At 43.0% G+C, this 127,956-nt stretch overlaps 5 protein-coding genes across 6 annotated transcripts in view; 2 read left to right on the top strand and 3 right to left on the bottom strand.

Moving 5' to 3' along the window:
- Positions 1-2,785, top strand: part of LOC307122676 (uncharacterized protein) — a 10,614-nt gene extending 7,829 nt beyond the window's left edge. The window contains exons 3-4 of one of the 2 annotated variants that reach the window (XR_013816078.1): positions 86-723; positions 1,178-2,785. Coding sequence is in view for 1 of the 2 variants with exons in the window: in XM_079810838.1 (XP_079666964.1) it covers positions 86-232 (147 nt within the window). In the remaining variant the exon portion in view is untranslated. Of the gene's footprint in view, positions 1-85 lie in introns of both variants that reach the window. The other variant, XM_079810838.1, reaches the window with a different exon arrangement.
- A 7,962-nt stretch (positions 2,786-10,747) lies between these two features.
- Positions 10,748-27,225, top strand: LOC307122674 (uncharacterized protein). The gene is made up of 9 exons (XM_079810836.1): positions 10,748-10,867; positions 11,632-11,741; positions 16,850-16,934; positions 17,253-17,448; positions 17,592-17,660; positions 17,846-18,738; positions 20,874-21,646; positions 22,569-22,772; positions 25,461-27,225. The coding sequence occupies exons 1-9, from the start codon at positions 10,755-10,757 to the stop codon at positions 25,697-25,699; spliced, it is 2,682 nt and encodes an 893-aa protein (XP_079666962.1). The 5' UTR covers positions 10,748-10,754; the 3' UTR covers positions 25,700-27,225.
- A 2,006-nt stretch (positions 27,226-29,231) lies between these two features.
- Positions 29,232-54,696, bottom strand: LOC307122673 (butyrophilin subfamily 1 member A1-like). The gene is made up of 7 exons (XM_079810835.1): positions 54,370-54,696; positions 54,203-54,253; positions 43,937-44,299; positions 43,447-43,740; positions 43,218-43,319; positions 34,953-34,994; positions 29,232-34,864 (listed from the first exon to the last, which is right to left on the bottom strand). The coding sequence occupies exons 2-7, from the start codon at positions 54,249-54,251 to the stop codon at positions 34,257-34,259; spliced, it is 1,458 nt and encodes a 485-aa protein (XP_079666961.1). The 5' UTR covers positions 54,252-54,253; positions 54,370-54,696; the 3' UTR covers positions 29,232-34,256.
- Positions 54,697-105,854: 51,158 nt separating this feature from the next.
- On the bottom strand, positions 105,855-123,230 carry LOC307143215 (butyrophilin-like protein 8). The gene is made up of 7 exons (XM_079844571.1): positions 122,972-123,230; positions 122,810-122,866; positions 114,658-115,020; positions 108,621-108,749; positions 108,515-108,535; positions 107,258-107,299; positions 105,855-106,845 (listed from the first exon to the last, which is right to left on the bottom strand). Exons 2-7 carry the CDS (start codon positions 122,862-122,864, stop codon positions 106,202-106,204), a joined length of 1,254 nt encoding a protein of 417 aa, XP_079700697.1. The 5' UTR covers positions 122,865-122,866; positions 122,972-123,230; the 3' UTR covers positions 105,855-106,201.
- Positions 123,231-123,859: 629 nt separating this feature from the next.
- Positions 123,860-127,956, bottom strand: part of LOC307118814 (butyrophilin subfamily 1 member A1-like) — a gene marked incomplete at its 5' end in the record, with an annotated part of 6,797 nt that continues 2,700 nt past the window's right edge. The window contains 5 exons of the mRNA XM_079804624.1: positions 123,860-125,398; positions 125,514-125,555; positions 126,069-126,128; positions 126,417-126,455; positions 126,594-126,614. Of these exons, the coding sequence (XP_079660750.1) occupies positions 124,806-125,398; positions 125,514-125,555; positions 126,069-126,128; positions 126,417-126,455; positions 126,594-126,614 (755 nt within the window). The 3' untranslated portion in view covers positions 123,860-124,805. The remainder of the gene's footprint in view (positions 125,399-125,513; positions 125,556-126,068; positions 126,129-126,416; positions 126,456-126,593; positions 126,615-127,956) is intronic.

Raw genomic sequence — 127,956 nt, 5'->3', positions numbered from 1 at the left:
CTATAACGCCTCACACTGACCACAGCGTGACGCTTGTACAGTTACACTGAAACGCTGTGTGTGTGTGTGTGTGTGTGCTCTGCAGGGTCAGGATGAAGTGGAGGGTTCTGCTGGTTTTGCTGCTAAACTCTGGACCTATCGAGTTCTGCTGGAGCTCATCCACTGGACAGACTCCGCGACGCAAACGCTGCACGTGTTCCACAGCGAGACACAGGGCCAGCAGCTCCTCTAGATCCTGACCATCAGCCAATCACATGATCAGGACCACAGCAGCTCCTCTAGATCCTGACCTTCTCCATCTCTGACCGGCGGGTCACATGATCAGGACTCCGTCCAGTGGCCACACAACAGCGTGTTCTCTAGCTCTAATGCATCTCACTACAAACCATCATTCCTCTGAATATCCTCAAATATGTAGATTAGGTTAGATTGACGCTTCAAACTAAACCTTCTGAAGTAAATTCAGTGGAAAACGAGACCCAGTACGAGCAGATTGAGACTCTGCGGTCCTCATATATTGTGTGAGAACATTAGTTCAGATCGATCTCCACGAGCTATGATCAAACAATCAGTGAGATACATGAGCTGCGGATCACACACACACTCACACACACACACACACGCACACACACACACACAGCGTTACTTTAGCCTCTCACACACACACACACACACACACACGTCTCCCTCAGCGTTACTTTAGCCTCTCACACACACACACACGTCTCCCTCAGCGTTACTTTAGCCTCTCTCACACACACACACACACACACACACACACACACACACACACACACACACACACACGTCTTCCTCAGCGTTACTTTAGCCTCTCTCACACACACACACACACACACACACACGTCTCCATCAACGTTACTTTAGCCTCTCACACACACACACACACACACACACTCTCTCACACACACACACACACACACGTCTCCATCAACGTTACTTTAGCCTCTCACACACACACACACACACTCTCTCACACACACACACACACACACACACACACACATCTCCCTCAGCGTTACTTTAGCCTCCGTCCGGTCGGTCCTGGTCCTCCATCAGTTAAACACACACACACACACACACACGTCTCCATCAATGTTACTTTAGCCTCTCACACACACACACACACACACACACGTCTCCCTCAGCGTTACTTTAGCCTCTCACACACACACACACACGTCTCCATCAACGTTACTTTAGCCTCTCACACACACACACACTCTCTCACACACACACACACACACACACACGTCTCCCTCAGCGTTACTTTAGCCTCTCACACACACACACACACGTCTCCATCAACGTTACTTTAGCCTCTCACACACACACACACTCTCTCACACACACACACACACACACACACATCTCCCTCAGCGTTACTTTAGCCTCCGTCCGGTCGGTCCTGGTCCTCCATCAGTTAAACACACACACACACACATTTCTAATCAGTTGTTGTTTTGGAACGAGGTGAATGTGAGTAAATGATGACAAAGATGCGTGAGATTTGTGTTTGAATTCACGTTTTAACATAAGGAAATAAACGTAATGTGACTCGTTACCGAACGCTCAAAATAATCCGTTTGAGTAGAGCCAACTCAAATTAAACGAGTTTTCAGAACTTTCTCTTTCTTTTGAGTTCTCAGAACTGACACATTTGAAGTAATCTGAGTCGTTTCATTGTTTTGAGCTTCTATGAGGATGAGTTCACTTCAGAATTTCCTGATCCTCATCTCATCCCAGATGTTCATGTGTTTCTCTCTTCCGTGGAAAAGAAATGACGTTTTTTGAGGAAAACATTCCAGGGTTTGTCTAGATCAGACTCGTCTGGGATTGGTCAGAGCCTCTGAAACTGCAGTGATCTGGCCCTTCAGCCGTTGGTTCCCATTGAAGTCCATTATGAGCAGAAACATCCTGAAACTGAAGAGAGAAAGGCATGAACATCTGGGATGAGACGGGCGAGGGAATCCTCAGTTCAGCCGGATCTGGGCTGGGGTTTATGTGTAAGTGTTGAGTGTGCGGTTTAGCCGTCTGTAATGTTTTGTAAGTTTAGAAGAGTTTATGTAGGGTTTATTGAATTATCCAGTTAAAGCTAAAACTGAGAGATTACGTGATATTAAGAAAAAAGATATAAAGTAAAATATGATTATTTCATCTAAACCCAAGAGTGAAAAGTGTTCAGTTGACGCAACTTAAAAAACTTACTTCAGTGTGTGCAGTGTGTGCATGTCTGACGGACACACGAGTCCCATTACGTTTATTAGCATATGCAGTTCAAACACATCAATCTCCATATTTCCTGAGAGTCCTGTACCCTCACTCACTGCGCTCATGATTAGCCAGGTCAGATGAATGAGGTGTTATTGATCGAGCTACACTAACGCTCCTCATACTGTACTAACCCGTGATGTAGCCTTGACTTAGACTGTGAATTACTGTATGATGATGCAATCATATCTCCGTGTGAACTACATGAAAATCAAAGGCATTACTGAAAAGTGAAAACTATAGTATTCTTTTTTTAGAAGAAACACTACTTGTAACCAAAAAATTATTAATATATTAATTTTATTTATGAATTTTTACTGTAAATGTAACACTGTGACGCATTTCTTTGCTATTAATACCAGCACGAGTTCTGAAGTTATGAATGCTGTGAATCTGTGGTCATACTCAGAGGTTATTGCACTGTTACTAACTCGCGCTTACAGCATATTATACTGTATATGTCTGCATTAATCAATAAATCATGGGATGGAACCTGTGTGTGTGTCTGTGAGTACTGGTGTGTGTGAGTACTGGTGTGTGTGTGTGTCTGCGTGCGTGCGTGCGTGCGTGCGTGCGTGCGTGCGTGCGTGCGTGCGTGCGTGCGTGCGTGCGTGCGTGTGTGTGTGCGTGTGTGTGTGTGTGTGTGTGTGTGTGTGTGTGTGTGTGTGTGTGTGAGTGAGTACTGGTTTGTGTGTGTGTGAGAGTACTGGTGTGTGTGAGAGTACGTGTGTGTGTGTGTGTGTGAGAGTACTGGTGTGTGTGAGAGTACGTGTGTGTGTGTGTGTGAGTACTGGTGTGTGTGTGAGTACTGGTGTGTGTGTGTGTGTGTGTGTACTGGTTTGTGTGTGTGTGTGTGTGTACTGGTTTGTGTGTGTGTGTGTGTGTACTGGTTTGTGTGTGTGTGAGAGTACTGGTTTGTGTGTGTGTGAGAGTACTGGTGTGTGTGTGTGTGTGTGTGTGAGAGTACTGGTGTGTGTGTGTGTGTGTGTGTGTGTGTGTGTGTGTGTGTGTGTGTGTGTGTGTGTGTGTGTGTGTGTGTGTGTGTGTGTGTGTGTGTGTGTGTGTGTGTGTGAGAGAGAGTACTGGTTTGTGTGTGTGTGTGTGTGTACTGGTTTGTGTGTGTGTGAGAGTACTGGTTTGTGTGTGTGTGAGAGTACTGGTGTGTGTGTGTGTGTGTGTGTGTGTGTGTGTGTGTGTGTGTGTGTGTGTGTGTGTGAGAGAGAGAGTACTGGTGTGTGTGTGTGTGTGTGTGTGTGTGTGTGTGAGAGAGTACTGGTGTGTGTGTGTGTGTGTGTGAGAGTACTGGTGTGTGTGAGAGTACTGGTGTGTGTGGGTGTGAGTACTGGTGTGTGTGTGTGTGTGTGTGTGTGAGTACTGATGTGTGTGTGAGAGTACTGGTGTCTGTCGGAAGGGTATTAAAGGGTTAGTTCACCCAAAAATGAAAATTCTGTCATTAATTACTCACCCTCATGTCGTTGGACACCCGTAAGACCTCCGTTCATATTCGGAACACAAATGAAGATATTTTAGTTGAAAGCTGATGCTGAGAAAGGCTTCACACAGGCCTCCATTGGCATTCAGTACATTGACACTTCCAAGATCCATGAAAGGCACTTAAAACGTCGTTACAAAGTCTATCTCACCACAGTGGCTCTACAATAATCATACAATGCGACGACAATAGTTTTTGTGCGCAAAAAAAAATCAAAATAACACCTTTATCCAACTTGTTCTTGTCTTCCGTGTGTGTCTCCACGACGCATGCGCGAGAATATGACGCAGATCCGGCGTTCGGACACATGACCCAGAAGAGATTTGTTTACGAGCAGAGGAAGACGCGCGTGTCTAAGCTGTTGGATTCTACATTGATCGTGCTTTAGGTCTCGGCGTAGTGCTCAAAATGGGGCTTAAGTTTGTATTTCATCGATTCCCGAACACCGGCGCTACGTCATATTCTCGCGCATGCGTCGTGGAGACACACACGGAAGACAAGAACAAGTTGGATAAAGGTGTTATTTTGATTTTTTTTTGCGCACAAAAACTATTGTCGTCGCATTGTAAGATTATTGTAGAGCCACTGTGGTGAGATAGACTTTGTAACGACGTTTTAAGTGCCTTTCATGGATCTTGGAAGTGTCAATGTACTGAATGCCAATGGAGGCCTGTGTGAAGCCTTTCTCAGCATCAGCTTTCAACTAAAATATCTTCATTTGTGTTCCGAATATGAACGGAGGTCTTACGGGTGTCCAACGACATGAGGGTGAGTAATTAATGACAGAATTTTCATTTTTGGGTGAACTAACCCTTTAATATTAACTGAGCTATACTCTTCACAATAATCTGCTAAATGAATCATGTGACCATTAATTATAGGTGTTACCCAGAATCATTGTGATGATGTTTCTGAAAATTATATATAAATATACATTTATTAAAAAAGAAAAATATTTGTGTTGGGAAAGCGATTAATTGCATCCAAAATAAAAGTTTGTGTTAACATAATATATGCTTATTATGAATATATAATTATTATGTATATATAAATACACACACATGCATGTTATATTTAAATACACTCACCTAAAGGATTATTAGGAACACCTGTTCAATTTCTCATTAATGCAATTATCTAATCAACCAATCACATGGCAGTTGCTTCAATGCATTTAGGGGTGTGGTCCTGGTCAAGACAATCTCCTGAACTCCACACTGAATGTCGGAATGGGAAAGAAAGGGGATTTAAGACATTTTGAGCGTGGCATGGTTGTTGGTGCCAGACGGGCCGGTCTGAGTATTTCACAATCTGCTCAGTTACTGGGATTTTCACACACAACCATTTCTAGGGTTTACAAAGAATGGTGTGAAAAGGGAAAAACATCCAGTATGCGGCAGTCCTGTGGGAGAAAATGCCTTGTTGATGCTAGAGGTCAGAGGTCATGGGCCGACTGATTCAAGCTGATAGAAGAGCAACTTTGACTGAAATAACCACTCGTTACAACCGAGGTCTGCAGCAAAGCATTTGTGAAGCCACAACACACACAACCTTGAGGCAGATGGGCTACAACAGCAGAAGACCCCACCGGGTACCACTCATCTCCACTACAAAGAGGAAAAAGAGGCGACAATTTGCACCAGCTCACCAAAATTGGACAGTTGAAGACTGGAAAAATGTTGCCTGGTCTGATGAGTCTGGATTTCTGTTGAGACATTCAGATGGTAGAGTCAGAATTTGGCGTAAACAGAATGAGAACATGGATCCATCATGCCTTGTTCCCACTGTGCAGGCTGGTGGTGGTGGTGTAATGGTGTGGGGGATGTTTTCTTGGCACACTTTAGGCCCCTTAGTGCCAATTGGGCATGGTTTAAATGCCACGGCCTACCTGAGCATTGTTTCTGCCCATGTCCATCCCTTTATGAGCACCATGTCCCCATCCTCTGATGGCTACTTCCAGCAGGATAATGCACCGTCACAAAGCTCCAATCATTTCAAACTGGTTTCTTGAACATGACAATTCAATTCAATTCAAATTTATTTGTATAGCGCTTCTCACAATACACATTGTTTCAAAGCAGCTTTACAGAAAGTGCATTTCATAAATGTACATTGAAAAATGTTAGAAAGAGAATGTTAAAGAAAAATGTTAGAATAAGTTAATCAATCATGTATTATTTTAGGCCATAACAACGCTGGCGTTGAGTCGTCTCTTCACAGGTGTCGGGGCATCTGAAGTCTCCATGAGAGGCTGGATACAAACTGGAGCTGACGAACTAGTTACCTCGGGACTAGTGTATAAGTAATACCTCTGTTTTATCTGAATTTAATAGCAGAAAATTACACGTCATCCAGTGTTTAATATCTTCAACACACGCTGTCAGTTTAGATGATTTAGCGTTTTCATCCGGTCGTGATGAAATATATAATTGAGTGTCATCAGCATAACAGTGGAAATTAATTCCATGTTTTCTTATAATATTACCAAGTGGCAGCATATATATAGAGAATAGCAGAGGGCCTAACACGGATCCTTGCGGCACCCCAAAGTCTACTGATGTTATCTTTGATTTTTCCCCATTTAGACAGACAAAATGGTAGCGGTCTGATAAATACGATCTAAACCAGTTTAATGCCTGTCCCTGAACACCAGTGTAATTTTGAAGTCGATCTAATAGTATTTTATGATCTATAGTATCGAACGCAGCACTAAGATCGAGTAGAACTAGTATTGAGATACAGCCTTGGTCAGAAGCTAGAAGTAAATCATTTGTGATTTTAACGAGTGCAGTTTCTGTGCTATGATGGTGCCTGAATCCTGATTGAAATTTTTCATAGATATCATTTTCTTGCAAGAAAGAGCACAATTGAGCGGACACAACTTTTTCTAGTATTTTAGACATAAATGGAAGATTTGATATTGGTCTGTAATTTGCTAGGTTATTATGATCTAATTGTGGCTTCTTAATGAGAGGTTTTATGACTGCCAACTTGAATATTCTTGGAACATGACCTAAAGATAAAGACGAGTTAATAATATTGAGAAGAGGCTCTTCCACTACAGGTAACAACTCTTTCAGTAGTTTAGTGGGTATTGGATCTAATAAACATGTTGTTGGTTTAGATGCAATGATAAGTTTATTTAGCTCTTCCTGTCCTATAGTTGTAAAGCGGTGTAGTAGTTCTTGAGGGGCGATAATCGCGGTTGAATCATAAGACATCATTAAAGATTGTACATTTACAATTTTGTTTCTGATGCTTTCTATTTTGTCAGCGAAGAAGTTCATAAAATCATTACTACTAAACTGTAACGGAATATTTTGCTCAGGCGATGCTTGTTTATTTGTTAGTCTAGCCACAGTGTTAAATAAAAACCTTGGGTTATTTTGGTTATTTTCTATTAGTTTGCGGAGATGCTCAGCCCTGGCTGCTTTTAGGGCCTTTTTATAACGTGACATACTATCTTTCCACGCGATTCTAAAGACCTCTAAATTAGTTTGTTTCCATTTACGCTCGAAGTTACGAGTTTCTCTCTTGATAACATGTGTAGCACTGTTGTACCATGGTGCTTTAGTTTTCTCTCTAACCTTTTTTAATCTAATTGGTGCAACAATTTCTAATGTACTAGAGAAAATGGTGCTCATACTGCTAGTCATTTCCTCTAGTTCATCTGTTTGTTTGGGTTCACTGAGCAGCTGAGCCAGATCAGGTAAGCTATTTGAGAATCTATCTATAGTGGTTGGAAGGGTTGTTCTGCCTGGTCGTTAACGTGGCGCAACATGACAGATTTCAGCAGTACGCAGTATGCAAGTTACCATGTAATGGTCAGTGACAACATCACTTTGTGGTATAATATCTATATCGGTTGGGTTGGTTCCATGTGATATAATTAAATCTAGTGTGTGATTAAGACGATGAGTGGGACCAGTGACGTTTTGCTTAACCCCAAAGGAGTTTAATAGATCTGTAAACGCAGCCCCTAACGCATCATTTGTGTTATCTACGTGTATGTTAAAATCTCCAACAATTAATGCTTTATCGACGTTGACCAATAGATCTGAGAGAAAGTCTGCAAACTCTTTTAGGAAATCAGCATAGGGCCCTGGAGGTCTATATACAGTAGCTAAGGCTAGAGATAATACGGATTTCTTTCTTACATCTAATAGCGTTACATTTAGCACTAGTACTTCAAACGAATTAAACCTGTGACCTGTTTTCTGGGTAACATTAAGAATATCTCTATATATTGTTGCAACACCGCCGCCACGACCAATCAGACGGGGCTCAGTCTTATAACAGTATCCTGGTGGAGTAGACTCATTTAGACCGAAATAATCATTTGGCTTAAGCCAGGTTTCAGTAAGGCAAAGTACATCGAAACTATTATCTGTGACCATTTCATTTACAATAACCGCCTTAGGTGTGAGCGATCTAATGTTTAGAAGACCTAGTTTTAGAAATTGTTTTTGTTCACTAATATTGAGATTTTCTGGTTTAATCACAATTAGATTTTTCCTAGATCCTACAGTAGATTTAATGTTTGACCTCACTAAACGAGGAATAGACACAGTTTCTATATAATGTTCTACATTGGTACTTATGTCAATTAAGTTAGGACACCAAAGACTGTGATTTGGACTTTGACTTACTAGTCACAATGAGACAATGAGTTCACTGAACTAAAATGGCCCCACAGTCACCAGATCTCAACCCAATAGAGCATCTTTGGGATGTGGTGGAACGGGAGCTTCGTGCCCTGGATGTGCATCCCACAAATCTCCATCAACTGCAGATGCTCTCCTATCAATATGGCCAACATTTCTAAAGAATGCTTTCAGCAGCTTGTTGAGTCAATGCCACGTAGAATTAAGGCAGTTCTGAAGGTGAAAGGGTCAAACACAGTATTAGTGTGTGTTCCTAATAATCCTTTAGGTGAGTGTATATGATCAATTATGTAAATGATATACAGTATATACATGCAAATATTTATTAAAGGCCCACTGAAGTGCTTTGAGACATGCATCATTATTCAGTAATTACCCCTGGTTAGCAGCTCCTCCCCTTTTTTGAAACAGCCAATAGCGTTTCGTTAATATCACAGTTTGACTAGAGCCGTTCTGTTTGGTAAAGCCAGAGTTTCCTCCTAATCTCTAACCGTTTATCATCATAATCTCCTGCATATCGCTTTAAATACAGCATCTGTGCAGAATATAAATGGAATATAGAAAATGGTGAATGTGTGACCGATTTCAGCCCTTCAGCGTCTGTTTATAGTGTAGGGGGCGGGGCTTCAGATTCTAGAGAGCATTTGATTGGACAGAAGACGTGATGAGAAGGTGAAGTCTGCGATGATGTCATCAGAATCTGTGATCCGTTTTAGCGGAAGTGAGAGACTGTGAGTTTTGAATGCTTATATCTCCTAAATGCGGATTCTGTCATTGTTTTGGAACACACCAGCTTATTCATAACCTTAAGGCTAACATAGTCACTCTAAAAGCTAAAAAACATCCATTTTGATTTCAGGGGGTCTTTAAATGTATGCATGAATGAGTATATGCCCATCAAACAAACCCCCCCTCACTGCCAAAGGTCCAGAACTTAAGTTTTTAGTAATAAACAAGTGTTATTTTAAGTAATGACAGTCAATAATTTGAATCCAGACCTCTGTATTTTTCCGATGTGTAGGCTATAAATGTTGTGAAAAAGTGCCTAATATTAAAGTATTACTTTAATGCAGTAGATATTGCACAGCACCAGTTAAACTACCGATACAAATAATCAAGCAAACTAATAAACCTTTGTCTAATTGCGCCTGCATGTTTAATTTAAAATAGGTATATAAATACGTATATAATTTACGTGATTTAATGTAATAATTAGCAACTGTCAATGTGAGAGGACGAGAAACATCAACCAATCCGTTTTCTTCATATGATGCATACGATTAATTATGAATGTGAATGCATTTTAAAAAAAATCTTAGAAAGTGATTAATACAAATATATATATATATATATATATATATATATATATATATATATATATATATATATATATATATATATATATATATAGGAGCATGTCTTCGAACACCCCTAACTACCTAGTGTGTGTGTGTGTGTGTGTGTGTGTGTGCAGCAAAGTATAGGCCAAATCATTAAAGCACCTTTGTTTTCTGACCAATTATACGTTAGTGATCCTACAAATGTACATTTAGTGACTTCTTCAATACGAATATGAAACAAACACGTGTTAGCTTATAGTTCTGTCACGTGAATGTGTGATTTTTTTGGTTATCCATGCCAAATAACAGTGTGTGTTTGGACTGAAAAAGGTGGTACATGATCTTGGTTATTAATTTGACAACATTGTAGTAAATATGATGTGAAACGTTTAAAATGAAAACCAGAAATAATAAAACAATAGCGAACTCACACTTATGCTGCCTTCACGTGCTCTCGGAATTATCGTAAATACGAGTTTCCAAGGTAAACATTGCACATGAACGCCCTCACATATTGAATCTTGAATGCAATGAGCTCGTAATCACGACTTAAGAAGTCGGAATTATCAAATTTCCGATAGCACGTGAAGGCAGCATTAATATTGAACTACTATAATCCATTACTACTGTGATATTAATAGCCTAATAGTGTACATACACCTCAGCTTTTACATTTAAATAAATGCAGTTCATTAGTATTACTCAAAATATATAGTGCAATGTACTTATTAACTGCACTAACACTTCAATACTAAATACACACCGTCATATGAATATTGTAATGTGTGAGCAATAATAATATTGATGATTGTATAAATATGAAGCCTCTGAAACACATACACCGTAGACAGGACGTTTAATGCCTTCAGAAGTGTTTAATGGTTGTGATTGTGCACCGGAATCGGTGGAATGATGATGATCTGCTGCTGGAGCCCATCTCAGGGCCTGGCCAGCTCAGAGCAGCTGCGCATGCGCACCGGAGCAGCGCTAATGGCGGAGAGCGTGCGGTCGCCGTTCGATTACCGGGAGCCCCCGACCCTCGACAGCGACGGGGATGGCAGCAAGCCGCCTCCACCGCGCGGGTCAGTCTCTCTCGCTGGCGAACCGAATTGTGCCGTTTGTCTCGGGGGGAATGCTCGGATTCGCGCGCGTGCTAACGGTTAGCCGGTCCGGTTCTGTTGTCCTCGTGCACCCGCCGTGATGAGAGAAAACCCGTGGCCGTTCTACCGAACGACTCTCATCTCGTTCTCTGAGCTCGCGTGCATCTTTACAGCGTTATTTTTCCGTACCGCTTCACCGGGGCGCGTTAACGTCCGAAGCGGCTGCGACTCGAACGATTAGCAAAACACCGCGAGTGCGCGAAACCTGTCAGCGCGTGCACGGACACTGCTGCTAAGCGCGCTCACGCGAACAAGCGACCATTTCCACAGATCGCCATGGTAACCGCAGCGCGAGACGTCGAGCGATAGCGATTATTTTTGTGTACGAAACCCGATTTTAATAAGTTGTTGTTTTTGTATTTCATGTCTAACTAAATACAACAGTTAACATGATATGCAGTTTGATTATAATGATAATAATAATTTGTTAGTATGTGTGTTCGTGTATATATTGTTATTATCATATATACACACACACACACACACACACACACACCTCAGATCCTCAGCTGTATCAGGCGAAGCGTTTATTGAACTGTTACTGTAATGGAATAATGGACTGATGTTACCTGTGATGGTCTGTATTTAATGCTGTGTGTGTGTGTGTGTGTGTGTGTGTGTGTGTGTGTGTGTGTGTGTGTGTGTGTGTGTGTGTGTGTGTGTGTGTGTGTGTGTGTTTTCCACAGGCGTGTGTGTGGCAGGAAGAGGAAGGGGACGCCGGTGAAAGTGTGTGAGCGAGTGGCGTATGTGACGGAGGATGAAGAGGAGAGTCTGTCTGAACACAGTTACAGCCCAGGTACTGTTATTATATTATATACTATTATTATATTATATATGTACTATTATTATATTATTATATATGTACAGTATACACACAGGGCTTGACATGAGCGCTCTTGCTCACCACCACTCGTGGTTTAGGTGACAAATAGACTTGTTTAATATCTCAGTTTAGGTTATAGACATGTTTAATATCTCAGTTTAGGTTATAGACATGTTTAATATCTCAGTTTAGGTTATAGACATGTTTAATACCTCAGTGTGTCAGCAGGTTTATTAGGCGGCTGTCCCTTTAAGAGCGGCAGGTTTATTAGGCGGCTGTCCCTTTAAGAGCGGCAGGTTTATTAGGCGGCTGTCCCTTTAAGAGCGGCAGGTTTATTAGGCTGCTGTCCCTTTAAGAGCGGCAGGTTTATTAGGCGGCTGTCCCTTTAAGAGCGGCAGGTTTATTAGGCGGCTGTCCCTTTAAGAGCGGCAGGTTTATTAGGCTGCTGTCCCTTTAAGAGCGGCAGGTTTATTAGGAGGCTGTCCCTTTAAGAGCGGCAGGTTTATTAGGAGGCTGTCCCTTTAAGAGCGGCAGGTTTATTAGGCGGCTGTCCCTTTAAGAGCGGCAGGTTTATTAGGCGGCTGTCCCTTTAAGAGCGGCAGGTTTATTAGGCGGCTGTCCCTTTAAGAGCGGAAGGTTTATTAGGCTGCTGTCCCTTTAAGAGCGGCAGGTTTATTAGGCGGCTGTCCCTTTAAGAGCGGCAGGTTTATTAGGCGGCTGTCCCTTTAAGAGCGGCAGGTTTATTAGGCGGCTGTCCCTTTAAGAGCGGAAGGTTTATTAGGCTGCTGTCCCTTTAAGAGCGGCAGGTTTATTAGGCGGCTGTCCCTTTAAGAGCGGCAGGTTTATTAGGCGGCTGTCCCTTTAAGAGCGGCAGGTTTATTAGGCGGCTGTCCCTTTAAGAGCGGCAGGTTTATTAGGCTGCTATCCCTTTAAGAGCGGCAGGTTTATTAGGCGGCTGTCCCTTTAAGAGCGGCAGGTTTATTATATTAGGAGGCTGTCCCTTTAAGAGCGGCAGGTTTATTAGGCGGCTGTCCCTTTAAGAGCGGCAGGTTTATTAGGCGGCTGTCCCTTTAAGAGCGGCAGGTTTATTAGGCGGCTGTCCCTTTAAGAGCGGCAGGTTTATTAGGCGGCTGTCCCTTTAAGAGCGGCAGGTTTATTAGGCGGCTGTCCCTTTAAGAGCGGCAGGTTTATTAGGCGGCTGTCCCTTTAAGAGCGGAAGGTTTATTAGGCGGCTGTCCCTTTAAGAGCGGCGGATCCGGTACACACACACACACACACTCTCTCTCTCGTCCGTTTACCTTCATGTACTCATTATTGTGCAGCTGGGTGTTGATTCCGTATGTGTATTATTGTGTATATCCGGCACATGAGTCAGCTGCTGCTACATTACTGTAATAGTGAAGGTGAAAATCAGCTGATTTAAATATAAACATAAATTACACTCAGTGTTTTTATAGTTATAATACTAACTTTACAATTACATCATTATGTTTCTTCTAAAAATATAAACATTTAAATGGTGTCTGTCCTAAAAACCTGAAGGATTTATTCAAACATGCGTTAAATATTGCAGAAGATGATGATGAATATGCTGATATATTCAGCTAATGCTGGTTCTGGCTCAGTGTGGAGATGGGATGGGAATGAACATGATTGGCCGAAGCCGAACGCAGTTTATCGGGTTTTTTTAATTAATTTTTCAATTTTTTCACCATTGCATAAATTAAAGAGTAAACAATAGCTTTTCACTATTTTGTCTTGCTTTAAAAAAAAAAAAGAAAAATAAATGACATAACTACAATTTAAAAATATTATACAAACAAAGCACAATATAACTTAAAATAAATGTAAAACAGTATTTTTCTTTGTCCATCTGATGTTATGTTGCATGCCTACAGCAGTCCTCATCTATCCCAGCGTGCAGACACAGATGCAGGAGCAGTTATCTGTGTAGATGCGCGCGCAAGCCCTGAAGCCAGATCGCGGTCACTGTCGTGCTCATTACGCTTGTCAAGTAAATGCGTTTAAAGGCTTGCCAGTTTCAACATTTAAAGCGATTGTGCACTCTTCAAAAACAACAATACTTCTCCTTCAGTGCTCAGCTTCTTTCTGTGAGAGAGCCGTGTCGCGTCTCTGAAAACGTGCGCCCTGAGGCAGATCTTTGACCTGCGTCCTCATAAAGCTGTCATTTGTATGTTTTAAGCCCTGCCAGTTTGAACACTAAAGCGAGTTTCGACCATCAGATGTGTGTTATGTTGAATTAATACCTGATATATTGTGACAAACGAACACTCAGACAGAAGCTCGCACATCACGTGAAGATCGCGCGCAGAGCTGCGCAGAAATGCAGGATCAACGCTGTCCTGTGACTAAAGCAAAGTCACTAAAGGAGCTTAGAAACTCAACCGTTATAGGCATATATTTTAATACCTTTGCAGTAAGTACAAACCACAGCTTCATAATGAATAGAGACAGTAAGAGTAATTCACACACAATCACTCTCTCATTAATGCACTCAGATGAATGTAATGCAGGCCTACAGTGTTAATGTATCTGTATCTGATGTACAACAAGCAGAAATCTGCCCCATAGACGATAACTGCTGAAAGAGAACACTTTCCTTTTAAAAATTGTGTTTTAAAAAGTGTTTTAAAATCACAAAGAAATGCACTTTTTCATTAGAAAAAAAAAATTCCGCCTTTAATAGTAGAAAATATTTACAGTACAAACCTTATCAGGAACTTGCTCAAAAACCGAGGTAATCGAGGTCAAATGTTCGAGTACTGGAGGTTTTTATGTTTGGTCAATGGTTAGAGCCGTAGTATCAGCTGAGGGTGCTCTTGCCTCTGAGGGCGTTTAGGCCGCGTCTGCAAACGGCCAGTTCTGCGGCCATCTCAATGAGCTGCATTAGAAGCGTGCGCGCCTCTCACACACACGCGCGGGGCCATGTTTGATCGCGCCATCAAAATGTCCTTGTTCGGTTACATTTATTTGGTCTTTTCACTTATTTTTGCAATAGCAATTTTTGCTGTTTTCGGTTGCCGAACATTCGTGAATGCCTAGAGCTTATGGTTTTCCTGAGGTAAATGTGACATCATAAGCTGTTTTACCGCCGTCTGAGTCGCACGCTTTCAGGAATATATATATATAATTGTGATTATTCAGGTTAAAATGCAATTATTTTTATTTTTTACAAATGAGAAGTGTGTATATATTAGTGCTGGGAATCTATAAAAATTATCGTATTAATCGCATCATTTTTCTGTAATTAATCGCGATTAATAACAAGTTGTTAATATTTTGATATTGTATTAATTTCAGTTACTCTCCAAATTAATGTAGAAACAGTTTATAGACAGCATATGTTAAATATGTGTAGTATTGTCATGTGTTTATGAATGAAGGCCAGAATCACTGATGAAACATTAATGACATCACATTACAGTAGAACTGGAAGATGCCAATCTCAACATTTAGACATTAGAACATATTAGACTTTAAAAAAACAGCTTTAATTTAATTGAACGTAAAACAATCTTTACATAACCCCATTATAATAAATGATATATTTACCCTTCCCTGTTAGACATATACAGAAGTGTAAAAGTTATCAACACCTTTGAGAACTGCAGAAATAATAAGTGAAATATAGATTAATCATCTTCCTCTGTTCCCGCTGTTCGCTGATGAGCATTAATGACATCATCATTAGTGTTAGGCCGATATATCGGGCAGATATTTTTACGTGTATCGGCCGATATAAGGCTGCTGCGTTGGCCGATATTTTCCCCTGCATTATTTCCAGACAGGCGTCCACAGGGCAGCTCTCTCCGTCTTCAAACTCTCTCGCTCTCTCTCGCGCATATTAATCAAAATCAATTGAGAATTGACGCGATGGTAAAAGCTGGAAAGACTGAAGCTTCTCGTGGAGCATTGGGAGATTTTCTCCTGAATTACCGCTGGTGTTTCTACAAGAGATTCAGTGAAGTGCACCTACACTCTAAAACATGCTGGGTTAAAAATAACCCAAGTTGGGTTGAATATGGACTAACCCAGCAATTGGGTTGTTTAAGCAAACATTTAACCCAACCGCTGGGTCAAAACAACCCTATTGCTGGGTTAGTCCATATTCAACCCAACTTGGGTTATTTTTAACCCAGCATTGTTTAGAGTGTAACATTAAACCGTTAACCATTTAACTGAAGTATAGTGCAGTCAGTGTGCACTTTATTATGCTGCTCGCGTGTTGATACTGTGTGCAATAGTGTCATTATTTCATTTATGCTTAAATATTGATTTTCACCACTGAACTCTTTTTTTCTTGTTCTACATCACCTGTTTTTACTTTTTGTTAAATATTGTTTTTTTTAGTTCAATAAATGTTCCTTTTTTAAATTGTAAATTGTTATCATCGTGATCATTGTGTCATTTTTATGATGTAAATTGAGGGAGCAAAAGCAGCATCGGCTCCAGTAAATCGTCAGCTCGTATCGGCATCGGCTGAGGCTGAGGGAAAACCCATATCGGTCGACCCCTAATCATCATCAGTGCTGCTGTCACTTCAGCCGCGTTAATGCTTTCATTTGCCCAGCACTAGTGTATATATAACATTTTCTGCTTATATATTATGACTAATAATAATGATTATTATTATTGCTAATAATATTTCACAAAATAAGAAATATTTCTATTGCAATAACATTTTCATTACTAACAACAAAAAAAAAATTACAGAATAAATATAACATAATGGTATTTATATTTGACAGAGAGCTGCAGTGTTACCTGTTAACATTCAGGCTGCCTATGACTAAAAACATTTATTATAAAATATATTATTAAAATCTGTGATCTGGCGCAGGTATGCAGAATCCAGAACGAGTGTCTGTAATATGAAATATGTCCACTGGGGGAAGACATGTGGATTGGCATATATACGTTATTTAGAGAAGTATAATTACCCAGAATAAGAGTCATCACACTGAGGTCAGCAGAAGAGTCACATGATGAGTTAATGTCCAGCCCTGTGTGTGTCACATGACCCTCTGCTTGAGTGTGATTGGCTGTCTGTGTTGTGTCAGGGGACGAGCCGTATGCAGAGGGGGCTGAGGACCGACTGCCCCCCCCGGGCAGCCCATACTTCCTGACCGACCCGTCGCAGCTCTGGTACTGACCCTTCATCTTCCTCTTCATCATCCTCATCTTCCTCATCTTCCTCAGGCCTGTTCTTTACACTCATCCTCATATTCTCCAGTGTTGCGGCTCCTCTTTCCCAGTCTGTCAGTAACACTCTGTTTACTTCCTGTCTCTGTGAAGCCCCGCCTCCTCCTTCTGTAAAGCACACTGGCCGGCTGGAGCGGTGTGTTGTGATTGGTGTTTGGGAAATGCCCCGCCCCTTTATTCAGTGTATGAAGAACTGTCAACATCACACACTCCAGATGGTCATCAGTGTGTGTGTGTGTGTGTGTGTGTGTGTGTGTGTAGTGTTCCTGAGCTGGATGAGGAGGGAGCGAGCGGCGTCCGCGGCCCTGTCCTCTTCCACCCGCCGGCCAACTGCAGGATTAGAGAGGTGCATTGTGGGAATCAGGTCCGGCTTGTCGTCATAGCGATTCGAGACATTGCCAAAGGCGAGGAGATCACGGTGGACTACAGCCTCAACGACTGGGGCGAGAACGCCATCGTACGTCAGCAGGCAGATTACTGCACTTTATTCATTATAAGTGTTACCAGGTCACGTGATTCATGTGTGTGTGTGTGTGTGTGTGTGTGTGTTTTAAACGGCTCTGTCTCGTGTTTATGATGTTGTGTGTTGTTGAACTACAGGGGTTTCACAGCTCAGTGTCTCCACGAGGGTTTGAGTGTGGATTCAACCCAGAGGGCAACATCAAGAAGGTGATACACACACACACACACTCACTCACTCACACTCACTCTCACACACACACACACACACACACACACACACACACACACACACACACACACACACACACACACACACACACACACACAAACACACACACACACACTCTCTCTCTCTCTGCTGAAGCGTCTCTCAGTGGTCTGTGTGTCTTTAGGAGGAGGAGGCGGGGTCGCTCCCTCTGTCCCTCACGGTTTCTGACTACCTCACTCCGTCATGGTCTCTGTCGCCCTCCTCGTCTCCGGTGTCCCACTCTGAGGCCAGCGACTCAGACCGAGAGGATGAGGAGGAGGAGGAAGAGGACGACGATGAGGATGATGAGGATGAGGAGGAGTTGGAGGAGCTGAGGGGCCGGATGATGAGGCGGCGCAAGAAGAGGAAAACCTCCGCCACTGTCAAGAAAAAGACTCAGCCCCGCCCCCTGTCTTTCGCTCACCCCGCCCCCTCCTCCCCCTCCCCCTTCCAGCAGCCTCTGGCCACGCCCACCACGAACATAAACAATAACATCAACATCAACATCGGGCACGGGGCGAGCCGGCGGCAGCACTGCCCCTACTGCGGCCGGCACTTCCGCTCGCTGGCCCGGCACCTGGAGAAGCACCACGAGCAGCAGCCCGAGGTGCGGGCGGCCCTGGAGCTGTCCCAGGCCCCCAGCGCTGACCCCTTCCCCTCCGCCGCCCAGCCCTCGTCCTCTCTGGGGCCGCCGCTCTTCTCCCGGGAGCAGGAGCCTCCGCCTTCTAAACCGGGAGCCGTCTCCTTCTCGCTCTCCGTGTCTCCGCCTCCCTCGAAGAAGCCCTCCACCACCACCACGCCCACTCGGAAGGGTGGCAAAAAGAGAGCCGCCCCCGCCGCCACGCCCAGCCCTCGCCCCGCCAGGAGGGGCCGCCCACCCAAGAGAGAGAAGGAGCCGCCGCAGAAGAAACAGGAGGAGGTGGAGCCGCCGAAAGAGGAAGCGCCTCCTACACCTGGGAAAGAGGAGGAAGAGGAGGAGCCTGAGCTGGACACCAGAGAAGATGGAGCTGCGGAAGAGAAGAACGGGGAAATGACGAGGTACGTTTGGGTTGCAAAATTGGAACATGCACATGAGCTTTAATGCCATCCCATTCTTCATCCGTAGGGTTTAATATGGAGTTGCAGCTCTAACAGCTTCAGCTCTTTGAGGCTTTCCTCAAGGGTTATGGGGATTGTCCAAAATGTCTTGGTGAAGCATTAAGAGTTCCTTTCACTGGAACTAACCCCTGAAAAACAACCCCATGAAGGGACTGAACACCTGAACACCTGTGGAGGGGCGGCACAATACAATACAGGCAATATAGTGTAGATATAAATATAAAAACTCAGATAATCTTTGGTGGTACAAACTAAGTCAAAGTGCACAGCAGTGAAAAAAAACTATTAATTCAATTGCAGCTACTTTGCTAACTTCCCAAATATTTTTGTTGACAATTCTTGTACGTTTGGGTTTTACTACACCTGTGGTGTTCTGGGTCAAAAATTACTGGTCTACAAAACATTCTTATAAATCTTCTGTTATGCTTTGTTATCGCCAAATATTGGATTCAGTCTTTTAATAACTTGTTTTCTTTCAATTAGCTCAGATTTTGTGTTTGTCTGTGGAACGGACTGATCGCATGGTTTAAAAGGCTGGTCGTTTTTGACCCGGAACACCAAATTGGGTAAAAGATTTTTAGCAAAGGTGTTAAATCTAGGCCTGTCACGATAACAAACTTTGCTGGACGATAAATTGGCCAAGAAATTTTTGTGATAAACGATAATATTGTCGTTCTGAGACCATTTTCATCTAAAATAATGATAATGGCATAATAATGCAGGTACACCTTTTCAAAGATCAATAAACTTTTATTTCTAAAGACTATTTAACACTGAAAACGGAAAACATTTTAAATATCCACAATAAATGAACAAAACAACCAGAAACAATAAAAGCAATGGACTCTCAGTCTGTTAACAAACAAATTAACTTGAATAAATACCCAAAACAATAAATAAAATGGATGAAAACTACAATGGATGATTGTGTTTTAGGTGCATATTAGGGGTGGCACGGTTCACAAAACCCACGGTTCATATCACGGTTTTCGGTTCTGTACGGTTTTTGTTGTTTTTTCTTTTAATCGTTAACACTCCAGAAATGTACTTCAGCATACAATATATAGCTTAATCATCCACAAATATTTAGGATACAGTATTAAAAAATATGTTATATCATGTAATCATGCACAAACTGAATTTGACTTGACCGTAAGCACATTATTGGGAGCATCTCTGAGGAAAGCTAGGGGAGATTTTGATACAGCAATAGAGAAGACATTGAGGACATGCTTTTCATTTATTTGGCAAAAAAAAGCAGAATATGTATTGCTATCTCTACAGGAACTTATGTGCCTTTTTAGCACACAAAGATTATCTTGCATTTATCAAACTGCCAACTTCAGTGTAGCTTTAAGCCTCGTTTAAACTCGACGTGTCCGCAAGAGCGCGAGGGTGCGCGCGGCAAAAATGGCGTCAGCGTGGAGCGGGCGGTAGTGCGCCTTGAGTGCGCAATTGTGTAACTTTGCGTGCGGCTCCGCAACCGAAGAAGCACGAGTTCCGGGCAAATCTGGCCGAGAATGACGCCTCATCATCGAGAGAGCGAGAGACGAGGAAAACAAACAAACAAGCATGCAAGTGGAAATTATCGCGGCCGGAAAATTCATCAAGTTCTTTTTTTTTTCTTCGTGCAATTAATTGATTTATTGACTATCGCAACAGGCCTAGTTAAAGGGTTAGTTCACCCAAAAATGAAAATTCTGTCATTAATTACTTATCCTCATGTGGTTGGACACCCGTCAGACCTCCGTTCATCTTCAGACACAAATGAAGATATTTTAGTGTAAATCTGATGCTCTGAAAGGCCTCCATTGGCTCAATGCACGGTTCACTCTCAAGACCCTTAAATCGCTTCGCAAACAAGAACAAATGTAGGCGGGGCTTGAGTGTGTCTGTGGGGAATTATTGGATGGTTGTGGTTTGCTATTGGTGGATCTCATGTGAGTGACAGGTGGCCCCGCCCTCATCATCAGAGAAGAGATGCAGTTATTCTGACTGAAGATTATGAACTCAATAATGATGAATAATGGAGATGTGTATGGTCTGGATGTTCACTGCTGTTTGTCCTCCTGCAGCTCTCAGCGCTCCCACATGCCTCCTCTGCTGTCCTCTCTCTCCACGCTGGTGCTGTTCCTCCGCCGGCAGCAGCACTCCTCCTTCCTCAAGCTGACCCGCGCCAGCTCTCCAGAGGCCTGGCGTCTGCTCTGCCACTCCAGCCTGGCTCTGCTCATCCTCTACAACCGCCACCGCGAGTGCGAGGTGGCCAAGCTCACCATCCAGGACTACCAGGACCGGCACTCTGTGTCCCCGGCGGACGCCTCCCTGTCCCCCTTCGAGCGGCAGGTCCTCTGCCACCTGACCCGCGTGGGCGTCCTGGGCAAGCGCGGGCGCGTCCAGCCGCTCATCCTGCCTCCGCACTCAGAGGCGTGTCTGGACCTCCTGCTGAAGACGTCTGCGGATGTGGGCGTCGACCCCGAGAGCCCCTACGTGTTCTCCCGGCCCTATCACTCGCCGGCCACGCCCCTCCGCGGCACAGACCTCCTCCGCAGCCTGGCGCGCACCAGCGGAGCGAAGAACCCCACCACCCTCACCGCGCCGCGCGCCCGCCGCCAGGTGGCCATCCTCACCCAGCTCCTGCTGATCGAGGAGGGCGAAAGAGCCCCGGGCGCCGCCGCCAAGCGACTGGAGGACTTCCTGCAGACGGAGTACCATGTGACCCAAAGCTGCGCTCGGATTGGCCAGGACCCGGCGCTGATGAACCGCGTGGGGCGGGTGGTGCTGTACGGCGAGCGGGAAGGGGTTCTGTTCAGAGGGATGAGTCTGCAGCACATCTGCCTCGAGCTGGACGGTAAGATTTGTTAGAGCAGGTCATGTGACATTACGTCTGTAAATGCATGGGTGTACATTACGATACTGCGAGAGATGGACACGTATTGCATCTGAAGAAAGTTACTTTGAAAAGTAATGCATTACAATATTGCGTTACTCCCTTAAAAAGTAACTCATTGAGTTACTTTTTAAGAAAAGTAATGCGTTACATTACTTTTGTGTTACTTTTTCTCACCTGGGCTGGGCTTGTTTTTGTTTGTTTTTATAACAAAAAAGTTATATTTTTGTAAAGACCTCTTCATACCAAAATGTAAATAATAAGCCCCAGGCTGAGGTAAAAATGCAGATTCCCTCATGAACACTAGAGGGCGCAGCTCTGGATAATGGGAGAAGAGGACGCAGGAGAAAAAAGCTTTACCAATAAAAACAATAAATCTAGTAATTTTCATCATCAAAGGTCAGCAGCAAGACATTGGTCAATTAAATATAAAGGTAGATTATGCATAAAAATAGTTGTTTTATTTAACATTTAATTATTGGAGGTTTGCATAGTATTCTGATTTAGCATTTGACTGATTTTATTCATTTTGAGGAGGACAGAATCTTTATTGTGCAAGTGAGATAAATAAATGCTCACATTTAGTCTAGAACTACAATAACCATCATGTTCACACACACACACACACACACACACACACACACACACACACACACACACACACACACACATATACTCTGCACTAACTCTCAACATGAGGACAGGACAGCTGTCAGTCAAACTAATGTGAAAAAGTAACTCAGAGATTTTGTTGTAAATTTGAAAAGTAATGCGTTACTTTACTAGTTACTCTGCAAAAGTAATCTGATTCCGTAACTCGAGTAACTTGTACTGCGTTCCCCCAACACTGCCCCTGAGCACTGTTTTCTCTCCGTCTGGGCAGTGATGTCGGGAAACTCTGCCGACTCGTTCTCAGAAGACTCTGATGGGGAAGGCAGTGGGAATAAGGAGAGAGCTGAAGTGGTGAAGAAGAGGGCGCCCAGTGCTCGAGGGCCGCAGCCGAAGAAGGGAAAGAGCCCGCGTGTGACTCCGGCCACGCCCTCCCCGTCAGCCGGGCTCAAGAGGCGGAGCGCACAGGTCAAGTCCGGTGAGTCACATGACCCCACTTTCACTTCTCTACTAAACACACTAGGGATGGGCATTTTCCCAAAATATTGTATTCGAATATTTGGGCTCATAAAAAACGAATATTCAAATATATTTGTTTATTTAAATGACGTTATTTTGAGAAAAGGAGAAAGACGTAATCTTTTTTTTTTATTCATCATGTCGTCACCATTTCTGAACAAACTTATGATTAGGTATACACAACAAGCTTACGTTATATCTTAAGGTTTTCATTCAGTTCAAAACATTAAACAATGTGTGTAAACCAAAAATATAGGCCTAAAGAACAAAAGCATTATAAGCTCAAGCAGCACGAGCGGGAAAAAACACTAATAAAGCAGAGCGCGGCAGTTATCGTGCAGAACTACATATACACACGAGTCAGAATATGGTTATCGTGTTTTTATATAGTTGCACGTTATAATGTTGAAAAAAACAATAATATCATGTGGATGATGATTTTCTCGGGTGAGAAAACAAGCCCCGCTGACTAGGGATGCACCGGTTGACCGGCCAAAAACCGGAACCGGCCAGTTGCCGATCGCGCGCTAGAAGCAAAAACCGGCTGGTTCCGGTTTTTGTCCGGTCAACCGGTGCATCCCCTTTTCTTTGTATTTTTCTGCCGATTTATCCGGAAGTGCGCCCGCGTGCACATACGCCTATATTGCAATCATTCGCGAACATGTCACTTGTGTGTTACAAACGGAAACTGGAGAACTGAGGGAAGAGACGAGATGCTGAAGGGAATGAAGAGCCGCTTTCCTGCGCGAGCTTACCTCAACCGTAGATAGTGAGCGTTTGTTCAGCTCAGCTTCTCACGTGTTGGATCGGATGAGAACGAAACAGACTAACTTGTGACAAAGCCGAAATACTTCTTTTTGTAGCCAAAAGAAGAACATGAATGCTCTTTTGAAATGAAATACTATCAGTTCTGTAGCCAATAGGATGATCATTTTTATTTGGTAACACTTTAGAATAATGGTCATTAGTTAATTTTCCATACTGTCCCAACTTTTTCTGATTTGGGGTTGTAGTTAACTACATTAGTTAACATTAACTAAAAATGAACTGCACTTATAAAGCGTTTATTAATCTTTGTTAATGTTAATTTCAACATTTACTAATGCATTATTAAAATCTTGTTAACATCAGTTAATGCAGTGTGAACTAACATGAACAAACCATGAACAGCTGGATTTACAGTATATTAACTAACGTTAACAAAGATGAACAAATACAGTAACATATGTACTGCTCATGGTTAGTTCATGTTAGTTAATACATTAACTAATGTTAACTAATGACCATTATTCTAAAGTGTTACCTGTTATTTTACCTTAAAATTACATTGAATTCATTTGATTTAAAAAGCACCTGCTGAAGCATCTTAGTTTTTTTCGTTGCACTAAACATTATTTGATTTAACATTTTGGAACAATTATATACTCTGGTTGGATTTAATTTCACTGGTAAAGACTTTTTTTCTTTACACTGAATTTAAAAACAAATGCTGATTTAAGTAACATCTTTGTTTGGATTGCAGAATATGCAGTTGTTGCCTTTAATGTCACCTTTCAGCCTTTTCACTTCCAATTCAATTTCCCGTTAATTTCAGATTGCGGACTTGTTTTCATTAGCCAAAATCCAATTTAGCCTGTTAAATACCAAATAAACATCTTGTTCATGTATACTTTCATTCTTTTATTGTGTAAAAAAAAAAAAAAAGGGAAATCAGTATCGGAATCGGCCAGTTTTCTTGAAAAAAATCACTACCGCTGCCAGACGTTGCAGAGACACACAGATAACGGTGTTAAGTGATGTTTCTAACAGCACTTTGTGTTTTCTGTTCTTAAACCATCGCCAAAACTTAAAGGAAGCACTTGTCTCGAGATCATTCTGCTGTGGTTATCCCTCTCTCTCACGGTGAACATCTGTGCTTACCTGCACTCGGGATGCAGTGGTGGAAACATTTTCTACATTTTTCAACTAAACATCGAAATAAATCTAATTAATAAACTAAATTAACCATTTAAACTAAATTATTGATCTAAAGCCCACACTGTCACTGTATGATAATTGAAATGAACTGATGACATCAGCGTTTTTTCCAGAATGGCTATACAGCTGAATAAAATTATGCTGCATTATTTTCCTGTTTAACACTGTAAAGCTGCTTTGAAACAATCTGCATTGTTAAAAGCGCTATATAAATAAAGTTGACTTGACTTGACTCATTCCACTGGTGTTTGGATTTGATGTGATTTCATTAATTCATTTTATCAAAAGTAACTCCATTTTGTAAGATCATTTTCAATGTTCATCTGAGTAATTCCAAACAGGACATTATGTGATCAAATACACTTAACTTATATCCACTCAGTGGATTTAGTTATAACTGCGAGTTTTAGAGGGATTATCGTTGCATTTACGGCCAGCAAAGCAATATAGTAAAATTCGAATAGTATTTTTATTTTTTGATTATTAATTACAGATCGAATAATTGAATATTTGTGCACACCCCTAAAAAATACTGGAGCTTAAGGGTTTAATGACATTTAAAAGTTTGGTTAAATCAATGGGTTATCGGCATCCACATCGGTCAAGCACTGAATCAAAGGTGTGTGTATCTGCCAGATGTGTTCAGTGTGTGTGTGTGTGTGTTCCTCAGGCAAGCGCGGCGTGCTGAAGCGGCCCTGGTCGGAGGCGGAGCGTGTGGCCGTGGAGACGCACCTGAAGAGGAACATCATGGACCTGCGGGTTCCAGCGAAGGCGGACTGCGAACGCTGTCTACAGCTCTGCCCCCTGCTGGCCAGCAACCAGCGCGACTGGAGGGCCATCAAGTTCTACTGCCACAACCGCATCCAGCTGCTGAGGAAACAGGGCCGCCGGGACGGGAACGCCGTCTGAGACCGCAGTAACACACTCACACACTCACACACACACACACCGTCATTCCAGAGGACATTCGAGGATAACACTTACTGAAGTAGAGCGACGCGAGGACAGGTTTTTATCTTATTCAAACTCTTCTAAGCTATCACGCAGTGCAATGATGACGTGTGTACCGCACACACACCTCCCACATTCCCCTGTGTGTGTGTGTGTGTGTTTCTCGGACCACTTCTGTGTCTGTCACCTTTCACACACAGTATTCAAACTCGTGGATTATTCAGACTCTCTTTACGCGACTGACATAACTCGACCATGGATTTTGCTGTGATGGATTTGGGCGTTTTTTTCTCGACCCACTGGTTGTGAAACAGTGTTTGATGACGGGGGACCAGGTCAGAGGTCAGCGTTACCTCAGATCTCTCTGGTTTCACTGCAAAACCCACTGGGAAAAAGAGGACATTTAGCATGAAGCCTGATGCAGAGATGGCTTTGCTAACCGTTGGCTTACCTCAAACGATCACAATGACTTGGAAAACAAACTCTCCACTTGTTTTTTGTAAAGTCTCATTTGTTAGCATTAGTTGATGCATTAGTTAACAGGAGCAATATTTGACAGCATGTATTAACTTTTGTTCGCTATAAACATGTTGTGTATGAACTAAAGTTAACAGATGAAAGTGTTATGATCGTCATCATCAGTGATTTCTGTGACGCACTGATTTGATGGACATAAGCAGAGGAAATGCAGTATTTTACCATTCAAATATTCAGATTTTTGCATTACGTTAATGATCATTTTTATTATTTATGTTCTTAAATGACTGAAACTTATGGGAGCTTGCTTCTGCCATGGAATAGAAAAATTAAAAAGGACTTTTTTCTCACATTTGCGAGCTATAAAGTCATAATTACCTTTGAATTGTTTTATTCCGTGGCAGAAACAAGCGTCCATAGTAAATATCAGTAGTCTGAGAAATGGGCGTCTTTTTTTCATGCAGTCAGAAATGTGCATGCATCTTTCAGTAGTGTGAACTTTGACCTGGGCGTGTTCTCGGCAGTGTCTGTGGATGGTTTTCTCTGGCAGACGGGCCGCGGATGTTAAACACTCGTTCTCGAGATCAATCCCTTTCGTTCCGGTTGAGTTCTGTGCCAAACAGATGTTGTTTCCCCTTCACGTCTTCACGACCTCTGAACTCTGTTCTGTGTACAGTGACGTATCGTAGCCCTGATGTTAGACCGTAGACGTGCTCATGTACATTCTGTAAATACTGACTACATTTTAAAGTTGTTTTCTTAAATGCTGTTGTAAAGGTCTATCAGATTTTAGCGAGATGATATCTTGACAAATACAGAGGTCAATGTCACATTATTTGAGTTTCAGATTGTCATGTGCTTTTATTAAATCACAAACACATGAAAACATCCATCGGCGTGTTCTTGGATATTATTTATGAGGGTTTTTTGGATCTACCAACTGAACACTTTGAACTCATAGGAAAGTTAAATCTGTACTAATACCTTCCATTAAAGCGGGAACGGGTAAAACGTGTTTCTGATTCTGAAATGTGGTGACATTTACAAAAACAAAAGTTTTCCGTTGGCTAATTATAAGGCGAGACTCTACAGGCAAAAACACATGCATCTGTCAAGTTTGAGACTTTAGGCTTTTCATAAAGGGTTTTTAGACTAGTGGAAAGACAACATCCAAAATACACATTTAAAGGGATAGTTCACCCAAAAATGCTAATTCTGTCATTAATTAATCTGCCTCATGTCATTCCAAACCTGTAAGACCTTCGTTCATCTTCAGACACAAATGAAGATATTTCTGATGAAATCTGAGAGCTCTCTGACCCCTCCATACACAACAGTTGTTCCTCCACTTCAGTAACACTTACACACACCAAAACTTACAGTTTTATTCATATCTATATTCTGAAGGTTTTTAGTGAGGGGTTTGTTCATATATCATTCAACCTGATTTATAGAACATTTTATTCCTAAAAACATGGAGAAAACGTGTTTTTTCTGTCTGTTGACAGTATTTTCCAAAATCTCCACTGTAAAATCCTTTAACTCTAATATGTCAACACAATCAAACACACATTTTGAACCTGGCTTTATCCAATGTTCAGATTTATGTTCTGCAATGTGTGCAAATTAGAGCATATTTACTTATTTATTTACATATTTGAACAATATTTCAGAAAAGTTGTAATATAAAGCAACTGTCTTAGATTTCAGTCTCAACACATGTCATTAAATGAGTTGTTCCTCCACTTCAGTTACACTTATACACACCAAAACTTACAGTTCTATTCATATCTATATTCTGAAGGTTTTTAGTGAGGGGTTTGTTCATATATCATTCAACCTGATTTATAGAACATTTTATTCCTAAAAACATGGAGAGAACGTGTGTTTTTATGTCTATTGACAGTATTTTCTGATTTATGAAGTGATGGAAATAAATATCCTAAATCCCCTCACTAAAAACACTGAACTCTAATATGTCAACACAATCAAACAAGAGTTTTGAACCTGGCTTCATCCAATGTTCAGATTGATCTTCTGCAATGTGTGAAAATTAGTGCATATTTACTTATTTTTTTACATATTTAAACAATATTTCAGAAAAGTTGTAATATAAAACAATTGTCTTAGATTTCAATCTCAATACATGTCATTAAATGAGTTGTTCCTCCACTTCAGTAACACTTACACACACTTTAGTAACACTTACACACCAAAACTTACAGTTTTATTCATATAAAAGAAAACGTCTTTTTTTCTGTCTATTGACAGTATTTTCCAAAATCTCCACTGTAAAATCCTTTAACTCTAATATGTCAACACAATCAAACACACATTTTGAACCTGGCTTTATCCAATGTTCAGATTTATGTTCTGGAATGTGTGAAAATTAGAGCATATTTACTTATTTAATTTGCATATTTAAACTTCAGAAAAGTTGTAATATAAAGCAATTGTCTTAGATTTCAATCTCACTACATGTCATTAAATGAGTTGTTCCTCCACTTCAGTAACACTTACACACACCAAAACTTACAGTTCTATTCATATCTATATTCTGAAGGTTTTTAGTGAGGGGTTTGTTCATATATCATTCAACCTGATTTATAGAACATTTTATTCCTAAAAACATGGAGAAAACGTGTTTTTTTCTGTCTATTGACAGTATTTTCTGATTTATGAAGTGATGGAAATAAATATCCTAAATCCCCTCACTAAAAACACTGAACTCTAATATGTCAACACAATCAAACAAGAGTTTTGAACCTGGCTTCATCCAATGTTTCGATTTTTATGGAAATGTGTGATACATTAGTGCACATTTAATTAGATAATGCACCGTTTGCATATTTAAACATTTCAGAAATCTTACAATGCATAAAATGTTACATTAAGTGCAATTCTTAATGTAACCTCTCAACTGGGGCAGTGTAGCGACATCTGTTGGTTATTTTTTACCCTGTTCACTATCTTGTCTTAAAATAAATGAACTCCATTAATGTTTTTTAAAATCATTTTATTTTGTTTTGTTAATTAATCATGTAATATTTCTGCCCATTGTTTTTGCACTTACCAGGTCATTTGCAAACATGTTCTTATGAAGAAACTCTCAGATCAGTTATTATAGCAGATTCCTGAACGCATGCAAGATTTCATCCTCTGATAAACACTAGATGGAGCCACAGCATGATTATCCCAGTGTTTGTGTTCAGAAGGACACACTGCGGCTCATATCCAGCGTTTAGTGTTTACTCTGCTCATATGTCAATTTGCTTTGTGTGGAACACAGAGATTTGAACACACAACCTTCCATGTGCAGTGTGATGAATGAGCGATGGGATATCTGCTGCTTATATTATTTCATCACACCTAAAATTGGATTAAAAATGCAAAACATCTATTTATTTCCAAGATGCACCAGCAGTTGAATTAAACACTCATGAGGCAGTTGTGAGTTTATCATACTCTTTCACACGGTTTCATGTTTATAACTCTGGCATCATTGCCTTTTATTAAAAAACAGCATCATAACAGACATAGTGTCAAAAGATCCACAGTACAATGTTAATTTCATGTCTAAGATAAAAACATCACTTTAATACCTGTAAGAAATTATTGTTGTACGTCACACAAGATAAAAATGAATATAATTAGTATAGTCATCATTTCACATGCAGTAAATGGCTCAACTTGTTTTTGTTACATGGACCCGTTGATATAAAAACTGCTTTGTCTTCAAATTTTTATCATTTTTGAGCCAAATCTCAAAATTGTCCTGTAGTGTGACAGTCTCAAGCATGGGTCAATAAATTACAACTTTTAAACATTTAAATGTTAATAAAGCATACAAATAAGTTTTTTCATCCAAAGCGTAGGATCTTGATACATGTTGTGACTGAAAACTATGTCCTCTGGTGTGACACCATATCCTGATTTTAAATCGGTCAATTCCACTGACAACTTTAATTAGTTGAAGGACCCCATTCAACGTTACGGAAGCCCACGCCATGTGCACATAATAAGATTTGTCGCAGAATTGTTAAAATATTTAACCTTTTTTGGATCCACTATGAAAGTGTTGAGCTCTGCTGTCACACCATAGGAGCCCTTACATGTTCTCAAACTGCAGACTTCACAACACATAAAAATATACACAAGTGGTGTTTTACCACAAAAAAAAATGTTTTACCTCATATTGGTCTACGACCCGCACTCGCCTCATTAGCTGCCTTTATATTTACATCATTAATAATCAACATTTCTTTTACCATCCTTTTTTCCTCCTGGGTTGTTTTAACCCTGTTGTACAATAGGCAGACGTTTTCATTATTGTATATTGTGATAATTATACGCTCGTGAGTAACTGAAGCGCTTTCTTTTGCTTTCAGCTTTTCAAATATTTAGGCCTATCTTACATTTTCATTTAGTCATTTAGCAGACGATTTTATCCAAAGCCACTTACAAAAGAGAGCAATAGAAGCAACTAAAACAGTCATGGGCAACAGTATACAAGTGTTTTAACAAATCTCAGTGAATCTAGCACAGAATTCTAGAGAATTTTTTTTTTTTATAATTTTTTTTTATAAATAGACAGACAGAAAATGAATAGAATGATAAGTGCTATTCTTGATTGGTCAGGTGCTGCTGGAAAAGATGTGTCTTTAGATGTTTTTTTGAAAATGGCTACAGACTCGGCTGCTGGAATAGAGATAGGAAGGGCATTCCACCATCTTACAAATGAAACACTGAGAATAAGCTGAGAAGAGAGAATGAAAACATATAGTAGGGCTGGTACCCTAGCAGGGACGTGCACAGGAATTTTGAGGGGCAGTTGCTCTGACCTAAAAAAAAAGGGCACTTCAAACAATACCCAAAATAGTGATAGGATTTAGGCATTTAACCATTTTGAATAAAATAATTAATGTGATGCATTACTTCCATCATTCATTCTTCTTGCTAAAACAAAATGTGAGAAACTAACTATCAGCAGACATGTAGCTTAGTTTGCCTAATGCCTACCAAAAAAATGGTAGCCTAGGCTGCTTGTCTGCAAGCTATCTGTCTGATTATTTAGGCTAAACGTGGCAAACTCATCCTGGATTTATAAAGATTTTAATTCATTTCATTAAACATGATGATGATGACCGTCCGTTTGTTATACCTTTCTAACAACGTTAAGTTGTCTCACCCGACAACCGTATATATATATTAAAAGTTTGGAAACTGACTGTACTATTTTGATTGTTTTTGAAAGAAGTCTCTTCTGCTCACCAAGGCTGCGTTTATTTGAACCAAAATACAGCAAAAACAGTACTAATGTGAAATATTTTTACAATTTAAAACAGGCTAACTTTTTTTTTTCTATTTGAATATATTTTGAAATACAATTTATTTCTGTGATTCACATGATCCTTCAGAAATCATTCTAATATGCAATATATGCAATTATATAATATGTCTCAAGAAACAGTTCTGATTATTATCAATGTTGAAAACAGTTGTGCACATTTTTTTCAGGATTATTTAATGAAAAGAAAGTTTAAAAGAACAGCATTTATCTGAAATATAAAGCTTTTGCAACATTATAAATGTCTATACTTGATCAATTTAATGCATTCTTGCTGAATAAATGTATTAATTTCCTTGAATTAATCATAAATTGATCTTTATTAAATTTAAATTGATCACATGAATACATTATATTTTAAAATATACTTAAATAGAAAACAGTTACTTAACATTTAAGTAATATTTCACAATATTACAGCTTATTTTGTATTTTTAATAACATAAATGCAGCCTTGGTGAGGAGAAGAGACTTCTTTAAAAACAATTAAAATAGTACAGTTTCCAAACTTTTGACTGGTATAGTGTATGTGTGTGTGTGTGTGTGTGTGTGTGTGTGTGTGTGTGTGTGTGTGTGTGTGTGTGTGTGTGTGTGTGTGTGTGTGTGTGTGTGTGTGTGTGTGTGTGTGTGTGTGTGTGTGTGTGTGTGTGTGTGTGTGTGTGTGTGTGTGTGTGTGTGTGTGTGTGTGTGTGTGTGTGTGTGTGTGTGTGTGTGTGTGTGTGTGTGTGTATATAACAGAACTATATACAATCTTAGGGCTGTTTTCTTTTAGACATTTGTGCTCTCTTCCCCACCTTTCTGAATAGATTTCAGCAGTAAAGAGAGAAAGCATTTGCAGTGATGGTTTTTCTCCATGTACCTGACAATGTATAGCCTAATGCTGCTTGTTCTTCCACGGACAACCGAACCGATGCTTCTACTACAACCATAACTCGTGTGATGATGTTACGTCAAATGCACACGAGCTGCGGTTGTTGCCAAGTATTCATTCCCGGGGATCAATACAAACTAATAAACGGTTCCATTTTCATATTTCTTTGCCTGCAATTTTTGTTGCGGCCGCGGTACATTATAAAAGTAGCCCAAAAAAACGCAACCCGCAGCTCCGTAACCTTTCCCGCGACTCCTTTTTTAAAATAGCCCAATTGTGCGGGCAAACCGCGACCCGGGCAACTATTGTCCTTCTAGTGCCGCTCATGCAGGCTCAGGTGCCGGTCGCGTGCAGCGCTGCAGCCGCGGAAACAGAGTGTGGCCTTCCCTCCTACTGACTCTCACTTTCCGACGGGTGCCCGAATATGGAAGTGAATGAGAGTTTGCAATTTTTTTTTTTTTTTTTTATGCCTACGTGAAATTCTGCATCCATTGTACGATTTTTGTATTTATTTTTGTCCACCTCGGAAGGGCAACGTGAGTCGAGAAGGGCATATGGGCAGTTGCCCGGGCAACCTGAGCAACCCCCCTGTGCACGTCTCTGTACCCTAGCAACCCCATAGCAACACCCTAGCAACCACCCGAGTACTTTTCGAGCTTTCTCAAGCTTTACTCCTCTAGTTATTTGCTATTATTTGACAGCAGCTGCTTTAATCTGTTGGGTTATGACTGAATCTGATTATATGTGTTGTTTTTGTATGGCTGATTCTGTTGGTTTACAGCAGTTTTCTAGCCTGGATGCCAGTCGAACTTAGCCCCGCCCACAACATTTTTGCTCGGGCAGTTCGGTCTGGACTTGATCGGTAGAGAAGTAATTATGCCCGAACAGAAACTGTTCTGACCAATGAAATTGTCAGGGCGAGCTTTAGACGATGATGGACAGATGATCAACAGTACGTAATCATCCACGTCATCAAAGGCTCTTGGGTTGAATTTGCTCTTATCCTAAACGGAGAACTTGTTCGTATATGCATTCACCTTTACTATTTCTCTCAGAAATGATGATGGTGTTGGTAAGTACTCTGTGTATCCTTAAATTATTTTTTTACAACACCGGCACAGATCGTTTACACTCATCTTTTTCTTCTAACGTTAGGCTACTTATTCCAGCGTGTGTGCAGGGTTGCCAAGTTTTTACAACAAAACCCGCACAATTGCTAACGTTCCTCAAAACTAGCCAAAAACAGCCCAATAGCTTTCCAGGGGGGGTTCTCCGGGAAAAAAGGCATTTAGGGGGTAAAATATGTGTTATTTTGGCAGGGCTGGCAGCTAAAAATCGCATTCCTGGGTCTGAATATCACATCATTGGGATCGCTTCAACCCGCGGACATGACAACACAGTGCACAACTAACGCTATGCGTCGCTCCGTTGCTCTGATTGGTTGTGGGTCTATCCAATTGAGGTCTTTCCTGGTTCGGTTGAAACACGCCCCATAATCACAGCCCAACGGAGCAGATCAGACTCATATTCTGACTAGAATTGAGTATGACGACGTCAGGCTAGCAGTTTTCTGTTGTGCATTTCAATCAGTATCAGAGCCAGACGAGATGCCGAATCAGTCAAATCAAGTGTGTCTCGGGCTCTAATAGTGTTGATCTGATGATGTTATTGTAGGATCAGATGCTTCATCTAGTGGTCGTAACTTAACGTTTGGTTGAACTGATGCTTCTGTATTCAAGATCTCTGGGAATCAAACCCATGACCTTGATGTTGCTAGTATCATACTATACTTGTGCATTTTTTAATATTTGTTTTTCTGTCTAAACTCTGGATTGGTCAGTCAGAGCTGTGTTACTCAGCAAAGGTAGACTGGACTCTTGAGGAGATTCTACAGGTTCTGCACAATCCAGCATCTTAAGTGGACTCAGATCCCCTACTCCTGGATTAAAGAGCGGAGCGACTGATCCAGTGAATCTGGAGCTCATGGTCAGCAGATGTTTCCTCTCTTTGACATTGTAAAATGACAGCTGACCGCCATCATAATCTAACAGAACTCCCAGTCGTTCAGGTCTCGGCGTCAGTGGGAGAGTAACTAGTGGATCAGAACTGGTGTAAAAGCCTTTAGGACCGTCTGAACACAAGAACCAGAAACTGCTTGATGGAGTAAAATCAGATCTGTCTTTTGCTGTAAAATTGTCACATTTCGCCACACCAATTAACCAGAAGTCTTTAGGAGGTTTAGGAGGAGCTACAAGCTCTACCTCCCAATAGTGACGTCCAGATGTGAATGTTTGAGCTCCAGATGCACATAATTCATATGGAAATCCCTCTCCAGAGTGAGTGTATTCTGTACTGTCCCTCAAGACTTTACAGTCACCAGAAACCCTCAGACCTGGATGTAAATGCTCACGGTCAATAGTGATCTGAACTGAGAGGGAAAATAATGCAGGAATTATTCATCTTTGTGTGTAAAATATTTACATATATATGCATTTATGAATAAGATGATGTCATACCTGCATGTTTCCTCAGTTCTTCTATATTTGCGTGTACCACAACTAAGATGAAAAACAAATAGGTTTTACAGCTGTAATTGATAACTTTTAGCTTATTGGTAGAAATTGCATACATATATACAGTATATATATATGGTATAAAAGTGAACAAATGAAAATGCTAGTTTATATTTGGTGTGTAATTATATTGTTATTCTGTTCTTTTTCACTCATATCTACAAAACTTCACTCTCTCTAAACCGGTAATGTTAATGTTTTCTGCTACAACATACACATAGATGTTTCTTTAATGATTAGTGGGTCACTTCAGCAGAAGCTAAAATGAGACAATTTAATTGTAAGGTTTAATAATCAGTCTGCTTTCACAAATACTCCAGACTTTGAGAACAGCAATTCATTACACGTTCAACTAGGGTTGAACGATTTTGGAAAAAAATCGAATTGCGTTTTTTTTTTAAACCAATATTGCGATTGTGATTTAATATGCGATTATTTTTTAAACTCTTTATCTTCTGTATTATTCAACAATACATTATTGTATAGTAATGGTGGAAATCTTGAATTGGTACCTCACGATCCGATTCCGATTCTGGGAGTCACGATCCGATTCCAAAACAATTCTTGAACTTTTTCCTTTTTAATTATTAATATTAATCTTATTAATTTATTAAAAACTTCAAATGTTTTTTATTATGATTATAATTATAAGCTTTTTAAAATAACTACACATTATAACATTTTAATTAAAACAATTGCATGTTAATAATTTATAATATATATAAATATATAAAAATATATAATATAATATATAATATATAATATATAAATTAATATAGCTGCAAAACATAAGCTAGTAAATCATAAATCAATGAACAAAGAGTGCTTTCAGTATTTAAGGGTGTCTGAACTGTGAGTGATTTTTCTCTTTCTCAGCTTTATTAATGATGACATGACATCATCATAGACAGCGGGAGACCTGCATTCACACTAATGCACAGATCTCTTTTGAAATATAAGATGTTTTTGCCCTGTCTGTTTAATTCATTAAGACATTACTGATGGTGTTTACATTATGCGTCATAAAACGTGTTTTATGCGTGTTTACATTTTGCGTCATAAAACCATTTTGAGACGGGTACAGACTTCACAAAGCGCCGCGTGAGCATTTGAAATGGAAAGCCTTCTGTCAGTTAGTTTCTTATTTTTAATATATAAGCACACTGCATTCCTAACGACATGAATGAAGCCTTCGTAGAGCATTTGTAAGGAAAATACCGGCGGGCGAGAACACACTCTGTAGACGTGACATCAAGCAAAGTTTCTCACAGCTGTGCAAAGAAGCCTGCGAATGTCATTGCAATTCGCGCCTTTCCGAACGTTATGAAATATTATTTTATGGTTCGTGTGTGATTGTGTGTGTGTGTGTGTGTGTGTGTGAGAGAGAGAGAAAGAGAGAGATAATGGAAGCAATCAGAATACGGGTGTTTCTAAAACAAACACCACCGCGCACCTGCAGTTAAAATCTAAGCTCAGAATCGATCCAGAACCATTGGAGAGAGAATCTTTTCTCCCACCTCTATTGTAGCCTATAGTATGAACAACACAATATTAGACAGATCAAACACAAACAGTTGTTTTTTCCTTTTAGGCCAGGCATATGATATGTGTAACGTGCCAAGTTGATGCTTCTTCTGCAGACTTTACTCTCGCGTGTCACGTGACCAGACTGTAATCGCAGCCTTTGCGGTTAGGAAATCGTGTTTTATCATATCACGAGTTCGTTTACCCATATACTCTTTAGCTGATAAAGTTTTTAGCGTATTTGGCTTGCTGTCCGCGGTGGAGGGGCTCGAGGAAGCCGCTTCCACTCAAGCTTAGATTTACCCCCCAGGGACTACTAGTGCTAGGAAGAAGAGAAAGGTAAACATGAATGTAAGTAGGTGGAGTTGGGGAGGTGGAGGGATGCAAACGACTGATGCCTGAAGGAGGTAGGAGGCTGCTTATATGCTTAGCAGTTGATTGAAAGATTAGATGGGTTCACTCCTCCCGAATTTGCGTTTGTGTACGTTGCTAATTGAAAGATTACATGGGTTCACTCCTCCCGAAATTATGTTTTGAACTTCACTTCACGAGTTCGTTTACCCATATACTCTTTAGCTGATAAGGTTTTTAGCGTATTTGGCTTGCTGTCCGCGGTGGAGGGGCTCGAGGAAGCCGCTTCCACTCAAGCTTAGATTTACACCCCAAAAAGTGCAAATTAGATTTAAGGCAGCAAGCTGGTAATATGTGAGTGGAGTTGATGGCAGTATTTGCTCTGGAGTTTCAGTTTGATTACGGAAGGCCCCCCAAAAGAGTAAAAATTGAATGACGAGAGGTGACGAGAAGCTGAGAATGTGTATTGATGTAATAGTGTAGGAAGCAAGTCTAGTTTGGTGTATCTCGCTGCTGCATTTATCGACCTGGGTCGTGGGCGAGCACTGCTGCGGCAGTGACGCTCCTAGTTGCTCCTGCGGGAGCAGCGTTTGGACTGGAGGAAGAAGCATGGTGGAGATGGAGTACGTCCTGCCTTAGCATTCATGACATGGGACCCCCCCGGGTTGGAATAACAGGGGGCCCCTAATGTCACGAGTGAGGAAGGAGGTCCTAATCCCTGGAGAAGCGGGCCAAAACTGCTCCCGAGTGATAACCACTCCCTCTGCCACAGAAAGAGAGAGCCTACGATGAGAAATTTGACGCAGTGCTTCCCTCCCTCTGAGGCGAGGGCCTGCACCGCACGAGAACACGATGGCCCGCAACTACCGAAGGACGAATATCGGGTTCCTCCAGTCCGCTGTTCGGATGGGAGAGCCCTCACTGCAATCCGAACGGGAGAGCCCTCAAGATAGAGAACCTGAAGGCTCACACTGCGATTCGGAAAGGGAGAGCCCTCACTGCACCCGAACAATAAAGACTCACACTGCAATTCGAACGGGAAAGCCCTCACTGCGATTCGGATTGGGAGCCCACGGTAAAAATAGGACATGAAGCTCCTGTGTAAGCGAACGGGGGGGCCCACACTGCGATTCAAACGGGAGAGCCCAACGCCATGCGTAGGTAGCAAGCCCAATTGAACGGGAGGGCCCTAACTGCAACCAGATGTATGAATACCCTGCGGGGCTTGGTAAGCAGCGAGATTTATGAGGATGTGAGAGTTTGGTGGGCTTGTCTGATGTGGAAGAGGTTCGATCTTATGTAGGATTCGAAAGCTTGGGAGGTCCAACGACCTAGCATTTTAATCTGGGTTTCCGATAGGCCTTTCTGTGCAGCTGTGGTAGCTGCTCCTATACGGAACGAGTGGGAGGAAAAGTGTTTAATAGGAATTCCTGATCTGGCGAGGACGGTTTTTAGTTTTCTCTGGAACCAATGTCTGGATGCCGGGTGGTTATTCTCGTCGAGAAATAAAGGTTCGAGCGGAGAATTGATTTGTGAATGCCTCTGAGATAGGAATGTGGCAAGGGACTGATAGGGCTGAATGGGTGTTGGTAGTTTGAAAATGAAGACTGAATGGCCATGTTTCAATTGGTCGGTTTTACTCTGTTTGATGTTGAATCGAATTGTGTCATGGTTTAAAATATGGAGATCTAAGACGGTTGGATGAATAGCTGGATTGAAAGTGGAATTGATTGTAAATTCTGAAACTCGAAGAAAGCCAAAAAAAGCTAAAATGAACATGGCGTCCAGGGTTCTGGTTATGTTCGGAGGGAAAATCCCGGAGCGGATGGTAGTCAGGCATTTGCCTAGGAGGTCGATGGTAAGAGGTTGCCTGGTATCGGGTTTGGTGGGGTGAGTTTTTTGTAGGCCTTTAATAAGAAGAGATGTCTGGGGATTTGAGATGGCAGGGCACTCATGGCCATAGATGATTTTGAACAAGAAATGTATGCCGCTGAGGTAGACTTTAATGGATCCTGGCTGAATGGATTTGGAACTGTTCATGTGGGAAATGAAAGAAGTTATAGAGAGGAGAGAAAAATCTGGGAAAGCTAAATTGTTTTTAAAGAAGTTTTTAAAGGAATTCCAGGCTGTCCAGTAGGATCGAAGAGTTCTTGGAGAAACGGCTTGTAATATTGATTCCATGGAAAGGATGTGAAGATGACTGAGGGGGTGGTCTATGGGAATATGAGCTCTGAATAGGGAGGAACTGGTGTCGGGTTGTAGTCTGATTCTGGAACCAATGTTCTGAATTTCTGGAAAAGAAAGCGAGAAAGACCGTCAGCGATTTGGTTTTTGTGGCCTGGGATATATTCAGCTTTCACGATGAATTGGTTACAGGCGGATGTCCAAATGAGGCATCTCAGTAGGGGCATAATTTTTGGCGCATTAGAGCGGCCTTTATTTATGCAGTGAACTATTGTTTTCTGTCGCAGAAAAAGGAAATGGTTTTTGATGACCAGTTCGAGCCCCACAAATGGGCTGCTACGATTATGGGATACAGCTCAAACAGTGCGATCGATTGGTCGGAATGGGGGGATAGAGTTAGCTCAGGTGGCCAGGTTGAGGCAAACCAATGCCCTTCGTAGTAACCTCCGAAACCTATGGATGGGGCAGCGTCTGTGAAAAGATTGAGGTCACTGGCTTGGGACAAAAAACTGTCATAGAAGAAAGTGAGCCCGTTCCATTGCTTTAGGAATGTAGTCCAGAGTTTGAGATCTGAACGACAAGGGGGATTTAGTACGACTAGGTCATCGAGACCTTGGGCTGCGGTAGCGAGAGTCAAAAGATGTGAAATGAAAGGTCTGCCTTGCGGAATTATCCGCATGGCGTAGTTTAAATGCCCTAGAAGAGAAAGCAAGTCGCGTTTGCTGCAATGGGGGGCTTCTAGCAAGTTTAGAGAAATGGCGATTATTCAGTCTATCTTCTCCTTGGGAAGAGAAGCTTGGAATTTAACGGAATCGAGATTGATTCCCAGGAATTCCAAAGATGTAGAAGGGCCCAAGGTTTTCTCTGGGGAGAGGGGGACTCCTAACTATGAGAAGACTTTTTGGACAATGGTTAGGTGTTCTGCTGGGGGAAACTGGCTGGGGGAGATTATGAGAAAATCATCGAGAAGATGAATGAGGAAGGGAATGGCGTAGTTGTTTTGTAGGATCTAGCAGAGAGCTTCAGATAGGGTATCGAATATTTTCGGGCTGCTTTTGCAGCCGAAAGTCAAACGGACCGCGAAGTAAAATTGTTTGCGCCAACGAATGCCGAATAGATGCCAGAAATCAGGGTGGATGGGCATGACCTTGAAAGCTGAAGTAATATCGACCTTTGCGAGCCAGGCTGCGTTGCCGGCGTGTTTGATGAGATTGATAGCTTGGTCTATGTCATGATATTGCAGTGAGAATTCTTCTAGTGGGATTAAGCTGTTGATACTTGGTTGATTTTTTCCATGTGGGGAAGAAAGGTTAATTATGATACGTTTTTTGCCTGAGAATTTCCTGGTGGCTATCCCTATAGGATTAATGCGGAAAAGTTCGAAGGGGGGGCAATTGAACGGACCAATCATGAAGCCGGAAACCACTTCTTTTTTGATGAGGGCCTCTACTGTGTCTGGTTCAGCTGAGGCTGACTGGAGATTGTTGCAGATTAAGCTAGCATTTGGTAGGCTTTGCAAACCTGGATCGAAACCTTCTTTCAAGCCTGAAATGAGGTAGTGTGTAAAGTTTTTATCCGGATGTTTTTTTAATTCGTTTGCAAGGGAAGAAATGATGATAGGGGAAGAGAGATACTTTTTGAGATTTTTATTTTGATTTGCTGATGAACGACGTACAGGACATGCAGAATGAGCATGAGCTCCACCACAAAAATTGTAAATGTGGAGAAAACGACAACGTTGTCTAACACAGCCGAAGTTATTGAAGTTGTTACAAACTTGTTTCCCTGAGTTGAAACTGATGGTGTTTTCGTTCCTGGAACGGGGAACGTATGATGTAGACTTGGGTGCTTGCGGTTCCGGAAGAGTTGGGGGATCTGTTGTTATTTGAGGACAAGACGAAGTTGAATGAGAACTTGACCTGCAAATGGCACAGGAAATGCTTCGAACGCCTAGGAAAACTTTATTGTAAAGTTCCAGGTCGAGAGCCCCCCAATATGGGCATTGGTTCCAATGGGTGATACGAGCAGCACATTTAGCAGAAAAAAGTTTGTGGTAAGTGTAGAAATGACTACCACCGAAAGAGAGGCTGAGCTCGGCTATGATGGAGAGATAGTCGTTGAGCTCTTTGCGTCTTGTGGGAAAGACAGCACTTATGACGTCTGTTAGTCTACTGAAAGCTATGCAGAATTCTGAAAAAGTGAGTACTCGCTTGGTAGTTGGCGTGGAATCTTTTAAGTGTATGGTTAGGGGACCACATTCGAATGAACGATGGGATTCATTGATAGGGACTGATGTAAGGAGAGAAGGAAGATCTATATCTGCACCTGCGAGAATTTGAGAACGGAGTTGTGAAGACACTGGTGGAGGTTCCTGGGCTACTGCATGGGGAGGAGGTGGTTGAAGTTCTGCTGATGCGAGGGTATGGGAAGGCCAGCGAGCTGGGGCTGTAGACACAGAGGGCTGAGCTTGAGGTATCCTTGCAAGTGATTCTTGACTGGTATGGGTTGCTGCTGGAAAAGAGTGGGAAATAGAAGGAAAAGAAAGAAGTGGGTATGACTGCGGAGGCATCCTCACGCTGTTCTCACCACCTGAAGAGAAAGGAAAGGGTAGGGGGGGCGGAATATTCAGCGGAGACAACCGCACGCTGGAAACTGCCCCTTTGTGAGAATTAAGATGGAAATTAGCAGCAGAAGGAAGAGACATTAAATGAGACGGGATTTCTGTCTCAAACCTGGAAGCTCTTAAGCCTGGAAAGGAAACCTGAGGGTTGCTGTTTGGAGCGCGTTCCCCTGCGGAACTATGTTCGGCAGCCGCTGTTGCTGGCCGGAACGAGACTGGAGCGGACGCGGAAGTATGAGCGTTCGCTATGGCGGCCGACGCGGGAGTATGAGCGGTCGCTATGGGGATAGCGCGCTGCGTTTGGTAGAGATTTCCCCGCTGCGGCGGGGAAAAACGAATGGCTGAGGTGCGTTGAGTTTTGCTCTTGGGGTTTTTTGGATGAAGTTTAGGAGGACTGGGAGTGTTATTTGAACTCGCCAGTAGCTCGAAAAGTTGGATCTTTGTTGATCTGCGTGGAAAGTGGACACCTGCATTAGCGAGTGCTTGACGGAGACTGTTTACGGTCCATTTCGAAATAGAGGGAATTGACGGAACCTCTATACGAGTAGGTATAGATGAAGACTGGGGAGGCAGAGAACGAGAAGGAGAGATAACGGAAGCTGTGACTCTTGATGGAGGAGGAGAGAGCGGTCTTCTTGTACGTGGTTTGTACGAGCGCTTGAGATGACGTCCTGGTCGCTCAAGCTGTGGATTGCTATCCGGGGTGGAAATACCTGGTTGAGTACGAGGAGGAGGGCATCTCTTGGACGCTGAGAAGTTCGTCATCTGACGCGAATAGCTTTAATTCCAGAAGATTGGACATGTTCTGTCGAAGGAAACGTCCGGATGATGCAAACGACTGATGCCTGAAGGAGGTAGGAGGCTGCTTATATGCTTAGCAGTTGATTGAAAGATTAGATGGGTTCACTCCTCCCGAATTTGCGTTTGTGTACGTTGCTAATTGAAAGATTACATGGGTTCACTCCTCCCGAAATTATGTTTTGAACTTCACATCGCGATATTATCGCAAATGCAATTAATCGTTCAGCCCTACGTTCAACCCTCTCAGGCAGAGAGACTGAATTTCTTTCATTAATGCATTTATATTACTGTGAATCTCATAAAGATGTGATTTGGTGTTTCTCTGTATGCAGTGTGGATTCTGTGTGTAACCAGCACATTTCATACACATGCATCTTGTTTAATGTCTTAAACAACAACATTTCCCTTTTGAAATTTATTTTACAGTTATACTATACTTCTCATTCTATATGTTCCCTTCAATAAAAAATAAAGGAACAAGTTTAAAAGGCAAATCAGTTTCGCAGGTAACAATTTCAGAAGCACCATCAGCTACAGATGTTCATCAAATTTAAAAATGTTTTGCTTGAAACTGGCAGTGACTTCATGACAACTTCACAACTGCCTAATTCACATCATGACTGAGTGAGTTCATGTCACTTACTTTGATCTGCTTGTTTCTTCCCTGCAAAACACATGAGATACTGTATATATACACAAACCTCCTGAAGATGAATTCTGTGAGTTACCTGTTAGTTTGTGTCTGTATTTGTACAGGATAAACCCAACCAAACCCAGAAGAGCACAAATGAGAAGGGCGAAGAAAAGAGCCTTCCATGGATCAGATGAGTCTGAGAAAGAGAAACCATATCAATCTAAACACCTTCAATATATATAAGGTAGAAGGTAAGGTAATCAATTACAATGATAAGGTAGAAAGTATTTTCTAAACTTTGTAAGTTAAGAATGCTCTCTGACCTGAAGAGATGAGTGCTTGTATGTTTAATCTTCCTTCTCTAAACTCTCCAGTCTTGAGAGACATTGAACATGAGACCAGTTGAGCGTCTGAGTGAGAGACGGCCGTCCAGCTGTGGACAGAGAACATCTCATCTGCTCCACGACTGCCAGATGTTCCTCCAGGACGGAGAACCGTTCGCTCATCTGACATCCAGGTGACGTCCGGCTCTGGATACCAGCCGCTGGATCTACAGCTGATGTTCATACGTCCATCATCCAGAGGCTGTGGAAACAGGACAGGAGCGGATCCTGAAGCTGGAAGAGAAGAGACAGATGTTCTACAAACACTGTGCAGGTATATTTTCAATTTCTTTGGGTAAAAAATTACTTTGGGATATTTTAATTTCTTTACATCTCTAGTGGTCTAATATTCCATTGGTTAAAGCCTACTCATGCAACAAAACAGGCAAACCATTCCTTTAAAAAGGATGAATTGTAGTTTTTGACTCACCAGTGACTTTGAGAACCATCTCTTGACTGTCATATGCACTTTCTCCACTCACATAGCAGTGAAATGAACCTTCATCCTGAATCCTGAGCTTCTCCAGCCGTAGAGAGACGTCTCCATCCTTCAGTCCTCCAGACAGATCTGAGCGCAGAGTCAGTGAGCTTCGGTTCCTGTACGATTCCTCCTGGATGTCCTGGATCTTCCCATGCTGACAGAAGAGAACAGGGTTGCTGAACTGGCCATGACGGTACCAGCGGATCTCCAGAGCTTCAGCGTTCTCCGGAGGAGAGATCCAGCAGGGCAGAGTGACTGTGGACCCGACATGAGCCACTATCTGATCACCAGGAACCACAACACTGAACGACACTGTGAGACACAGAAAGACACATCCAATGAAATATACTATGCATTAGCGTTTAATCTATGTATAAACTGTATGTGTTTGTATATCTTGCATATTGATCATAATAAGTTCAATGCATGGGATGCAATGGGGTAAAGCACACCGCCACTGGACTCTAGAGCAGTGGAGACGTGTTCTCTGGAGTGACCAATAACGCCTCTCTGTCTGACAATCCCATGGACGAGTCTGGGTTTGGCAGTTGCCACTTGTTTTTCAGGGGTTAGTTCCAGTGAAAGGAACTCTTAATGCTTCACCAAGACATTTTGGACAATTTCATGCTCCCAACTTCGTGGGAACAGTTTGGGGACGGCCCCTTCCTGTCCCAACATGACTGCGCTCCAGTGCTCAAAGCGTCGCTCCATAAAGACATGAATGAGCGAGTTTGGTGTGGAGAAACTACCCATGAGGGGGAAAAAACTGAACAATGACAACGAACCAACACAGACCTGCAAACACAAGGAGGGAGGGAGGGAAGGAGGGAGGGAGGGAGGGAGGGAGGGAGGGAGGGGAACAAAGTCCTTGTCGAAGGGACTTAGAAGGGACCAGGGAGGGGTGGGAAAGTTCAGCCAAGGAGGCTCAGGCTGGCCTGGAGTCCTGGCAGAAGGCCAGGGCGGGACCGGAACCACGGACCAAGTGGGCTCCGGCAGCTCTGGAGGCCTAGTAAAGGGCCAGGGAGGAACGGACCTGGAGTCCTGGTAGAGGGCCAGGGTGGGTCAGGCTGGTCTGAATCCTTGGCAGAAGGCCAGGTAGGTTCAGGCGGGTATGGATGCTTGACTGGGGCTGGCTGGACAGGAGACTTGAGCAGAGACGGAGTCCTCTCTGGACTCGTGACAGGAGACGGAGTCCTCTCTGGACTCTGGTCGCGGGCTGGAAACCTCTCAGGACTCTGGTCGTGGGCTGGAGCCATCACTGGATGCTGGTCAGGGCTGGACCCATCAGAACAAGACGCTTGAGCGGCGCAAGCAGGGCTCTAACAGAGGAAAAGGTCAGCTCTGGGACCACTGGACTTGAGCTCACCAAAGTCGGATCCTCCCGGACCACCGGACTTGAGACCCCTGAAGTCGGGTCCTCCTGGACCCCCAGACCTGAGATCACCAAAGTCGGGTCCTCCTGGACCCCCAGACCTGAGATCACCAAAGTCGGGTCCTCCTGGACCCCCAGACCTGAGATCACCGAAGTCGGGTCCTCCCGGACCACCAGACTTGAGACCCCCAATGTCGTATACTCCCGGACCATCGAACTTGAGACCCCTGAAGTTAGGTCCTCCTGGATCCCCAGACCTGAGATCACCGAAGTCGGGTCCTCCTGGACCCCCAGACCTGAGATCACCGAAGTCGGTCATCCTGGACCCCCAGACCTGAGATCACCGAAGTCGGGTCCTCCCTGACCACCAGACTTGAGACCCCCAATGTCGTATCCTACCCGGACCATCGGACTTGAGACCCCTGAAGTTAGGTCCTACTGGACCCCCGGACTTGAGATCACCGAAGTCGGTCCTCCTGGCCCCCCGGACCTGAGATCACCGAAGTCGGGTCCTCCCGGACCACCAGACTTGAGACCCCCAATGTCGTATCCTCCCGGACCATCGGACTTGAGACCCCTGAAGTTGGGTCCTCCTGGACCCCCAGACTTGAGATCACCGAAGTCGGATCCTCCCAGACCACAAAACTCTCAGAGACAGAGGAAGCCTTTCCTCTCCTCCTCCTCTTGCGTTGTTGAGGTGATTGCATGAAGATGGCTGCCTCTGGGGGAGCTGCAGCCTCATTGACAGACTTCTCCATCTGGCGAGCGAGTAACTCCACAAATGCCCCAAACTCCAGGGGATCCAGCTCTATCATGATCCTCTCATCGACGGACTTATCAAGTGCATAATTAAAAAGGTCCTTAAGAGCCGCGTCGTTGAGCCCCAGCCCCTCAGCAGCGCTGCTGAATTCCAGGGCAAACCGTCTAGGATCAGCCCCCTGTTGGTGGAGTGAACTCAAGGCCCTGAACCGGAGCATGCACTCGAAGCGAGGGCAGGTGATAGTGGGTGCTTGTGGCTGAAATGAGCCCTTCCTCCACTGAGTCCTCATAATGGTTGGTTCGTTCTGTCACAGTACGGGTAGTCGGTGAAGGAGTGAGGACTCAAATGCAGGAGGAATTAGATTTGTTTATCTCACAAAAAATAACAAAAAACCAACAAAACTACCCACGAGGGAGAAAAAACAGAACATACCACAAACCAGGAATCAGGAGACATGAACCACAGAAGGGGAACAATGACAACGAACCAAAACAGGACTGCAAACACAAGGAGACTAAATAGGGAGCAAACAAGGCAATTAATGAGGGAAGACCGATGGGGCAAATTAACCAATTATCAGGTAACAAGTGGGGCAGGGTCAAGACAATAGACATAAGAGACTTCGGTCTAGTTTTGCTCTTGGGTTTGTGACAGAACCCTGACACTGCTGTGTTGTCATGTTTGGTGTGAGCACATGGCTTGTAATGTGTTTCTTTGTGCCATGTGCTCACACCAAACATGACAACACAGCAGTGTCAGGGTTCTGTCACAAACCCAAGAGCAAAACTAGACCGAAGTGACAGAACCCCTGACAGTCCTGACCTCAACCCGATAGAACACCTTTGGGATGAATTAGAGCGGAGACTGAGAGCCAGGCCTTCTTGTCCTACAGTGGTCATCCGGCTCATTGAAGCACGTGGGGAGCAAAGGCTGGCCTGTGTGGTCCAATCAAACAGACGAGCTACTGCACAGCAACGTCTCTTCACCGACTTACAGCCCAGTCCATATCGGAACAAGAAGGTACTGACCAGATCAAGACAAGACAAAGAGTCTATCCAGCTTCTCCAGGACAAAACCGTGAGAGTGGATGTTAACAGAGTCCAGCGCTATGCTACCCCTCTTCTACGTGCCAAAGGTATGCCATGTCTATAAGAGGCTGTCCAGCCACAATTAAGGGGAATAGCGAATCGGCTGAACAAGAATCCTGATCAAGCAGCGACCTAACAAGAGGAGATAGTCAGGTTACAGCAAGCTATTAGTGTTTATCCTGAGGTTTACTGCAGTCAGCCGGATCCAGATCAGATGGTGGACCTGCGCTAGACATGACCAACTCATCTCTGAAGTGTCAGAGAGACCGTGTGACTAGACTCTCCTCTGTGAAGGCCTCCATCCCTTCCCCTCTGTACAGATGAAAACATTATCGAAATGATCGGAAACAACTAATAACTCTTTATTATGCAATGCCAGACAAGTAATTTAGTGGTCATTTTGTAAAGAAAAACTACGCGCCTGTGCACACACATACTCAAACGCGCTTGCCTATAGACTAAACACATGATGCTTACATGCATGAGTCACCGATCTCACAGATTCATGTTTTTTTTAGTTTATACAAAGATGATAACGGTATTGTTTCAAAACCTGTTTCAAAGTTTGCGTTCTCTAGCCGCCAAACACTGTTGCCGTGGGAATGAGCGGCTGGAATGCATTTCTATGTGGTTGAAAATTGTGTTGTGTAAGTGGCTCCAAAGCAAATAACTAATGATTTCCTACAACGGAAATTAATCAATCAAAAACTTACTTTAGTAGGACAATAACAATAGCATAGAGCTGATGTACAGCCAAAACAATCTCTCTTCCATTAATGTCCTGTTATCACTGCTTTGAAACAATCTGTGTTGTGAAAGTACTGTATAAATGGTGACTTCACTTTTTTAATAATGTAGTTTGAAATATACACACCTTTTCACTGTGTTATTATGGTACTCTAGCCTGGTGGAGACTGAGACGCAGTTGATCTTTTCATATTTGCCTCTTATGGTCGATGTGAGCAAGCTTTCATCTTTTGCAAGCTGAGAGACCATGTATTGAATCAAAGGAAGTAACTATCAACTGCTTCCGATCAGTGGCCGATCATTTGGAGCATTCCTAGAAACTACCTAGTGTTGTCAAAATATTGTAAAAATGGAAATGTTTTACAATAAAATAGTAAAAAATGTGACGATACCAGCATTTTCCTTTAGCATTTCGAGCGCTGTTGAACGGATTGTTAAACACCTCTGATTGGCCATCGTGTTCACCAGAGGTGGGTAGTAACGAATTACATTTACTTCGTTACATTTACTTGAGTACATTTTTTGGGTAACTTGTAATTTTAGAGTAGATTTAAAGATGGGTACTTTTACTCTTACTCAAGTAAATTTCTTGTGAAAAAACTGTACTTTTACTTAGTTACATTCGGTGGCGTTCCTCCGTTACTGTCAAATGGTAATAATTATATTATATATATTAAAATAAGTGAATATGACTTTCGCAAGTCTCGCGAAACGTTGGAGAGGCTGCTTCGCGAGAGGTTGCTACGCATCACCCGCTTATAATTAGCGCGCGTTTAGTCGGAAGATGTGTGTGAGCTACGGGAGGCAGATTGCCCGTGGCCTCAAGTTCAGTCTATGTTTTCACTCCAAGATGTCAAAAAGAATAGTTTCATAATGCGATGCATGTTGTGTGCACCACAACGAACTGACATCTCTCAGCATACAAGAATTCCACCCTGAAAAGAACATGTAGCGGTAAGTGTCACAATGATGCCTATATTTGAACACTATTAACGGTCATTTGGTAACTATGGGAAATTTTCCCTTATTATAATACTATTTCACACACTGTCCGAGTATTTTCCTCATATGCGTTCTTGTGCAAGCAATGAATCGTTTGAATCCTCCAAACAATACACGTCCACGAACAAACGTTCTCATCTTCACATTTACATATCCTTTTCTTCACAAAACGAAACAAATTGAATAGCCTAATGTGACGTCTTGCATTTATACACAAATCCGGACAGACACCTGTCTGAAGTGTAGAAAATACATACAAATAAAAACGGTATTGTATTTTATTCCTACCTAAAGAATAGCCTATATACTTATACAAATATAAGAACAAAGTATGTTTTAAGAAGAGCTCTAGTTAGCCCAGCACACCATTAATTTACACTGTTTAACCATTAATCACACACACACACACACACACACACACACACACACACACACACACACACACACACACACACACACACACACACACACACACACACACACACACACACACACACACACACATATTTAACCCTTAAAGGGGCAAGCATAAATAAATTTGATGGAAAAATGATTCATTGCTATTTTTGTATGTATCTAGACTAAAATGACACAGTTCATACATTTTTTTCAAAATATGACCATTATTTTCAAAGTTACAGTCTGTATCTCCCAGGATACATTGCCCATTTAGGGTTACATTGTAACATGTATTTTTTTTTATTATAGTTCATATGAAAACTTTTAAAACATTGAATGAACAATTATTTAGCTAAATTTTTTCATGTTATCCATGCAACATTAGAAAAATTGGAAAAAACTGAACTTTTTCTCCCAAGATGCCTATGCAGGGTATACATTTGTGTCTGAGTGTGTGCGTGTGCGTGTGTGCGTGTGCGTGTGCGTGTGCGTGTGCGTGCGCGTGCGCGTGTGTGTATGTGTGTGTGTGCGCGCGTGTGTGTGCGTGTGTGTGTGCGTGTGTGTGTGTGTGTGTGTGTGTGAGAAATAAAGTATTGGGAAGGGGGGTTCCTTCCCTCTTCCCTCCACTCATTTACTAACATTTAGGCCTCAAAACATAAGAATATCTGTGAGTGATCAGCCCTGTTAAATACCCTTATATGGGCAATGTATCCCCCAGGATACAGACATTCAATGGCTGATAATCAAAGTTGTGAGACGATTATTTTAAAAATATGCACAAGAACATGTAAAACTATCCTTAAAAAACTATTTTCTAAAACAAAATCACTCTAAAATATCATAATTGTGAAAATATAAAAACACTTACCTCATGGCCAGTGTCTTTGTCCACGTATGCTGCCATTTTGGATTTTGATACAAATGTTTGGAATGTTGGCATAAAGTCACATGACCCTGATTACATGACCCATCCTCCCATTAGTGTTTCTCATCAACTGCAACCACATAATGCCCATCCCCCCATGGCCCTTACCCCTACAGCCTGTTAAATGTCTGTATCCTCCAAGATACAGAAACTCTTTAAGGGATATATTATATATATATATAAGGTTCATTAGCTTACATTAGTTAACATGAACTAATAATGAACTGCACTTATAAAGCACTTATTTATCTTTATGTTAATTTAAACATTTACTAATGCATTATTCAAATATTGTTAACATTAGTCAATGCACTGTGAACTAACATGAATAAACCATGAACAGCTGGATTTTTATGAACTAACGTTGACAAAGATTAACTAATGCTAAACAGAGGTGTTGTTCATGGTTACTTCATGTTAACTAATACATTAACTAATGTTAACTAATACAACCTTATTGTAAAGTGTTACAGAGAGGTGTGTGAAAGCTCTCCAAGTAGCCTGAAATTCAGGGTTTTCGCTTCTTATCAATCAGATTGAAAGTAACTAGTAACTAACTACTTGAGTAGTTTTCTCATCGAATACTTTTTTACTCTTACTCAAGTAAATATTACGATTGTTACTTTTACTTTTACTTGAGTAAATATTTCAGTAAGTACTTGTACTTTTACTTGAGTACAGATTTTGGCTACTCTACCCACCTCTGGTGTTCACAAGCTCAACATATATGTCTGATTGGCTACAATGATCAACACTCTTCACCGAATGCTTACAGATACACACGGGAGCGGCATCCCTAATATACCGCTGATAGACGCCTGCTTTCAAATGCTCCTGTGTGTATCTGTGGAAGTCCTCGATGAAGAGCGTCAAAGACGTCTATTTACAACATGTTTCTGAAGCGTTGCTCGTTGCAGCCAATCACAGACATAAATGTAGAGCATGTGAACACAATGGCCATTCAGATCTGAGATGCCTCATTACCATAAATGGTGTACCAAGACTCTGAGCCGTAAGAGACATAGCCAGGTCTTGGCTCACCACTGTTGGAGGCACTTTATACAGCACTACTAACCCAACCTCCAGATCAGACGGAAGAAGCAGACCTGTAATCCGATGATTATTGAACATTCTCTGCAAATGTAAAGACAAATGCTGTTCCACCTGCATCCATGTTTACATGACTATATTCTGCTGCTGACATAACTGCCATTCCCTACTCATTTATGTCATTCACTGTCAGTATTAGTTATTCCTTATAAGCACTCAAAGCTGTTTACATCTTAGTTTGACCGCACGTGCACTGCATTAGCGCACACATAGTTTGTACACTGTAAAATCAAATTAGTATGACTTACTTAAAAAAAGCATGCAAACCGATTGCCTTAAAAAACAAGTGAAATCGTAATAGTGTGTTGTGCTGACAAAAGCTTAGTTAGTATAGTTCACTTACACTAGAGCTCCAGTGACTAAACAAGAACTGAGAGTACTTGATCATTTACTTTAGATCAAATGTAATTGTTGCCATTGTTGTGTTTTGATGCTGAATGTTGAAGTGTGTGAGACTCGAGCATGATCAAGATATTGTCACGAATATAGAGGGATTATATTAACACAATTCAAAGTTTCACAAGGTGTTTATGACAGTGTTAGCAATAAAACTTGAAGAAACGACAAGTTAATGATTTATTTAGACGTTAGGTCGCCTTTAAAAAGCAGCCCATTTATTACTTCCTTTCTTTTGAATATAAATAACTGTGATTTCTTGTTGCATCGCTGCATCAATAAGAAGATAATTACAATCATATAAATGAAGTTAAAGAGCCTGACCAAATGAACACTGATCTCCATAATGATGACTTAACAAAACATGTCAGGAAAATCAACATCAGTGTTTGATGTCAGTTTATGTGATGTTCTCTCTAATGTTTCAGTTGTATTGGCAATTCAGCATTCAAGATGACTTTGGGAAATGAGTGAATGCAAACAGAAAGAAAACTGTAGAAGTGGAGGAAATGAGGGAAAAGACTAAGAATTGACTTGCCTCAAAAACTGGCACTCAAACCAATCAATTAATCAGAACTTGGGTTTTCTGAGTAAAAAAGCGTAGAATTTTACATTTAAGACATTAAAGCTATACTATGTATTTTTTGCCGCTAGGGGTGTCTAACCTCTTCAAAACAATAAGAAAGGTGTAGATTGATGAAGCAAGGAATGAGCGTGAAATCATGCTGATGGATCTAATCATGTTTAGTGGAAATAATGTTTGTGGATGAGTGTTTGTAACATGACTGTGGTCTAATAAGAGACAGAGATCAGCACCACACGAGTCCTGGGGATATAAAGACATGAGGACATTTCCTTCTTCTGATCGAGCGAGTGCTGAGGTACTGCTCATGCAGGTCAGTTTATTTCACCAGTTAAACCTGAGGAAACTTAGTCTCCACTATCTAGTGTGTTGAGAGTTATAATGTTATTGTGTGTGAGTTTGTTGTGTTGAGCGACATCACATTGATTCGGTTTAAGTTCATTTGCTCACCGGTCTAATAAAGCTCAAGAACGGCATCTCTGTCAAGTCGAAGTTTGTCGCAAAGCTCTCGCCATCTCAAACGCCATGTCTTCTTTTTTGTTCCAAATGGTCAGTGATGTTTGAACTAAATTTTATTTAAATCATGGGCTTTGGAACCATTGTATGAGGGCGGGACAAGACCCACCCACTTTTTACAATCAATGACACTGATTGTCTCAAATTCAGCACATGTCTGTTTACCGACCCCTAACTGATAAACACTTATTATTAAACACGTTAGACGCTTTATTTACACTTTTCTAATATTTTCTTCATTTTTATTGAAAATAAATGCCTTTCCGATCTAATATGTGATGGGAAAAGGGAGTAGAGTGAGTTTGGCAAAAGGCAGATTCAAACCTCGGGTTGATTTGTGTCAAACGTTCTGTCATGCGTCTCACCCCTAGACTATAGCCACGCTGAATTATTAGTTGATTTCCGTCATTTTGTCTGGCCCAACCAGACGTTTAGTAAACAGAGCGATATATTTGTACTTAATGTAAATGGCATCTACTCCAGTCATTTTTTTTTCTAAAAGGACCCATCCACATTTTTTTTTTTCGCTTCCGACGCCCATGATTTAGTTCAAGATTAACATGGCTTCCAGCTCGACCTCGTCCACATTCGACACGGTGCCATCGAGTGTTAAAACACCAAAGGCCAAGCTTGAATTTACTGGTATGTCCCTCTTTGGCTAATGTACTTTCAAGATGGAGGAGCAACATGGCGACCCGCATTCGAACCCTCACCCGTATGTGTTTACAATGGCATATTATAAACTTACCAGAATACTTTATTACTTGAAAGAAGTAAATATACATTAATGAGCACATATATTTTTTGAAAGAACTAAGTGTTTTTAGCTAAGAATAAACTAAAAAAGTTACACAGTGTAGCTTTAAATATTTGGGATATTGTAGGTACTCAACTGAACAATATATAACACTGGCCTAGTGGTTTTGGGATATTTTGCAGCAAAAATCTTACATATCTTACATATTGCACCTTTAAGTCAAGTGTAAGTTGAATGTTACAGTGTAACATTGTATTGAGCATTCCCATTTATTGAAGTATTTCATTATAGAGATTGCAATATTGTACTATTATTTATCAGTGTTTTATCAAGTAAGCTTCATTAATATTGTGTTGTGTTTTTATATTTATATTTCACATATCCACACATCTATGCACATTTAATAATAATTAATCGGACATAATTTTTCTGACCAGCCAAACCCAAGCAATTACAGTAAAGATTCGAGAAGTTTGAGAAACAGAAACACGTACACTGGTTCCCACAGCAGTCCTGTGTGGAGTATACGCCTCTGATAATGCATGAATCAGTGTTCTTACCAGAAGTCTCTATGAGGAGATTGAGCAGTAAAGCGATGATCCACATCATTCCTGAGGAAACACACACAGACTCAAATAAAAACACTAAACTGAGGGATTTCTCCAGAAACGCGAGTAATATGAGAGATAATGATCAGACTGTATTCAATGAGGAAACGGAAACTCACCGGAGACAAAGACTCTGTGGTTAAATCACAGTCCTCTGGGTTGTGTAGATGAATATCAGCCGTTCGACGCGGTAAACACAATAATATTCGTCAAATATAAACGATAAAATAGACGAAGACCGGAATGTACACGCGTTCCCGCTTCTTCCTTTACTTTCACTTTCTAAAAATAGCAATGATCCCTAAACGAAACACGTGATCAGACGATGAAGGTCGCTTCATATGCAGCGTGTGTGTGTGTGTGTGTGTGTGTGTGTGTGTGTGTGTGTGTGTGTGTGTGTGTGTGTGTGTGTGTGTGTGTGTGTGTGTGTGTGTGTGTGTGTGTGTGTGTTCTGTTCTCATGAGGCGATTGAATAGCGAATGTACACAGATCTCGTCGATCCGACATGACGTCTATGGGGTTTTTCCTCATGGATCGACTGTAAAAACATCATTAATCTGCAGTGTGAAAATATCAATCGATCGTGAAACGACGTACGCCCTTAATAACAGGGAGCAAAACATTAACACAATACTGGGTGTTTAGCACACAATGAGGATAGCCTACATTATATGTGCATATGTTGTAAGTGGAAATAAATGTATTAATGTGGAGTATAAACTGCTGCCATTGATTCTGGTGACGCGTTAGTTTGAAGGAGGAGAGAAGCTTCATCTGTTCTTCTGCTCATGAGATCTGATGGGATATGTTTCATAGTGAAATCTTTGTTTGCGTTCAGTTTAAGTGAACAATGAGATCATCTAGTGTTAGAGAAGGATTTATTCAATCTTTTGGTTATACTTTATTTTACAGTGTCCTTGTTACACATATTACATGTAATAATTACTATGCATAATTACATGCAACTAACCCTATAGTAAATACATGTAGTTCATTATTATTACACAGTAGCCTACTTAAATGCATAATTACACTGTAACAAAAAATTAAGTGTAACCTATCTTTTGTTATTAATGTGTTGGGAGCTCTTCAGAGTTTGGGTCATTTTAATTGGCACAAGACCAAAATAGTGACATTACTGTAAATACAGGATGGGAAAAAATCTGTTTTACAGTATACACAATGTGAGAATCAGATTTTATCTCTACTAACTGATGTTGGTGCAGTTTGAAAATGAACAATGGTTTTATTATAGTAAGTGTAGTAGCCATGTTTTTCAGGCGGATTGATTATCATTTGTATAACCACAGGTTTACTACGAATACCATGGTCTATGGTCAGTGTAGTATCCATGGTTAATTTTTTATAAGGGCATTTCAATGTTTTTGTCCTTATCAGCCACGATCATGACAACCACCATCTTGACTTGTTTTTGTATCTTGAGACATTGCCTCAGTTTTGGTAAGGAAACCTGCTACAGAAACTTCCATTTTCAGTTACTGAGTTTCTCACACAAATTACTGATGGAAGAGATACAATTACAGATTCAACTATCTTATTTATTAATATTAACATTGTGACATTATATTGCCTCAATGTTTTTTAAATTCAAATTCCAATGTTTCTTTCAGTTCAACCTATGCTAATGGTCTAATTAACATACCATGCTAACATTACAAAACCTGTTTTTTTTTAATGCAATGCAAAGCTAAACTCAAATAAGAGGAACGCCTAGTTTTAAGATAAAAGGTAATCAAAAAAAAGGTCAAACTGTAAATCTGATTAAATAAATAACGATGGCAGTCTTTAATATTAACACACTCAATGTATTTAATTAATTTTAATCGGATTTTACAATGGCTTGTCTACAAAAAGTCCAAGGTTAAAGGCTAGCTAAGCTATTAAAAATATTTTTGGGAAAAAACTATCTTTACAAATATTAAGTGAGCTAGGGATGGGGCCGATCCGATCCAGTATCGGTATCGGGACCGATACCAGCTTAATTCACGTATCGGATTTTCTCGATCCAACCTGCGGAGAAATCCGATACCCATGAGCCACGGCTGCGCTTTCCAAAAATGATTCCCGCCTGAACGGAGGCGCGGCTCAATGAGACACAGAGTTATGAGACACGCCCCGCGCAGGAAACCCATTCCGCAGTTTGCAGCAGGATAGCATTGAGCAGCATTGTGGCTAGCCAACATGTCAGCTGTGTGGAAATACTTCACACTGGAAACACCGCAGAGCAAGACAATGTTTGCACCGTAATTCAGAGAGGTGGAAGCTCCCTCGCGTCGTACAACACAACGAACGCAATCAAACATTTAAAAAAGCAGACAAGTTCAGACAAGACTAGGGTGACATTTAAGAGATAATAATCAGGGCTTGACATTGACAATCGCCATCTGCGTGTGTTTTTCGGCTGTGTAACACTCACACTAGCCACTTTGAACTTATTATGGTCTTCTCAAAAGCCATCTGTTATACACGTTGCGCATTATAACCAATCACACGTGTTTATATTGAGTTTATGAATATAATAATCAGAGGCGTTCAGATTAGCGTAGTTTTGTTCAGAGCGTGCGCCGCTCTCACTCGCTGAAGTTTCAAACAAAACACCGCAGAACCACAGCGCATCTGATATGACTGGCATTAGGTTGGCTTGACGTTCGCGAATCTAGGGACCTTCTCTAAAGTTACATACAACATTGGTAGGCTATATGTTTCTAACTTAAATGGCATTTGAAGAGAACGGCTTAGTCATAAAACTGACTGTAAAGTGTTCATCTAGGCAGGGCCGGCCCGTGGCATAGGCGGAATAGGCAACTGCTAGGGGCGCCACTCATCCATAGGGGCGCCAAAATGTATTACCGATACTATTTTATTAATATTAATTTGAAATATTACCAATTTTAAAAAAAAAAACGTAAATAAGTCCCCCGCCTCTTCCCGGTCCGCCTCATCAATCTCCCCCCGCCGAGCTACTTGAAGTGCGTCAGAAATATAACGTGCAATCAATTTGTTGTGTCGCGTCGCCTCTCGCCGCAGACAGGATTGCTTTCATTTTTTAAGGTGCTTGGCCACTCGCGCCAGGTGTAGACACAGTGAAAGTTGCCTGAATATTTATGACGGATGGCCGAATTGTGTCAAAAAAGACAGAAGCCTCTGATGCATGGAAGATAAGGGATACACTGCTCTTCTTACTTAGTATTTGTGTCTTGTTTCTTGTCTAAATATCGTCTCAGGTTACGCATGTAACCATGGTTCCCTGAGAGGGAACGAGACGCTGCGTCAAGCGCTGCGGGAACGCCTCTGCGTTTGCGTCATGAAGCACTCGTAAAATCAGTCCAATGGCGTGACAGGACGTCATAGGCGGGTGACGTCAGCGACCAGGAAACTATAAAGCACCCCTGAACAGTCCCTCCAGAAAAACGCGATTATGCGATCGCGTGATTTAACGCATAATCAGCCAAAGTCCGCATATTCATGCGGGGGCTGCATTTTTTCCAAATACGCCGCACTTTCGCCGCATAAATTGCCTATTTCCGCGTGCAAAATATGCGGGGCTATCATGATTTCATAATCCCCGCATTTTCGTTGCAAAAAAAGTCATATATATTAGCAGAAAGTTGAGAAAATTTTGTTTACTTCACACAAGAGCCGCCATTTCCGCCTATTGCCATGGGAACGTTTTGAAGTGACGTGATTACCCGACGTGAACGTCATCGAAAAGCTTCAAACCCCGTGGAGAAACCATAGATACCGGTGAAACCATGATGAAGCACAAACTCCCATTGGCCAACAAAAATAACAGCAAAAGAGCAAAGCAGTTTCACTGTGTGCTGACTGATTTCAAAACACAGCTTTGAAGCGTTATGAATCAATGAGTCGATTCAGCGGTTTGAAGCATTATGAATCAATGAGTTGATTCAGCGGTTTGAAGCGTTTTGAATCAATGAGTCGATTCAGCGGGTTGGATCGCCAAAGTCATGTATTTCAGCAGTTTGACACGCGATCCGATTCATGAATCGACTCGATGATTCATAGCATCATGATGCTGTGTTTTGAAATCATCACTATATAAGTCGTTATTTAGTTTTTTTTGCACACAATAACTATTATCGTCGCTTCATAAAGTTATTGTAGAACCACTGTAGTGAGATGGACTTTGTAACGACGTCTTTAGTAGGCTACCTTTTATGGGTCTTGAGAGTGTATATTGTGCCAATGGAGGCCTTTCTGAGCCATCAGAATTCAACTAAAATATCTTCATTTGTGTCCAACAACATAAAGGGAAGTCATTAATGACAGAATTTTCATTTTTAGGTGAACTAACCCTTTAAGAGATTGCACTTTGTGCATTGGAAGCACTCAAATGTCTGTTTTGTATAGCGACATCTGTAAAACAGGAAGTTATTTATTAATTTTTTCAGAAGTTGTAGCATATTCCTTTTGTAAAGCTACAGAACTTGATTGACTAAATATTTTGTAAATTTGAGCCATTATTAAGGTCTTCAATAAAACAAGATGAGAACTTAAATATTCCAGCACTTTCTGTAATATAGTGCTTTTTTTCACTTTCTCATCAAACCGCAGTTTTTGCAAGTTCCCGCAATTTAATCGCATAAAATTGCATAAATTCATCGCATTTTTTAAGAAAACGTGCCGCATAATCAAGGATTTTTGCCCGCAACAATCACAAAAAAAAGCCGCATTTTTCTGGAAGGACTGCCTGAACCAAACAGTGTCAGCTTCTGAAAAAGTCGAACAAGTCGGTCACGGGCATGCCGGGAGTATGGCAAAGCGACGCAGCGTCTCGTTCCCTCTCAGGGAACCATGGTTACATGCGTAACCTGAGACGTTCCCTTTCAAGGGAACTCGCGCTGCGTCAAGCGCTGCGGGAACTCAATACCCACGCCGCCATAATTCTCAAGTGCCCGTACATGTGAAGTCGTAGCGCGAACCTGGAGTAGAGGCTACATCTAGGTTGTAAAACCTCACAAAAGTGTGCGGAGAGGACCACCCTGCCGCATCACATACCTCCTGCAGGGAGACTCCTGACAGAAGAGCCAAAGAGGCCGCCATACTCCAAGTAGAGTGGGCTCGGACCTTTAGTGGTGAAGGTTGGGCGGCCGACTCATATGCGAGTGAAATAGCCTCGACTATCCACTTGCTTAGCGTTTGCTTAGATGCGGGTTTCCCTTTATTTGGAGACCCGAAACAGACGAACAGTTGCTCAGATTTTCGCCACAGGGCAGCTCTGTGGACATAAGCATCTAGTGCCCTCACTGGGCAGAGCAGATTTAATTTCTCCTGGTCTGAATTCTGAAAGGGAGGCGGAGAGAAGGCCTGCAGCATGATAGGACCTGCCACGTTCGTGGGAACTTTGGGGACATATCCTTCTTTTGGAAACAAGAATACTTTCACCATACCTGGCGCAAACTCAAGACAGGAAGGGGCAACAGACAATGCTTGCAAATCCCCTACTCTCTTCAGAGAAGAAATAGCCAAGAGAAATACAGTTTTTAGTGTTAGAAATTTCTCTGGCACCTCCTCGATCGGCTCAAAGGGGGCCAATGCTAGACCTTCTAGCACCACGGCCAGATCCCAGGTCGGCACCCTCGAGCGTGCCGCAGGCCTTAGCCTCAGAGTACCACGAAGGAAGCGAGTAACCCATGGGTGTCTCCCCACCGATGCACTATCCAGATGAACGTGATAGGCAGATATTGCCGACACGTAAACCTTCAAGGTGGAAGGGGATAAACCCGAAGAGAACTTCTCTTGTAGGAAATCCAGCACTGAGTTGACTTGGCAGTTAACTGGATTTAGAGAATGGGTGGAACACCATGCAACAAAGACTCTCCATTTAAGGGCATACAGCCTCCTCGTAGAAGGAGCTCTGGAGTGCAACATGGTCTCCACTACCTCGGCAGAGAGACCTGAGTCTGTGAACTGATCCCCCTCAGGGGCCAGGCCCACAGTTTCCATAACTCCGGCCTCGGGTGCAGAATCGACCCCGACACCTGGGAGAGAAGGTCCCTCCTGATGGGAATCTACCACGGGGAACCCTCTAGAAGGGACACAATGCCCGAAAGCCATACTCGGCCCGGCCAGAACGGGGCTATTAGCAACAGACGAACCCCGTCCCGGCGTACTCTCTCCAGCACTCCTGGTAGCAACGCCAGAGGGGGAAAGGCGTACAGACGCAGCCTCGGCCACGTCTGCACCATGGCATCCAACCCCAGAGGGGCTGGATGTGTGAGGGAATAAAATAGGGGACAGTGCGTTGTCTCTTGAGACGCAAACAAATCCGCCTGACCGAAGCGGTTCCATAGGAGCTCCACCACCTCGGGGTGGAGTCTCCAATTCCCTGGCACCACTCCCTGCCTCGACAGGGAGTCTGCCGTCGTGTTCAGATACCCCGGAATGTATACTGCTCGTAGCGATAACAGTTTGCCCTGGGCCCAAACTAAGACTCGATGAGCCAACTTCCAAAGCCGGCGCGAGCGTAGCCCCCCCTGGCGATTTATATAGGAGACCACCGATGTGTTGTCCGAGCGAACCAACACATGATGGCCCCTCAGGTCTGGGAGAAAGTGCCTGAGCGCAGGAACACGGCCATCAGCTCCAACTGGTTTATATGCCAGGAGAGCTGATGGTCGCTCCACAAACCTTGAGCTGAGCGACCACTCATGGTCGCCCCCCAGCCGGTGAGAGATGCATCCGTCGTTAGCGTTAAGCGACGACAAGGAGCCCCCAGCACTGGACCCTGGGACAAGAACCAAGGATCTTTCCACATGACTAAGGCACGTAGGCATCGCCGCGTGACCTTGATCATGCGAAACAGATTTCCCCTCGGGGAGAATCCCTTGGTCTTGAGCCACCACTGTAAGGGTCTCATGTACAGCAGGCCAAAAGGTATCACGCTGCTGCCATCAAACCCAGCAGTCTCTGGAACTGCCTTACAGTGACTGACTGGCCTAGCTTCATCTTGGTTACTGAGTCTAGGATCGATTTCACCCTGGCGGGCGCCAGGCGCCCCCTCATGGTGCTCGTGTCCCAAACTACGCCGAGAAAAGTAGTACTCAGTTGTGGAGATAGCACACTTTTCTTTGCGTTTAACCTCAACCCCAACGCCTTCATATGAGTGAGCACAGCATCTCGATGCTGAGCCGCTAGCTGTTCCGACTCTGCTAAGATTAGCCAGTCGTCGATGTAGTTCAGCACGCGAATGCCCTGGAGTCTCAGCGGAGCCAAAGCTGCATCCACGCATTTTGTGAAGGTGCGGGGTGATAGTGCTAGGCCAAATGGAAGAACCCGATATTGGAATGCCTCGCCCCCGAAAGCAAACCTGAGGAACTTCCTGTGTTGAGGAAGGATGGAGACATGGAAGTATGCGTCTTTCAGGTCTATTGTGACACACCAGTCCCTGGACCTGAACTGACACACGATCTGTTTTAGCGTAAGCATTTTGAATCTTAGCTTTTTTACTGCCCGATTTAACTGGCGCAGATCCAGAATAGGACGCAGTCCTCCATCCTTCTTCGGAACTATGAAGTACCGGCTGTAAAACCCTGACTCTCTGCTGTGGGGAGGGACCCTTTCTATAGCCTCTTTCCGCAGAAGAGTCTGTACCTCTTGTTCCATTACCAGAGCCTGCTCGGAGTTTACTACTGTGGGTAGTACCCCGTTGAACTTGGGTGGGTGTGACCCGAATTGTATTCTGTACCCTTTTTCTATAGTACGCAGGACCCACTCTGAGATATTTGGCAGAAGTTTCCACGCTGCCAGAAAATCGTGTTACACCTCTCGAGGCTGGCCTCTGGATTTTGTTGTGTGGGCAGTTTGGTGTCCTGAAACGGCACGCCGGCAGGAAGCAACCGAACTGACCCACTTTGAGCCCTCCTTGGAGGGAGCGAGCATCCCCGCGCCGCTACGTTTCCGGGCGGACGTGGAGATATGCGCTCGCCGAGAACCGCTGCGCCCTGAAGCACCAGAGGTGGCAGGGTTGGCAGAACGGCCCCCTGATGGCACAGAGAGGAGACGGGTGCCTCGGCACACCGCTTCCCCTTGGAGGGGACTGCCATCAGAAGCCTGACACCCTTGGCGTCAGGACTTCTTCGCCGAGGCCTTCCTAGAGATAAGGACGGTCCTCAGATCCGCTCTACCTCGGGAAGACCTCGGCTGAGAGCGCTGCCCCGGCCCCCAGTCTCTCTGTGGGGGAGCGTGGGTAGCAACACTCTCTTTTTGTTGCGCTCTGTATGAGGAGGACGTACTCGGCTGGGGCTGCTCCCGCCCAGCAGCCCCAGAGACATGAGACTTTCTGGGGAGAAACCTCTGAAACGCCGCTGCCTGCTTTTTTGACTCTTGGAACCTCTCGACGACCGCATTAACTGAGTCGCCGAAAAGGCCAGCAGGGGAGATAGGAGAATCTAACAGAAATGTTTTATCTTTCTCTGTGATGTCTGATAAATTCAGCCACAAATGTCTCTCCGTGGCTACCAGGGCTGCCATAGAACGGCCGATGGATTTGGCCGTCTCCTTGGTAGCCCGAAGAGACAAATCTGCAGCTCTCCTGATCTCCGCGATCGTTTCTCTCCCCACTTCTACACATTCGTCATCAATGTCTTTCAGCAGGTCAGCCTGGTATGCTTGAAGCACCGCCATAGTGTGTAAACAGGCGGCCGCCTGACCTGTTGCCGAGTATGCCCTACCCACTAAAGCCGACGTTGTTCTAACCGGCTTAGTGGGCAGCTGCGGGGCTTTTAGCGATGATGCAGACCCGGGAGAGAGATAGCTCGCGAGCGTCTCTTCTACCCGAGGCATCGCCGCATAACCATGCTTTTTCAACCCCACAATGTTGGAATATGCAGCAGTTGTAGGGTTAAATGGACGAAATGATGCCGCTTTAATCCATGATCTCGACACCTCGGTGTGGAGATCAGGAAAAAACGGCAAGCCCCGCTTTGGAGGTTGCGAAGTAGACGGCAGGAAGCGTTCGTCTAATTTACTCGGCTGACGAACCACCTGCGTCTCGGCTGGCCAGTCTATTTGCAGCCTGGCAACAGCGCGAGTCACAACCTCCAACAGCTCCTCATTAGCGTGTGAATGAGGCGGCGAAACCTCATCTAAATAATCCAGGCTCACCACATCCAACTCCTCAGAGCTGGAATGATGCTGAGCCTGCGCTTCAGCGCGAGCAGAAGAAACCGCAGCGCGTGCTTCTAACTCGGCAGCTGAAGCGTCAGATCTAGCGGGTAAAGGCAGAGATAGGGGATCACCCGTCTCTAACCCCTCCGCTAGATCCCTCTGCGATCCCCAGGACATAAGCCTTCGCTGTGCCTCAGCAGCAGCGGGACCTGCACCCTGGGGAACGCGAGCCGAAGCGCCCTCCTCAAAGAGCGCTCGGCGGGATCGGAGAGTTCTCATGGGGAGCTTTTCACAGTGCTCACAGTCAGCTCCCTCGAGATGTAACGGGGGCAGGGAGAAACACACTGTCTGAACTGTTGTTGATTCGCCATTATATTTGCTTTAGAGAGACACACACACACTTTGATATATAGGACAAACGATTTCACATGGAGCCCTTGTGAAGACACAGAAGCTGACACTGTTTGGTTCAGGGGTGCTTTATAGTTTCCTGGTCGCTGACGTCACCCGCCTATGACGTCCTGTCACGCCATTGGACTGATTTTACGAGTGCTTCATGACGCAAACGCAGAGGCGTTCCCGCAGCGCTTGACGCAGCGCGAGTTCCCTTGAAAGGGAACTAAAAATTCTTAAATCAAGGTGCATTTACTAGATAAGTAAAATGACAGAAGATATTTTTCTTGTTTTCTTGAAAATAAAATCAAAATGAAGTGAGTTTTTGCTTAAGACAAGCAAAATTATCTGCCAATGGAGTGAGAAAAATAATCTTGTTTCTGTTTGAAATCTTGTTTCTGTCCCAAACAGAAATAAGATTATTTTTCTCACCCCATTGGCAGATAATTTTGCTTGTTTTAAGCAAAAACTCACTTCATTTTGATTTTATTTTCAAGTAAACAAGAAAAATGTCTTATGTCATTTTACTTATCTAGTAAATGCACCTTGATTTAAGAGTTTTTAGATATTTGGACTGGAAACAAGAAAAAGATTCTAAATAAGAAGAGCATTTTTTGCAGTGTAAAGACAGAAGTAAAGTGATGTAGGCAAATTAATGAACAGTTTATTTAATTGCATAGTAGTAAAATACTAATGTTTGCTAATTAATTCCAGTTATTTTTAAACTTTATGCAAGCAGCTGTTCTGGGTTCTTCAGAGGCCACAGCCAGTGTGATTTTGTAAAAAATAAATAATATAAAAATATTAAACGCATGTAATATCACTTTTTTAATAGCCTAATGTTTTTACTCTGCAGTTGTGCAGTTTTAAGGGGGTGTATAGAAATTTTAAAATGTATTTGCCGAAATGAGTAAAGATATTTGAAAGCATGAATGCTCATAGTTTAGTGGAAGATTGCTGCCATCTACTGGAAAACAAAAACTTTTGCTAGTTCTCAATGAATAGTTTGTGCATGAATGTTAGATGCACTCTTGCTCTTTGTTTTTAGGCTGTAATGTGGCATAGGTGCAATTTTTTTACAGTTTTACTATCATCAGCCTTTAAAAAATAAAAAAATTATAAAAATATCATGAACATAATGACGGGGTAGAATGGACTGGACATCATATAAAACAACAACAATAAAAATAAAACATCAATGCATTACAAAAATAAAACAGTGCGAGTGTTTCAACAACTTAAGACTGATAAAATGTAGTGCTAAACCTTGATACAAAGGCACCAAGTAAAATCTTGCCTAGGGCAGCAAATTGGTCAGGGCCGGCCCTGCATCTAGGTGTTAGGTATGATGCACACCTTTTGGATTTTTGATATTTAATCAAATAAACTGTCAAATCATATGAAAATATATGCTTTATTTCACTAGAATACTGTATGGGCTCTTACACAAAATATGCTAGATTTAAATGTGTCATAGCTGATAGAACACTGATGAGAATATTGCTTGAGAATATATTTACAGATATAATATTAGAGATTTATGCATTATGCGTTGCCATTGACGACGGCCATTATAAGGAAGGAAATCCCACAGAATCTATCTTAAAAAAAGTGCTTAGAGCTGCTTGATTTATTTTTTGTTTGTTGATTTTCAAATATAAATTGATAACCGTGATAATTTGGGTCACTATTATGTCCATATCATAGTTGCCTGTTGAGTGGAGTTTATGTCAGCATCATATAAAATCAACAATAATAATGATAATAATAATATTAAAGCAAACACAGCTCTGGTATCGGAATAGTATCGGTATCGGCCGATATCCAAATTCAGGTATCGGGATCGGATCGGAAGTGAAAAAATGTGGATCGGTGCATCCCTAAAATGAGCTATTCATGTTGGTGTATCGATGAGTTTTAAAGTGGTTTGATTAAAAAATAAATGTGCTAAATAAAATTGATGATACTCACGTTTCGGCCTAAGTCCTTCACATTGCAAAGATGTTAACCTGATCCAATTTGATAGGGGGCGCTGTCTCGAAAAAACGAGGGGTCTGAGAATGTGGGACTGTAGCTGCAGCAGGCTCAGAGTCTGCAGCTTCATACTACTCTCTCTTTGGACAGGTATCTCAAACATCCCTCCATCTCAGGCCTCAAACATCCCTCCATCTCAGGCCTCAAACATCCCTCCATCTCAGGCCTCAAACATCCCTCCATCTCAGGCCTCAAACATCTCTCCATCTCATGCCTCAAACATCCCTCCATCTCAGGCCTCAAACATCCCTCCATCTCAGGCCTCAAACATCCCTCCATCTCAGGCCTCAAACATCCCTCCATCTCAGGCCTCAAACATCTCTCCATCTCAGGCCTCAAACATCCCTCCATCTCAGGCCTCAAACATCTCTCCATCTCATGCCTCAAACATCCCTCCATCTCAGGCCTCAAACATCCCTCCATCTCAGGCCTCAAACATCCCTCCATCTCAGGCCTCAAACATCCCTCCATCTCAGGCCTCAAACATCCCTCCATCTCAGGCCTCAAACATATCTCCATCTCAGGCCTCAAACATCTCTCCATCTCAGGCCTCAAACATCCCTCCATCTCAGGCCTCAAACATCTCTCCATCTCAGGCCTCAAACATCTCTCCATCTCAGGCCTCAAACATCCCTCCATCTCAGGCCTCAAACATCTCTCCATCTCAGGCCTCAAACATCTCTCCATCTCAGGCCTCAAACATCCCTCCATCTCAGGCCTCAAACATCTCTCCATCTCAGGCCTCAAACATCCCTCCATCTCAGGCCTCAAACATCTCTCCATCTCAGGCCTCAAACATCCCTCCATCTCAGGCCTCAAACATCCCTCCATCTCAGGCCTCAAACATCTCTCCATCTCAGGCCTCAAACATCTCTCCATCTCAGGCCTCAAACATCCCTCCATCTCAGGCCTCAAACATATCTCCATCTCAGGCCTCAAACATCCCTCCATCTCAGGCCTCTCAGGCCTCAAACATCCCTCCATCTCAGGCCTCAAACATCTCTCCATCTCAGGCCTCAAACATCCCTCCATCTCAGGCCTCAAACATCCCTCCATCTCAGGCCTCAAACATCTCTCCATCTCAGGCCTCAAACATCCCTCCATCTCAGGCCTCAAACATCTCTCCATCTCAGGTCTCAAACATCCCTCCATCTCAGGCCTCAAACATCCCTCCATCTCAGGCCTCAAACATCTCTCCATCTCAGGCCTCAAACATCTCTCCATCTCAGGCCTCAAACATCCCTCCATCTCAGGCCTCAAACATCTCTCCATCTCAGGCCTCAAACATCCCTCCATCTCAGGCCTCTCAGGCCTCAAACATCCCTCCATCTCAGGCCTCAAACATCTCTCCATCTCAGGCCTCAAACATCCCTCCATCTCAGGCCTCAAACATCCCTCCATCTCAGGCCTCTCAGGCCTCAAACATCCCTCCATCTCAGTCCTCTCAGGCCTCAAACATCCCTCCATCTCAGGCCTCTCAGGCCTCAAACATCCCTCCATCTCAGGCCTCTCAGGCCTCAAACATCCCTCCATCTCAGGCCTCAAACATCCCTCCATCTCAGGCCTCAAACATCTCTCCATCTCAGGCCTCAAACATCCCTCCATCTCAGGCCTCAAACATCCCTCCATCTCAGGCCTCAAACATCTCTCCATCTCAGGCCTCAAACATCCCTCCATCTCAGGCGTCAGTCCTTGATCTTTGAGTCCAGATTCGGTTCATCTCACAGAATTATCATATCACTCCAGAACACTTAGCATTTTTTATTTATTTATTTATTTAACAGGGACAATGCAGTCAAACATAGTTACAAAACAATTTACCTATCTGTAAGCCCCGCCCCCTTATTTACTGTTGCTAACTCGGACAAACAAACAGAGTTGCTAACAGTCTTACAATGACAGCTGTCAGTGTGAAAACCTGATCCCGAGATGTTTTTGGACACAGAATGTAGCGGACCCTCTCCGATTGATGGCCAAACTTTACTGATGGTTTATGAAGTTTATTACATCGTTTTTCACTCAAAAAAAAAAAATCACAGTAAGAGCTGAACAAACAAAGCAGAAGTGCGCATTAGCGTCTCATTCACAAACTCTCTCTCCATTGCATTATCATTAACATACACATCAATTTATACAAAAACACTCATACTACTACTAACAGTAAACACACAAGTCCTTCACATTGCAAAGATGTTAACCTGATCCAATTTGATAGGGGGCGCTGTCTCGAAAAAACGAGGGGTCTGAGAATGTGGGACTGTAGCTGCAGCAGGCTCAGAGTCTGCAGCTTCATACTACTCTCTCTTTGGACAGGTATCTCAAACATCCCTCCATCTCAGGCCTCAAACATCCCTCCATCTCAAGCCTCAAACATCCCTCCATCTCAGGCCTCAAACATCCTCCATCTCAGGCCTCAAACATCCCTCCATCTCAGGCCTCAAGCATCCCTCCATCTACTAACAGTAAACACACATGGTCTGTATATGTTTGTTTATTATGGTGACGCATTGCTGCCACATACATATTATTTTTTTTCACTCAATTATGTCGTAATAATGAGATATGTCTTAAAACGACATATTTTTCTTGTTTAAACGACATGTATTTTCTCCTAATAAGGGCATGTGTTGTATAGTGATGTGTGTAGGCTATATATGTCTGTATCCACATTAGAGGATTATTTAGCCCATGCCTTTGTCACACTTGTTTGAAAAGCAGAAGCTGAGTGTAAAATAGGCTCTTCCGCTGCCTGTATCAGTGGCAGTGCCCATAGCACGAAAGTGTTGTAATTTATTGATGTAAGCTACAGTTCTTCTTAACAACCATGGGTAGCAGGTGCCATGGGCCGCTCATGATTAGCCTCAGTGGCGTAACTTTAACCTAGTAATGACGGACCCCGGTGCAGCCACAAATATCATAACTATATATAGGCCTACTGTAATTAAGACATATATTCAAGACATGTATTAAAAACAGAAAGACGCTGTAGTTTCAGCCGTACTCAAAGGCAGAGGAAACAGGCCAGTTACACACGTCAATCCATTCCCGACGATCTTGGTTTGCTTCTTATTTATTAAAGTCCTCATGAAATCAAATTCGATCTTATTTAATTTGTTAGCCCACATTACAGGTGTTAGGGTGAACAACTAATCCGTGCAAGTTAATACACAGAAAAATATTGTTTGGAAGCAGAACCTGCACCGATCCATCTGTCAATCTCCCGTTCCATCCTTCCCTCACTCGTGAACAAGAACCCCGAGATACCTGAACTCCTCCACTTGAGGCAGGAACTCTCCACCAACCTGAAGTGGGCAAGCCACCCTTTTCCGACTGAGGACCATGGCCTCGGATTTGGAGGTGCTGATTCTCATCCCAGCCGCTTCACACTCGGCTGCAAACCGTCCCAGTGCATGCTGAAGGTCCTGGTCTGAGGAGGCCAACATGACAACATCATCCGCAAAAAGCAGCAATGAAATCGTATGGTCCACAAACTGGACACTCTCCGGCCCTTGGCTGCGCCTAGAAATTCTGTCCACAAAAATTATGAACAGAACCGGTGACAAAGGGCAGCCCTGCCGGAGTCCCACATGCACCGGAAACAGGTCTGACTTACTGCCGGCAATGCGGACCAAGCTCTTGCTCCAGTCGTACAGGGACCGAACAGCCCTTAGCAAAGGACCCCGGACCCCATACTCCCAGAGCACCCTCCACAGGATGCCGCGAGGGACACAGTCGAATGCCTTCTCCAAATCCACAAAACACAAGTGGATTGGTTGGGCAAACTCCCACGAACCCCCCAGCACCCTGGAAAGGGTATAGAGCTGGTCCAGTGTTCCACGACCGGGACGAAAAGCACACTGTTCCTCCTGAATCCGAGGTTCCACTATCGGCAATATTGTTTGCTGCTGTAATCTTTAATCAAAATCTGAAAAGGAACTTCCGTCTTGAATGGCGTTCCCTTTCTGATGACGACTGTGTGACGGCTTGGGTTTGAATACCCTTAACCACTCCCCTCCATCCGTTAGTCTGCTATGAGCGCGAGACGGAGAGGAGGAGCGCTAAAGTAAAACCCTGCCCTCTATTCAATATTCCGTTTCACTTGGAAATACGTCACAGCACTGAAATAAAGTCAGTTGCAACTTCCGGTTCACTGGGACTTTAAATATGCAGACAATTAGATAAAACCTAACCCTAACTCCAAAATTAAAAAACGATTTATAGAAAACGAAATTCACTTTAAAGAAAGACTTTCTACAAAACAAAACTCAATAAAAATCATCTCTGACCCCACTCCATGTCTCCAGACAGGGTGCTAAATTATGAATACATTTGAAAATTAATTTTAGAAAAAAACAAATCACTAAAGCTTTCAAAGCTCAGTAAATTGTATTTCTTGAGGATATGACAATGATGGCGGCGGATTGGCTTTTTATCCATAATTTTTATTGCTTGATTATAGAGCCAACCAATGTGCTTTGTTGCAGACGGAGCTGCTTCTGCCCAAACTGTTATGCAGTATGAGATATGTGAAAAAACCATAGCATGCATGTACAGAAGGGCTGCCTGGTTTGGTATGTAGTGTCTGATTAGTTTAAAACAGTTAAGATTGCTTTGTATTATTTTAGAGATTTTCTTTATATGTTTAGCAAATTTAAGTTGAGGATCTAAGATATTTAAATTCTGTGACAGTCAATTTTTTCATTTTGCAAGTTAATTTTGAATCTTTTCAAGTTTTTTAATAGAAAAACACATGGAGACTGTCTTTAAGATTTAGCACCAACTGGTTTAGATTGAGCCACTGTCTGCCATACATGTAGACAGTACATCAGCCGCCCGCTCTGGTGATTTTGCAGGTGCATGAATAACTGCATCATCTGCATAGAGCTGGAAGCTGACACCTGAACAATTTAATGGCAAGTCATTTATAAATAGACTGAACAGCAAAGGACCAAGTATAGAGCCATGTGGAATGCCCATTTTGATGTTCAAAAGCGATGATTTTTCCTGGGCAACTTTACACTGTACACTGTACTCTACCTTGAAGATAGGACACAAACCAATGGACTGCCTCATTAGAGAAATTAAAAGATGACATTTTAGTTAAGAGCAAGCTATGGTTGATGGTATGAAAAGCCTTTTTAAGGTCAAGGAATACAACCAATTGCGCTCCTACAACTTTCTCAATTACTTATGATAGAATTGGTCAAATAGATATGGGATGATAATTACACATAGAGTCCTGACTTCCTGATTGAAATAATGGCACAATGACTGCTTTTTTCAACCCTAAAGGAAATCTACAAGTCCTTATAGAAATATGTGTCAGTGGTTTAACTAACACAGTTCTATTTTTTTTAAGAAAGCAGCTATTCATCTCATAAATATCGTTTGATTTAGAATTTGACAATTTATTAATGATATCTTCAACTTTTGTCTCCTGAACCTCGCCCCGGTAGGACGTGCATGGAACACCACCCTGGGAAGACGTCCAGGAAGCATCCGATATAGATGCCCGAGCCACCTCAGCTGGTTCCTCTCGATGTGGAGGAGCAACACCTCTACTCTGAGCTCCTCCTGAGTGACAGAGCTTCTCACCCTATCTCTAAGGGAGCGCCCAGCCACCCTACAGAGAAAGCTCATTTTGGAAGCAGAACCTGCACCGATCCATCTGTCAATCTCCCGTTCCATCCTTCCCTCACTCGTGAACAAGAACCCCAAGATACCTGAACTCCTCCACTTGAGGCAGGAACTCTCCACCAACCTGAAGTGGGCAAGCCACCCTTTTCCGACTGAGGACCATGGCCTCGGATTTGGAGGTGCTGATTCTCATCCCAGCCGCTTCACACTCGGCTGCAAACCGTCCCAGTGCACGCTGAAGGTCCTGGTCTGAGGAGGCCAACATGACAACATCATCCGCAAAAAGCAGCAATGAAATCGTATGGTCCACAAACTGGACACTCTCCGGCCCTTGGCTGCGCCTAGAAATTCTGTCCACAAAAATTATGAACAGAACCGGTGACAAAGGGCAGCCCTGCCGGAGTCCCACATGCACCGGAAACAGGTCTGACTTACTGCCGGCAATGCGGACCAAGCTCTTGCTCCAGTCGTACAGGGACCGAACAGCCCTTAGCAAAGGACCCCGGACCCCATACTCCCAGAGCACCCTCCACAGGACGCCGCGAGGGACACAGTCAAATGCCTTCTCCAAATCCACAAAACACAAGTGGATTGGTTGGGCAAACTCCCACGAACCCCCCAGCACCCTGGAAAGGGTATAGAGCTGGTCCAGTGTTCCACGACCGGGACGAAAACCACACTGTTCCTCCTGAATCCGAGGTTCCACTATCGGCTGAATTCTCCTCTCCAGTACCCTGGCATAGACTTTCCCGGGGAGGCTGAGAAGTGTGATCCCCCTATAGTTGGAACACACTCTCCGGTCCCCCTTCTTGTAAAGAGGGACCACCACCCCGGTCTGCCAGTCCAGAGGTACTGTCCCCAACCGCCATGCGATGTTGCAGAGGCGTGTCAGCCAAGACAGCCCCACAACATCCAGAGACTTGAGGTACTCAGGGCGGATCTCATCCAACCCCGGTGCCTTTTAATTTGTGATGTTGGACGAGAAGGCCTGGCTCTCAGTCTCCGCTCTAATTCATCCCAAAGGTGTTCTATCAGGTTGAGGTCAGGACTCAAGTTCCTCCACACCAAACTCGCTCATCCATGTCTTTATGGAGCGACATGTCTTTATGGAGCGACCTCAGCATGTGCTGACCCCGCTCTGTGACCCTCAGCATGTGCTGACCCCGCTCTGTGACCCTCAGCATGCGCTGACCCCGCTCTGTGACCCTCAGCATGTGCTGACCCCGCTCTGTGACCCTCAGCATGCGCTGACCCCGCTCTGTGACCCTCAGCATGTGCTGACCCCGCTCTGTGACCCTCAGCATGCGCTGACCCCGCTCTGTGACCCTCAGCATGCGCTGACCCCGCTCTGTGACCCTCAGCATGTGCTGACCCCGCTCTGTGACCCTCAGCATGAGCTGACCCCGCTCTGTGACCCTCAGCATGCGCTGACCCCGCTCTGTGACCCTCAGCATGTGCTGACCCCGCTCTGTGACCCTCAACACACACACACACACACACACACACACACACACACTCCTGAGAGCGGCCCATTCTCTCACTAATGTGTGTAGAAGCGAACACACACACACACACACACACACACACACACACACTCCTGAGAGCGGCCCATTCTCTCACTAATGTGTGTAGAAGCGAACACACACACACACACACACACACACACACACACACACACACACACACACACACACACACACACACACACACACACACACACACACACTCCTGAGAGCGGCCCATTCTCTCACTAATGTGTGTAGAAGCGTCTGCAGGCCTAGAGCTGGAGTTATACACCTGTGGCCATGAAGGGGTTCAACACCTGAACTCAGGGATGTGGAGGAGCTCAATACTTCTGGCAATATAGTGTATAAACAATTATTATCATTATATATCTCCATGTCCAAGTCTGAAAAAATGCCCATATGCGGTTTTAAAAGTTAAAAGTCTGTCCTTTGCCATGTATGACACAATCTGGTGAATGTAGTGTCCTAATTATCATCCTTTTGATCACAAAAAAATCACAAACAGTTGCAAAATCCTGGTGGGACTGTATATGAATGAAAATACTTAAATAAACCACACTTGCTTTTATGTTGTTATGAGTGTCATAGTATGTCATTTATGTTGATATTAACATCAGTCTGATTGTGTCTGTTATTCACAGCTGCAGATTGGCACAGAGAGAGCGCCGTCTACAGGCAGGTGAGAGAACATCCAGTCAATGATAGACAATCACAGCTCTGTTCTGTCCTGAGAATATTCACAACTGTCCTATTGATGCTGTCATGTTTCTAAAACGGTTTCCTCTTACGTTTCATTTACTCTGAGCATCTTGTTCTGTGGAATCACCCTCAACCTTTGCATTTCAGATCATTGTGTTTTTATTAAAAGAACTCAAACATCAATCAATGATTCAATGATCAGTTACAGTGTTTTAGACAAGAGAAGATTCATCTGCTGAATATCAAACGTATTTGTTCATGGCACCTTTAGACATTTTTATCAAACATTTTACACATGATGTTCCTCCATAGAGTAAAAAGTGCAAATATGTTTGACCGTTGATCTTAAACTGGGAGAAGACGTTTGTTCCTCTTGTAAAGCTGAGCGTTTGGATTCACACTCATTCATTAGCAGAGGCTTTTATCAGAGAGACTCACAAATGAGGAACATCATGAGCAGTTTGTCATAAGAGCCAACAGTATTCATAATACACAAGTTTAGAGTAGGACCACAGATTAGTCCTCCATTCATCAAAGAGTCAGGCGTCTGCGCTGTTACTCAGTAAAGGTAGACTGGACTCTACAGGAGATTCTACAGGTTCTGCACAATCCAGAATCTTAATCACACTTATATCACCTACTCCTGGATTAAAGAGCGGAGCGATGACTGATCCAGTGAATGTGGAGCTCATGGTCAGCAGATGTTTCCTCTCTTTGACATTGTAAAATGACAGATGACCGTCATCATAATCTAACAGAACTCCCAGTCGTTCAGGTCTCGGCGTCAGTGAGAGAGTAACTGGTGGAATAGTGTTGGTGTTAAAGCCTTTAGGACCGTCTGAACACAAGAACCAGTAACCGCTTGATGGATTTAAAGCAGATCTGTATTTTGAACGATAATTGTTATATTTCCCCACACCAATGAACCAGAAGTCTTTAGGAGGTGAATCTTCTTCTGCCAATGAAACCTCCCAATAGTGACGTCCAGATGTGAATGTTTGAGCTCCTAATGCACATAATTCATATGGAAATCCCTCTCCAGTGTGATTATATTCTGGAGAATCTCTCACTGTTTTACGGTCCTCAGAAACACTCAGATCTGGAGATACATACTTTTGGTCAATAGTGATCTGAACTGAGAGGAAAAAATGCAACAATTGTTAATACACTTCAACTTGTGTGTGAGATCATATTTACACATGTGCATATTTGACTAAAGATGATGAAATGCATATATAGCTGAGATGATGTCATACCTGCATGTTTCCTCAGTTCCTCTATATTTGTGTCTCCCACAACTAAAATAACAAACAATTAGAGACTTTAGAGAAAGAAATCTACAGCTGTAATTGAGAACATCTAGAGTTATCATCAATATATGACAGGAATTATTCGATTTATCTATTTTATGTTATTTATCTTTCATTCTCCATAATAAAGCTGTATATTTGATTATGTTCACACTATGTTCTAACCCTTTTAAAAGAAACTCTATCAATCACACGTAAGCACATTTTTTTCTACACAACATTTAATGAATGAGAGATCAGGAGCTCATTCCTGTTCCTGGAGATTTCACAGATCAGAGATCAGCTCCTCCACCGTCTGTCATTATGGTCATGAAGCTGCATTTGATCAGCGCTGGAGATGAACTTTGCAGGATCTTCAGGAACAGGACTGGGCAGCTGATATTTGATCTGTTAGTTTACCGTGTTTGTCTGTAATCTGAGAGCGGAGCGGAGCAGATACTGTATATAACTGAGATGTCACCATAACCTACCTGTGTCTTTCTTCAGTTCTTCTGTAGTATTGTCTCTCACAGCTAAAACGAAAACTACAGCTGTAATTGTGGACATACTATACAGTTATCACTATTTGCTGGAAATGTGTTGCATTAACAAACATTACAAAAAAAAAGAGAATTATGTGATGGTGGCAGTGCCAAGGCAAATGATTTTACTATAATTCTACATCATCAATTTCCCAGATTAAAGTTATACTTTGGATTGTTTTCACATTATGTTCTGGAACAAGATTTCTGCTACGACATGCACATGAGCATTTACTGTATGTGATGTTTAGTGTATCGCTTCAGATATTAATATTAATGATTAATCTTCTTCTGATACCTTCGTTTGCTGGTCTCTCCGGAGATTCATCGTCACAATCTAAAATAAGAGAACATTTCATTTTGAACATTTAATTATGAATTGTTTCCACAAATACTCCAGAATTTGTAAACCACAATACATTTAGCTGTTAAGCTGATTCATGTGTGTTTTGGGTATTATGTGTAGTTTAATCACCTTTTTTAGCTGTTTTCTTCCCTGAAATAAAGATAAAACAAATATCAACACATAGGCATATATACCTGCATAAAAACCTTTTGAATATAAAATAAATGAAATCAGATTGTACCTGTTAGTTTGTGTCTGTATTTGTACAGGATAAGCCCAACCAAACCCAGAAGAGCACAAATGAGAACGATGAAGAAAAGAGCCTTCCATGGATCTGATGAGTCTGAGGAAGAGACATTCAATATATATCAATCAATTACAGTGATTAGGTAAAAATCTTTTTTCTTTTCTTTTACTTTGTGTCACAGCTGGAGAGCCCATGATCGCCACCAGAGGGCACTCCTTCCGTCTCCTGTGCTATCTCACCATGAACTACATTTCCCATTGCCTGGACTAATCATGTTCTGATCCCGTGTGTTATCTCATTTACTCTTGCCGGTTCAAGCCCTGTGTTTTCACTTGGCGAAGTCTTGTATGTTGTTGTTGTGGTGATGGGGCGTGGTAGACGAGCGGTGATAAAGAGCTCAAGTGTGTGATATCACCTGTCTGTTATTCCAGTGATTGGCGGAGAGACGGATATAAGCGTCCCGCAGACCTGGGACAGGGAGAGAGAGAGACTGATACTGCACTGATTGTGTTTGGACTGTCTGATTTTGAGTTTATACGAGGCAGTGGCCAAGAACTTTATTCTTCTATATTTGTTTTGGGGTGCCAATAAAGACTGTTTGCTCACCACTTGGACTTCTTCATCTTGTCTGTGAACATTCTAAACTGGTGCCGAAATCTGGGACAAAGAAGCCAGCACGTGCCATGCAGCCAGCTCAACCAACGCCACTTGTGGAGCTTGTCAAATCACTCACCGGTCTTCATCAGACTCAACATCAAGGTCTGATGGACCTCAGTTTGGAAAAAGAGGATCGTTTTGGCCTGTTGGTGTAAATGCAGGAAGAAGACTGCGGATCCAGAGCTTACTCAGCTGGGAGATCGCCCCGGATGCAGCCCCCACTGTCTCCCATGTCCCGCTGACAAAGATGGTGGCGTTTGTAGACCTCTTTGAGAAAACAGAGGAGGCAGGTGGGCATCCACCCAATGGCCAGTCCGCCTGATCCCGCTGCTGTCCAGTGAGGCAGCAACAGCTACCTGTACGAAACTCCTGGCCTATGATGACTTGAAGCGACACGAGGGGGCATGGTGGTGGTCATTTCCTGGACAGGTGTCCAATGATGATGGAGGTGGGACCGTTGATCCGGGTCCCCGACTCCCCGTGGGCTGCCCCAATCAAGCTGGGCAGTACCACATACCTGTGAGTATTAAAAGGGGGACCGATCGGGCTTTGGTGGATTCAGGTTGTAACCAAACCTCCATTCATCAAAGCCTGATGCAGCAAGGGGTGTTGGTGGGGTGTGTGCACGGGGATGTGATGGACTACCTGTTAGTCATTACCGTAAAACTTATACTACAAATAATAGCCGAGTCCTTTTAAACACCTGGTGTGACGACAGGTTTGGGTAAATAAAGGCCGGTCTCAAATAGACGCCGGGTCTGTGTTTTAGTATCGGCTGTATTTGATCTTCTCAAACCCGTCAGATCGTCTGTTCTATGTTTTGATTAGATTTCACGTGACAGACGGAACCGTTCATGAACGACTCATCACTATGGCAACATAACAAAGAGGTTAACGAACTTTCAGTCTTCAGTTTTTCTTAATTCTCTCAATACCACCATGGAGAAAAGTGTAATTTGACATTTAAGCTGACAGTTGTCGAATTTCAAGCGTGGGTAAAGCTGGATATGGAGCGGCTGAAACATTCCTTTAATGCTTGCGCGCAGACGTGCGCGTGTGTTTGTGTGTGCGAGGGAGAAGGAGGAGATATATTTCATTAACTTCGGGATGTTATCCTTACGTATGTGGCCTGACAGGAGCTTCTGATGGAAGCGAGGATCACCTTATCCATTGTTTCAAAGAGAGAGAGCCGTGCGCATCTGGGCGGAGCTGTTAGCGCGAGCAAGGCAGGCAGAGTTAGCGGAGGCTGGAGAGGGAGAAGTGGAGAGCGACGAGGAGGAGGAATTCGCCCATGAACTTGTAATTGAGAATCGCGGGGATGATGATAGTGATGAATAGAGTAATTTTCTATCACATTGTTGCAGTTGTTTTACAGGGTAGCCTTCATTCTTTCTTGATGTGTTTCAGGCAACAAGTTCATACGCTCAATGGATTTTAGCGGTAACTTATATTGTTCTGCCCATTGCTGTCACATCGTTTCGTTTTTTGTGCTGCCAATAATCTAAGACATTTCTTACATTAAATGATTTGTTAAACACATTCGAATTAATTATAAATAAAACGTAATATAATGTGGTAACCTCCTACCGTCATGCTTGAACATCTCAACACTAAATTAAAGGCCTGTCTCTTATAGACGCCTGTTTCAAATACAAGCCGGTGCAGTTCGGTGATTTGGGTAAATAGAAGCCCGGGCTATTATTTGAAGTTTTACGGTATTTATTTTTGGGTAAAAACCCATAGAATTAAGGTGTCTGAGTCAGGCGGTGGGGGTATGTGGCAAGTGGGGTGTTGTAAAGCGAGGTCTGCAGCGAGGGAATGAGTGCGGAGACTTGCTGTGATTAGGAGGTCAAGTGCATGATAACACCTGTCTGCAATTCCAGTGATTGGCGGAGAGACGGGTTTCCTGTCTTGGTTTTTGATTCTCTGCCCGTATTCTGGATTATCTGGATTATTTTATCTGTGCAGAAAATGTCAATTAAATATGCAACTGGTGTTTGGCCATGTTCACACTAGGGATGGGCGATAAAACAATAACAATATGTATAGCGATAGACACATAATCGATATCAATAAAAAATGCGTTCATTAAAACATTCAATAATTTTTTTTCTTCGTCGGAAGAAACCAGAGGTTGAGAAGCAAGTTTGGTTGCATGAACAAAGGCACTCGCTCTCTGGTAACCAAGCAACGTAGGGAGTGACAGGCTAACAGCCAATCATGTAACTGTATCAGTCTGGTTGCGCCATTTCGTTGTCTCGCGTTGGATTCATTCTTCAGTAACAGAACCGGCGTGGAGTGACCAGTGGAGAATGAGTGTCGCAGCGAGCGGGGAAATTGTTGATAAAGCAGGAAAACAAGTCAGCTCGCCAGTATGGCAGTTTTTTGGCTTGTATAAGTCTGACCATAGTCAGACTAATGTCGTCTGCAAGACCGTCGTCCCCACCAAGACTGGTTATACCACAAACTTGTTTTACCACCTTAAGCCTTGTTTATACTTTCGTCTGGCTCCGCTAGGTGAGCCTCCGCTGACTGCGCGTGCGCCTCGTTCATTTGGGGACGTGTTTATACTCGACACGCTCGCCGTTGTGCTATTCTTGACTTCGGCTGAATCCGAAATCGCCCCTTAAACCCTCAATCACTATTCCCTACTTTAGTCCACTAATACAGTTCACTTGAAGGAGTGTGTGTACATCGGCCGTACACTTGTTTTTGCGGTGCAAAGTGGGATAGAATGAGTGCACTCAATAACGTCCACTATGGTTTCGGACACCACTACAAATGGCCGTCCCCTCTAATAGTGCCCTATGTAGGGTATAGGGGGCGATTTCGGATTCAGCCTTTGAAACACATGGAGAGGTGATGTTACTCTGCATCAGTGCCTTATAACAAAGCATCTAAACGCTAACAGTGACAGAAATAACGGAGGCACTGCACCTTAATGTGAGAGATAATTGTTAAGTGTTCATTGTGATTTTAGGCTTTTTATATTTGTATTTTTTCTGTTTATATTTTAATTATTTGAGTGTTTTCCATGGTTGTGTTGACACTTCTGCCTTTATAACTGAGGGGATTATAATCAGAGGAAGGTTAAGTTTAAAATAAAAAATTTTAAATGTAAAATGTTTTTCTCATGGTCCTTTTTTTATATAGGTCATAAAATATAATTATCGATATCGACCGATATGAAACACTTAATACATTTTCAGCCATATCGCCCAGCTCTAGTTCACACAGTAGCAGAATATGATCCTGTATTTGAGGTTATGTTCACACAGTTCAGTTATTTACAGGGGTGACAACCCGTTCCTTAACCAAACTCAGACCTGTACATTTTCAGGACTCACAGCTGCATTCCTGTAAAATCTGTGAGGTGTGAACGGGACATTTGTGGTTGTCACTCCCAAAAACTGACAGTGTGAACGTAGCCTGTTCGGATATCTACAAATGTTCTAAGATGTTCTCTGACCTGAAGAGATGACTGCCTTTACGTCAATCCTACTTTCTTTTAACTCTCCAGTCTTGAGAGACATTGAACATGAGACCAGTTGAGCGTCTGAGTGAGAGACGGCCGTCCAGCTGTGGACAGAGAACATCTCATCTGCTCCACGACTGCCAGATGTTCCTCCAGGACGGAGAACCGTTCGCTCATCTGACATCCAGGTGACGTCCGGCTCTGGATACCAGCCGCTGGATCTACAGCTGATGTTCATACGTCCATCATCCAGAGGCTGTGGAAACAGGACAGGAGCGGATCCTGAAGCTGGAAGAGAAGAGACAGATGTTCTATAAACACTGTGCAGGTATATTTCTAATTTCTTTGGGTAAATGCATCTCTAGTGGTCTAATGTAGGCTGCTTCAAAGCTAACAACACATTTTCGTTCTATGAACATTTTGCAAACATTCTCTGTTGGTTATGGTACCTTTAAAATTAAATGTTAGTATGTTTTTTTCTGAAACATTCTTTAGACTTTTTATTTAAAACTCAATTTTCATAGCAAAATGCTCAGTGTTAAATTAACACTACTCATTAACTATATAAGTTTGACTGTATTTCTGTCATTTATCAACAGAAGTTCTTATTAAGAATGAACTGATATTTATATATTAATGTTTTATGAATGTTTCATTCACCATTATGGAGATCAGTGTTTGATTTAGTTGGGCTCTTGACTTTTGTTAATCTCTCTTTCAACAATTGCATTAGTGTTTTCAGAGAACATTACTGCATTGATAAAGAAAGAGATTGATGAAACAGCAGATCAACATGACTGCTTTAATTATAGTAAAATGACTGCATTAAAGTGATTTAAAAGACAGCTTTTTCTGTAGTTTCATGATAGGCATAAATTGAATAATTATGAAGTTGGAGGATTAATGTACAAAAAACAGATCCAGTCATTGTGATATCGCTGTAATGCATAAACACTGAAAAGATGAAGAGATCTGTGTGAGATTTTCAAAAACGCTACATCTTTTACAACTTAATCAAACGAAACGCAACAATTGTGGGACAATAAATCTAAATCGTAAAATGGCAAAGCTACATAATTCATTTGTGCCAAAAGCAATGCACACTGGGAGTCATGAAGGAGTTTTGTATGCTGGTACCCATCATGCACTGCAGCGTGAAGCATGTCACCGTTGTTGAGTTTCATATGCTGACTGTTGATGTCTGTTAGTGTCTGAACAACACTGTAGTTATTAACTTTCTGACCACTACATGTTTTCATCATTTTTTTAGAGCTGGTTGTCACTCTAGAGTAGCACATGGTTTCATGTTTTAATATGGTCACACTTCCTGGTTCTAGTAAGAACTGGAGCTGCTGGACCAGCTGGAGTTTGTTTATTAGGCGAGCAGGGCAACCACCCAGTAGAGCATTACAATCAACACTGAACATTTTCCTGGTGTCACTGTAAAGCTGCTCTGAAATAATCTGTATAGTATAAAGCACTAGACAAATAAAGCTGACATTATTTGACTTATGGTCACACTGAGCGGGGTTCATTAAACACAGGGGATTTTACTGTAAATCATCAAACCTTTAGACATTGTTGAAGCCAAAAAAGTTAGTGACCCTTAATATTTAAAGGATGTTCGAAGAATAATGTTCAAAGAATGTTTTCTGCCAACATTATGAGAACATTCATCAAATACTAATGGCAATATGTGATTTCATGAACATTGTTTTGAAAGCATTTCATTTGAAAAGTTGCATAACCTTCAGATTAATTTTAAGAGAAAAGTTATGAACAATACGAGTTATGAACAGGCTACGAAACATCCCCACATTCCAAGGATGTTCTTTTAAAACAGCACACACAACTTTATTGATTGGAAGTTAGTTGTCATTCTAAAGAATGCTGTTCTAGGAACGTTTTCTCCCAACATTATGAGGACATTTAAAAAATCTTCTACAAACAATGTATGAATACACATTTTTGTGCTATCCTTTTGAGACCAGGTAACGTTTAACAAACATTCTATTAACAATACTAGAAGAATGTTTGTTCATAACTTTGAGAGAACCTTGCCAGTACGTTACGATGCCACAGTTATGAGAACATTCTCTGATTTCTGGCTTATCTTTGGGAAATTATTACCGCGTTCTGCTGCAAAAAAATGGGTTTGCTATTCCATTTGTTGCAGAGTTAGAGTAGTAGAAATGCCTACTCATGCAACAAAATAGCTGAACTATTCCTTTTAATGAGCTCTAGATCCATAAAAACATAATGTATTGTAGTTTTTGACTCACCAGTGACTTTGAGAACAATCTCTTGACTGTCATATGCACTTTCTCCACTGACATAACAGTGAAATGATCCTTCATCCTGAACTGTGAGTTTCTCCAGCCATAGAGAGACGTCTCCATCCTTCAGTCCTCCAGACTGATCTGAGCACAGAGTCAGTGAGCTTCGGTTCCTGTACGATTCCTCCTGGATGTCCTGGATCTTCCCATGCTGATAGAAGAGAACAGGGTTGCTGAACTGGCCATGACGGTACCAGCGGATCTCCAGAGCTTCAGCGTTCTCTGGAGGAGAGATCCAGCAGGGCAGAGTGACTGTGGACCCGACATGAGCCACTATCTGATCACCAGGAACCACAACACTGAACGACACTGAGAGACACAGAAAGACATACTTTTTAAATACCCTCATAATCTTGGGAGAAAGCGTTATTAGAACAACCTTCTGGAAACATCCTTTAAATATTAAGGGTCTATAACTTTTTGGCTTAAACAATGGTTGAAGTTACACAGCAAAATCCACTGTTTCATTAAGAAGCCGTTTACACAACACTGTTTTAAAAATAACTGAAAACTTTTTATGCTTTTTGGCTTTTCATTTACACGACAAAAGAGTTTTGGGGGCCTGAAAATGCAAACCTTTGAAAACGGGTGCAGGTTTTTGAAAATTATGCAGTTATTGTGTCCGTGTAAACTACAAAAACGCAAATTTGTGAAACTGGTGATATCATGCGCATGTGTATTGTGTGTTCAGTCTACAAGTGTGCAGCGTTTCTTTAGTCAAGTCACCTTCATTTATACAACACAGATTGTTTCAAAGCAGCTTTACAGTGATAATAGGAGATTAATGGAAGAGAGATTGTTTTGGCTGAGCATCAGCTCTAGAATAAAGTTACTGTCCAGCTAAAGTAAGTTTTTGATTGATAAATTCCCGTTGTAAAAATCATTATTTCGTTATTTACTTTAAGGCCACTTACACAACACCATTTTCAACCAAAATAAAAAACTCTCAATGCGTTCCGGCCGTTGTGTGTTGTGGTCGTGTGTAGGCGTTTTGGACCAGCTGGAGTTTGTTTATTAGGCGAGCAGGGCAACCACCCAGTAGAGCATTACAATAATCTACAGCTCATGAACATTACAATAATCTACAGCTCATCAACATTACAATAATCTACAGCTCATGAATATTACAATAATCTACAGCTCATCAACATTACAATAATCTACAGCTCATCAACATTACAATAATCTACAGCTCATGAACATTACAATAATCTACAGCTCATCAACATTACAATAATCTACAGCTCATCAACATTACAATAATCTACAGCTCATCAACATTACAATAATCTACAGCTCATGAACATTACAATAATCTACAGCTCATCAACATTACAATAATCTACAGCTCATGAACATTACAATAATCTACAGCTCATCAACATTACAATAATCTACAGCTCATCAACATTACAATAATCTACAGCTCATGAACATTACAATAATCTACAGCTCATCAACATTACAATAATCTACAGCTCATGAACATTACAATAATCTACAGCTCATCAACATTACAATAATCTACAGCTCATCAACATTACAATAATCTACAGCTCATCAACATTACAATAATCTACAGCTCATCAACATTACAATAATCTACAGCTCATCATCATTACAATAATCTACAGCTCATCAACATTACAATAATCTACAGCTCATCAACATTACAATAATCTACAGCTCATCAACATTACAATAATCTACAGCTCATCATCATTACAATAATCTACAGCTCATCAACATTACAATAATCTACAGCTCATGAACATTACAATAATCTACAGCTCATGAGCATTACAATAATCTACAGCTCATCAACATTACAATAATCTACAGCTCATGAACATTACAATAATCTACAGCTCATGAACATTACAATAATCTACAGCTCATCAACATTACAATAATCTACAGCTCATGAACGCATCAACTCACTGTTCAGCATTTGGCATTGAGAGCATGAGCCATAATTTAGATATATTTTGGTATCAAAGAGCACACCCAGGTTCCTCACTGACCACGAGGACTGGACAGAGCAGCATCAAGTGTTAGACAGTATTCTAGGTTACTACTTGTGGAGCTTTTTTGTCCAATAATTAAAAATTCATTTTTTTCTGAATTGAGTTGCAGGAAATTACCGGTCATCCAATGTTTTATATCAGCTATGCATTCCGTTAATCTTGTGAATTGGTAAGTTTCTTCAGGGTGTGAAGAAATATAGAGCTGAGTATCGTCAGCATAACAATGAAAACTAACGCCATGCTTCCTAATGATATCTCCCAGTGGTAGCATGTACAGGGTGAAGAGCAGCGGTCCTAGTACTGAGCCCTGTGGTACTCCATACTGAACTTGCGATCGGTGTGACATATCTTTATTTACTGCTACAAACTGATAACGGTCGCATAGGTATGATTTAAACCATGACAATGCAATTCCACTAATGCCTGCATCATTCTCGATTCTATTCAGAAGAATGTTGTGGTCGATAGTATCAAATGCAGCGCTAAGATCGAGTAACACTAATAGAGAGATACAGCCACGATCGGATGATAAGAGTAAATAAAAATTGGTCTTTACAAAGTGACATTGCCATCTACTGGCCTGGCAGCAGAATATAGTGTTCTTAGTAGGTTTCACAGATCCATGTGAATGGATTGTTTTGACATCATTATCGTCTGTACGTGAAAAACAGAAAGGAAAAAACACACCCATTGTGTAAATGTGTCCTCACAGCGCTCGGTGCATTACTATTCTTGTTGTTTTTCTTTCCTTCAGTGCGTGTTCACAGCAGGTGTTCAAATGATGGACAGAATGTTTCAGGAACATCATAGTAGTTTTTACATGACGTTTTATAAACATTAAGGAAACTGAATATTTTGATGTTCTTGGAATGCTACAAATCAACTTTCCTATAGTTGTTGATAAAAAGTAAGTTGAAATAATGTTTCAGGAACTATCTATCAGGGATGGCATGTTTGGAATATATGCCATATAACTGAATGAGACCCAAATCTGTCAATCATAATCTCTTACTCAACCATCTTGAAGTGTTTCTGAGACAGTGGCGGCTGGTCAATAGAGGGCGCTGGGGCGCCGCCCCCATCAAGATTCCAGAAATATACATGTATACAAAAATGATATAAAAGTGAAATAAAAATAAAATATTTTACTCATACGATGTGCTGGCTGTTAGTAAGAGCCTCAGCATTTAATAAAAACTGGCTTTGATGGGTTAACTATTTTATATGTTCTTCAATATGTTTCATGCGTGAGGGACGACGGACAAATGGACGTCTATCTGAGTCTAAAAGTATACGGGCAGCATGTGACCTGAAGCTGGTCTCTCATTGGTTCTTAAAGATCCTCCTCCAGACACAGGTCGGTGCGTCCCTGGCCAATCAGAATTGGATGTGTGTTATTTTATCCAATCTGATTGGTTCTCGTCACCTGTCATTCAACTTTCCACTCTTGGCCACTAAAGCGAAAGTGCGCGGGCGACAGTCACTCCGACTCCGCCAAAACCTTGCTAGGATGATCAGTTTTGTAGAGATGGCAGCAGTTAAACCAAATTCTTTCACAAGGCGTTCGCTGGAAGAAAACAAAAGGATAAAGGATCCTGATCCGGACCAACGTGATTTACAGATCCAGCATCAGCCGGCCAGTGACAGAGGAGCTGCACTCTGAGCTTCACGCTTGTTATGAGAAACGTAAGGGCTGGCTGGATGTGTTGTTAGCAATGCCCTTTATTGCTTTCCCTGTCTTTTATTTCTAAGTGTCGGTACTGAAGTTTTGTGGACAACAACGGGGATAAGAGACCTCAAATATCTGACTGAACAATGCAAACGTCATGACACTACTGAGATGACCATGATCAGAGAGTCATTGAGAAATTTGCTGGCCAGAAAGAAAGGAGAGCAAAATTTATGTTCAAGTAGTCAACATGCTTTTTTTACTCTTTTGTTTTTCCTTTCCTCATTCAATTATATGTGGGAAATGAATGTGTAAAAAGATAAAAGTGAAGACACTGTTTTCTCTTTAATGAATTTAGTCAACATGCATCTTGAGACTGCCCCCCCGAAAAAAAAATGCCCTCCCCCGAAATAATTATCACCAGCCGCCACTGTTCTGAAACCTTAATCTGGTTAACCTGATTTCTCTGAGCGCCGCCAGTTTGTTTTTATGAGTGGTTTCTGGTCTGAGATTGGTTAAGTCTCTATATGGTGTCCCTCAGGGTTCAATTTTAGGCCCCTTACTTTTTAGCATTTATATATTTCCTCTTGGATTGCTCTTAAGATCACTTAAGGTTAGTTTTCACTTCCATGCAGATGATACTCAGATTTAAATTCACTCTAAGCAGTGGTGTATTTTACGTGATATGCAGGTATACGCTGTATACCCACTAGGAAAGGCCAAGGATTTCCGTTTACCCACTTAAAAAAGCGTGTGGATACGTAACAACATCGTTTTGTGACAGAACTTTCATTCATAAATTCACCCCGTCTGTGTTGCGAACATAGACTGTGGTTGCGATTGCGAATCACTAACATTTTTGGACTATTGGGGACCATTTGGCCAATGAAATAAAAAATATAGCTACCTACTGGTGGTTTAGTTTAATGTTTTCTTTCCAACATTTCTTATTTGTATATTCAAAAATATTTAAAACAATCTCATAACATTTTCAGTGTAAATGATTTAATTTAATTGGCAACAGCCCTACAGTGTCTTATTCTAATTTAATTTATAGATCAAATTTAAGAATATAAAATGAAAGCTGAAGCATAGCCTATATTTAATAAGATTATGGGAAAATGCCCTTCGTAAAAGGTAAAAATATCAAAGATATGCAGATTTAAATATCTCAAAGCTGATTGAACACTGGTGAGACTATTGCTTCAGAATAAATTATATTTACAACACAGTAAATTCTGAAAAAAATATATATATTCCAAATTATTATAGATTATTAATTTGCCTCTTCCCTGAAATCTTTGAAATAGAGAAATGCAAGAATTAATACTATGCCCACACACACACACACACACACACACAGACACACAGAAATATTGAATTATATATATATATATGTTTATTTATTTATTTATACAAATTAGTGTCATTTTTCAGATCAGAACCTCGTCCCCACCCACCCCAGCTGCCATCCCCAAAATCTCACTCTGAACTCAGTTCAAATCTTGAGAGCCCTGAATACAGTACATGTTATCATTAAACGTAACTGTAACAGCAGGGTTATATTGTTGGTATATTGAATTTTATTCAGAACTTGTTAACTTCACTACCGTTAGTGTGGTGGATCGATTAATGCGGCAGAAGAGGGGAGATAATGTGTGTGTGTGGTAAACAGAATAAAATGTTAATATTATTTCAGATGATGAGAGAAATGAGAACTCCTGGCCAGCCTTGTGGACTGAAACTAGGGAAACTAGGCTAGGGAATTTTAAAAACAGGCATCCTTGGTTAGAGTGGAGGAACAGTAAGTTAGGTACATTTACATTTAGTCATTTAGCAGACATTTTTATCCAAAGCGACTTACAAATGAGGGCAATAGAAGCAACTAGAACAGTCAAGGGCAAAAATATGCAAGTGCTGTAACAAGTCTCAGTTAATCTAGCACAGAACAGATTTTTTTTATAAATTAGACAGACAGACAGACAGACAATGAATAGAATGATAAGTGCTATTCTCGATCGGTCAGGTGCTGCATGAAGAGATGTGTCTTTAGGTGTTTTTTGAAAATGGCTACAGACTCGGCCGCACGAATTGAGATAGGCAGGTCATTCCACCAGGTGGGGACGGTCCAGGAAAAGGTCCGTGACAGTGATTTCATGCCTCTCTGGTATGGCACCACAAGGCGTCGCTCACTGGCAGAACGCAAGTTCCTGGAGGGTGTGTATGTCTGAACGAGCGAGTTTAGGTATATTGGTGCAGAGCCAGTGCATGTTTTGAAGGCGAGCACCAGTGCCTTGAATTTGATGCGAGCAGCTATTGGTAGCCAGTGGAGTCTGATGAAGAGAGGCGTGACGTGTGCTCTCTTCGGCTCGTTAAAGACCAACCTCGCCGCTGCATTCTGGATCAGTTGCAAGGGTTTGGTAGTGCATGCCGGAAGGCCCGCTAGAAGAGCATTACAGTAGTCCAGTCTGGAGAGAACAAGAGCTTGGACCAGGAGCTTTGTGGCCTGCTCTGATAGGAAGGGTCTAATCTTCCTAATGTTGAATAGTGCAAATCTGCAGGACCGGGTTGTTGCAGTAATGTGGTCAGTGAATTTTAGCTGATCATCAATCACAACCCCAAGGTTCCTGGCTGTCCTGGACGGAGTTATGGTTGATGAACCTAGCTGAATGGAGAGATTGTGATGAAGTGCTGGGTTGGCTGAGACAACAAGAAGTTCTGTCTTTGCAAGGTTAAGTTGAAGGTGATGTTCCTTCATCCAGGCTGAAATGTCTGTTAGGCAGGCAGCGATACGAACACCAACCGTGGGATCATCTGGTTGAAATGAGAAGTAGAGTTGAGTGTCGTCGGCATAGCAGTGATAGGAAAAGCCATGTTTCTGAATGACCGATCCCAGTGATGACATGTAGATGGAGAAGAGAAGTGGTCCAAGCACTGAGCCCTGTGGAACTCCAGTAGCTAGATTATGTGACTTAGACACTTCACCTCTCCATGACACCCTGAAGGACCTACCTGAGAGGTAAGACTTGAACCACTGGAGAGCAGTTCCTGAGATGCCCATCTTCATGAGAGTTGACAGGAGGATCTGGTGATTAACTGTGTCAAAAGCAGCAGACAAATCCAGTAAGATAAGTACTGTGGATTTGGAGGCTGCTCTTGCCTGTCTCAGTGCCTCCGTAACCGAGAGCAGGGCAGTTTCAGTTGAGTGGCCGCTTTTGAAGCCGGATTGGTTGTTGTCCAGGAGGTTGTTCTGTTCAAGAAACGTAGAGAGCTGGTTGAACACAACTCGCTCAAGTGTTTTTGCAATGAAAGGCAGAAGGGATACCGGTCTGTAGTTTTCTAAAAGTGCTGGGTTCATAGAGGGTATCTTAAGCAGTGGGGTTACCCGAGCCTGCTTAAATGCTGTGGGGAAAGTCCCGGTGTGAAGAGAGGTGTTGACAAGCACACATAGGTAGATAGGTAGATATCAGCACACATGCAAATCTGATATAAACAATTAAAAATCATGAAGTCAATGACTGTAAATGAGAGTTAATTTCCATTCATTTAAAATAGCCATGTGACGGTATCACATTTTCATAGTGCGACAATTGCTTAAGCTTTTATACGGCATGATGAAACTTTGGGTTATGAAACTTGATGAAAACTTGCTTAATCCCACATATCCTAACAGGACTATTTTACACACCCTGTATGGACATCTCGACCGCATTTTCATCAGTAACCCACATCTGCCGAGATGTAATGTGACTATATCAGCTTGTAAGCTTGAAGCACAAACATGAGCCCAGCCCTACAATGAAACAGAGACTTTTTAATGTTTTGTACATCTATAACCTCACACATTCAAGTATAACTTTATTGGTGTTGGTCAACACTTATGTTGCCATTGCAAGTAGTTAAATTACTTAGAATACAGTGGTGCTGTGCATTTTAAATGGTTAATGGGGAACATGTATTCTTAAAATGCATTCTAAAAATCAAAATAATTCGTAATAAACAATTATTCACAATATTTTGATTCATTATCAAGTTATATTGTATTACAGATAGATACTGGAATATGTCTAATTTAAAACATTTACACCGATAAATTACTATATGGTGATATTAGTTATCAATACACTGTAAAAAAAAACTCAGGTCTCCATTTGAAAAATTTCTAGTGACTAATCACATCTACATTTTTTAGTTGGCCAAATTGAATAATTAGATTGCATCTATTCACAGAAATTCAATTTGGCCAACTGAAAAATTTAGATGTGATCAGTCACTAGAAATTTTTCAATTGGAGACCTGAATTTTTTTTTACAGTGTAGTTATAGTAATTAGCTATTGAAAAGAGATACATTTTTCAATAGATAGCTTCAAAAGCCTTTTCAAGATGATATTTTGAAAAATGTTGGTAATCAGACAGTTGGCAGCACCCATTGACTTTTATAGTCTATATTTGTTCCTACTGTGGAAGTCAACTGTCTGATTACCAACATTTTTCAAAATATCATCTTTTGTGTTAAGCAGAAGAAAGAAACTCAGTTTTGGAACAACCTGAGGGTGAGGAAATTACCACACAATTTTAATTTGTGGGTGAACTATACCTTTAAGAATGATTATACTACATTATTATGGCACCTGGAGCACAGGTTTAATCAGCTGACTGTCTTTTGTCGCTTGTAATAAATTGGAATATTGGATGGGTGCGTATGAGGCTGGAAAAAATCACAGTATACTCACTACAAAAAACTAGACTACACCACTGACTCTAAGCCGGTCAAAATGAGTCTTTTCTCTCACATTGCATTTCTGAGATAAAAACATGGATGACCCAAAACTTATTTTGTCTTAATAGTGGTAAGACTGGTTAGTTCACTAAAGCTAAACGGAGAAGCTCTGTTTTGAGTTCCAAACGAAAAAAAAAAAAAAAGTTTTTTTAAAGGGAGTTATTTAATTTGAGTTTGTCTTTTAAACCTACCGTGAAATATTAAGAATTCCTTTTTTTATCTCAGAAATATTGCTAGACTTCGCACTGATATCTTTTCCTTACTGAAAAAAAATTTTCAGGTAAAATTTGTATTGATGGTTTTAACTATTTTGTATTCCAGTATCTGTATCTGTCAGTTTTGTTGTGTAATGTGCCTTGAGAAGCTGCTTTAAAAGCGCTATATAAAATAAAGTGTTTTATTATTATTATTAAACGTGTTCTTACCAGAAGTCTCTATGAGGAGATTGAGCAGTAAAGCGATGATAATGATCCACATCATTCCTGAGGAAACACACACAGACTCTGAGGGATTCCTCCAGAAACGCGAGTAATATGAGAGAGATGTTTGAGATATGTTTGATCAGTTTGTGGTATAACTCACCGGAGAACGAAGACTCGCCGTTAAATCACAGTAATCTGGCGTTTAGACGCGCAATATAACCGATTAAATCGACGAAAATCAGAACCGATCAAACCTGCAACTGATTTAACGCCTCTTCACTTTCACGAGCTAAACATAACGTGATCCCTCAATAAAACACGTCATCAGATGATAATGTCGCTTCAGTGTAACTCTGATGGATGTGTTTTGTGTACTGATATGATTTGCGGTGTCCATGCGTGTGTGTGTGTGTGTGTGTGTGTGTGTGTGTGTGTGTGTGTGTGTGTGTGTGTGTTTTCTGTTATGAGGTGATAGCGAACCGATCTCGTCGCTCCGACTCTGAAGGCTTTAAGGATTTTTCCTCATGCATCATCGACTGTAAATGTATCAATAGTATGACAATATGGATCGATGATGAAGACGGCACATTTTCGCGTGGCTTGAGTGATAGGCCATTAAAAGACCGAATTCTGCACACACCAATTGTTTTCTGTACATAGTTTATTAATAAGGTCAACTTTGTTATCACGTGATAAGCGTTTTCTTTAGGCTATATGAGAGGAAAAGGTGCTTTAGTGATTAATATGGTGAGCTTACTGGCACAGACACGAGCATTTACAGAGAGGGTGCATTTCATAAATTAATGTGTTTAGTACAGGATGATGATACATCATATAATCATGAATATTTTGTTATTATATTTTATCAAATAAATGTATTCATTTAGATTCAGTAGAAAATGGAAAGCAACGTATAATTATGTATTTATTTATTTAGGAGGTTCCGTAGAGATACAATATCTCTTCTACCAGGGATGAGAAGCTTCTGTTCTTCTGCTCATGAAAGATGATTCTGAGGCATGGACAGCTTTAGGGATATGATTAAGGATTGGATATGATCCTCTAATAGGGTTAGAGATGATCCATCTTTTTTTATTAATGTAAGTGTTTGGAGTTCTTCAGAGTTTGGGTCATTTTAATTGGCACAAGACCAAAATAGTGACATTTCATAGAAAATAAAATCTGTCACTGTTATTCATTGAACTATTTTACAGTATACACAATGTGACCATCTGATTTTCTCTACTAACTGTGATGTTGGTGCAGTTTGAAAATGAACCATGGTTTCATTATAGTAAGTTGATTACCATTTGTATAACCTGTTTTACTACAAATACCATGGTCTATGCAGGGGCGGGGCCAGAGGGTGGGGGTGGGGGGGGGGGGGGGGGTCTGTAAATGTAATTGGCCACCCCAAGTGCACCCCCCCCCCCCCAGAGTTGGAAGGTAATATGTTGTTGGACTTGTCAGTATTAATTCTTTACTAGTAGTTCTAGCGGTTTTCTTAACTAAAAAAAAATATTTTACAGTGCATTTATTTATTTGTATTTAATGTTATGCATGCAGAAGTCACTAATTATTCTATAAATAAGTTAATTCAACGAAGGTAACCTCTTTTGCTACATATATTTGATGGTTTGAATGCATACTCCAACGTGTTTTACCATTTATGAACTATCATTTATGTGCCCTATACCATCACCATATCTATGCAACCAATAAATACATTACTACTAAAGTACACAATTGTTTACAAAAAAAACTAATTTCTTCATGGATCTAGTCACTTAATTTTGCCTCTCAAAATGCACCAGATTTATGCATTTAAATTTAAAAAGAACAAATTTATTTTGGGGAGCATGCCCTAGCCTAGAGGGACCAATGTCTACCCAGCACAGTCTCACAAAATCCTGTGGGAAACAAAAATAATATATTTATAATATGATATAAATATAAATATGAATAAACACTGCTACAGCTTCTTGTTGAGCTCAAAAGCCTTTCTACTATTGTCAGTTATGTTGGTCCATCTTGTTTAAAACTATATACAACTATGATGGAACAAATCTTGCTTGCATTGCATTTCCCACAGCCCATGTGCTTCTACTACTGTTGAGTTATTTGTTATTTCATATCACATTTGAAGTTGCTCATTTTGAATTCCTTTTCACTCATTATAATAGTTTTGTTATCAATAATATACAGTATTATCACCTCCAGTGTAGGGCTATTTATACTGGTCCACTGTTTACATGTATTTAAATGTGCCACCCTTCTCTGAGTCTGTGCCCCAGCCTGGCCCCCCCACGAAATTTGTCTAGACCCGCCCCTGGGTCTATGGTCAGTGTAGTAAATCCATGGTTATTTTTTTATATAACTGGGGCTGGGACTTGATGAACGAATGACTCGAACCCGAAGACTCGAGAGATGAACTAATCAATTCTGTTTCCGGACGCATGTATTACATGAGCAGTGGCGGTTCTAGACCACGGTAACTAGGGGGGCCAGGCAGGGGCCACTTGTGCTTTTAGGGGGCACACGTTAACATTTATCTTAACCAGTAGATAATTAGGTAGTTCACCTGAAAATTCTATCACCATTTACTCACCCCCATGTCGTTCCAAATAGGACTTTCTTATGTTGAACACAATATTAACTTATTTATTTTATTAAACTGTTGTATAAGATCAGTAGGCCTATCGCATTTGCACTCATGCTATTCTGGGTAGAAAAACAGAACTTGTGTGATATTGCACTCGTTACTCATGTTATATTGCTTAGTTTATATCATGATGTAAATGTGAGGGCGTTTTCACACTGGCAGTTTAGTTTGAATAATTGGTAATGTGAAAGTTGTCATGCGGACCCGGGTGAGCTGAGCTCAGGGGAACTGAATTCGAGACTGCCTGAAGGAGGTGGTCTGAGCTCGGTTGCGCAAATTGCGCTCGAGCTGTGCTGTGATTCATGGGAATGTGAAAGCAACAAACTAACATACGACTAGCGGGCCAGTGGCGGACCACTGGAGGCAAAGTTGGCGGCCCACCGGCGGCCCGCTGGCATTTTGCTCATCGTTTTCCTAGCGGACCACCGGCGGCAGCCACCACTTTTCCGACAGTGGTCCGCTACCAAGCCGCTGGTTTATAATAAATGTTTTCTGGCCACCCACGGACGATCCACTGGTCATATGATTCACAACTGGGTAATTATAGTTAGATCCAATATAATAATATTTAATGCAATAATGAATCAAAAACAAAGTACACAACTGCTAATAACCATTGTATATGTATTTTTTTGGATAGAGACAACACAAATGCGTAGCTAAACAAATGGAAATAAACATAAAATAACTATAAACATTATGATAGCCTATTCAAAATATGTACTTTTGTTAATATATATATATATATATATATATATATATATATATATATATATATATATATATATATATATATATATATATATATATATAGTGGCAGATAGCTGTGTTCCCACGTCCACGACCGGGGGCTCGACAGAGGCCAGTGCAGTGAGTTGGTCTCTGGTCCCCACCCACCTCTTCAGCAGGTTAATATGATATAGCTGCTCTTCACGCCTCCGGCCCGGCTGGCGCAGCCGGTAGTTGACAGGACCCACTCGCTCTATGACCGTGAACGGACCCTGCCAGGTCGCCAGAAACTTGCAGGCGGAGGTGGGGACCAACACCATGACCCTGTCGCCGGGCTGGAATTTGCGGGGTTGAGCCGCCCGGTCGTACAGCTGCCATTGGCTCTGCTGGGCCTTCGTCAGGTGTTCCCGGACTAATGGCATGACCCTCTCGATCCGCTCACGCATTTCCCTCACGTGTTCGATGGCGGAGCGGAGAGGTGCCGGCTGCTGCTGTTCCCAGGCTTCCCGGGCCACATCCAGGAGCCCTCGTGGCTGACGGCCGAAGAGTAGCTCGAACGGGGTGAAACCCAAGGAGGCTTGGGGAACCTCGCGGACCCCAAACAGGACGTAGGGAAGCATCAGGTCCCAGTCTCGCTTATCTTCGGCGGCCACTCGCCGGAGCATCTGCTTGAGGGTTTGATTGAAGCGCTCTAAGCCGTCTGTCTGCGGATGGTATACTGTGGTCCGGATCTGCTTCACCTTCAGCAGCCGGCAGAGGTCAGCCATTAGCCGGGACATGAAGGGAGTTCCTTGGTCCGTCAGTATCTCCGCTGGGATGCCGACTCGGGTGCAGAGGAGGAAGAGTTCCTTGGCGATGTTCTTTGCCGTTGCTTTCCGTAGGGGAAGTGCCTCTGGATACCTGTTGGCGTAGTCGACAATCACCAGGATGTGTTCATGTCCACGGGCAGACTTCGGCAACGGCCCTACCATTCCAATTCGCTCGAAAGGTACCCCGATGATGGGCAGCGGTATGAGCGGACTGGGGGGAGGTGCTCGTGGCGCGGTCCTCTGGCAGGTGGGACAGGCTTGGCAGAACCGCTTCACTTCTCCATCCAAGCCCGGCCAGTGGAAACGGTCCCGGATGCGCTGGATGGTGTTGGCGATTCCCAGGTGGCCGGCCATCGGATGGCTGTGGGCTAGCTCCATAGCTTCCCCATTTGGTTTGGGAACCACGAGCAGTTCTTTTACCTCCCCCCTTCGCTGGGCGACACAGTACAACAGGCCGTTCCTGACGACGAAGTGCGGGAGAGGATGGGGTGCTGGTTGGTGCTCGTGGCCATCCACTGTCCGGACCTGCGACCAGCAATGCTTGAGGCGGTCATCTTCCAGCTGGGCCTTCGCGAACGAGCCCCCTCCCTGGACCTGTTGGAAGACATCAAAGAACACGTCAGTAACCGGGGAGGGGGACTCACCATCTCTCCCGCTGTCTGTCGCCAACAGGGCGGTGTTGTGGCTCCTCCTCCAGCGGCGACGACTATGGGGGCGGCTCCCGGCCCGGCTGGCTGGCTGCGTGGTGGCCCGAAGAAGCTCCTCGAACCCCGGCCAGTCCCGCCCAAGAAGCACAGGAACCGGAAGATCTTTCAACACGCCGACCTCCACTGGCCAGGCGCCAGGGCCCGCTGATATTGTCACTCGGCGGGCCGGAACATGACGAGTGTCGCCGTGAACGCAGGTAATCGGGAGCTGTGCCTTGACGGCCTTCTGCGGTGGGAGGACGGTGGCTTGGACGAGACTGACCGAGCTTCCGGAATCTAAGAGGGCCAGGACCGTCCGCCCATTTACCTTCACCTCCGCTCGCGGAGCCTCGCGGGGTGGGTCCTGGTGTAGGCTGCAACCAGCCAGCCATGCGCGTGCTGGCGGGGCCGGTTCCTCCGTGGGCATCGGTTCGTCGACGGGGCCGGGAGCCGCTGGCCTGTGCACTGGTCGCGGGGTACCTTCCGGCGTGCGTCGCTCCTGGACCACCCTCCGAGGGAAGGACGGCGCTCGCTCCCCGGCTCGCGGTGCATCGCCGCCTCCGCCAACTCGATGGCTTCAACGAGCTCGGCGATGGTTGCCGGATTTTTCATTCCCACCGCCCGCCGGGTGGGCGGTGGGAGAGCTCGGAGCATCCGGTCCACGGTGATGCGCTCCGCAACCTGACCCGCGGTGGGTGTTCCCTCGAGCAACCAGTGTTGTGCGAGCCGTGAGAGTTCTGCGGCTTGGGCGCGGGCTGGGCGTCGAGGCTTGAACTCCCACTCATGGAACAGCTGGGCTGCGGAGTTGGCGGATAGCCCAAGGCGTCCGAGGATCTCTTTCTTAAGTTCATCATAATTATCAGCCGATTCAGCGGGAAGAGAAAAGTACGCTCTTTGAGCCTCACCAGACAATAGGGGTCCCAGGACCCGCGCCCACTCACTTCGTTCCCAGCCTTCCCGAACTGCCGTGGTCTCGAACATCTGCAAATACAGTTCAACATCATCTTGTGAGGTCAGTTTTGGCAGTAGTTGGGTTGCTCGGACACGCGGATCAGGAAGCGGAACGTGATGGGCGGCGGAGAGGCGGAGGGCGGCGAACTCTTCTTCTATGGTGGCTTGACGGGCTGCCAGGTGCTCAGTGATCTGCTGCTGACGTGCACTCACTTCCGTTAAGCATTTGAGCAGGTCTTCCATGACGGGGAGAAGCGCCGCCCTACTTCCGGGTTCCGTGAGTGACTGGGGAAACAGAAAAAAAAGCAAAATAAAAGTCCGGGGATGGTTGGTGATTCTTCACGCTCTTGCCCGCATTCTCCACCACTGTGGCAGGGTGAAGAATCACACAACACGGTGCTAGGTGAAAAGCCCCCGGAGGGTGGGTTTATTGTGGTCAAGTGAACGAACAGTGAGGTAGTGAAGTCTTTGGTGCGCGGTGCTTCCTTCTTCCCGGTAGTGCAGTGGTGACTCGCGGTGACGTCAGAGGGACTGGGTGGCCGGAGTGTCACAGGCTGCTGTCTGAGAGAGAGAGAAAGGTTAGTGCGCTGCTTCATGGAGTGTTCGTGCTCCGACTGGTGTTCCCATGTGCGGTGCTTTATGTCGTGTGGTGATCGCCTGCAGCTGTGCCAATCCGGTCCGTGCTGAGTGCTGGCAGGTGATCAGTGTTTGTTGCCAGGGCGACGCTGACGAGAGCTCGGGAGACTTGTCACACTATATATATATATATATATATATATATATATATAAACAGGATAGCCTACATAAGATTGTATTATATATTATAAGATTAAGACTCGGGTGCGCAAGAAAAGTAACCTGCGCATGCATTTTATCAGATGACGGTGTATTTAGTTCAATACAACACATGTGTAAGGGATGATAGTGTTGATGATTTACCTTGGATACGAGCGAGAGGGAGCCTGCGGTGTATTCGCGGTGTAGAACGCGCTCTGACGCGGACCACAACAAACATGCCCAGTGTAAAAACGCTCTGAGTCTAAAACTTAAACAGGGGCATTTCTGCCGAATATCTTGAATTTTATGGACATTCTGGCACTGAAATGGTTTGGTTAACGACATTCTAACTATTACAGGTTTTGGAACAACACGAGGGTGAGTTACATTAGATGTTTTTATTTTCTTTTTGGGGGAACTAACCCTTTATTTTATTCCCAGATTATTGAAAGTCTTTTATTTGGCCATGTACTGTATCACTCGATCTACAGTCTCTACACGTGAAGTAAAATCATTTCAAGTTCATTTATTTATTTGAAAAGTAATGTATCTGTAATATGATCATGCATGCTCAATTTATAAAAGTAAAACTAAACCATTTATTTTACATGTTTTGTAGCCTACCTGCTCTCTGTTAGCAGACTCTTCGCAAAGTTAGCATATGTAACGGAGGTATTTTTCTCTGTGGGACTTTTATTTTGACGGGTTTTCTCTGCCTCCGCCGTGTCCGCGGGAGATGCAAGCAGATCGGAGTGAGATGAGTTGCGAGGCAGACACGCCATGATCGCTGTACAGGTAGCCAACAGTTTTCTCGTTGAATCTGTAATATACGATAGTGTACGGGCAGCTTATGTTTTGCGGGTTTAGAGCATTAACATAACCGCGTGAAACTCGAGAAGCAGTTAAGGCAGAAGATCGGTCGATTGTGTCATTGGACGGCGAACAGTGTTGGAGACTGGCTGAGAGCACGAGAGAGAGTTGCTGGGGCCGTGAGTTTCATTCAGAACACTTGTTTTTGTCGCTGTTCTGACAGTACGTACATTTTTTTGAGAGTTCTACTGCTGTCTGAGTCATCCATGAACTGCGTCGTGGCGAGAGACATTGTTTTTTTCCTGCAAATCCCTTAAGTGCACTTATTAGTGCGCGAACATGCGTCTGTGAACTGAACGGTCATTTTTTGAGGAGTGATTCATTTATTTTTGAGTGTTTTTGCATTTTTGAAGAGACTGACGATAGAGATTTGATTTTGAAAGACATTTTTGTGTGATTCCGATCATTCAGTCCAGGCGTGCCACGTGCGAGCTGAACTGGGCTGCGCCATTTTGTTCCAGAAAGTTCCCGAGTTTTTCTAGGCCACGCTAGCCTGGGAAAACCCAGACAACTTCCGGCAAATTTAGATTTGCTCTGCAAGTAGTCTGGCAAAGAGCCCATTCAAACCATAGACTGTAAAAAAATATGGACGTAGTGTCCGTGACGTCACCCATAGGATTCTGATGAGCCGTTCTGAAGCGCAAAGTAGGGACGCGCCATCTTGGCAGCGCGTCATCGCGCGTCACTCTCGGATAACAGAAAATGGGCAAAAAGGCGGGACGTGGGCGGAGCTTAAGTGACGCGATGACTAACAGACAGCAGATAAATGGCTATCCACCTGTCACTCGAAATGGCCACGCCCTTAATTATGCAGAATTTTAAGGCTTTATATAATGTAAACGAATGAGTTATAAAAAAATTCACCCCCCTCACAGTTGTCATGAAGGGCAAAATGAGCCGTATAGGCCAAAAGCACAATTTGTACCAGGCTGTAAACATGTTTTATTCTGCTCTAAAGTTGGCCATTTTAACATGGGGCTCAATGAGATTATGCTCCCTTCTGGATCCTGTCCCTAGCGGCCAGTCGATGAACTGCAGTTTGAGGCACTTCCGTATTGGCTTCAAGAGAAACTGCGGGAGGTTGCCGCTTGATTCAAACCCATTTCTAAGCCCCAGAAATCGAGGCACCAATCAGAAACGTTGAGGCGGCTTTACACGATGACGACAGCGCAGCGACAGAGAAGCAGATTCTGTACACTGACTACAAAGATGGATGCAGCAGTGGAACATCACTATCAGCTATCGCGGCTGTTTTAAGCGATTTAAACTTTCCCATTCCGTTAAAACCAGAGCAAAGAACAATACTAGAAGCCTTCATATCTAAAAAAAGATGTTATCGCTGTCTTACCGACTGGATTCGGCAAAAGTCTGATATACCAGCTTGCTTGTCTTAGCGAGAGCCCTCTGGTAGTGTTAATGTTTCACAAAATATAGTTTTAAGTCCTTTTCAGGCGAGAATGTAGTTGTTTTTAAAGCTCAAATCTGTGGTTTATTTATAAAGAGAGCGCCTTTTTGAAAATTTGATCTGCCGTTTTTGGAGTTGTGAGCTCCAGTGAACCAGCGGCGCTCAATTGCTCAACCCCACCGAGAGGCGCCTTTCCTCGGCCAGTCCTTCTGCCGTCTGCCGCTGGCTCTGATGTGAAGATATGATTCGTCTTGTGTAGATCTAACGGCTGATCTTTGCTCTCATTAATCTATAATTTGTTCCCTGACAGATCGTTTTGTCTGAGGGCAAAGTGAAGTTTCATAACTTTATATTTGTAAGCTATTAAACTTTATCGTTGTAGTCTCCTAGCGCTGACTTTCTTTGACTGAATTGCTTTATGTATTGTATAGCTTCTTATACCTTTTACTTATACTTTTAAAATGGATATTGATCACGCATTAAACTAACATTTAACAAAAAGAGACTGGATTTTGTTTTATGTCATATCTCATTGTATTACAGTGATAATCATTGCCTATATTATGCACACTACATGTTTTTATTTTTTAATGTAAACGAAAAGAGGCCTGGTTTTTTAAATATTTCGTTTTGTTATATACATGCATTGAAGATAATATGCATTGCCTTCACTACATTTGTGTGGCTATAATATGTTTAATATTAACTATTACAGTCATCGGGAGTTCATTCTCCACGCAAGTCAGAAGTTCGCGTACAAAATATGTCATAAAACACCACTGCCTCATTTCATAAAAAAACAAAACAAAAACTTAAACATATTAGCCACACACATGTGGTTCAGGCAACGCGTAGTTAGGCCTACATTCATTATCTTATATATTTATAATAAAACGAAGTATAAAACACCCTGCCTCTTTTCGTTTACATTTTAAAAATAATTAAACATTAATATGTGGTTTAGGTAAGGTGACCAGACATTTCCTATTTGAGAACACAAGCACAGACCATAGACAGTGGTACAGACAAGAACGCATATTGAGAAACGGCCAGAGTCTCAGATGTTTCTCCGTCGCTCTGCATACGTCATCTCCCTCATCGCTCTGATTGGTTTGAGGTCTATCCAATTGCGCCCAGAGGCATTTGAGCGACGCCCGTTGGTGACGCCCCTTTGGAAATGATTTGTCTATGAAGCTTTGCCAGACCATAACTCAGTCACTACTGAGAATGGTCTGGTTTTAACCAGGCTAAGGCCACGCTGAAACCTCTCTTGTTTCTGTTTATTACCCTGCCATCCTTACGACATCTCCTTGTCCTGTCCCAGCTGTTCATCTTGTAATCGCAAGCCATCACAAGTCATCGCATCAAAGTTGTCGTTGCCACAGACTGGTACAACAGTTCAATACACACACACACACAAACATTTTACTGATACATTGTGAACCGAAATGAGTGTTTGAGTGAACTTGTGGGTCTCAATTGTCAATTTGAACTTTGTGTGAGAACAGAGTCAATTGGAAATTGAATCTATTGATCTATAAGAATCGTTTGGATGAATTGAACAGTTATTTGAGCTGAGTTATTTGAACTGAGTTGCTTCAAATGAATCATTTGTTTGAACTATAAGAGTTGTCAAGCTTTGAAACACCCTGTGTTTGTAAATCAGTTTGCACTTTAACATTGAGATTACTTTTGTGAAAATTAACATCTGAGGTGTTACAAGAGGGTTTTGAAAGTGTTAAACATTTGAAGGTTTACCAAGAAAACCAGAAGTTTCTGAGAACTGTTTATTTTCATTTTTGTTACTTTTTGTTGTTTCATCCTATTGAAAGAGATCCTTCAAGGAAAATTACAGTTTCCTAAGGAAAGGAAAAATAAATTAATAATTGTTAAAAGCAATACAGGTTTTTTTTGTTTGTTTTTACTTACCTTGGGGTAGGGGCGTCTCACTTTCACTATTAGGATTAGGTGGGTGGGGATGTGAATTTCAGTTTACTTTTCATCACATGCACTTCAGGGAGCCACCGTGCTGACATACTCACCTGAAGCCCACACTAACCATTCCTGTTATATTTAGTGTAAGGTAAACCATATACACATAACGTGCATACTGAGACTCAAAGCGCTGGAGTGGGGACCAGGATCCTTTCACTTTTAAGCCTTCCAGGGTAACAATTTAATTCTCCCCTACAGGGCGGGATTTACAGTCTCGTTACACATAGACATCAAAACAAACATCTAATACTCTATAAGCAACACTGGACAATTGGATAAAATAATATTATTTCTCGCTATATGTGAACAAGACTGAAATTACATTATTCTGTATCTTTTCTCGGGTATGCCTATCTCTGTCATATTCGCACATGAACGGTTCTTTCATTGCGTTGGTCATAATTTATCTTTGGCTGCATCTTCCTAATTCGGAATATGATCAAAGATTACATATGTGGACGTGTTCGGAGAAATTAGCCATTGAAAAAATATATTTTAACTACCAGTAAATGAACGAAATGACTGAATGGAATTCAAAGTCGTCAAGTCAGTAAAATTAATCTCCAGTAGCTATCACTGCTGCGTATGGGTGCAGTTACATTCAACACAACGTGTATAAAGAGAGCTTATTTTATCTATAATCAAGAGCGTAGCAACCGCTATAGCCCGCGTTTTACAACTATTTGAGCGAATGCAGACTGAGTGACGAATCATTCATAAACAGACATCACTTGCGCGCCACAGCGCGCAGCCTCCTCATTGCTTCTCTGCATTGCTTATGACACAATAAAGTGCTCTTTTCATCACACACCGCCACAGCAAAAACCGCACATTGCAACCAGTTTCAGAACATTGTTTGGTGCGATGTGATTCCAAATTTACGGTGGCCAGAGGGGGGGCCAAGCTTGTTGACACGGGCACCGACCCCCCTGGCCACCCCCCTAGAACCGCCACCGTACATGAGGCTGTCACGGCCCAGATCAGACATGATGACGGAACTAACGGCTCATACCCGAAGACACGAGAGGTGAACTAATCTTTCCAGGGAACAGACGTGTTTAAATGTGAAGTGACAAAGGAAAGCACGATTTGGATCGGGAGGTGAGGTGAACTAACAGACTGAATCATAGCCTGAAGCAAGCTAAGCAATTAATTCATAATTTTTTTTCTTACAGTTTGGCCATGGCTGCATTAGCTTATAGTTATAGTTATAGTTTTTATTCCAAAAGTACTAAATGTGTTGAAAAATGTAGCATGTAACATTTTAATTAGATTCTACTGAAATAAACTAAATTACTTGAAAAAAGATTCGTTCATTTTGCCGAACGAGATTCAAAGATCCGAGTCAGTAAAATGATCCGAACTTCCCACTACTAATCTGCATTTCTCCTTTTGCCAGCATCACCAGCCAATCAGCTGACGGCTCCGCCCCCAAACCATCCCCAGCCAATCAGCTGATGGCTCCGCCCCCCAAACCATCCCCAGCCAATCAGCTGACAGCTCCGCCCCCAAACAATCCCCAGCCAATCAGCTGACGGCTCCGCCCCCAAACCATCCCCAGCCAATCAGTTGATGGCTCCGCCCCCCAAACCATCACCAGCCAATCATCTGATGGCTCCGCCCCCCCAAACCATCACCAGCCAATCAGTACATCTCCTTTCGTGTCTGACTGGAGAAAGTCTTATGCCTGGCTCACACTACAGGAGTTTTAGGCCGATTTATGGCCGATTTTCCCCTCCCGAGATTCGGAGAAAAAATCTTGTCCACGACCTCGATCGGTTTCGATGTTCGGCGCAGATTATCTGGTAATGTGAGACGTTCACAGATAAAATCTTGCCCCTCCCGATCTGCTCTCACACAAATCGGGCTGGCCCCGATCATATCAAACATGTTTGATATTTATCGGGATGAGCAAGATTGTAATAACGTCAGTACTGTCACAATAGCCAATAGGAAACAAGTCTACGACTATGTATGTGCGCGAGCGCTGTGTGTGTCTACGTGCGCGCGCGCTGTGTGTGAGAGAGAGAAAGCTGCAAACCATTGTTTCTTATAAGTAGACACATTTCATAATACAAAGCCTACTATACTAGCACCAATTGTATTTTCATATTACAGCACAAATCTACACTGTAAAAGGTGACACTGTCACTTTTGAACTAGGCAGATAACGGTAAACATTCTAGCACACTATAGCCCTATTCGCATGGGATTAGTAGACTATTATCTGGGGACTTCTGGTGATTTGTAATAATTGCAGAGAATGTCTGTGATCTTAATCCCGTCCGAATCGGCCATGTCTGTAATATGTAAAGTAAATATTCCCCCGCAAATTACCTACCATATTTCGCCAAACACCGAGGCCCTGTGATAATATTAGTCCCGTGCGAATCGGCATCTCTGTGATTTGGCCGGGTTTAGGCGGATCGTATATCATTTTTGCAAGGTTTTTTGCATTTTTATCTTTAACGAAGAATGGCGCTAGGCTGCATAAAATGCACACCGTTATGAATTCCCGTGCGGCCGTGCGGATTATACTTTCACTTTAGAATGAGCATCAATTTGGGAGTAAATTGCTTGAATGGTGTGTTTAATATTCTTAATGAAAAACACAAAAACAGAAAAGGACAATGACAAACTCGCTTAAATGGGCGCTTTTACATTTAGGTTTGAAACTGAATCTTCCGCCGTATAGCCTATATTATATTGCTCAGTTCAGTTTTTAATTGTAGCGTCTGTTCTCTAACTTAACTAAATTATTATTTTTATTACTATAAAACAATCAAAATGATATCGATACGACTGTTTATAATTTCATACAGCTATATCTATAACGAAAAAAACATTGTCTTGACATCATTTCCAGGAGATAAGTCAGTAAATTCGAGTAAAATCACAGCTTATCCCGTGCGAATGCGCCACGCAAAATTCAGATGTGGGGAGTAATTTCTAAATCACACGAGGTACCCAGATAATACTAATCCTGTGCGAATACTAGGGCTTATGATAGTAATATAAGGTCAATTTGACCTCCATTTCTCGCTGAAGAACTGACAGTCCATGTTGATCCCGTCTCCCCAACCATTTTCTCATCCACACTCGTTTATTCTTACGCTTTTGTTTTTTTTTTTCACAACAAACGATCATTATTGATAGAGCAAGTTTTCGGTTTACAGTATCCATTTTCCCCTATTCCGATCTGCTGCGTAGATCACGTGACGCGCTTCCTCTGGCACGATAATCTTAATAACATTTTGTAGTGTGTGATGCTTCACGAATTTCAAATCTTGTAGTGTGAGCATGTTTAAGATTTGAGGGAAGAAAATCTGCAAAGATTCTCCTGAAGTGTGTGCTGCAACCAGATTTTACAATCGGATAGGATTTTAAAACTCCTGTAGTGTGAGCCAGGCATTACAGGTAAACGGTGACTGTAGTCCCGACCGTTCTCCTCTAGATCTCCATTCATAAAGAAAAACCCTTTGAAATATTTAGATTTACTTATCGTAGTCTTTTATTAAATTAACAAAAACATCAATCAAAGTGTACTTCAATATAATTTACAGTATGATTTATAACAGACATGTATTACAAAGTGTCCATCTGTGTAAAATTATCTATCTAAATGTAATTTCACATTACAAACATGAGCTTTAGTTTGAAAGAGACTTCTGTGTGAGCTGTGTTTCATACATCGCTACACTAACAGAGACAATGGACCTTTCATGGCTGTGAAATTTCCCTGAACTATCACTAATGTGCGTGTGTGTGTGTGTGTGTGTGTGTGCGCTTAAGTTTACTGTGTCGTCCATTGTCCAGTGTAGACAGCATCACTGATTATTATGGTTTCTGTTTGCTTTTGACGCTTTTCCTCGCGCCGCTTGTGTCCAGTGTAGACTCTGTGTCACTCAGTAAAGGTTGACTGGACTCTACAGGAGATTCTACAGGTTCTGCACAATCCAGAATCTTAATCACACTTTTATCCCCTACTCCTGGATTAAAGAGTGGAGCGATGACTGATCCAGTGAATGTGGAGCTCATGGTCAGCAGATGTTTCCTCTCTTTGACATTGTAAAATGACAGATGACCGTCATCATAATCTAACAGAACTCCCAGTCGTTCAGGTCTCGGCGTCAGTGAGAGAGTAATCGATTGATCAGAACTAGTGTAAAAGCCTTTAGGACCGTCTGAACACAAGAACCAGAAACCATTTGATGGAGTTAAAGCAGATTTGTCTTTTACACGAAAATTGTCATATTTCGCCACACCAATTAACCAGAAGTCTTTAGGAGGGTTAGGAGGATGTACCAACGAAACCTCCCAATAGTGACGTCCAGATGTGAATTTTTGAGCTCCAAATGCACATAATTTGTAGGGAAATCCCTCTCCAGTGTGATTATATTGTTTATGGTCTCTCACTATTTTACGGCCCTTAGAAACCTTCAGATCTGTAGATACATACTGTTGGTCAATTGTGATCTGAGCTGTGAGGAAAAAACAAAGCATCAATTATTAATCCTCAAACTTGTGTGTGTGAGATCAAATGAACTCTTATATGAATGAAAGCTGCACGATTAATCACTGAAAGATCACAATCTCGATTCAAACACCCACGCCATCTCATTCCTACATGACAGCGATTCTCCTGTGAACATTCAGATCTGTGTTCTGACCCAGAGAGAGCCGTTGTCATGTATCATATAGATATACAGGATCATTATTCCTGTCTTACAATCATTCAGATTATCAGTACTGGGATAGTTTGTCAGAACCTCTAGTAAATTACATGTTTTTGTGTTTAGTTTGATCTCTATTTAAAAAAAAAAAAATGTGAGTCTCAATTTATCCTGAATAATTACATGCATTATGAAATATATGTAAATTAGATTGTCATACCTGCATGTTTCCTCAGTTCTTCTATATTTATCTCTCCCACAACTAAAATAAAAAAATCAAGCAATGTGATGTTTTGAAGAAAACTACAGTTTGTATTTGAGGACATCTACAGTTATCTGTATAAACAGAGATTGGTTTATTTAACAAATATGGAGAGTGAGTGAATTATGATGTTTCAGTTGGACTGTCAAAGCAACAAGATTTCAAACAAACTTCTTCCACGTTGTCATTATGGGGTATTGTATTGTTGAATTTTGAGGAAAATAATGTATTTAATCCATTTTGGAATAAAGCTGTAACATAACGTGGAGAAAGTGAAGCGCTGTGAATACTCCCCGGATGCACAGTATGTGTGGATGTATTAAATGATTAGCGGGTCACTTCAGCAGTTACAGTTCTTATAAAAGTATATCAAAGTTTTTCAGTTTCTTCATAGATCCGTCCTCACAAACTAGAATGAGAGAAAATTTCATTGCAGGGATTAATTATCAATCTGTTTCCCACATTACACATCTAACCATCTCCAGCATTGGCTGGCATAAAAACATAGACTACTTTAGCTGTATCAGGAAAGAGCAGGCATTTTCTTCCAGTAAAGTCCCAGGTATACTTCAATTTCCACGTCCAGACGCGTGTCTGCACAGCTTTCAAAGTATACTCAACCCACGGATGGCCAACACAACACGACATCGGAGGGTCGTGTCATCAACAGGACATTCATTCGGCAGGATCGAAGAAGAAAAGTAGAGGATCAACCATTGCAACATAGTTCAGAATAATAATAATTATAATTTGTTACATTTATATAGCGCTTTTCTAGGCACTCAAAGCGCTTTACATATAGAAGGGGGAATCTCCTCAACCACCAACAATGTGAATAAACAACAACGCACAAACATTGTAGTGTTTTCGTCCCCGTTTAAAGCACGTTGTTTTTGAATCGCTCTTTCCGCACTCTTCTTCGACGACTGCACACTGTGCACAGTACTGTGTGTATTGCCACCTAGTGGACTCTTCTGTCTTTCTTGCGCATGCGCTGTTGTACGCACACCGTCCGTGCGGTCTCAAAAATTGGTCTGCACGCGGACAGAGTGTGCGGTAATCCATGAACCCTCCAGATGACGAAAATGACGTCATGCGTACGGTGCGTGGACGCGGACGGTCGAAGTATACTTTGGGCTTACCGCTGTGCCTGAAAGAGTTTGTCTGATTCATGACTGTGTTTAGATGATAATGACGTAAGTTCATGTTCCTTACTTTGATCTGCAGGTTTCTTTCCTGCAAGCAAAACAGATCAACACATGAGATTAATAAAACTTAAAAACCTCCTGAACTCTTTTGAAATCTTTCTTCCAGATTGTACCTGTTAGTTTGTGTCTGTATTTGTACAGGATCAGCCCACCCAAACCCAGAAGAGCACAAATGAGAAGGGTGAAGAAAAGAGCCTTCCATGGATCTGATGAGTCTGATGGATCTGATGAGTCTGGTGGATCTGAGGAAGAAATCACAGAAAGGAACAGTTGTGAAACGGCCATAGGGTCATGGCTCATTGATGCCCGTGGGGAGCGAAGGCTGGCCCGTGTGGTCCGATCAAACAGACGAGCTACTGGAGCTCAAACTGCTCAAGAAGTTAATGCTGGTTCTGATAGAAAGGGCTCAGAATACACAGAGCATCTCAGTTTGTTGCGTATGGGGCGGCACAGCCGCTGACCAGTCAGGGTGCCCATGCTGACCCCTGACCCCGCCCAAAGCACCAACAGTGGCACGTGAGCATCACTGACCACGGAGCAATGGAAGAAGGTGCCCTGGTCTGATGATCACGTGTTCTTCTACATCACGTGGATGGCCGGGTGCGTGTGCGTGGCTTACCTGGGGAACACAAGGCCCCAGGTGCACTATGGGAAGAAGGCGTGGCTTACCTGGGGAACACATGGCCCCAGGTGCACTATGGGAAGAAGGCGTGGCGCGGAGGCAGTGTTGCTTTGGGCAATGTTCTGCTGGGAAACCTTGGGTCCTCCATCCATGTGGATGTTACTTTGACACGTCCCACCTACCTAAGCATTGTTGAGACCATGTCCAGCCTTTCATGGAAACGGTATTCCCTGGTGGCTGTGGCTCTTTCAGCAGATAATGCGCCGTCACAAAGCACAAATGCTTCAGGAATGGTTTGAGGAGCACAACAACGAGTTTGAGGCGTTGACTTGGCCTCCAAATTCCCCAGATCTCAATCCAATCGAGCATCTGTGGGATGTGCTGAACAAACTAATCCGATCCATGGAGGCCCTGCCTCACAACTTACAGGACTTCAAGGATCTCCTGCTAACATTTTGATGCCACATACCACAGCACACCTTCAGGGGTCTGTACCACAGATTTTGTCCTCCATTCCACCAAACAGACGGCTGCTGCTATCGGCCATTAGATGGTGGTTATGGGGAGGTTCCCTTTCGAGGGAACTCGCACTGCATCGAGACGACACTTTGGGGATGCTCCCTTAGCATCAGCGAATCTGAAACCAGAATGCCAACTAGGCCAATCCGATTGCCGTGCGTGATGACGTAACCGTGATGGCATACCCGGAAGTATAAAAGGGGAGCTGGAACGTAATGTCGGCAGTTATCGCTCTTCAGCAATAGACTTTGGCCTGCCTTTTTTTGGCCTGCCTTTTTTCCCGGATCTACACACTGAGGTGTGCAGGAAAAACACTGAGGTGTGTCTTGGAAAAAGCCCTATTCCTCGCGTGTGTCAAATCCTCCGGTGTTGGATTATTCCAATGTTCTGGGGGCACGCGAGGCGGGGTATGGGGCGATGCCTCGGGTGGAGGAGGCTCTCGCGAGCTATCTTTCACCCGACTCTGCATCGTCCCTTAAGGCTCCGGTTTTGCCCACCAAACCCTGTCGGGACACCTCATCATTGGTGGGCAAGGCTTATATGGCGGCTGGTCGGGCTGGTAGTTCCCTGCACACACTCTCCATTCTGTAGGCCTACCAGGCCGATCTCCTTAAAGAGTTAGACGAGGGAGATGGTCCCTCTCCGGAGGATATACTGGAGCTAAGGAAGGCTGCAGATTTGTCTCTCCGCGTCACCAAGGAGACGGCCCGTGCTATCGGCCGCTCCATGGCTTCAATGGTGACTGTGGAGAGGCATCTCTGGCTAAATCTGTCGGGGATAAAGGAGAAGGATAAAACATTCCTCCTGGACTCCCCGATTTCGCCTTCTGGGTTGTTTGGAGACGCGGTTAACGCCGTTGTTTCCAGACACCAGGAGGCGAAGAAGCAGTCAGCAGCCTTCCACCAGTACCTCCCTCGCCGCTCTAAGCCGGGGAAGGCTGGCCCTAGCGGGCAGCCTCAGCCGTCATCCAGCTCCTCGCACCGAAAGGTGCAAAAGGAGAGCGTCGCATCTAGAGCCCCTCCCCCGGGAGCCTGGCAACAGAGGCGACGCTCTCAGCAGCAGTCTTCCGCTCCTAAGGGCGATCTACGGAACGTCCTTCAGGCGCGGAAGGCTGCTGGGAAGAAGTCCGAAGTCCTAGCTGCGGCAGCGCTTCTAAGAGCGGTCCCTCCCGCAGAGGAGCAACCGAGGTTGTTTCCTCTGTGGCGCTCTGGGGAAATGGATGTGGTAATCCCGCCGTCTATGGCGCTTCGGGCCACATCGATTTCCCGCGAACGCATGCTGCACCAGCCGCCTCTGGAAAGACCTGCGGCTGGGCAGCTCGCGCGTCCGCACACGGAGAACCGTTCCCAACTACTCCCTGCCGGTCAGCCGCTTCAGGGGGTTGGGGACGGGAACCGTGTAACACCCGACGCCAGCCTCCGTATGCTGAATTATATCGACGACTGGCTCATACTGGCCAGTCGTACGATATGGCGGTCCGGCATCGAGATGTCGTTCTGGCCCACATAAGGTGCTTGGGGCTGAGACTCAACACGAAAAAGAGCGTGTTGATGCCGTCCCAGAGGACAACGTTCCTCGGGGTCATATGGGATTCGACGACGATGCGGGCACAATTGTCTCCCGCGCGAGTCGAGACCATACTGGCATTGGTCTCAGGAATAAGGCTAGGCCACAACATCACTGTGAGGCACTTTCAGAGGGTGCTGGGGCACATGGCAGCAGCATCCAGCGTAATACCTTCTGGCCTGCTGCACATGAGACCCCTCCAGTGGTGGCTGAAAACCAAGGGGTTTTCCCCCAGAGGGAATCCCTTTCGTATGATCAGGGTAATGCGCAAATGCCTTCGTTCCCTAGCCATATGGAAGAAACCTTGGTTCCTGACCCAGGGGCCAGTGTTGGGAGCGTCTTGTTGCCGGAAATCCGTTTCAACAGACGCCTCCCTCACTGGTTGGGGCGCGGTCATGGAAGGCCGCTTTGCGAGGGGCCCGTGGGAGGGCCATCATTCCTCCTGGCACATAAATTGCCTGGAGATGATGGCGGTCTACAAAGCTCTCAGGAGCTTTTTCCCGGACCTCCGCGGCCAACATGTCCTGGTACGGACAGACAATATGTCTGTCGTAGCGTACATCAACCGCCAGGGGGGTTTGAGGTCGCGCCGTCTTTACAGACTGGCGTGTCAAATCCTCCTGTGGTCCCAAGGGAAACTGTTGTCCATCAGGGCAATGTATGTCCCGGGGGTCCAAAATCAGGGAGCAGACATCCTGTCGAGGCAGGGGCTGAGGCCCGGGGAGTGGCGACTCCACCCAGAGGTGGTGGAGGCCATATGCAAGAGGTTCGGCCCAGTGGAAGTGGATTTGTTTGCGTCTCGAGAGACGTCCCACTGTCCACTGTGGTTTGCCACTGTCCGCTGGGGCTGGATGCCATGGTTCAGACGTGGCCGAGGCTGCGTCTGTACGCATTTCCCCCGATTGCTCTGCTCCTGGGAGTCCTGGAGAGGGTCCGGCGACAGGGGGTCAGTCTACTTCTGGTAGCACCCCGTTGGCCGACTCGAGTTTGGTTCTCGGATATCATAGCTCTGCTAGCAGGTCAGCCGTGGGAGATTCCTCTGAGGAGGGATCTCCTGTCTCAGGCGGCGGGTACGATATTTTACCCAGTTCCAGGGCTCCGTCTACGAGGAGACTCTACAGCCTCAAGTGGAATGTATTTTCCACTTGGTGCAGGGAGCGTGAGGTGGACCCAGTTAACTGCCCAGTGGCTTCAGTGCTGGAGTTCCTCCAAGATCGCTTCTCTGCAGGGCTTACCCCGTCCACACTCAAGGTGTACGTGGCTGCCATTGCGGCTTTCCACGCTCCTATGGGTGATGGGCCTCTGGGTAGGCACCAGCTGGTTGTACAGTTCCTCCGTGGGGCTCGGAGGATGAGGCCTGCGGCTCATTCCAGAGTTCCAGCCTGGGACCTGGCAGTGGTTCTCGAAGGCTTGGCTGAGGCCCCCTTCGAGCCATTGGAGTCGGCCGAACCTAAGAACCTGACCCTTAAAGCGGCTTTTCTCCTCGCTATTACCTCTCTTAGGAGAGTGGGAGATCTCCAGGCCTTGGCGGTAACGCCAACCTGCCTGGAGTTTGCCCCGGGAGGAGTAAAAGCCATCCTACACCCTAGGCCGGGCTACGTGCCTAAGGTGCCATCGAGGGTGGTCAGGTCTTTGGTTCTGCAGGCATTTCATCCTCCGCCTCATGTGATGGCGGAAGAGGGGAGACTTCACCTACTCTGCCCGGTTAGGGCGCTCAGAGTTTATTTGGCGAAGTCTGCACAGTGGAGGAGATCACAACAACTGTTGGTGTGTTTTGGCTCACCTAAGAAGGGATTGCCTGCGTCTACTCAGACAATCAGTAATTGGATTGTCCAGGCAATTACCATGGCCTACCAGGTGCGCAGTTTGCCTTCACCTGTGGCCGTGAGGGCTCATTCCACCAGAGGCATGGCCTCTTCGGTGGCCCTTCTTTCTGGGGTCCCCTTGCAGGATATCTGCGAGGCAGCCGGGTGGGCTACCCCACACACATTTATCAGGTTTTATAGCCTGGATCTCCCTACAACGCCTGGTGCTAGGGTGCTCCAGTCCTAGCTGTGCCTGGTCTCCGGCTTCACACTAGGGCAGGTGCTACCCTTCGGTGTGGCCTAGTTGGGATTCGTTCCCCAAAGTGTCGTCTCGATGCAGTGCGAGTTCCCTCGAAAGGGAACTGCTCGGGTTATGTATATAACCCTTGTTCCCTGAGAAGGGGAACGAGCACTGCATCCCGACGCCACACCTCGGCGCGCCTGGAGCGCATGCTTCAGAGCGATTACTGCCGACATTACGTTCCAGCTCCCCTTTTATACTTCCGGGTATGCCGTCACGGTTACGTCATCACGCACGCCAATCGGATTGGCCTAGTTGGCATTCTGGTTTCAGATTCGCTGATGCTAAGGGAGCATCCCCAAAGTGTCGTCTCGATGCAGTGCTCGTTCCCCTTCTCAGGGAACAAGGGTTATATACATAACCCGAGCAGTTTTTTGTGGTTAAATCTTTTAGACATCAAGGATAGGGAAATGAATTTCCTCCTTGATGCTCTGACCTCACCCTCTTGACTCTTCAGCAACTCAGAGAGGCAAGGGTGCAATTGCCGGCTTTCAGGAAATATATCCTGTGTTGAGAGTTGTGATGCGCAGAATGCAATGTGCTCCATGCTCTTGTTACTGCCCTCTCCAATTGTTTCATTCAGATTTTTAAGTAAGGCTACACGCTGACCTCTAGACACATTTCCTTAGGATTGATGTGAGGTAAAATAATTTATGATCCACAGTAGCATCTCTCTATTTCATTTACCTCCCTCCCCAACAATTGTTGGGTTTTGAAGTAGGGCTATATGCTCCCCGTTGGAATGGGTTCTTTCAGTAGATTGTGCCTTTACTGAAGTCAGGGTGCCTTAGATCGGATGCTCCTTAGAAGCCAATGAGGTAACCTTTGTTGAGGTGTGTATCCCCCTTATAGCTCTGCTTTTGGAGCTCTAGGTTGAGACCTTTTCCAGAACAGGGTGTAGGTTGGCATCATCTGTGGCACTGGCTTAGGGTGTAATGCCAATGTGCATTTTTTCACATAGGATGCAACCTTTGGTATTAATGCATTCTTGACTCTGGCTTAGTTCTATAGAGTAAATGAAGTGCAATGCCCATTTTGTTTCTGCATATTCACAGCCTAGTAGAACAGGCATTTCTTCAGCATGGTTTATTGAGTGTATTGAAAGGGAACAATGCTTTTGGGAAATGCACCACGGGATGGCTCAGGAAGCAGTTGTTAGAAAAATGATGAGAACACAACACACAATTGTGGTTGTACTAAAGATAAATAGTGTTAAAAATTATATTTAACCACTGATTTTTCAATTTCTATGGAAGTTTATGTAATGATGTTTTCCCATTGCAATAATATTTCCCTTTTAAGGATCCATAAAAAAATAATTTTAATTTTTGACTCACCAGTGATTTTGAGAATCACCTCTCCACTGTCATATGCACTTTCTCCACTCACATAACAGTGAAATGAACCTTCATCCTGAATCCTGAGCTTCTCCAGCCGTAGAGAGACGTCTCCATCCTTCAGTCCTCCAGACTGTACTGACCATAGAGTCAGTGAGCTTCGGTTCCTGTACGATTCCTCCTGGATGTCCTGGATCTTCCCATGCTGATAGAAGAGAACAGGGTTGCTGAACTGGTCATGACGGTACCAGCGGATTTCCAGAGCTTCAGCGTTCTCTGGAGGAGAGATCCAGCAGGGCAGAGTGACTGTGGACCCGACATGAGCCACTATCTGATCACCAGGAACCACAACACTGAACGACACTGTGAGACACACACAATGAAATATACTATATATTAGTATTAATATATGTGTATATAGTGTTTTTATTTACTATATTGACTAGTCCCAGTGATTCTAAATCTGCAGCATATCTTATAAGCAGCTGTTCTGTTTGTACGTGCAGTGAATTCAAGCGACCAACTTGAATACGAGCCAAATCTGCCCTCAAGCCAAACTCTGGATTCCCATTGGAATGACTGGATTTCACCCGCAAAATTTCGCAACAAAAGATGTGACCACATTACTGTGTACATAACTGTGTTACTGAAACACTGATTGTAGAATGCTATAGATATATTTTAATTTCAGGCTTTCGAGCCACTTGGGGTCAAAGCAACACTCTTGCTCAAAGCCTCCCCAAATGAAGAGCTCATTCTTTAGAGGAAGGCTTTGGGAAAGCAGTCCTGACACCAGCTGCAGGACTCTGAGGGCGGCACATAGCCTCAGGAAATCGGTTTGTTAACCCCACCGCTCCAGGTGCTTAGGGGCACAACTGTTTCTAGCGAACACAAATCTCAGAGTTCGCCTGTCATAACTGCGGCTCTCTACCAGAAGCGCACCAGTGTCGGGTTCTTCCATTTGGCTTAGCATTATCCCCTCACACATTTATAAAGTGCAGCACTGGCTCCTCTTATATCGACGACTGGCTGATTCTAGCACAGTCTCAGGAGATGGTGGTTCGGCATCGAGATGTCATCCTCACCCACATAAAGCGGTTGGGGTTCAGATTAAATGCCAAGAAGTGTATGCTTCTTCCTGTATAAAGGATAACTGTCTGGGAGATGCTGGGATTCAGTTATGATGCAGGCACAATTGTCTCCTGCTCATATTGAGTCGATTCTTGCAGCCGTGTTCACTGTAAAGCAGTTTCAGAGACTGCTGGGACTCCAGTGTTTCCCCTACCATTGCTTTAGGGGGGCTGCCCACCTCCCCAAAACGACCCCCCGCCCCCTGAATGAATGACAAAAATTATTTGTCTTAACGGTCAACAATAAGAATTGCCCGATTGTCCAGTGCCAGCGTGAAAGACACTCGGGCCAATGCTGCATCTTCACGGAAGTTGATCATTTTCGCATTAAGCCTTGCCAATTTAAATATTGAAGCGCGCAGACGAGAAAGTGTGTCTCTCAGTTTGCTACTCGCGAAGCGCAGCAACAACACACAGAAGCACGGCCACGCATCTCACACCACGCAAATTTTCACACAAAATTATATCAAAATGCCTGTCTTGTTGAGTATCATTGTAAACATAGTCGTTGTATACACCATGACATCGCATGTTGCCACTTCTTCAGCTGTGTTTTGATCAGGAGATTCTGTGGTCTTACATTTACATTTTCATTTAGTCATTTAGCAGACGCTTTTATCCAAAGCGACTTACAAATGAGGGCAATAGAAGCAACTAGAACAGTCAAGGGCAACAATATGCAAGTGCTGTAACAAGTCTCAGTTAATCTAGCACAGAACAGATTTTTTTATTATTATTATTATTTTTTTAAAATAAATAGACAGACAGAAAATGAATAGAATGATAAGTGCTATTCTTGATTGGTCAGGTGCTGCTGGAAGAGATGTCTTCCAGGAAATGCGCTACAGCGCCTCCTACCATATAACAGTGAACACATGGAAAGCCGGAAAATATTGTCATTGGCTATATGAATATCGAGATAAAAAAGACAAAAAAATCACTTACTGCTCTTGACTGAATAACTTTTAATAAGGGTTAATCTATATTTATATGCAGTGACATATAATTTTATGCAGACTATGCAGTGATATTTTACATTTGATTACAATTTTTTTACCTGACAATCTAGTTTAGACCTACATGAAAATAACTGTTTATTTAATTTGTATATGTTTCTTTTGTTGTATTTATTTGCGCTTTTGCTAGTTATTTGATTATTTGTTCTTATACATATATTCAAGAAATGTATTAAAAACAGAAAGATGCTAGTTTCAGCCTTATGCTGCGTTCACACCGAACACGAATATCATGTCTACCGCGTCTAGGTGGATGCTTGAACATTTTGAATCCATTCGCGTGTCCGCATTGAATTGGACGCACGTATAAATCGAGATTTTGAAGCAAAATAGATGCGCGTTCAAGGCGCTCCAGGAGAAATATGTCATAAAACACCACTCTTCCTCTTTTCATTTTCATTAAAAAATATAGGATATTAAACATTAATAGCCACACAAATGTGGTCATTATCTCCACTGCATGTAGGCTATTTAAATATGCTTTTACAAAAACATGATTTTCTCAGCCTCCCCTTGAACTGTCACCTTATCGTGGTGGAGAGGTTTGAGTACCCGAATGATCCTGGGAGCTATGTTGTCTGGGGCTATATGCCCCTGGTAGGGTCTCCCAAGGCAAACAGGTCCTTGGTGATGGGCCAGACCAAGAACAGTTCACAAACCCTTATGTTCACAATCACACCAAGGACCGTGACGTCGCCCGGCATGGCGCAGCCGGGGCCCCACCCTGGAGCCAGGCCCAGGGTTGGGGCTCGTATGCGAGCGCCTGGTGGCCGGGCCTCCCCCCATGGGGTCCGGCCGGGCTCAGCCCGAAGGAGTGACGTGGGGCCGCCCTCCTGTGGGCTCACCACCTGCAGGAGGGAGCGTAAGGGGCCGGTGCATAGTGAATCGGGCAGTAGTCCCCCAACGACCCAATCTCTGGACACGGAATCTGGCTTTAGGGACGTGGAATGTCACCTCATTGGCGGGGAAGGAGCCTGAGCTTGTGCGGGAGGTCGAGAGGTACCGACTAGAGATAGTTGGGCTCACCTCCACGCACAGCTTGGGCTCTGGAACCACACTTCTTGAGAGAGGATGGACTCTTCACCACTCTGGAGTTGCCCATGGTGAGAGGCGGAGGGCTGGAGTGGGTTTGCTTATAGCCCCCCAGCTCAGCCGCCATGTGTTGGAGTGGGTCGCTTCCCTGCACCTTCGAGTCAGGGATAGGTCTCTCACTGTTGTGTGTGCCTACGGGCCGAACGGCAGTGCAGAGTACCCGGCCCTCTTGGAATCTCTGGGAGGTGTGCTGGAAAGTGCTCCGACTGGAGACTCCGTCGTTCCACTGGGGGACTTCAACGCCCACGTGGGCAGTGACAGTGACACCTGGAGGGGCGTGATTGGGAGGAAGCGGTGTTCTGTTATTGGATTTCTGTTCTAGCCACGGTTTGTCCATAACGGACACCATGTTCAAGCATAAGGGTGTCCATCAGTGCACGTGGCACCAGGACACCCTAGGCCGGAGGTCGATGATCGACTTTGTGATCGTGTCATCAGACCTTCGGCCATATGTCTTGGACACTCGTGTGAAGAGAGGGGCGGAGCTGTCAACTGATCACCACCTGGTGGTGAGTTGGATCCGATGGCGGGGGAGGAAGCTGGACAGACCCGGCAGACCCAAACGTACTGTGAGGGTCTGATGGGAACGTTTGGCCGAGCCCTCTGTCAGAGAGATCTTCAACTCCCACCTCCGGCAGAGCTTTGACCGGATCCCGAGGGAGTCTGGAGATATTGAGTCCGAGTGAACCATGTTCTCCACCTCCATTGTTGCTGCGGCCGCTGGGAGCTGTGGCTGTAAGGTCTCTGGTGCCTGTCGAGGCGGCAATCCCTGAACCCGGTGGTGGACACCGGAAGTAAGGGATGCCGTCAAGCTGAAGAAGGAGTCCTATCGGGCCTGGATGGCTTGTGGGACTCCGGAGGCAGCTGACCGGTACCGGCAGGCCAAGCGGACTGCAGCCCGGGTAGTCATGGAGGCAAAAAATCGGGCCTGGGAGGAGTTTGGTGAGGCCATGGAGAAAGACTGTCGGTCGGCCTCGAAGAGATTCTGGCAAACCGTTCGACGCCCCAGGAGGGGGAAGCAGTGCCCTACCAACACTGTTTACAGTGGAGATGGGCACCTGTTGACCTCAACTGGGGATATCGTCGGGCGGTGGAAGGAATACTTCGAGGATCTCCTCAATCCCACCGACATGTCTTCCACTGAGGAAGCAGTGGCTGGGGATTCAGAGGTGGACTCGTCCATCACCCGGGCTGAAGTCATCGAGGTGGTTAAAAAGCTCCTCGGTGGCAAGGCACCGGGGTTGGATGAGATCCGCCCTGAGTACCTCAAGTCTCTGGATGTTGTGGGGCTGTCTTGGCTGACACGCCTCTGCAGCATCGCATGGCGGTCGGGGACAGTGCCTCTGGGATGGCAGACCGGGGTGGTGGTCCCTCTTTTCAAGAAGGGGGACCGCAGAGTGTGTTCCAACTATAGGGGGATCACACTTCTCAGCCTCCCTGGGAAAGTCTATGCCAGGGTACTGGAGAGGAGAATTCGGCCGATAGTGGAACCTCGGATTCAGGAGGAACAGTCTGGTTTTCATCCCGGTCGTGGAACACTGGACCAGCTCTATACCCTTTCCAGTTTGCCCAACCAGTCCACATGTGTTTTGTGGATTTGGAGAAGGCATTCGACTGTGTCCCTCGCGGCATCCTGTGGCGGGTGCTCTGGGAGTATGGGGTCGTGGCCCCCTGCTTAGGGCTGTTCGGTCCCTGTACGACCGGAGCAAGAGTTTGGTCCGCATTGCCGGCAAGTCAGACCTGTTTCCGGTGCATGTTGGACTCCGGCAGGGCTGCTCTTTGTCACCGGTTCTTTTCATAATTTTTATGGACAGAATTTCTAGGCGCAGCCAAGGGCTGGAGAGTGTCCGGTTTGGGGACCACGCGATTTCGTCACTGCTTTTTGCGGATGATGTTGTCGTGTTGGCCTCCTCGAGCCAGGACCTTCAGCATGCACTGGGACGGTTTGCAGCCGAGTGTGAAGTGGCTGGGATGAGAATCAGCACCTCCAAGTCCGAGGCCATGGTCCTCAGTCGGAAAAGGGTGGTTTGCCCACTTCAGGTTGGTGGAGAGTTCCTGCCTCAAGTGGAGGAGTTCAGGTATCTTGGGGTTCTTGTTCACGAGTGAGGGAAGGATGGAACGGGAGATTGACAGACGGATCGGTGCAGCTTCTGCAGTAATGCGGTCGATGTACCGGTCTGTCATGGTAAAGAAGGAGCTGAGCTGCAAGGCAAAGCTCTCGATTTACCGGTCAATCTACGTTTCTACTCTCACCTATGGTCATGAGCTGTGGGTCATGACCGAAAGGACAAGATCCCGGATACAGGCGGCCGAAATGAGCTTTCTCCGCAGGGTGGCTGGGCGCTCCCTTAGAGATAGGGTGAGAAGCTCAGTCACTCGGGAGGAACTCGGAGTAGAGCCGCTGCTCCTCCACATCGAGAGGGGACAGCTGAGGTGGCTCGGGCATCTATTTCGGATGCTTCCTGAACGCCTTCCCAGGGAAGTTTTCCAGGCACGTCCCACCGGGAGGAGGCCCCGGAGAAGACCTAGGACACGCTAGAGGGACTATGTCTCCCGGCTGGCCTGGGAACGCCTCTGGGTTCCCCCGGAAGAGCTGGAGGAAGTGGCTAGAGAGAGGGAAGTCTGGGCGTCTCTGCTTAGACTGTTGCCCCCGCGACCCGGCCCCGGATAAGCGGAAGATGATGGATGGATGGATGGATGGATGGATGGATGGGTGATTTTCTCAGCTTTATGCCAAAAAATTTAGCTTTTTCATGAAACGCGATTTGGACGCTCTATTCGCATTTTGTGTGAACGCAGCATTACTCAAAGGCCATCCGTGGCGTTCTTGGTTTGCTTCTTGTTTATTAAATATACAGGCAATTAGATGAAACCTTGATCAAAATTAAAATACAATTTATAGACAACGAAATTCACTTAAAAGAAAGACTTTCTACGAAACAAAACTAAATAAAAATCATGGCTGACTCCACTCCATGTCTCCAGACGTATTGCACGTCTTACTCATGCTGCTCACTTTCCATAATCAACATATGAAATCTAAAAAAATAATATATTAGGCTAATATTTAAACATCTTAACTATGAAACTAAATAGGCTACGTTTTCTTTAACCCTCTGTCCAACGAAAGCGCCGGCATTTTTTCCTTTATGACAATGGAATACTATCACAGTACTCTGTCATTTTTAGCCATACAGATAAGATCAAGACATAATTATAAACTATAAACAGTCTACTTTTATTTGTGAAAATTCACAATAACAACAAATGCTGTGGATTCAGGGAACATATTATATTACATTCCAATCCAAACGCTTTCTTCATTTTAAAAAAAAGTTTTGTTTATCAAACGCAAAGTTTTTCATTTCAAAAGTATTTCTAAATTCAGTTCAAATTTCTAACAAAGGAAATTCCAAGCCAAAATAACGAAGTGGTAAAACTTTTTTCTTGATTTACCCCGAAAGAATGGAAGTGAAATGTGACAACATGCCCCATATGTGGGGCACATTATAACATGACCAAATAACAGCTTAAAATGTTCCCTGATATAATCAAAAAAATATACAAGACAAACTAAAATATTTTTTCAACAAAATACAATGATTAACTTTTTAAAATAAAATAATGGCATTTTTTAAAAGTTAAAAATATAAGCATTTTTGAGTTTGACAACAAACACATCGCTAAATACAGCTATACAGCATAGTTCAAAACAATAATAATGAATAATTTCTGAACATTAACTCTCAGTCATTTTTCACCCTTTTCTCATGGTTTCTAAAAAGAATGAATAAAAGTATAGAATATAATGGCATATTTCTAATAGGGGCTCATTGTAATGCAGTGTTAACACACACTCCATCTGCACAACTGGGGTTTAAACCGCGGCTCGCGTCTTCTGCTGTTAGATCAGCATTAAAGAACCATCTCAACTGTTAAATAACAGATATAAGATTACAATAATATCAGATTTGACTTATTTTAAATAAACACAAAAAAACAGAGATAAAAACTAAACTTAAGTAAGAAATTTACTTTTACTATGGTTAAATTCATGTTCAGTAATATCTTCCAGATCTTCATTTTTTAATTTTGGCGCTGTTTTTTCTCTAAATAATGTTGATATGGCAACTAGTAGGCTAAATACACTAAGTTTCGTCATTCTGGCATGTGTGGAAAGGGTTAAAACATGTGTGCTACAACTAACCCCGCGTTAGGTTTTGCCCCGCGCTCCCATAGATATTCGATTGATTAAATGAATCGATTCAAATCTAATATCTGACATATAAAACACGGGTTATTATAAAAGTTATACAAAACAATGCTGCAGGAAATCAGTCCCACTGAGCAAAATATTGTTAATTTCTGACCCTGATGTAAGCTAAATGCTCTATTTATTTGTTATATTTAATTGTTCCCACATGAAAAAATACTATAGTATATTATAGTAAAATTACTCTAGTAAATACATAGTGTTTTTGAACCATTCTATAGTAAAGATACTACAGTAAATTGTAGTATATTATAGTATTTACAGTTAATTTACTGTAGTATATTTACTATAGTACGGTTCAAAAACACTATAGTAATAATAATAATTTTACTATAATATACTATAGTATTTTTTCATGTGGGTTATATTGGTTATGCAGAAGTTTTGCACACATTATGAATACATGTAAGGATTGTAAAAGTGAATGTTTAAACAGGGTTATTTTTGCACTTTAGACTCTCTGATAGTGTAAAGTATTGGAGTTAGTGGAGAACCTACTGTAAATAATCTACCAGGCCTGTGTAATATTTAATCTAGTGCAATAATAACCAACAGAAAGTGTTCACAAATATACAAACTCATCTGGCTTGTGTGAAAAAATTTAAGCCATAAAACTGAATGAAACCCAAACGTGTTCTTACCAGAAGTGTCTATGAGGAGATTGAGCAGTAAAGCGATGATAATAATCCACATCATTCCTGAGGAAACACACACAGACTCAAATTAAACAGACTCTGAGGGATTTATCACACGATTAATATGAGATTTAATGAATCGTCTTCAATGAGGAAACAGAAACTCACCGGAGACGGAGACTCGTCCGTTGAATCACAGTAATCTGGGCGGTTCGTTACGATGAATATGAGCAACTACACACATTCAACACATTCATATTTAAATATAAGGAATAAAAACAGACGGACTTCAGTGAGAATCAAATGCCCTCCCGTTGTTCCTCTTCTTTACTTTCACTTTAAAGTCAGTTTAATGACCTCAATAAAACACATCCGTCAGCAGAGTGTGTGTGTGTGTGTGTGTGTGTGTGTGTGTGTGTGTGTGTGTGTGTGTGTGTGTGTGTGTGTGTGTGTGTGTGTGTGTGGGCATGTTTTTGTGAAATATCAGGACACAAATGTGTATAATGACATGGGTATGACAAAAAGAGGGTGAAATATGAGGACGTTCCCCATGTCCTCACTTTTCAAAATGCTTATAAATCACACAGAACAAGGTTTTTTTCACAGAAAGTGAACTGCACAGTCTCCTGTGATGGGTAGGTTTAGGGGCAGGGGCAGTGTGTGTGTGTGTGTGTGTGTGTGTGTGTGTGTGTGTGTGTGTGTGTGTGTGTGTGTGTGTGTGTGTGTGTGTGTGTGTGTGTGTGTGTGTGTGACGGGTAGGTTTAGGGGCAGTGTAAGGGGATATAATACGGTTTGTACGGTATAAAAACCATTACGCCTATGGAATGTCCTCACATTTCACAAAAACAAACGTGTGTGTGTGTGTGTGTGTGTGTGTGTGTGTGTGTGTGTGTGTGTGTGTGTGTGTGTGTGTGTGTGTGTGTGTGTGTGTGTGTGTGTGTGTGTGTGTGTGTGTGTGTGACTGAATCTACTGTTAAATTCACAGGTTTCAAAGGTTGTGTTAATTTTCTGTTGGATTCACTGAAGAAAAAATAAGACCATCATTCCTATTAAATTCAGTTAACTTCACGTTTATTTGTACAACAATACGCAATACATATGCTTTCAAAGTAGCTTTACAGAGAAACACATGTTTCTACATTACAGTTTAGAGTCATTTGTCATCAGTGTGATGTCAGAATGTCCAGAAATGAACAGTTCTCAGATAATACAGTCAGATAACATTATTCATTTAAGCAGAAACAATGAGCTCGATGAAGTCATTATTACAAGTCGTGAACACAATGATTACAATATATAGATAAATGTAGCATAGGTGTGTGTTGCTTCAGAGTCTTTTATTAGACTCTACATGGCCAAATGTAGTTTATTCACAGCTACTGAATGCCACAGGAAGTGAAGAGAGCGCCAGCTACAGGTAAGGGAACATCCAGTCAATGATAAACAAGAAAACCAGACTACGTTTTGTTTTGAATTTCAAATGTTACAATATTTGGCTGATTATAAATTAGCGTTGGGGAAATTGAAGCTCTGGTCATGAATACTCTTATTATGACACTAGCTCTTCCATTTAATGAAGAATGGAGGATAAGCAAGTATGGCGGTCAGCGGTCACGTGTTTGGCATGGAGAGAGGTTCAAACGGTTTAGGGGTTTTCTTCATTAACACAGTAGAAGAACTTTACACCCTTGAGATCAGACTCCAGGCCCTGAAAACATTACTATTAGAAGGATTAATGTACAGACTATAGCAAGATCTAACTAGAGCGCTTTAGAGGATATGAAGAAGGACAGCACACATTATATCACGTCTAAATGGGAACTTAAGGTAGTGTTAGTAACAGAGGATGAAGAACTCTCTAATATGTGAGGACAGTAAATCAGCTGACTTCATCCTCTCAGTTCTCAGACACTAGATGAATGAGGAAGAGTCTGGAGGCTTTGGCTTGATCGGGAAAGGCATCTGTGTCTGTATCTGTGCTTCTGTCTAAACTCTGGATTGGTCAGTCTGAGCTGTCTCTCAGTAAAGGTAGACTGGACTCTACAGGAGATTCTACAGGTTCTGCACAATCCAGAATCTTAATCGGACTTTTATCCCCTACTCCTGGATTAAAGAGCGGAGCGATGACTGATCCAGTGAATGTGGAGCTCATGGTCAGCAGATGTTTCCTCTCTTTGACATTGTAAAATGACAGATGACCGTCATCATAATCTAACAGAACTCCCAGTCGTTCAGGTCTCGGCGTCAGTGGGAGAGTAACTGGTGGATCAGTGTTGGTGTTAAAGCCTTTAGGACCGTCTGAACACAAGAACCAGAAACCGCTTGATGGATTTAAAGCAGATCTGTATTTTGAACGATAATTGTTATATTTCCCCACACCAATTAACCAGAAGTCTTTAGGAGGTGAATCTTCTTCTGCCAATGAAACCTCCCAATAGTGACGTCCAGATGTGAATGTTTGAGCTCCTAATGCACATAATTCATATGGAAATCCCTCTCCAGTGTGATTATATTCTGGAGAATCTCTCACTATTTTACGGTCCTCAGAAACACTCAGATCTGGAGATACATACTTTTGGTCAATAGTGATCTGAACTGAGAGGAAAAAATGCAACAATTATTAATCCTCATGTGTGTGAGATCATATTTACACATGTGCATATTTGACTATAGATGATGAAATGCATATATAGCTGAGATGATGTCATACCTGCATGTTTCCTCAGTTCCTCTATATTTGTGTCTCCCACAACTAAAATAAAAAACAATTAGAGACTTTAGAGAAAGAAATCTACAGCTGTAACTGAGAACATCTAGAGTTATCATCAATATATGACAGGAATGATTCGATTTATCTATTTTATGTTATTTATCCTTCATTCTCCATAATAAAGCTGTATATTTGATTATGTTCATACTATGTTCTAACCCTTTTAAAAGAAAATCTATCAATCAAACATAAGCACATATGAGAAATGATTGCAAGATCAAATTTTGAACTGTTTCTACACAACATTTAATGAATGAGAGATCAGGAGCTCATTCCTGTTCCTGGAGATTTCACAGATCAGAGATCAGCTCCTCCACCGTCTGTCATTATGGTCATGAAGCTGCATTTGATCAGCGCTGGAGATGAACTTTGCAGGATCTTCAGGAACAGGACTGGGCAGCTGATATTTGATCTGTTAGTTTACCGTGTTTGTCTGTAATCTGAGAGCGGAGCGGAGCAGATACTGTATATAACTGAGATGTCACCATAACCTACCTGTGTCTTTCTTCAGTTCTTCTGTAGTATTGTCTCTCACAGCTAAAACGAAAACTACAGCTGTAATTGTGGACATACTATACAGTTATCACTATTTGCTGGAAATGTGTTGCATTAACAAACATTACAAAAAAAAGAGAATTATGTGATGGTGGCAGTGCCAAGGCAAATGATTTTACTATAATTCTACATCATCAATTTCCCAGATTAAAGTTATACTTTGGATTGTTTTCACATTATGTTCTGGTTCAAGATTTCTGCTACGACATGCACATGAGCATTTACTGTATGTGATGTTTAGTGTATCGCTTCAGATATTAATATTAATGATTAATCTTCTTCAGTTACCTTCGTTTGCTGGTCTCTCCGGAGATTCATCGTCACAATCTAAAATAAGAGAACATTTCATTTTGAACATTAAATTATGAATTGTTTCCACAAATACTCCAGAATTTGTAAACCACAATACATTTAGCTGTTAAGCTGATTCATGTGTGTTTTGGGTATTATGTGTAGTTTAATCACCTTTTTTAGCGGTTTTCTTCCCTGAAAGAAAACATATAAAACACATATGTCACATGTCTGTTGTGTTTATTATGTTTCCGGCCTGACGGCTCCGATCTTTAGAATATTGCAATTTAATAATACTTAAATCGATATGTCATCCTCAATAAACCCGTCTCCGGCGTGATGACTCCGATCTTTCAAATATTCTGATATATTATGACCTCTGAGCTGTAAAGTTTCCAGAATAATAATAATACGCTGTTTGTTAATTGGCCAGAGGAGAACTGGCACCCCGACTGAGCCTGGTTTCTCCCAAGGTTTATTTTTCTCCATTAGGTCACCTGATGGGGTTTTGGTTTCCTTGCCACTGTTGCCTCTGGCTTGGCGTGCTCAGTTGGGGACACTAAATTTTTCAACTAAATTTCCAAATAAATCTAATTATTAAACTAAATTAACCATTTAAACTAAATTACTGATCTAAAGCCCACACTGTCACTGTATGATAATTGAAATGAACTGATGACATCACCGTTTTCTCCGGAATGGCTGTGCGGCTGAATCAAATTATGCTGCATTATTTTCCTGTTTAACACTGTAAAGCTGATTTGAAACAATCTGCATTGTTAAAAGCGCTATATAAACAAAGTTGACTTGACTTGACTTTATTGAGTTCCTGTGTCCTAGGCCCCGTCCAGACGGATCTGGCGTTTTGGGAGCATGAAACCGATATTTTTTTTAACTGGGTCCCAGAGAGGATAAATCTGAAAACGACACCCTTGTGTTTCCGTGTGTACAGCCAATCCGTATATTTTGTGAAACGGAGATGTCATCACACCACGTCCCTCACGGTAAAGACTAGAAGGGACACAGCTACGGCCACGGCATGCGCACATCAATATGGCATCATTTAATTACTGTATTTGCATTATTGGAAGGGTAGGGTTGGGGTAGGTGTAGGCGTTAATAAAACACAATCTGGTAAGCAGCACATTTATTTAGTTATTTTATTGTGAGATTTTGCCTCACTTTCTACCATTGCTGTAGCCCTTCTAGCCACAACTCTCTGTTCTTAGTGTATTACAGCGCCACATACTGGCCTGACCTGGATACTACATCGTTTTGAGTCGGTTTAAATGCTCTCGTTTGTACGCAAATAATTCTTGAGACGAGGGGGAAAAAAATTGGATAGTGAAAGCTCTGGCTTTGTGTGGATGTGGCGCTAGTTTTCCCTAGTCAGTCTAATGAGTCATGTCTTTCACCTGTACGTCATTAATCACCCCAATCACTCTGTGTATTTAAGCCTTCAGTTCTCCCTCAGTGTTTGTCCGTCTTTGTCTATGATACTACGTATTTAATGTGAATTCTGTGAGTTTTGTTATTA

Source organism: Gobio gobio (assembly GCF_949357685.1).
Source record: "Gobio gobio genome assembly, chromosome: 2".
In the NCBI taxonomy this organism is placed as follows: domain Eukaryota; kingdom Metazoa; phylum Chordata; class Actinopteri; order Cypriniformes; family Gobionidae; genus Gobio; species Gobio gobio.
Note: the sequence above shows the minus strand (reverse complement) of the source record. Positions and strands in the feature narration are given on the sequence as shown.

What these genes read in the sequence shown, in the direction of transcription:
- LOC307122673 (XM_079810835.1), bottom strand. Translation starts at nt 54,251, where the DNA reads ATGATGTGGATCATCGCTTTACTGCTCAATCTCCTCATAGAGACTTCT. An exon ending in TCTCCTCATAGAGACTTCTG is followed by an intron (nt 44,300 to 54,202) that starts GTAAGAACACTG and finishes TGTGTCTCACAG; the next exon opens with TGTCGTTCAGTGTTGTGGTT. An exon ending in GATGGTTCTCAAAGTCACTG is followed by an intron (nt 43,741 to 43,936) that starts GTGAGTCAAAAA and finishes CTTCTCTTCCAG; the next exon opens with CTTCAGGATCCGCTCCTGTC.
- LOC307143215 (XM_079844571.1), bottom strand. Translation starts at nt 122,864, where the DNA reads ATGATGTGGATTATTATCATCGCTTTACTGCTCAATCTCCTCATAGAC. An exon ending in AAAGAAACCTGCAGATCAAA is followed by an intron (nt 107,300 to 108,514) that starts GTAAGGAACATG and finishes TTTTTATTTTAG; the next exon opens with TTGTGGGAGAGATAAATATA. An exon ending in AGAACTGAGGAAACATGCAG is followed by an intron (nt 106,846 to 107,257) that starts GTATGACAATCT and finishes TTTTCCTCACAG; the next exon opens with CTCAGATCACAATTGACCAA.
- LOC307122674 (XM_079810836.1), top strand. Translation starts at nt 10,755, where the DNA reads ATGCGCACCGGAGCAGCGCTAATGGCGGAGAGCGTGCGGTCGCCGTTC. An exon ending in ACCGACCCGTCGCAGCTCTG is followed by an intron (nt 16,935 to 17,252) that starts GTACTGACCCTT and finishes GTGTGTGTGTAG; the next exon opens with TGTTCCTGAGCTGGATGAGG. An exon ending in CAGAGGGCAACATCAAGAAG is followed by an intron (nt 17,661 to 17,845) that starts GTGATACACACA and finishes GTGTGTCTTTAG; the next exon opens with GAGGAGGAGGCGGGGTCGCT.